The 144,179-nt window shown below is 43.9% G+C and overlaps 1 protein-coding gene across 1 annotated transcript; it reads left to right on the top strand.

Moving 5' to 3' along the window:
• Positions 1–24,080: 24,080 nt before the first annotated feature.
• Positions 24,081–92,168, top strand: LOC132890601 (RING finger protein 148). Its single transcript, XM_060927622.1, has 7 exons — positions 24,081–24,501; positions 49,077–49,321; positions 49,945–50,016; positions 50,113–50,195; positions 90,633–90,720; positions 91,169–91,328; positions 92,015–92,168. Exons 1-7 carry the CDS (start codon positions 24,081–24,083, stop codon positions 92,122–92,124), a joined length of 1,179 nt encoding a protein of 392 aa, XP_060783605.1. The 3' UTR covers positions 92,125–92,168.
• The last annotated feature ends 52,011 nt before the right edge of the window (positions 92,169–144,179 follow it).

Below are 144,179 nucleotides of genomic sequence, written 5' to 3'. Positions count from 1 at the left end.
GCCTATGACTGTGCCATAGACTTGCTCCCCGGTGCTACCCCTCCTCGGGGCAGGCTGTTTTCCCTTTCTCAGCCAGAACGCAAGGCCATGGATGAGTACATCAAGGATGCCCTGGCCTCGGGATTCATCCACCCCTCCACCTCACCTGCTGGTGCAGGCTTCTTCTTTATCAGCAAGAAGGATGGGGGACTGCGACCGTGTATTGACTACAGGGGCCTGAATAAGATCACAGTGTGCAACCACTATCCCCTTCCGCTGATGTCCACCGCATTCGATCTGCTCCAAGGTGCTACAGTCTTCACCAAGTTGGATTTATGAAACGCATAGCACCTCATCCATATCCGACAGGGAGATGAATGGAAGACTGCCTTTAACACCCCATCGGGATATTATGAGTACCAAGTGATGCCCTTTGGACTTACCAATGCACCAGCAGTCTTTCAGGCCCTTATCAATGACGTCCTGAGGGAGATGATCAACAAATATGCTTTTGTTTACCTCGATGACATTTTAATATTCTCCAAGACCTTGCATGAGCATCGCCACCATGTCCGTCAGGTTCTTCAGAGACTGCTAAAAAACAGCCTGTTTGTGAAAGCCCAGAAATGTGAATTTCATGTCCCAGAGGTCTCCTTTCTGGGCTTTATTGTATGGACGGGACAACTTCAGATGGATCCAGCCAAGACCCTGGCCATCCGGGACTGGCCCACTCCCAAGTCCGTGAAAGAAGTTCAGCGGTTTTTAGGATTTGCTAACTTCTACCGCAAGTTTGTCAGAAACTTCAGCTCAGTAGCAGCGCCCATATCTGACCTCACCAAAATGACAGGTGGGTCTTTTGCCTGGTCTCCTCAGGCAGAGAGGGCTTTCAAGGACCTCAAGCACTGTTTCTGTACTGCACCCATTCTGGTCCTCCCTGACACATCACAACCCTTCATTGTCGAGGTGGACGCTTCAGACAGTGGGGTCGGCGCTGTCCTCTCTCAACGCTCGGATGGAAGGTTGCACCCCTGTGCATACTTCTCCCACTGTCTGAGTCCTGCGGAGTCCCGTTATGATGTGGGTGATCGAGAACTGCTTGCTGTCAAACTGGCCCTTGAGGAGTGGAGGCACTGGCTGGAGGGAGCTCAACATCCGTTCCTGGTTTGGACGTACCACAAAAACCTGGATTACCTCCAGCAAGCCAAGAGACTTAATCCTCGACAGGCTAAGTGGGCCTTGTTCTTCAGTTGGTTCGATTTCACCCTGTCGTACCGCCCTGGCTTGAAGAACACCAAACCTGACGCTCTTTCCAGACAGTTCTCTTCCACTAACAGGGAGAGTGAAGTCGGGCCTATTATCCCTGTGTCCTGAATTGTGGCCCCTGTCCGCTGGGGTGTTGAGGAGGCTGTCCGACAAGCTCAATGCCAGGACCCCGGTCCTGGGATGGGGCAACCTGGTCTCTTGTACATTCCACATCAAGCCCGGGCCAAGGTTCTCCAGTGGGGTCATTCGTCCCCTCTCACTGCTCACCCGGGAGCTCGGAGTACCCTGGATTTCTTGAAGAGACACTTCTGGTGGCCAGGCATGGAGAAAGAAGTGAGGTCATTCGTCCTGTCCTGTGAAGTGTGCACCAGAAGCAAGAACCCACGGCAGCATCCCCAGGGCCTCCTGCATCCTCTGCCCATTCCTTGGCGTCCCTGGTCTCATGTGGCGGTCGACTTCATCACGGGCCTTCCAGATTCACAAGGTAATGCTGTCATTCTAGTTATAGTCGACAGGTTCTCAAAGGCCTGTCATTTCATACCTCTATGCAAGCTCCCTTCTGCCCTTGAGACTGCCAAACTAATGTTCACCCATGTCTTCTGAGTCTTCAGACTCCCACAGGACATCGTCTCCAACCGAGGGCCCCAGTTCTCCTCCCGAGTGTGGCGGGCGTTCTGCAAGCTGATCGGGGCCACTGCCAGCCTCTCTTCTGGGTTCCATCCCCAGTCTAATGGCCAGACTGAGAGGCTCAACCAGGACCTGGAAACCACCCTGCGAGGCCTGGCGATGGACAACCCGATGTCGTGGAGCACCTGGTTGCCATGGGCGGAATATGCCCATAACACCCTTCAGTCATTGGCCACCAGGTTGTCTCCATTCCAATGCCAATTTGGGTTCCAGCCACCTTTGTTTCCTGAACAGGAGGAGGACACTGGGGTGCCCTCGGTCAATCATTTCCTGAGACGGTGTCGTAAGACCTGGAACAAGGTCCGGAGGACTCTCATCCATACTTCCAGGGCCAACCAGACTCAGGCCAACTGCCATAGACGGCCTGCCCACAGTTTTCGCCCTGGACAGCGGGTTTGGTTGTCCGCCAAAGACCTTCCTCTATGGGTGGAGAACCGCAAACTTTCCCCTTGTTATGTTGGTCCCTTCAAGGTAGTGCGCAGAGTTAACCCTGTTGCCTACCGGCTCCAGTTGCCCCGGTCACTGAAAATCAATCCCACATTCCACGTGTCCCTGTTGCGGCCCGTACTGTCGTCCCCTTATGCCCCTGCCCCTCGGAGTCCCCCGCCTCCCCGCATCCTCCGTGGACAGACTGTGTTCACCGTGCGCCGCCTGCTGGACTCCCGCCGGGTCTGTGGCAGTCTCCAGTACCTAGTTGACTGGGAGGGCTATGGGCCTGAGGAGCGCTGTTGGGTCCCCGCTCGGGACATTTTAGACAAAGAACTTTGTCGTGACTTCCATTTGGCCCATCCTGATCGCCCTGGGAACGTCAGGAGACACTCCTTGGGGGGGGGGGGGGGGGGTCCTGTTAGGCTTTGGGACTATCTTGGCCTCTAGAAGCCGCTATTATATCTTTGTCATGTCGTGTTTGTTTTGACAGCTAGGAGGTTTGTGTTTTTGTTTTGACAGCCATGTGCTTCTTTGTTTTTCATGTGCCTTGTGCCCCACCTAGTCTTAATTGCCAACTATGATCTGGTCATGTGTTCAATTACTTTGGGTATTTATACTACCCCATTTTGTCTTTCTAGTCACTGAGTCTTTGTGTTGTTTTATGGTGAGTCACTTTTGTACTGCGTGCCTTAGCCCTTTGTCTTTGTTTTTGGTATTTTGCTCTTTTGGGACATTTTGACTACTTTTTGTTACTTGGAACTTTGCCTTTTGTATCTTCTGAGTGTTTGGATTTTTGCTTTCTCTTCCTTGGTTTTGGATTTTTGAACTCTTGGAACTTTGGGATGTTTTTTTCTTGTATCTCCTGTTTGTTTGGATTTACCTTGGTGGATTTTGTTTTTTCACAAGCTGTGGATTTTTCTGGACTTCTGAGCTTGGGCAGTAAACTTTAATGAACTGTAGCTTTGCTCTCACTCCTCTGCACTTGAGTCATTCCTCCGCTTAGCCTAGTGGGTGTTTGCTGGGTTCTACACCAGTGACCCGGGTTCAATTCCCAGCACAACCTAACACATATTGTATATATTCAACTGCTATTACCCATTTAGTATCATTGTTATAATAAATTCAATTACAGTGGAGCAAAAAAGTATTTAGTCAGTCACTAATTGTGCAAGTTCTCCCACTTAAAAAGATGAGAGAGGCCTGTAATTTTCATCATAGGTATACCTCAACTATGAGAGACAAAATGAGAAAAAAAAATCCAGAAAATCACATTGTCTGATTTTTAAAGAATTTATTTGCAAATTATGGTGGAAAATAAGTATTTGGTCAATAACAAAAGTTTATCTCAATACTTTGTTATATACCCTTTGTTGGCAATGACAGAGGTCAAACATTTTCTGTAAGTCTTCACAAGGTTTTCACACACTGTTGCTGGTATTTTGGCCCATTCCTCCATGCAGATCTCCTCTAGAGCAGTGATGTTTTGGGGCTGTCGCTGGGCAACATGGACTTTCAACTCCCTCCAAAGTTTTTCTATGGGGTTGAGATCTGGAGACTGGCTAGGCCACTCCAGGACCTTGAAATGCTTCTTACGAAGCCACTCCTTCATTGCCTGGGTGGTATGTTTGGGATCATTGCCATGCTGAAAGACCCAGCCACGTTTCATCTTCAATGCCCTTGCTGATGGAAGGAGGTTTTCACTCAAAATCTCACGATACATGGCCCCATTCATTCTTTCCTTTACACGGATCAGTCGTCCTGGTCCCTTTGCAGAAAAAGAGCCCCAAAGCATGATGTTTCCACCCCCATGCTTCACAGTAGGTATGGTGTTCTTTGGATGCAACTCAGCATTCTTTCTCCTTCAAACACGACAAGTTGAGTTTTTACCAAAAAGTTCTATTTTGGTTTCATCTGACCATATGACATTCTCCCAATCCTCTTCTGGATCATCCAAATGCTCTCTAGCAAACTTCAGATGGGCCTGGACATGTACTGGCTTAAGCAGGGGGACACGTCTGGCACTGCAGGATTTGAGTCCCTGGCGGTGTAGTGTGTTACTGATGGTAGCCTTTGTTACTTTGGTCCCAGCTCTCTGCAGGTCATTCACTAGGTCCTCCCGTGTGGTTCTGGGATTTTTGCTCACCATTCTTGTGATCATTTTGACCCCATGGGGTGAGATCTTGCGTGGAGCCCCAGATCGAGGGAGATTATCAGTGGTCTTGTATGTCTTCCATTTTCTAATAATTGCTCCCACAGTTGATTTCTTCACACCAAGCTGCTTACCTATTGCAGATTCAGTCTTCCCAGCCTGGTGCAGTTTTACAATTTTGTTTCTGGTGTCCTTTGACAGCTCTTTGGTCTTGGCCATAGTAGAGTTTGGAGTGTGACTGTTTGAGGTTGTGGACAGGTGTCTTTTATACTGATAACGAGTTCAAACAGGTGCCATTAATACAGGTAACAAGTGGAGGACAGAGGAGCCTCTTAAAGAAGTTGTTACAGGTCTTTGAGAGCCAGAAATCTTGCTTGTTTGTAGGTGACCAAATACTTATTTTACCGAGGAATTTACCAATTAATTCATTAAAAATCCTACAATGTGATTTCCTGGATTCTTTCCCCCCATTCTGTCTCTCATAGTTGAAGTGTACCTATAATGAAAATTACAGGCCTCTCTCATCTTTTTAAGTGGGAGAACTTACACAATTGTGGCTGACTAAATACTTTTTTGCCCCACTGTATTCTGTTAAACTGTGCTTGCCTGTTTCTTGCTGCTGTATTCTTGAAGTCACACAATCTCAAAGAACTCCAAATTGCCTTCACCCAAGTGTATGAGTGCTATTGGCTGTAGTGTCTCTGTAATATGGTAAGTAATACATTATTGCTGCATCGGTAGTGATCTTAATAATTTGGAATATACCATAATTTAGCTGTTTGGTAATTTATTATTAAACACCAAAATTAATGGTATTATTAATGAGACTGATTTAATGAGACTGATCATTTAAGACCAATTGCACCCACACACAAAATTGCATGAAGAGGTGAAAGAGTTGGGGGGCATGAGGGTGAAGTCGTGATGAGACCTAGTTATTGACCTGGTTTAGAACCCCAATGGCTTGAGGGAAGAAGCTCCTCCTCATTCTCTCCATGTTGGCCTTAAGGGAGTGAAAGTACTTCCCTGGCTTCAACAGAGAGAATCGTCCATAGTTGGGATGGCTGAGGTCCTTCATTATCTTCCTGGCTTTGGTCTGGCACTGCTTGGTGTAGATAGATTGCAAATCAGGGAGCTCGATGTGGATGATGCGTTTGGCTGATCGCGCCACTCTCTGGAGCACCTTTCTGTCCTGCTTGGTGCTGTTCCCAAACCAGGTGAGGATATTTCTCATCAGGATGCTCTCAATGGTGCAGGAGTAAACATTCCTCAGCATCCTCAGTGAAAGATGGAAATCTTTGAGACATCTTAGATGGAACAGATGCTAGTGGGCCTTCTTAACCAGGGTATTGATGTGGCAAGACCATGACAGGTCTTGCGTGATTTGAACATCCAGTTACTGAAAACTAGCCACTCTCTCCACTGGGGTCCCATTGATGTGGGGGGGGGGGTTGTATTTCCTCACCTGCTTTGTGCAGATAACCATGATCAGCTCCTTTGTCTTGCTGACATTTAGGAGGAGGTTGTTGTCCTAGCACCAGTTCTCCAGGTTTCTGACCACCTCCAGGTAGACCTCCTCACTGTTATTGGAGATCAGGCCTACCACAAACAGTGTCATCAGCAAATTTGACAATGGTGGTAGAGTCTGATGAGGCTACATAGTGATGTGTGTACAGAGAGTACAGCAAGGGACTCAGAACACAGCCCTGGGGGCTCCATTGCTGAGGGTGGTAGGGGGAGACATGTTTCCCCACCTTTATTGCTTGTGGTCTACCTGAAAGCAATGAATGGGCTGAGTCCCAGATCCTTCAAATTTGTGAAGAGCTTTGAGGGAATTATTGTGTTGAATGCAGAGCTTTAATCCACAAACAGCATCTTAACATAATTCCCCTTCCCAGAGCCAAGGTGGCTATGTGCAGATGTGTGATGGTGTAGAACGATTAGACCAGTAAGCAAACTGGAGTGGGTCCAAGTTGGCAGGAAGTGAAGAGGTGTTAAAGTCTCTGATCAGTCTTTCAAAGCACTTCATCACAACTGAGGTCAGTCTGCATTCATCATTGTGGACAGTACTTTTTTGTAGTCTGTTGTTGTCTTGAGTCCCATCCAGAGGTTACTAGTGTCACTTTGTTGGAGCTGTGATGATAGTTTACTTCCATAATTTTGCTTCACCTCCTTCACCACTCTGTGCACATTGTCAGCACAGCTTTGTATTGATCCATATTTCCAGTAACAACCCCTGCCTTATAGGCAGCAGTGCGCAATCTCAGAGCATCGCGGATGGTTTTGTTCACCCACGGCTTTTGGTTGGGAAATGTCCTGATGGTAATTTTGCGAACTGTATCACCCACTAGTTTCCCAATAAATCCCACAACTGCTTCCATAAACATGTCGATGTCATCAGAGCTGTGTCAGAACATGTCCCAGTCTGTATAATCCAAGGCGTCCTGCAAGGCAGCTTCTGATAGGTCTGTCCAGCGAGTGACCTCCCTCACAACTGGGGCTTCCTGATTCAGTCTTTGTTTGGAAACAGGAATGTAGAAGATGAGGGGTGGCACAGTGGTGTAGTGATTAGCACTGTCACCTCACTGCAAGAAGGTTGTGGGCAGGGGCCTTTTTGTCTGGAGTTTGCATGTTCTCCCTGTGTCCGCGTGGGTTTCCTCCGGGTGCTCTGGTTTCTCTCACAGTCCAAAGACATGCGGTTAGGTTAGGTTAACATGAGGCAGCCATGGACTGAAGGTTGGGCTGAAGTGCCCTTGAGCAAGGCAACTAACCCCCAACTGCTTCCCAGGTGCTGTAACATAGGGTCTGTGTATATTTGGGTATGTGTGTGCTTATTGCTCACTTGTGTGTGCATGTGTGTGTTCACTGCTTCAGATGGGTTAAATGCAGAGGAGGAATTTCATTGTGCTTAAGTCTGTGCGTGAGTATAAGTGTGATAAATAAAGGCTTCTTGTCTTCTTGAAGATGGTGGCATGGTCTGATTTCCCAAACGCTGGGAGGGACTTTGCCTTGTAGCAGTGGCTGAATATAGTGTAACATTGATCCAATGTCCTGTTTCCCCTGGTGGGGCAGGTGATGTGTTGGTGGATGGTTGAAAGTGTGCATTTTAAGTTGGCACTGTTAAAGTCCCCCACCACAATAAATACAGAGTCCTGGTGGTTTATCATGTTTTGAATAAGAGCCTCATGTAGCTCACATAAGGCAGTGTCTTTGTCCTCCTGAGGCGGAAGATAAACAACACTGACTATGACCAAGGTAAATTCTTAAAGACATATGCAGAGCCTTTATTTTTAAATAAATTTCTGAGTGGATAGTATCTCCATCCTTGACTCTTGTATGCTGCATAAATGGGAATTAAAAAATGTATATTTTTGAGAGTTAAAATCGACTGCAAAGTTGGCATTTGAGCTGCCCCACTTAGCCAGCCAGCCAGCCAGCCAGCCCTGAGTGCATGATGTCACAGCGGTAACCGGTTTTAAGGCCGAGGCCTTTGACAGTTATAGACCAAAGTCATATAAATAAAAATTTATGGTGAAAGTAAGAGATACCGTTACCGACTTGCTCAACTAAGACTGATTTGACTTCATTGATTGTGGGTTGACGCTCATTAAAACAGGATAGATGTTATAACTTTTGCAACATACATGTACATGCATGCATTTTCACTGAGAAAACGTAAAAGGCGAATTAAATAATCAGATGAACTGAGACAATCACATTCTGAAGCAAATTAAAGAATCTTATACCGGTAACTTAAACACACAATACAAGTTACATGTATTAATCTAAATGCAGGTAAACAATGTGTGTCGTTTTTGTTGTTTTATATCCAAATGAGAGTCAGAGCTTACCCGTCTGTGTTCTCGCTTCTTGAAGGCCGATCTTGTGGCCGATTGTTTTGAAAAAATCTCACTTTCAGTTATTCATTCAGTTCTCTGTTCATTCGCTTCTTCCACATAAGGGTAAGATGGCAGCAATATCCAGCGCAGAAATAAGATGGCTGGTCCACTCATTCTCTATTTTCTCCATTACTGAGTACTCTGCCATTACTGCTCGGCTCAGGCAATTACTAAAACTCGGGATGGAATGGGACGTCACTGGTTTTAGCAATAACCACGGGGAGAACTGGTGCAACTGAACTCACTTTCCCTTAAAAAATAAATAAATAAATAATTTCCTTTTCTTGTTTTCTTTTTCTTTAATTGTTGGTACTGCACCCTCTTTCAATACGGGCTTATAGCCAATGCTCCTCAACAGATCAGAGGTCTCGTATGAGTCTTCAGTAAAACATGCAGAGCAGAGGAGAGACCACTTCATAGCCGCCCAATGTGCCCGTGAACTTTTCGCAAAACGCATCCAAATCTTTGCAGTTTGAACATTCTTGGGCCATGAATGCAACATAAATCCACCTTCTGTCATGTTGCTGCACTGGCCAGCAACACATCTATATGGCCTGGTGATAAATTAGCTCAAAATGGAGGATCGGAGTTGCAGTCAGCTCTGTGTTTTAGTATAGCGGAAATGGCAATGAGACTGATAGACTAACTGCTGTGACATTACGGACATCAAGGTCATTCACTCGGACCGCTACCTATATGAATCACTTTAATCGTAAAAATTACTACAGTATATTAGATTTATTGTTAATGCTTAAAACTATTCCTATGCCATTCTTGAGGTCTCAAGGCATTTATAAATGAAAGTGAGGCCATGGTTCTCCGTATATGCTTTAAGGAAGATAGAAAGGGTGACATTTGATGGTCAGAAGTTCCAGGTTCGGTGAGCATGAGCATGTGAGATGAGAAATGCTCACACTAGCACACCATCTGTTATTCACCATCAGACACACACCACCTCCTCTTCCCTTCCCTGACTCCATTGTTCTATACATATGGTAAACTGAGAATCCTGCTGGCTGTACTGCGTGATCTGGTACCACTGGGTTCAGCCATGTCTTGGTGAAGCAGAGAAGGTTGCAGTCCCAAATGTCCCTCTGGAACTTGACTCTGGCCCTGAGGTCATCAAGCTTGTTCTCAATGGAATGTACATTGGCTCACAGGATACTGGGCATGGGTGCATGTTGTGCGCGAGCCTGCAGCCTGTTCCTGACACCGGCTTGTTTCCCTTGGGGTTGTTGCTTTGGGTTGCATCCTTTGTTCTTTCTCAAGATCTCCCTTGGCCAGGCTGGGTCTGGAGTTAAAAATGTCGGTATGTAAGTAGATTGTAGACCAATAGAAATAAGGGTATTTCTACATTATCTACTCATTGTGATCATACCGAATAGCTAAAAATAACCAGCTGAATAATGAAAAAAGCAAGCAAGAAAGAAAGTGTGGTTGGAGCAGTTAGCACAGTAGCCTCCTCACTGGTGCCATCTTGTATATCTTGTGCCCTGAAGACAAATAAATATCGTGCGCTGAGTACAAATTACACAAGAGAATCTGAGATTGTGATGTAGCTTACACACCACGTGACTTACCTAGCCCTAGATCGAGTGGACACATCACTTCTAAAGTGTAAACAGCCCTAAAGATGCCCGAGTGTCAAGTGTTTGGCTATAAAAATAAGCACAATCATTGCAAAGCCAGATTGTTTTTTGCCATCCCCAATCCTACAAAGGATATTATTTTTACAAGTGGTGAAATGGTTGCATTTCATTGGCACTGGTCACACTGTAGACAAATTTCATTTTGGCAGGGCACAAGGTGTTTGTGAAGACCACTTCACAGTGGAATGCTTCACATGGGAAAAGATTACAGAAACAGGAAGAAAAGAAAGGCAGTAAGGTGAACAATAATTCAGACTCTTGCATAACCATAATGCAACCTGTCAAACTGGCCACTTGGCCAAGCTTACATGCATAAATTATCTAAATCCCAGACATGGCAACCCTGTCAATAATTGCTGGCAGCTGGTGCTGCAGACAAACAAACAAACAAACAAACAAACAAACACACACACACACACACACACACACACACACACACACACACACACACGACCAGTGAGCGCACACATACCCAGAGCAGTGGACAGCTGTTTTGCCACCTATAAACACTCCATCACTGGCTTCTTGCAGTGTTTTTTTTCTTTCAAAAATAAAAAATTTTCCTTGCTTTTTTATGTGACAAGCTTTTGTTTGTTTTTATTCACTGAGAAAAGTGATCTTTTTAGACAGCAAGAATGGCATTTGTGTTGTGACAATAACCATTGTTTACTAGTATCTGTGTCAGTAATGCACATGAGTTATCTAGCAGAGTTAAATTTACACTTCATAAAAGTGAAGTCTGTTGATTCACGCATTTTGTTGCCAGTAAAGATCACTGGTTAAAGAAAATTTCTGATTAGAGTTTTTGAATTAGAAGCCTTTATTTTTTACATATACAGTATTGTGCAAAATCTTAGGCACCCTATTTTTTTCATACAAACTTTGTTATAGATTTCTGTTTTATGATTTCTACATTATTGAGTCAGAATAAAAATATTTGCATTCCAAACATTCGTTTTCCAGCACAAAATTAAATGTTACAGGAAAAAAAAGTTTGCATCTGAGCAGTATATTACATAAGAGACCATTTTTCAGATTAAAAAAGAAAACATAATGATGGCTAATGGGTTTTGGTGCAAAATTAAGAAGCAAGTGTGACAGTCAAAGTGTCCAGAATGTTAGAATGCAGGCACTTACAGATGTATGTGCAGAGGAGAGTGGGATACAGGCTGACAACAAAGCCAAGACAAGAGACTAGAATCAGAGTCGGTAAACTAGCAAGGGTTGGGTAATTGGCAAATAATGTAGGGAATATAAGGTAAAGAGCGAAAATGTGAGAGAAATAGCAAAGGGTCAGAAATACAAGAAGCAGTCAAAAAGAAACAAGGCTTGGTATGAACTGAGCTAGCAGAACAATACTTCGCACTGGTGTGCTTGTTTGGGGAGATGAAATAGAAGAGAGGGACATGTGATTAAGGAAATGAGAGACAGCTGAGTTTCAATAGGCTGGAGACAGTGGGCGCTGTGTTTCATGGGAATTGTAGTTCAAGGTGTCCATGTTTTGTAGTTTGTTCCTTTTCTACAGGTTTTCTCACAGACACCCCCCCCCCCCCCAAGGAGCTACCCCTGGGAGCTACATTCTTTCTTGGATGACCCCTACCTCTGGGTGCTGGTTTGTTGGGATATTGGGCATGAAATTCTTATTTGAGAAGTGGGTCAAGAATGTCTTTGGCCATGACCCAACTTTGTTCCTTGGGTCCATATCCCTCCCAATCTACCAGGTACTTGACTTGGCCTCTTCTCTGTCTTGAGTCGAGGATTTTATTTACCTGGTAGATGGGCTCTCCCTCTAGATTGTGTGTAGGGTGCTCCTGGACTGGTGTGTTGCTGGCAAGGGGGCCCAGGATAGCAGGTTTCAGGTGTGATACATGGAAGGTAGGAGATATTCAGCTGTGAGGGGGAAGTTCAAGATGGAACAATACCTCATTAATATTGCGCAAAACCTTGAATGGCCCAATGTAGCATGGGTGGAGTTTTCTACAGGTGTTGTGTTCTCTCAGGTTCTTTGTGGCCACCCATACTCTGTTGCCAGGGGAAAAGTTCAGAGTCTGTCTTCTATGTTTATCCACATATTCTTTATACTTGGTGCTGACTGATTCTAGGCGCTGATGGACCTCCTCCCAGATAGTTTAACTACATGTGAACCAGTCATCAATGGCTTGTACCTGGCTGGGTGTCGCCCTAGAGAAACAGGGGCAGTTGGTAACTGAGTATGCACTGAAACAGTGTTAACTGGGTAGCTGAGTGTTTGAGTGAGTTCTGTGCATAATCAGCCCAAGGAAGGAAGTGTGCCCAGTCCCCCTGATTATGCATGTAGTAGATCCTCAGGAAACAACCTATTTCCTGATTTGCTGTCAGAGGCCATTAGACTGGGGGTGATAGCTTGACGTGAAACTTACAGATACTCCCAACCTCTCCATGAAACTTGTCCAAAAATGTGAAATGAATTGCGAGCCCTGGTCACTGACTATATCCTCGGGGATGCTGCAGTACCTGAAGATTTGTTGAAACAAAAGCTCTGCAGTTTGAGAAGCTGTGGGGATGCCTGGCAACAGTATGAGTTTAAGTGCCTTCGAAAATCAGTCAATAGTCACCATTATAGTGGTGCTACCTTGTGAGGGATGGAAATCAGTGATGGAGTCAATGACTAAGTGTGACCAGGGTCTTTGAGGAATTGGGAGAGGGCACAATTTGCCGGGGGTGGGGTGTTCTAGGAAACTTTGCTTGGGCACACTCTGAACATGAAGCAATGAACTGGTTGATTCCTGTTATCATGTTCTCCCACCAGTACTTGTTCTTTAACATTTGGTGAGTGCATTGACTGCTGGGATACTCTGTGGTGGGAGATGCATGCGCCCAGGTGATGAGTCTGCTGCGAAGATGCTTGGGTACATAGAGAAGGCCAGGTGGGAGATGAATGAGGCCGGTTTGAAGCTGTGATTCCCTTATTTCCTTGTCCAGCTCCCAGGTAATGGATCATACGAAACACTGTGGTGGGAGGATAGGATGAGAAACTGAATCTTGGTGGGATGGACTGAAAGCCCAGGATAGGGCATCTGCTTTGGTATTCTTGGAACATGGATGGAATGAAATTGTGAAGTCAAATCAGGTGAAAAATAGTGCCCACCTGGCCTGAGATGGATTTAACCTTTTGGCTTTCCTGAGATATTCTAGGTTTTTGTGATCTGTGAGGATTATGAAGGGGTGAGTAGCTCTCTCTGATCAATGTCGCCACTCCTCGAGGGCCAGTTTAATGGCAAGCAGTTCTCTGTTCCCCACGTCATAATTCCTCTCTGCTTTAGATAGTTTCTTCAAAAAGAAAGCTACTGGGTGTAGCTTCTGTTTCTCCCCAAAGCGTTGGGAAAGAATTGCCCCTACTCCTGTACCAGATGCATCCACTTCTACGATGAACGGCTTAGTAGGGTCAGGATGCTGGAGTATAGGGGCTGAAGTGAAGGCAAGCTTGAGCTGACTGAAAGCTTCTTCTGCCGCTGGGTTCCACTGTAGGTGCTTGGGGCCCTTCTTCGGCAATGCTGTTAAGGGAGCTGCTGAAGTGCTGAAACCCTGAATGAACCGGTGGTAGAAGTTTGCAAAGCCCAAGAAGTGTTGAAGGTCCTTTATGGATTTAGGTGTCAGCCAGGAAGTGACAGCTGATACCTTAGAGGAGTCCATGCTTACTCCTTCTGCACTGATAATATAGCCAAGGAAGGAGATTTGGCTTTGATGAAACTCACATTTTTCAGCCTTGACATAGAGATGGTTCTCCAGTAAATGTTTGAGAACTGCTCTGACATGTTCCTGGTGACTTCTTATATCTGAGGAGTATATCAGGATATCATCAATGTAAGCAATGGCATATTTACCCAGCATGTCCCGTAGCATGTCATTCATAAGGCACTAGAACATGCTGGGCACTGAAGAAAGGCCATAAGGCATTATCCGGTACTCAAAGCATCCAGCAGTTGTGCTGAAGGCTGTCTTCCACTCATCACCCTTCTTTATCCTGATCAGATTATATGTGCTGCGTAGGTCAAGCTTAGAAAATATCCGAGCAGATCTGAGTTGCTCCAGAGCTGCTGGGATGAGGGGAAGAGGATAAGGGTATCTTATGGTGACCTGGTTTAAACCTCTGTAATCAATGCAGGGTCTTAGTCCACCTCCCTGTTTCTCCACAAAAAAGAAACCAGCAGATGTGGGATACTTGGAAGGGTGGATATATCCTTGCTTGAGGGCCTCCTGAATATACTCCTCCATGGCAACATGTTCCTTCTGGGATTGAGGACAAATATGACCACGTGGTGGTGACATACCTGGCAGTAGGTCAATCACGCAGTCATAAGGCCGGTGTGGTGGTAGCCCCCAGGCCTTCCCCTTACTGAAGACCTCTGAAAGGTCCTGATAACAGTCAGGAACATTGTCCATGGAGTCTGGTTGAGGACTTTCCACTGAGGTGGAAGATACTTTGACCCGAGGATGAGAGAGACAGCTCTGGAAGCACGTGGGTGACCACTGAAGAATTTCTTTACTTTGCCATGAGATCAGAGGGTCACGCCAGGGATATCCAAGGATAATGTCATGGTCAACTGTAGTGGTCACGTACAGGGAAATTAATTCTTTGTGCAATGCTCCTACTTGAATTTGAACTGGGTTGGTGCATGTGGTGACAAGACCATTGCCTATGGGTCCTCCACCGCTACATCCATGTTAGGTAAAGTATCCTGTTAGAATGCAGGCACTTACAGATGTATGCACAGAGGAGAGAGGGATACAGACTGACAACAAAGCCAAGACGAGAGACGAGAATCAGAGTCAGTAAACTATCAAGGGTCGGGCAATCAGCAAACAACGTAGGGAAGATTAGGCAAAGAGCAAAAACATGAGAGAAATAGCAAAGGGTCAGAAATATGAGAAGCAGTCAGAAAGGAACAAAGCTTGGTATGAACTGAGCTGGCGGAACAATACTTCGCACTGGTGCTTGTTTGGGGAGCTTAAGGCAGATACGCAAAACCATGGCCTCACTTTTGTTTATAAATGCCTTGAGACCTCAAGAATGGCACAGGAATAGTTTTAAGCATGAACAATAAATCTAATATAGTAATTTTTATGATTAAAGTGATATGGCAGTGGGGGCGTGGTCAAGCGTCGGTCTGTGAATGGAGGGTGGAGTCAGGGAAGGTAGGTGGCAGAATCACTGCACCTGATGTGAGTTAACCTGTGTTTGTGTGTCTTCCCCAGTGACCGCGCCCTATAAAAGGAGAGAGAGCAGAGAAAGGGAGCTCTCTCCCGACCCAAATGCATGTGTGAGAGACTGAATGAGCTGAAAAGCCACACATCATTAAAAATAAGAGTTTCCGAGAACTCAGTTCTGGCCTGCCGTGCTTCTGTGCTCCACCCACCTGCTCTGGTTCTACAGTGGTGCCGAAATCCGGGATGCCTGCCAGCGGTGGCTGAGGGCCGACAACCGCGATGCCAAGGAAATCATCGACCTGGTGGTGCTGGAACAATTCATCACCCGACTTCCAGAAGGAACAGCAGAGTGGGTCCAGTGCCATCACCCGGCGTCGCTGGATCAGGCCATCGAGCTGGCGGAGGACCGTATGGCGGCTGTTCCAATGGCAGGACAGTGTGTCTCCTCTTCTCCCCTCTCTTCTCTCTCTCTCTCTCTCTCTCTCTCTCTCTCTCTCCCCTTCTGTTTCTCGTCCTCACCCCATTCCCCCACCACAGAGACGGGGGCCGGCTCCACCCCAGCCAGCCCACCACACCTGTGGTGCCCTACCGTTTCCTACTTCCATGTCTGTGTGCCCCCTCAGGTAAGTGAGCTCCAAAACACCAGTGCAGAGGGAGAGCCTGGGCCGGTATGCTGGCGCTGCGGGGAACCAGGGCACCTCCAGCATCAGTGCTTGGCGATGGAGGTGGGCACGGTGGTCCGGATCCCCGATGCACCAGAGACCACCCTTGATCAGGCCGGAGCGTATCGCATACCAGTGAGTATCCAAGGGGATACGTATCAGGCTTTGGTGGACTCCGGTTGTAATCAGACCTCAATCCACCAAAGGCTGATGCAAGACGAGGCATTGGGGAGAGCACAATTGGTGAAGGTGTTGTGTGTGCACGGGGATGTTCACAACTACCCTTTAGTGTCAGTCCACATTCTATTTCGAGGGGAGAAATTTAGAGTAAAGGTGGCGGTTAATCCTCTCCTTGCCCACTCAATAATTTTGGGGACTGATTGGCCGGGATTTCGGGAATTAACGTCACATTTGGTGAAGAGTGGGGCCTGCCATATTTTAGCGGGGGGAGGTCCCGGTGTGGCATTGGTGGGAGCAGCTGTCACAGAGCCGTCTGCATCATCTCCATGTCAGAGTGAGGAGCAGCAGGCTCCTCCTCCCTCTCTCGGGGAATCCCTCGCGGATTTCCCATTAGAGCAGTCACGAGACGAGGCTCTGAGGCATGCATTTGACCAAGTGAGAGTAATCGATGGTCAAACGCTACAGCCAAACACCACCCCGGCCTTCCCCCATTTCTCCATTATTAAGGATAAAAGGTTATACCGAGTGACACAGGACACTCAGACGAAGGAACCAATAACACAGCTTTTGATCCCAAAGAGCCGCCGGGAATTTATGTTCCAGGTGGCTCACTTTAATCCCATGGCTGGACACTTAGGGCAGGATAAGACACTAGCCCGAATAATGGCCCAGTTCTATTGGCCAGGGATTCTTGGCGATGTCCGCAGGTGGTGTATGGCGTGCCGCGAATGTCAGTTAGTAAATCCAGTGGCCATTCCAAAAGCGCCTTTGCGCCCTCTGCCATTAATCGAGACCCTGTTCGAAAGAATTGGGATGGATCTCATCGAGCCATTAGATCGGTCAACACGAGGATATCGCTTTATTTTAGTTCTGGTGGACTATGCAACGCGATATCTGGAAGCAGTGCCTCTTCGCAATATCTCAGCACGCAGTATTGCTGAAGCACTCTTCTGCGTCATCTCCCGAGTCAGAATCCCCAAAGAGATTCTGACTGATCAAGGCACTATGTTTATGTCACACACACTGCGTGACCTGTATGGGTTACTGGGAATTAAGCCTATCTGCACCAGTGTTTATCACCCACAAACGGATGGCTTAGTTGAACGGTTCAACCGCACCCTCAAGAACATAATTCGAAAATTTGCAAGCAAGGACATATGCATTCGGGTCGGGAGAGAGCTCCCTTTCTCTGCTCTCTCCCTCCTTTTATAGGGCGTGGTCACTGGGGAAGACACACAAACACAGGTTAACTCACATCAGGTTCAGTGATTCTGCCACTTACGTTCCCTGACTCCGCCCTTCATTCACAGACCAACGCTTGACCATGCCCCCGCTGCCACAAGTGATCCATATAGGTAGTGGTCTGAGTGAATGACCCTGACATCTGCAATGTCACAGCAGAAAGTCTATCGGTCTCATCGCCATTTCCACTATACTAAAACACAGACCTGACTGCAACTCCGATCCTCCATTTTGAGCTAATTTCTTGCCATGCCACGTAGATGTGTTGCTGGTGGGTGCAGTAACACAACAGAAGGTTGATTTACATTGCATTCTTGGCCCAAGAATGTTCAAACTGCAAACATTTGGATGTGTTTTGCGAGAAGTTCACAGGCACATTAGGCACCTATGAAGTGGTCTTTCCTCTGCTCTGCACATTTTACTGAGGACTCATACAAAACCTCTGATCTGTTGAGGAGCGTTGGCTATAAGCCCATATGGAAAGAGGGTGCAGTACCAACAATTAAATAAAACTACAAGAAAAGGAAAGTATTTATTTAATTTAAAAAAAAAAAGGAAAGTAAGTTCAGTTGCACCAGTTCTCCTGGAGCGTGAGCCGAGGGTTGTTGATAAAACCTGGGACGGAATGGGATGTGACATATCACTCGGGCAGTGACCTCCCCGCGGTTGTTGCTAAAACCGGTGACATCCCGTCCCAGGTTTTAGTAATTACCTGAGCCGAACAGTAATGGCAGAGTACTCAGTATGGAGAAAATGGAGAATGAGTGGACCAGCCGTCTGATTTCTCTGCTGGATATTGCTGCAAATGAACAGAGAACTGAACGAACAACTGAAAGTCAGATTGTCTCAAAACAGTTGGCCACAAGATCGGCCTTCAAGAAGCGAGAACATAGACAGGTAAGCTGCGACTCATTTGGATACAAAACAACAAAAACAACACGTTGTTTACCTGCATTTAGATTAATACATGTAACTTGTATTGTGTATTTAAATTACTGGTATAAGATTATTTCAGGGCGGCATGGTGGTGTAGTGGTTAGCGCTGTCGCCTCGCAGCAAGAAGGTCCGGGTTTGAGCCCCATGGCCAGCGAGGGCCTTTTTGTGCGGAGTTTGCATTGTGTCCGCGTGGGTTTCCTCCGGGTGCTCCGGTTTCCCCCACAGTCCAAAGACATGCAGGTTAGGTTAACTGGTGACTCTAAATTGACCGTAGGTGTGAATGTGAGTGTGAATGGTTGTCTGTGTCTATATGTCAGCCCTGTGATGACCTGGCGACTTGTCCAGGGTGTACCTTGCCTTTCGCCCGTAGTCAGCTGGGATAGGCTCCAGCTTGCCTGCGACCCTGTAGAACAGGATAAAGCGGCTAGAGATAATGAGATGAGATTATTTCATTTGCTTCAGAATGCGATTCTCAGTTCATCTGATTATTTAATTAGCCTTTTACGTTTTATCAGTGAAAATGCATGCATGTACATGTATGTTGCACAAGTTATAACACCTATCCTGTTTTAATGCGAGTCAACCCACAATCAATGAAGTCAAATCAGTCTTAGTTGAGCAAGTCAGTAATGGTATTTCTGACTTTCACCATAAATTTTTATTTATATGACTTTGGTCTATAGCTGTCAAAGCCTCGGCCTTAAAACCGGTTACTGCTGTGACATCATGCACTCAGGGCTGGCTGGCTCAGTGGGGCAGCTCGAATTCCCACTTTGCGGTCGATTTTAACTCTCAAAAATATATATTTTTTAATTCCCATTTATGCAGCATACAAGAGTCAAGGATGGAGATACTATCCACTCAGAAATGTATTTAAAATTAAAGCTTCCGCGCACCTGCTTTAAATAGAAGGTCAGGTGATTAAGGAAATGAGAGACAGCTGAGTTTCAATAGGCTGGAGACAGAGGGCGCTGTGTTTCATGGGAACTGTAGTTCAAGGTGTCCATGTTTGTAGCTTGTTCCTTTTCTACAGGTTTACTGACAGAAGAACTGTGGGTGGTTCTGCAAGATGTTCAGTAAAACCTACAGCTAATTTCCTTATAAAACTGCACTAATTATACTTGAGACTACTATTTTTTTTAAAGCAAAGGGTCGTCTCACACCAAATATTGACTTTGTTTCATTTATTATGGCTTACTGCTGTTTATAGTATTTTTTTTAATGTTGAAACATTTAATTTCATTATTTTTCAGCCATGTTTAGTCTACAATATTGCTTTACATGTGCCTAAGACTTTTGCATAATACTGTATGTTACAGAACAGTGAAATTCTTTCTCTGCATTGAAACCATCTGAAACAGTGAAAACACACACACACACACACACACACACACACACACACACACACACACACACACACACACACACGTGAGCAGTGAGCACAAACATACCCAGAGCAGTGAGGACCAGCAGCCATGGATTGATTTTTTATTTTTATTATTATTATTATTATTTTTTTAAGAATTAGAAGCCTTTATTTGATGGCTCTGTGTTACTAAGGTGTAATAGTGTGTAAGCTACATTACAAGCAGATATCCAGTTTCACTGCTTGCCGCATACAGGGAAGCCTATTCTTAGCAATAGCACAACTTTTAAAATGGATAAATTCTTGTTATAAAGTTTTATTTTTATTTAAAATGTGCAGGGGGGCACATCAGGGCACTTGTCATGATCAGCAATGTTTATTTTTTTGGGTTTTATTTGGCCTGAATGTGTGTTTCATTCCCTCAAAGGTTTACCTTTTGTGTTTCTGTGGTCTGAAAACAGCACAGTTGGGGGAAAAAAACAACAAAACATCTGCATGCTATATGACAGCCCTCAATCTTTTTGTGGGTCTTCATATCTTTGTGTGTGGTATGTGTCAGAGACAAAGATGTCATTCTGTAAAACTAAGCGTATGACATTACAAAACTTCAAATGACAGAGTAGTGATCATGTGACTGAGAACTTTAACAACTCGGTATATAGCTTGTGTCTGTGTCCATGATTAAGCATGAAGACACACTCCCACACACACTTTACACATTTTATATATATATATATATACACATACACACACACACACACACATGCATAATATACCTGCACAAATGCAAACATGCATATACATGCATAAACACTCATCGTGCATTATTTCTCTCTTTGTTTGCAGTTACGGGTGTAAAGTTGAACCTGGAGAAGATTATGGTACAGAAGTGTGGAGTAGTGGTGAAGGCTTGAACCGGTGACACTGCCCAGCTCTTCAAGCAGAACAAGGTAGCGGATTGCATTGTCATTAACGACACTGAAGAGGAATATTTATATCATCTAATATAACACTAAGCAATTCCTAAGTTATATATGTAGGTAGGTTGCTTACAATACACTTCATATATCTGTTTTAAAATTCCTCACACTTAATTATCCTGTTGTCTTTGGGGTCTCATAGACCCCAGGCAGCTTTCAAAGGTTTACAAGTGGTTAATGATGCTTTATAGGCTTCATGCTTTGTGACTTTTCCTAATTCCATGAGAACTATTGGAAAAATTGGATGTCAACTTGTAAATATATTTCGGATGGCCTGCATAAAAAAGTAAAACTCATTAAATTTGGGGTCTGAGGGGTTTTTACTTGGGCTTCAGAGGCATAGACATTTCCTTACCACAGTATTTGAAGAATGGCATGGTGCAATTTGCGGTAATACTGCCCCATACTGCACAAGCTCTCTCTCAGCTATGGTGCTGTCACACACCACTTACAGCGCATGCTCAGAAGAGAGTGTGAGTTCTGAATTGGCACGTGCAGCCCATACATTAATATATGCTGTATTGCAGCATGTAGAAAACATTACACAGCAGTTGTAAACTTTTAGCTCTTCCATTCTTTTTTCCACTGAGGAGCTATCAATATCTCAGGGAAGCCATGGCCTAATGGTTAGAGAAACAGCTTTGGTACCAAAAGGTTGCTGGTTTGATTCCCTGGAGCAGGACTGGCTGAAGTGCCCTTGAGCAAGGCACCTAACCCCCAAGTGCTCTGGCAAGAGTGGTGGCGTACCTTGTGTCTGATATTAGCCAAAGAAAAAAACAAAACAAAACAAAAACCCCAAAAATGATGATGCAATTATCAGTTCAGGCAGGAGCCCAGCCAAAACTATTAAAAAGAATCAATAGCTACACAAGATTCTAGAATCAAAACAAAAATTGGCTGAAATGTAGATTTCTTAAATGGAGTGTCGCGGACAGAGCCATTTACCAGCACAAAAAACTACGAGCTGAACTGCTGCTAATGTTTCTCCATATGCATTGTCACTACTGTTTCTGCATTGTTTTATAATTCACTGTATTCGTTTATCACCATTTGCCATAAATTAACTCCATTTTAATGAACTAAGTTGTTTTAGAAGTGCAGGGAAAAACCTACCGGCATTTTTCAACAACATGCTTGTGTACAAACTGAAGTATTCCACCTTTATGCTTTGGCATGTTCACCTCTTATCTGTATAAACATTCACATTTACATTGGCTGTTAAAATATTTTCATTTATTGGTTAAAACTTTGTAAAACAACTCTGCATCTTGTTTCACTTGCCACCATTCAATGACACCAGGTGGCTGTACTACTGAAATAGGGATATTCGATGAAATAGGGATATTGGAAATAGGGGTGTTTGGTGGTATGGTCCATTTTGACAGGGGTGTTTCTGATGTAAATGGTAAATATGGGTATTTTGTTCGCGCAAAGGGGTCTGGGTGAAGAGAAAGTGTTTTGTGTTTGTTTGGTGTTTGTCTAGTTGAGTTATTATTTTATAATAATTGAAGTATCAACTATATACTTTATTTTGAATTTGGTTTGTCTGGTGGGTGGAATTACAGCTAACCATAGGCTATATTAGGCCCCATGGCTTCAGTGGAGAGAGAGAGAGAGAGAGAGAGAGAGAGATGGTTTATTATATTTTATCACAGCTACTTTGCTTCTCCTTGGCTTTAAATTTTGACAGTAAAATGGATACTGGAAGTTTTGTTTATCCTTTGTATCAGCAGGAATGATCATTAAATGATTGAATTTTTGAATTAAGTGTTCATCTTTATTGTCTTCATTGTTAGTGCATGCATAAAACAGTCTCAAGCAAAATTTAACAGCTGAGAGGTAAATGAGAGTTATTTGGTTGTTGGGTGATACATAATCCGAATAATTGATTATTCATTTCAACAATCAATGGATTATTTGACTCTCACAATAGTCGTTTGTTGCAGACCTACCAGCAATGCACTGGAGGGAGAGGGTAGGACACACTATATTTTTATAGACTTTGGCTTTTCAACGATTTTTGTTCATTCAGTGTGCGCACACACACACACACACACACACACACACACACACACACACACACACACACACACACACACACACACACACACACACAGCTCTGTGTTGCTCAGCTCTTTTTATTTTTTTTAAATCCTGGAAGATTTATGAAACTAAACTGACAAAATTGCCTTCATTTATGTTATTATTTATTAATTCATTCAGAATAGCACTTGAATGAGCAGATTTCATGTTATATTTGTTAGACAAACACTTTACATTTTTATTTTGGGTATAACTAATATTCAATATATTACTGACTGATACTGATTGATATTGAACAGAATACATTATATAAATTATTACATTAAGCTACTTACTACTTAAGTAATCATTTTATGACACTTTTTTAACTCATTCAAGTCATTATTTTGATGAGCACTTCTATTTGAGTCATTATTATTGAAGTAACAATACTTTTACTTGAGTACATTTTTTGCTTACTCTACCTAACTCTGGTTATCATAGCCATAGAAAGGTTTCTAAATACTTACTGTAAGTGCTGTCTAGGGAATTTATTGTTGTTGTTGTGACAAGCTTGTGACATGTTTGATATATGTTAATCCTACAATATATAAACCATTATGGAACACAAGGAAGTAGAAAAGGATGTTGCATACATAACCATGATTTTGTGACTAATTGGAGTACCACCTTGCCATGTGGGTCACTCAGATTGACTTTACTAGTATTTGGCTTGGAAACGAGCAAACAAGAAAAGTCCGCTGTATCAGAAGGAAACTGCCCTTGTAGCCCTCCACCTAGTGGAGGAACTGTGATTACATGCACAACCTTCTGATTTTATATATTTACTCAAGTTGAATATTACATATGTTAACATGAGCCACACAGCAGATAACAAATTCTAAATAAACAGATTTATTTCCACTGTTAGGAATTTTTACTTTGTTTTACAATATCTTTAACATTTCAGTTGCACACTTGGACCCATGGTATTCTCTTAAATTGTAAAACAAACAAACAAACAAACAAACAAACAAACAAACAAACAAACAAACAGAAATTAAAAAAAAATCACCTAGATGGGACGTCAGAGAGGAAGACTGTTCACCACCAATTTCATCTAATTTATCATGAATTTATTGAAATTCCAGCATGTAAATGTGACCTGAGTGCTATAAACATTCTAAATGTCTTTTGTATTTTTTTTTTGTTCTCTAAAGAGTGTATTTCTACACCAACAAGGAATGAGTAGGGCACTGTGAATGCTAACTTATTCAAATAAGTGATATCTTAGCCAGTGTTCAAGGTCCAGAATGATAAGATTAGCTCCAACTGACGTAGAGCAATCTTAGATTACCTGAAGCAATATCTGATTACAGTTAGCCACTGGTACAGTGCAACACTGTGCAACATTACAAAGCGAATCAGGATTATTTACCTGCTCTGGAAAATGAGAAGGGACTATAGAGTAATACGTGGGTTAACTTGGACATGGCTGGCATTGTGGGTTATTCAGTCTCGTGTCCATGCAGGTTCCTCTTTGATATTTTGGACTGCATATGTGGAAGTGCGCTACTTGAGCGCAGGGACTAACCAAACGATGATCAGTGTGTGTGAGTGCGGAGTGTATGGGTCAGACTCACCACTGAAACAGGCCTCTGGATTTGTGGTGCTCCCAAATTCAGATTCACTGGGCTGCCAACCGAATACCACATTCACCACTAAGGAGGCGCAATGGATAGCTCTCATCAAAAGAGGCAACTGTACCCATGCTGAGAAAATTCAAGCTGCGCAGCAAGAGGGTGCATCGGCTGTAGTTATATACAATGTTGATGGGACTGGAAATGGGACAGACAGAATGTCTCATGCAGGTATTGCAGATCTTTTTTGTAATACAGTGCTTGGATTAACTGGGGTTAGGAATATGTATTGTCCACCTCAGGTTTCAGTAACTGTCTGCAAAACAGTATATATACAAATGTCTATTTAACCCCACTGTCTGTAATGTAGACATCAGGTGTCCTATGATGTTTTTCTAGGTGTTATGTATTTCCTCTATTCTTCTCTTTTCTAGATTAGGCTCACATATTGATTGTTGCATTACACATTTGCTACAAATATTTCATAGTTCCAGCTCAATACACAATCTTTTACTTAGCACTTAGCTTTATCTACAGTGTTTTCTCGTAAATAGTCACATTCCTTCATGGGAAGGCTCCACTCTATAACATTAATGAAAAAATTCATGAGTATTGAGCAATATATACTGAGTAATACTGTCTGAAGCATTTGAGTTCATCAAGTCTATCCTACAATAGCATATACAATAATTATGACAAGTATTACCTTATTTTTATATAACAAAGGGAATCTCATTATCTGGATAGACTATTATTCAAACCTAAACATACCTTGTGGGGCAAGGTAAAATTAAATACCAGGTGGCAAATTTAGTAAAAAAAAAAAAACCCACCATGAAATGTCTTAGCAATGTGTTGGGTTAGAAAAGCTTCAGCATGGCAAAGATTATACAAGCATCTGAAACTGTACAGGAATAATTGAGCACTGTTCTTCCAAAAGACAATCCCAAACTTCTGATGGTGGTGAAAAGCAATTTCTAATAGGTCACTCCAAAATCTCTCATAAGTGTTAAATTGGGGTGAGATCTGCTGGCCTTAGCACATGATTTAGATTTTCATGTTCATGAAAACATTCAGTGAGCCCTTATGCCCTGTGGATGTGTGCAGAGTCATCGTGGAAAAGAGCACTCCCATCAGGATAGAAATGATTCATCATAGAATAAAGTTGATCAGTCAAAATAACTGAAACTGAATTTGGTAATGCTTGAAAGAAAAATGTGTAATGTGAAAATTTCAGTATGAAACTTAAGATATTTGAATATATTGGTTCTGCATTCAGCTCTTTCAAATTCAGGGCTACATTCCAATAGTCCATCCTATTTCCTTTCCAAATTACTTTTCTTTGACCTTGATCTGTTAGGAATGGTGGAGGTGTGGTGAGATAGGGTCCAAAAGCAGAACACAGACAGTTACCCAATAAATAAGGTGATTTAATCCAGGAAAAAAGGGTGTGGCAAAAAGGTAAACAAACAGGACACAAAAAACAAATGGAAAAAATAGTCTGGGAAAAAAGAGACAAAAAAACTTGACAAAAACACGAGACAGGTAAGGGCAAAAATGCTAGTGCAAAAAAACATGAACAAGAATAAATGCTAGTGCAAAAAACCATCAACAAGAAAAAACCTTAGTGCAAAAAACCATAAACCAGAAAAACAGCTAGAGCAAAAACCATGAGATGCAAAAAGGCACAGAAATGGCTAGAGAAGCAAACGAGATGTTCTGGCAAAGTTAGAGTCTGAGAACAGTGTATTTATAGGCAGTGGTGAAAACCAGGAAGTGAATACAGGTGAGGTGGAATTCCCATCCCGGATCCGGATCAGCGCTGGTGTGAGAGATCCATAATCTCCGGAGTGGATGTCCGGGGCAGAGCATGACAGTACCCCCCCCCCCCCCAACGAGCGCTTCCAGGTGCTTTAGGAAGCGTGTTTGGGTGTTGCCGGTGGAAGTCAGAGATAAGAATTGGGTCCAAGATGAACCTGGCAGGGACCCAACTTCTCTCTTCGGGACCATAACCTTCCCAGTCCACCAGGTACTGGAGTCTTCTGCCTCACCGCTGCACCTTCACCAGCTTTTTGATCGTGTAGGCTTTGCCGCCATCAATGAGCATGGGAGGCGGAAGGGGTTTGGAGGGTGGGAACAAAGAACTAGAGACCAGAGGTTTAAGCTGTGACACGTGAAAAGTGGGGTGAATATGTCGCATGGTGAGTGGTAATGCCAGTCTGATGGAACATGGATTGATTACCTTGCTGATGAGGAAGGGTCCTAGGTATCTGGGGGCCAGCTTGTGGGAGACGGTTCTGAGTGGCAGATGGCACGTGGAGAGCATGACTCGCTGCCCCACCTGGTAGGTGGGTGCCTTGTCGGCCTGCCTCTTGGGTGCTAGGGTGGAGCGAAGGAGTCTTCTCCAGGCCAATGCCCACGTCCTCTTGCAGTGGTGTATGAAGGTCTGGGCTGAGGGTATGGCAATCTCCTCCTCTTGGTTGGGGAAGAGTGGTGGTTGGTAACCTAGCGAGCACTGGAAGGGCAAGAGACCTGTGACAGATGAAGGGAGAGTATTGTGAGCATACTCGACCCAAGGTAAGTATTTACTCCAAGAACCGGCATCCCTGGACGCCATGCACCTGGGTGCCACCTCCAAATTTTGATTCGCCCGTTCTGCCTGGCCATTGGTTTGAGGATGGAACCCTGAGGAGAGACTACAGGAGGCCCCAATGAGTTTGCAGAAGGCCCTCCAGAACTGCGCAGTGAACTGAGGACCCCGGTCAGAGACGATATCAGTGGGAAGTCCATGTAGGTGGAAAATGTGAAGGATGAGTAATTCGGCGTTTTCTTTAGCTGTGGGAAGCTTGGGCAGAGGGATGGAAATGGACTGTCTTGGAGAAACAGTCAATAACTGTGAGGATGCATGTGTTGCCACCTGAGTTGGGGAGTCCTGTGACAAAGTCCAGGGCGATGTGAGACCAGGGTTGATGACGAATCGGGAGGGGTCTTAGCAGGCCAGCAGGGGGTCGATTGGCTGTCTTGTTCCAGGTACATGTGTCGTAGGCTGCCATGAACTCCTGGACATCTTCCTTGATGGATGACCACCAGAAGCACTGTTGGATGAGCGCCAGGGTTTGAGCAGCTCCTGGGTGACAAGCCAACTTGGAGCCATGACTCTACTGCAGCACCTGGGTTCACACAGAACAGGGAACAAACAGATGGTGAGGTGGTATTTTGCTTGACTTACCTTCTCTGGGGTCCTGCTCCAAAGCCTTCTGCACCGATGTCTCTACCTCAAGTAAGGCAGCCCCCACCAGACAGTGTGGAGGGAGGATGGTTTTGGGTGTACTAGACTCCTCCTGGCGGGCAGAGAATATCCTGGACAGGGCATCAGGTTTGCCGTTCTTGGAGCCTGGGCGGTAGGAAAGCGTGAATTGGAACCAGGAGAAGAAGAGAGATCATCGGGCTTGTCATGAGTCAAGGCATTTAGCGGACTTGAGGTATTCTAGGTTCTTGTGGTCGGTCCAGACAAGGAAGGGGAGATCTGACCCCTCGAGCCAGTGCCTCCACTCCTCCAGAGCTAGCTTGACAGCCAACAGCTCTATGTCGCCGATGTCGTAATTTTGTTCAGCAGGGGACAGCTGGCGAGAGAAGAAGAAGCAGGGGTGGACCTTGTTATCATTGGCCCTCTGAGAGAGAATGGCTCCGACCCCAGACTCAGAAGCATTGACCTCCACGATGAACTGTTTGGTTGGATCGGGTATGGTGAGAATGGGTGCTGTGGTGAACTTGCGCTTGAGCATGGAGAAGTCTTTCACTGCTTCCTCCCCCCACTTGAATGAGGTCTTAATCGAAGTCAAGGCAGTGAGAGGTCTGGCCACCGTGCTGAAGTCACAGATGAAGCGCCTGTAGAAATTGGCAAATCCCAGGAAACACTGGAGCTCTTGTCATGAGGATGGGGTGGGCCAGTCAGTGACTGCCTCAAGCTTGAGGGGGTCCATCTGGATCCTAGCCAGGGAGATGATGAACCCCAGAAATGAGACAGAGCTCTGGTGGAATTTGCTCTTTTCTGCCTTGACAAACAGCTTATTTTCTAGCAGGCACTGGAGGACCTGCCAGATGTGGCCCTGATGTTCCTCCAGGAAACGAGAAAAGATCAGGATGTCATCCAGGTACATTAAAATGAAGATGTTAAGAAAGTCCCTTCGGACATCGTTGACGAGTGCCTGGAAGACTGCGGGTACATTGGTCAGGCCGAAAGGGACCATAAGGTACTCGTAGTGGCCAGTGGCGGTGTTAAAGGCCATCTTCCACTCATCCCCCTCCCTGATCCTGACGAGATGGTAGGCATTGCGCAAGTCCAACTTGGTAAATATCTTGGCTCCCTGGAGTAGTTCAAAGGCCGTGGTCATGAGCAGTAGTGGGTAGCAGTTCTTGACTGTGATGGTGTTGAGACCTCAATAGTCAATGCAGGGGCGGAGCGACTTGTCCTTCTTCTCCACAAAGAAGAATCCTGCCCCTGCTGGGGAGGAGGAAGGGCAGATGATCTCAGCTTCCAGAGACTCGGAGATGTACTTCTCCATAGCTTGCCTTTCGACAGGAGAGAAAGAGTAGAGTCGCCCTTTGGGTAGTGCCGTCCCGGGCAAGAGGTCGATTCCACAGTCATAGGATCTGTGAGGAGGGAGGGACACTGCTTGGGTCTTGCTGAAGAGGAGTCTTAAGTCCAGGTATTCTGGAGGCACGTGAGAGAGGTCGGGAAACTCGCTGGCTGAAGGCTGTGGTGGTTTGGCAGGAGGCAGAGTGGAGTTCAGGCAGGAAGCGAGGCAGGAATGACTCCAGCCTAGGATGGTGTTATCGGCCCAGTTTAGGTGGGGGTTGTGCTGCGTTAACCAGGGTAATCCTAGGATGATGGGTATGCGGGGGTTGTTCATGACGTGGAGTTGGATGGTTTCAGAGTGGTTGCTGGAAATCCTCAGGGTGAGCGGGGTGGTAAGGTGGGTGATGGTGGTCAAGCCGGTGCCTTTGAGTGTCAGGACTGTGAGAGGGACGTTGAGGGCAAGTAGTGGGATTCCCAGACGCTTGGTGGTGGTGGAGCAGATCAGGTTCCTGTCCGCCTCTGAGTCGACGAGGGCCTGGAGATGGTGATGCTGGTTGTCGTGGATGATGACAGGGAGTAATGGTCAATCAGTGGGGGGCTGGTTCCGAGCGTTGACCACCAGGGCCTTTCAATTCGCTGGTGGTCTCGTTCCCTTTAGCAGGCAGACTCAGCAGATGTGTCCTCGCTGACCGCAGTAGAAACAGGCCCCTGTGCTCTGCCGGCACAGTCGTTCCTCCACTGACACCCATACCTGGTCTACCTGCATGGGTTTGACGGACGAGGCGGGAGGTGGAGAGGAGGTGAAGCTGGGGCGGGTCTTCTCTCTCCTCCATTGCTGGAACCAGGCGTCAATACGGTTGGCGAGGTCCATGAGACTGGAGAGGTCCGACGGCAGTTCCCACAATACCAGTTCATCCTTAAGGGCGTCGGACAAGCCATACAGGATCGCATCGACCTGGGTGCTCTTGTTCCAACCGCACGATGCCGTCAACATCCGGAACTCAATGGCGTAGTCCGAAGTAGACCGGGACCCCTGCCACAGCTCCATGAGTTCCCAAGCTGCCTCCCGGCCGGACAGAGAGCTGTCGAAAGTTCGCCCCATCTCCTTGGAGAAATCTTTAAAACTGGAGCAACATGGAGCATCAGTGTCCCAGACCACTGTTCCCCACTCCCTGGCCTTGCCGGTGAGGAGCATGATGATATATGCCACCCGGGAGCGTTCTGTGGGGAAGGTCAGAGGTTGCAGCTCCATGATCAATGAGCACTGAGATAGGAACGATCTGCAAGTACCTGGCTCTCCATCGTAGGGCTGAGGCGCTGGGAGTCTCGGTTCACGGAGAAAGGCAGTGGCAGGAGCTGAAGTTGGAGACGGCTGGGCAGGGGTAGGCACAGCTTGATAGCGCTGCATCTGTGTGGTGAGGAGGTCAAGTGAGTTGGACAGGGTGGTGAGGTTCTGGGTGATCTGCTGGAGGTCTTGTTGATGGGTCCGGAGGAGAGTCCCTTGCTGCTGGATGGCCGTTCTCATATGGGTGAGTTCCGCTGGATCCATGTTGGCCAGAACGTACTGTTAGGGGTGGTGGAGGTGTGGTGAGATAGGATCCAAAAGCAGAACACAGACAGTTATCCAATAAATAAGGTGATTTAATCCAGGAAAAAAGGGTGTGGCAAAAAGGTAAACAAACAGGACACAAAAAACAAAATGGCAAAAATACTCCAGGAAAAAACAGACAAAATACTTGACAAAAACACGAGACAGGAAAGGGCAAAAATGCTAGTGCAAAAAACCATGAACAAGAATCGACGCTAGTGCAAAAAAAAACAAACCAGAAAAACAGCTCGAGCAAAAACCATGAGACGCAAAAAGGCACAGAAATGGCTAGAGAAGCAAACGAGACGTTCTGGCAAAGTCAGAGTCTGAGAACGGTGTATTTATAGGCAGCGGTGAAAACCAGGAAGTGAATACAGGTGAGGTGGAATTCCCGTCCCGGATCCAGATCGGCGCTGGTGTGAGAGATCTGTAATCTCTGGAGTGGATGTCCAGGGCGGAGCATGACATGATCGAAAATGTCATGAGATCAAGAAAAGATGTGAAGGAGAATTCATAAGAACAGAGGAAAAGACAATTACAGTGCTAAGAGAATCCGACTGCACTTACAGTGGTGCTTGAAAGTTTGTGAACCCTTTAGAATTTTCTATCTTTCTGCATAAATATGACCTAAAACATCATGTTTTCACACAAATCCTAAAAGTAGATAAAGACAACCCAATTAAACAAATTAGACAAAAATATTATACTTGGTCATTTATTTATTGAGGAAAATGATCCAATATTATATATCTGTGTGTGGCAAAAGTATGTGAACCTTTGCTTTCAGTATCTGGTGTGCAGCAATAACTGCAACTAAACGTTTCTGGTAACTGTTGATCAGTCCTGCACACTGGCTTGGAGAAATTTTAGCCCATTCCTCCGTATAGAACAGCTTCAACTCTGGGACGTTGGTGCGTTTCCTCACATGAACTGCTTGCTTCAGTTCCTTCCACAACATTTCGATTGGATTAACGTCAGGACTTTGACTTGGCCATTCCAAAACATTAACTTTATTCTTCTTTAACCATTCTTTGGTAGAATGACTTGTGTGCTTAGGGTCGTTGTCTTGCTGCATGACCCACCTTCTCTTGAGATTCAGGTCATGGACAGATGTCCTGACATTTTCCTTTAGAATTCGCTGGTTTAATTCAGAATTCATTGTTCCATCAATGATGGCAAGCCATCCTGGCCCAGATGCAGCAAAACAGGCCCAAACCATGATACTACCACCACCATGTTTCACAGATGGGATAAGGTTCTAATGCTGGAATGCAGTGTTTTCCTTTCTCCAAACATAATGCTTCTCATTTAAACCAAAAAGTTCTATTTTGGTCTCATCCATCCACAAAACATTTTTCCAATAGCCTTCTGGCTTGTCCACATGATCTTGAGCAAACTGCAGACAAGCAGCAATGTTCTTTTTGGAGAGCAGTGGCTTTCTCTTTGCAACCCTGCCATGCACACCATTGTTGTTCAGTGTTCTCCTGATGGTGGACTCATGAACATTAACATTCGCCAATGTGAGAAAGGCCTTCAGTTGCTTAGAAATTACCCTGGGGTCCTTTGTGACCTTGCCGACTATTACACTCTTGGAGTGATCTTTGTTGGTTGACCACTTGTGGGGAGGGTAACAATGGTCTTGAATTTTCTCCATTTGTACACAATCTGTCTGACTGTGGATTGATGGAGTCCAAACTCTTTAGAGATGGTTTTGTAACCTTTTCCAGCCTGATGAGCATCAACAATGCTTTTTCTGAGGTCTTCAGAAATCTCCTTTGTTTGTGCCATGATCCACTTCCACAAACGTGTTGTGAAGGTCAGACATTGATAGATCCCTGTTCTTTAAATAAAACAGGGTGCCCACTCACACCTGATTGTCATCCCATTGATTGAAAACACCTGACTCTAATTTCACCTTCAAATTAACTGCTAATCCTAGAGGTTCACATACTTTTGCCACTCACAGGTATGTAATATTGGATAATTTTCCTCAATAAATAAATAACCAAGTCTAATATTTTTGTCTCATTTGTTTAACTGGGTTCTCTTTATCTACTTTTAGGATCCAAAAAAGTTGGGATGCTGTGTAAACTGTAAATAATTTCAGAACAAATAAATAATTTCACATTTCAGAATAAAGAATTCACATTTCAGAATGTACAGCATGCATCTTTAATAAAAAAAAAACACTAGAATTTGGTGCACAAGTTTTAATTTTCTTTGGGTTTCATGAAATCAATACAAGGTCAGAATTATACATACAGGGTCAAAAATATACATACAGCACACCTAATATTTGGGTAAAATGTCTTTTCACAAGATTCACCTTGACCAAACATTTTTGTTCTGGCAGAATTCTGGTTGGATATTTCACAACTCTTCATGGTAGAATTGGTAGAGTTCAATTAAATGTGTTTTTTTTTTCTTGGCATGGACTCAACTTATAAGTACAGTCCATATATTTTCAATAGGTTTGAAGTCAGGACTTGTTTTAAGCTTAATGTTAGCTTGCTTTATCCTCCACAACCAGCTCTGATGCGTGTTTGGGTTCATTATCCTGTTGTAACTCCCAAGTCATGTTCAAGTTTCTGATGGTTTATGCTGAATAATTTTGAGTTAGTCCTCCTTCTTCATTATTCCATCCACTTTGTGCAATGAACCAGTTCCACTGGCAGCAAAACAGCCCCAGAGCATGATGATCCTACCACCACCAGCAGCTGGTACAGTGTCCCTCTGTGCATGGTGGTCATTGTGGCCAAACAACTCAATCTTTGTCTCATCTGACCATACAGCTATCCTCCAGAAGGCTTTTTCTTTGTCTGTGTGGTCAGCTTCAAACTTTAGTTAAGCTTGAAGGTGTAAATTTTGGATCAGGGGGTTATTTCTTGGATAGCAGCCTCTTAGTCCATGGTGATCTGAACTGTAGACAGTGAACCATCAGCTTCCGTTTCATGGCAGGGCTATGCCTTGGTGGTTCCCAGGTTGTTCCTGACCATCCAAACCAATTTCCTTTCAGCTGAGGGTGACAGTTTGGGTTTTCTTGAAGCAAAGTGGCTTGGCAAAGTGACTACACCTCACAATAACTTGGATACAATTGTTTGGACTGATCTTGGAATTTGCAGTTGTTTAGAAATGGCTCCAAGAGACATTCCAGAGTTTTGTATATCTGCAAATTTCTTTCTTAGATCTGCACTGAGCTCCTTGGACTTTCCCATTTTACTGTGTGTTGGTCAGTCCAATGAATGCTGTAAACAAACCCTTTTTATGAAGGCACAGAGAAGCTACCAGCTGTAGTCAGTCATGATCACTAACAGGAAGTTAAGAGACCTCAGCCTTGGCAAAATAAGAGACATTTTGGAAGTTTCAGCACCTCTGAATTCATGATCTAAGTGAGCGTATGCAAATTTTTGACCATGTATGTATAATTTTGACCCTGTGTTGATTTTAGAAAACCCAAAGAAAATTAAAACTTGTGCTGCAAATTCTAGTGTTTTTTTTTTAATTAAAGTTGTTTGCTGTACATTCTGCCACAGAAAAAGAACAGTTCAAAGAAATTACTGAAAGCCCAAGTATTGCCATGACATTCATATCCAAGATGACATTAATGTCACTGTATGTAAACTTCTGACCACAACTGTATGTGCTTATATATATATATATATATATATATATATATATATATATATATATATATATATATATATATATATATATAATTTTTTTTTGTCTTTACCCTGTGATTATTTGGCGACTTGTCCAGAGTGTACCCCGCCTCTGACCCACAGTCAGCTGGGATAGGCTCCAGCTTGCCTGAGAGCCTGCACAGGATAAGCAGTTACAGATAATGGGTGGGTAGATGGATGGATGGACTTCTACATTATCAGTCCAAAAACATTTTAGGGTTCCAAACATTCGTTTTCCACCACCAAATTAAATGTTACAGAAAAAAGGTTGTATCTGAGCAGCATATTACATAAGAGACCACTTTCCAGATTAAAAAAGTCAACATAATGAAGGCTACTGGGTTTTGCTGCAAAGTTAAGAAGCAAGTGTGACAGTCAAAGTCACTAGAAGAACTGTGGCTGGGTCTGCAAGATGTTCAGTAAAGCCTACAGCTCATTTCCTTATAAAACTGCACTCACAATACCTGAGACTATTTTTTTTTTCTCAGAACAAAGGGTCATCTCGCACCAAATATTGACTTTGTTTCTTTTATTATGGCTTACTGTTTTTGTAGTATTTTTTTAATGTTGAAACATTTCATTTCATTATTTTTCAAGCCATTTTTGGTCTATAGCATTTCTTTACATTTGCCTGAGACGTTTGCACAGTACTGTATGCCTCTCTAAAATCCCAATATATGCCTCCATGTCAATGGTACCTTCACACACATGCAACTCATCCATGCCGTGGGCACTGATGCCCACCATACCATCACAGATGCTGGCTTTTGAACCTTCCTCTGATAACAAACTGGATGGTCATGTTCACCTTTGGCACATAGAACATGACATCTGGTTTTCCCCAAAACAAGCTGAAATCTAGACTCTTCTGACCAGAGCATGTTTCCACTGTCTTTCAGGCTGTCTGAGATGAGTTCAGGCCCCAGAGAAATCAGTGGCACTTCTGCAGAGAATTGATGAATGGCTTCCTCCTTGCATAATACAGTTTCAGGTTGCATTTATGGATGCAGTGTGAAACAGGCTTTTAGGCAGGATTTTTTTTTAGGGAGTCTAACTTTTTTGCAGGTGTCACTGTATGTGGCGAGGTGTAGCGGCGCGTTGAGCGCCGCTGGCACGAGTGTTTTAGGGGGTTGAGAATTATGTAAAAATGTTAAAGAAAATGTATTCAAAATACATGTAGGTATAACAGATTGGTAATACAATATCAACTTTGGGAACACCAAAACAAAATACACTGCAAACTGCGTATATTTTTAATGAATATTATTATTAAAATGGGTATATTTCTGGGATTTTTTGAGCTGGAGTTGCATATTAAGCATGACAAATTAGCTATAAAGCTTTCTGATCGCAGAATACTACATAAATAAAGCTTGTTGTAGCTGTGTTTGTCTCAGTCAGTAGTGCACCTATTGCAATTGCATTACATGTGACAACCAACCCCGAACACAGTGTGACAACCAACCCCGGCTGACCAGTTTTGCTTTCAAAGCCGCTAGCGTCCAAAGATTTAGTATAACAAAGAAAAAAACACACAGGAAATATGGCTAAGTCTTCAAACATTATAATGGTATTCGTTTTTTCAATAGAAACCCATTAATTACAAAGCTAGAAGGTAAAAACCAAGGACGAACAGTTTCATGTTCGTCCTTTTCACGTGCGTTCTTTGGAATCCCAGCATCCTTTAGAACGTGTCGTATTTGATTATTGTTTAGCCTACTAGAAATACTACCCGCCGGCTCGACTACCACACTCTCCACTACGTAGCCTGTAATGTTGGGAAAATCTGCATGAAAATGTGTTATTTACTGTTAAAAGGATTTATTCGGGATAAATAACATGTCAGGTAAGGCCGGTTTTCTATAGACTACATTCCACATTTAGCTGCGGCAATATAGTCTACGGCTATATTGCCTGGATATTTATGCCAGTGTCTCCTAGGCATACATCTTTTCCCCCTCTGCTCTGGGAACGCATATTACAAGTGCTTTGTACACCAAATTTATTTAATAACCCATTTATTTATAACGAGGGCTCTCACAACTTTGAAATTAGTGCAGCCATAGAAACGCGTGTTTCTGTAGCTCTGCGGCGGGTGCCTATATTTTGTACTCTGGGCTCGTGCTGTTGCTATGGTAACCCTGGGCGTCTTCGGGAAAGACAGCTGTCAAAGCGAGACTTCTGAAATTTCCAAAATGGCGGTGTCAACAAAGCTTGTAGATCCTCGGAAAGCTCAGACTCGGCGATTTTTTAACATATTCAGCTAAGTTACCGGACATAACACGGGCGGAAATATTAGGGCGTCTTTAGGGCGTCGTACTAAAAAGTAGGGCGTCCAATTTCTTGTTTTTTTCAGTACAGGGCGTCGAAAAGACGCCCAGACGCCCCTCTATCTAAAAGCCTGGTGTGAAAGGGTATTGTGTTAAAGGGTACCCACAGTGAAAAATAAACATAGGCTGGAAATATTACATATTTTCCACAAATGCCTTTTGATTACCCTGTATTGTCACACTGTGTAGCATAAAGCAGTGCTTTAAAATTATTTTGTATTCCTGCTTCCTTCAGGGTACAGCCATATTGCCATTTTGTGGGTGGAGTCAAAGGTCAGCATGACATAGTATTGTTGATTGTCTTGCTGCTCCTGACACTGCAGTGTAGCCAGATGTACAAAACGTTTTTGCTGTCATACAGACCATTATCTCATACTCTTTGTAGTGCACTTGTCTTGGGAGCATGCTGCAATTTGAAACTGAGCCAGTGAGTGAGGCCAAAGGAACACACAGCATAATTATTTCTTAATACTTGCCTTTCCCTTGTCTGCAGTTTTGCCATGGACAATCAGGATTGATTCCTCTTTTAGGAACAATTTCATTGCCAGCCCTGTGTGTTGAAAAATGGCAGAGTGCAGATTGCAAAAACAACAAAGTCTCAGATTGCAAAGTCTCAGATTGCAAAAACAACAAATGTACTAATAAGGGAAATCATTTTTTTCTGTGTTCCACTGCTGATAAACTAGCAACATAAATGACTAAACAGTGGCTACACAACTTGGGAACAGGTTACACTTTAGAAACACTTTACTTTTGTAGAAATTCTGTTGTTTGTAAGGACCATTTTGAGCCCAATTGCTTTGAAAGGAATCTCCAGGCCGAGTTCTTGGGCTACAAAGGTCACATTAGATTCAGACCCACTGCTGTGCCAACAATCTTTTGACACTGTCCATGGAAAAGGGATTCAGGAGATGAAAGCCGATTAGCTAGAACAGAATAGACATTCAAAGGTGTGTGTGTATATATATATATATATATATATATATAAAGGGCTCAAAATTCATATATTTTTTCACCTGCCAGCCAGACTAGTTACCTTCCAAAGTAACTAGCCAAATAGAAAATCAACTAGCCAAAATTTGTTCATGTATGAATTTTACTTCTGTCAAAAATAACGCAAAAGAGAGTAGTTACCATTGTTCATGACTAAGGGCCTCTGCATGCTTTTGCGTCAAGGCTTTCGCAGATAGCATTTCGCAGACAGTTGTAATTTATCGTTGAGCGGGGAGTATAGGCGTGTGCAATGTTATTCACCGCCACAACGCAAGGGGGCGCGAAGTTGCGAAATCGCTAGGAGTAGTTGGTGGGTGTGGTTAGTGGAGTGTTCGTCCGGTTACTGAGCAACAGGTCATTCAACACCAACAACAATGGCGACTGGACGAGTCCGCACTTTGATCGAGATGCAGCTTAAGGATCTAGAAATCGAAACACTCCTGGTGCAGGAGCTGGCAGAGAGGCGAAGGAAGCGCCGTAGAAGGTGGGCTTTACGCCCTTTGAATGAGTCTCGGGGAGCAACTGGAGAATTTGCCACACTTGTTCGGCCTCTGAGAGACGACGACGAAATGCATTTCAGATATTTCAGGATGTCCGCGGGTCGGTTTGACAAGCTTGTTCGCCGTCTACAGCCCCTCATCCAACACCAGATGATGCACAGTTTACCCGTGGATGTTCCCCAAAGATTGGCAGTGGTGCTGCGTATTTTGGCTTCGGGCGCAAACCAGCAGACCATCGCATCAAGCTACAAGCTAGTGTCTAGCACGGTGTCGCTGATATTGTCCGAGGTGTGCCAGGCGTTGTGGACGGCACTGCAGCCAGAATTTCTACCATGTCCCACAACAGCCATGTGGGAAAATATCGCAGCTGACTTTTGGAGACTGTGGAATTTCCCAAATTGTGTGGGAAGTATCGATGGAAAACACGTCACCATCAAGGCTCTGCCGCGAGCAGGGAGCGATTATTTCAACTATAAAGGCTCCCACTCCATTGTGTTGATGGCGCTGTGTGACGCAAGGTATCGTTTCACAATGGTGGACGTCGGAGCCTACGGACGTGAGAGTGACAGTGGGGTGTTCAGGGAAAGTACCTTTGGGTCCTTGCTCCTCGACCACAAACTGAACCTGCCCCCACCAGCTGACCTTCCCGGGACCGCGGTCAAGATACCACATGTTGTTGTGGGTGATGCTGCTTTCCCCCTCCACTGCAATCTCATGCGACCATTTCAAGGTATGTGTGACCGTGTCTGCTATGTAAACTGAAACAATTATTCAATGGTCTACTGCATTTCCTGACGCCTTCTATGTTAACAAGTGGAATGCTAAATTATGTTATAGCCATGATTGCAGTGACCGTCTACACCATGTAAACAAAAGTAAAATTGAATGTTCTACAATCTACATGCAGTGCAATAATGTGTTTCGTTGTCTCCCCTCCCTCAATGCAGGAACGAATCTGTCGTGAGACAAGCAAATCTACAATTACTGACACAGCAGGGCCAGACGGGTGATTGAAAACACCTTTGGCATCATGGCTGCAAGGTGGAGGATTCTTGGACGGCCAGTGAAGTTTCTCCCTGACAAAGTTGTGCATGTGGTGAAGGCTTGTGTGGTGCTGCACAACTACCTCACCCACACAGACGAGGTGGCAAGCCAAGAGTCCTGGTACATACCGGCCAGCTTTGCAGACATGGACAGAGCTGGGTCTGTGAGGCCTGGTGAGTGGCGAGCTGAAGTCACCGGGGACTCCAACATGGAGCCTGTTGGCCCATCAAGGATGTCCAGAGCCCGCGCCACCAGAGCATCTATGGCTGTGAGGAATGACCTCATGTCTTTCTTCCAGACTGAAAACAGATCTGTACCATGGCAGAACGAGATGGTGACTTGTGGCACGCTTGGAACACTTGAGGAGTGATGGCCCTCATAAATGGCCTCAACTTTAATATTCTTTGTATGATGTTACAGAAAAGACAGTTCTGATGTTCAAACGTGATAACATTTCCATGGGTTGACTTTTACAAATTGGTATTTCAGAATAATAAAGACACCTTTTCCAAAAATATTTGTTTTTATTTTCCAAAGAGCAATGACGAGGAGTAAAAAGGCAAATATAAAAAAATATAACAATGTACAACAATGACAAGGTGTGAAAATACAAAATGCAAATAGAAATTCTGAACATGTAAATAGATAAAAAAGGAAAATAGAAATAAAGTGGCAAGGTGCAAAAAGGCAAATAGAATAGTAACAACAAACTATAACAATGTATATAGCAAATGCAAATAAATTCTGAACATGTAAATAGATAAAGTGGCATGGTGTAAAAAGGCAAATAGAACAGTAACAACAAAATATAAAACTGTAATGTATAACTAAGGTGTAAAAAGGGAAATAATATTGCAAATGCAAATAAATTCTGAACATATAAATAGATGAAAATAGAAATAAAGTGGCAAGGCGTAAAAAGGCAAATAGAACAGTAACAACAAAATAGTAACAACAAAATATAACAAACTAATGTATATATAATGTATAACTAAGGTTTAAAAAGGGAAATGACAATGTTGAAAATGCAAATAAATTCTGAACATGTAACTAGATGAAAATAAAGTGGCATGGTATGAAAAGGCAAATAGAACAGTAACAACAAAATATAACAAACTATAATGTATAAATAAGGTGTAAAAAGGGAAATAATATTGCAAATGCAAATAAATTCTGAACATGTAAATAGATGAAAATAGAAATAAAGTGGCAAGGGGTAAAAAGGCAAATTCAACAGTAACAACAAAATATAACAATGTATAACTAGGTTTAAAAAGGCAAATGACAATGTTGAAAATGCAAATAAATTCTGAACATGTAAATAGATGAAAATAAAGTGGCATGTTGTAAAAACGGTGAAAAAAATGTAAACACAGACCCTGTCAGTTCTGTGCCCGTGCCTCTGCCCGTACCCGAGTCACTTCATCATAAGCCAGATTGAGGAGGTTCCTCATGAACTCCTCCCTTCTGCCCTCTGGGATCTTCCTCAGCAGGTCCGCACACAGCGTTGCAAAGGAAGAGCAGTCATCATGCACCAGACTGCTTTGCAGTATCTGCCGACTTTCAACCAGTCGGTCCAAGTGTGCCTGTATGTCCGGCTGAAGACCAGAGTCCTCTGTGCACCTGTATTTGCAGTGTCTGGCCGCCACTCGCTGGGGCGCTGGCTGCACAGACGGAGCAGGTGAGGCTGGAGTCAGACGTGCTGGAGACTCGGCCGCAGCTGGTGAGGCAGGGGGCAGACGTGCTGTAGATACAGTCACAGTTGGTGAGGCAGGGGGCACAGGGCACAGCAGTGTAGAGTGCACAGAGAGCGCAGCTGAGGTGGAAGGCACAGGCTGGGAGGCATACAATGACTCCAGGGTCCGAGTGGGCGAAGAGGAACCAGAACTGGAGTCTGTCTCCTGTGATGACTGTGCCTGTTAACAATAAACAATCAATTGGTCATTGTCTATGTAGCTGGTCATTGTACAGATCATGCTATAGTGTATGCATGAATAGCACCACTGCACAAGTGAAATGTAGTACACATTGTTTGCCATATCCTCATCCAGTCTCTACACTCGCTATGGTACTGGTTAAACTGGAAATACAAGCATTGGCGTCACAATACACAAATGGTAACCTGCCTTTTGTTTTCACAAACTGCAGGCGCTGCGTACCGCATGTACACAGCATTGTATCTGGGAAGCTTGGCTACTGTAGCTTCGTATTTTTTACCCAAACTCAAAACACAGAGCATTGGCACCACATTCACCAAACATTAGCTTGTTTTTTTTTTTGTTCAAACTACAAGAAGCACTATCTATGCCACGACAACAAAGGATAGTGCCTTGTTCACTCACTCCAGCTAGCTAGCAAGCTAGCTCATTCATTCTACCTGGCTGGGCACATGATAAAGTAAAAAGTGAAACGATATTTACCTCTGAAGAGAAATTTGAGGATGTCTCCTGTGATGACTGTGCCTGTTAACGAAAAACAATCAATTGGTCATTGTCTATGTAGCTGGTCATTGTACAGATCATGCTGTAGTGTAGATGCATGAATAGCACCACTGCACAAGTGAAATGTAGTACACATTGTTTGCCATATTCTCATCCAGTCACTTTTTACACTCGCTATGGTACTGGCTAAACTGGAAATACAAGCATTGGCGTCACAATACACAAATGGTAACCTGCCTTTTGTTTTCACAAACTGCAGGCGCTGCGTACTGCATGTACACAGCATTGTATCTGGGAAGCTTGGCTACTGTAGCTTCGTATTTTTTACCCAAACTCAAAACACAGAGCATTGGCGCCACATTCACCAAACATTAGCTTGGGGTTTTTTTTGTTCAAACTACAAGAAGCACTATCTGTGCCACGACAACAAAGGATAGTGCCTTGTTCACTCACTCCAGCTAGCTAGCAAGCTAGCTCACTCATTCTACCTGGCTAGGCACATGATAAAGTACAAAGTGATACGATATTTACCTCTGAAGGGAAATTTGAAGATGTTTTCCTATGCTTTACGTAAGGCTCCAGCCAGGACATAAAAATGTAAAAAGGTGGGACCCTTTTCCCACCCGGATTCCCGCTCTTTTTGGTCATCATTGCCTTTCGCTGCCGAACAAACTTGTCGCGCAGGTTCTTCCACCTCCTCGCGTACTCGATCGAATCCATGCCCAGATTCTGCGATATCAACCTCCACGAATTATTGGAGTATGCGCTGTCCTTATAATGACTTGAACTGGAGTCGTATAGATGCACATACTTCCTCACTTCCTCGATCAACCGCTCTTTGTGCTGCTCCATCTTCGCTCGTGTTTTTAAAAATGGCGGTCGTGAAAACAAACCAAACCGGGGAAGTAGGGAAGCGGAAGTGCGTGTACAGCGGATGTAGAGTGGACCAATCAGAGCCCTCTTGTCTGCGACGCTGTCTGCGAGGCTGTCTGCGGTGGTCACAAATTTTGGGAGGTGTGCGCAGAGCGTCTGCGAAGGTGGGGGGGCTACGCAGACGCCATCTGTGACGCTGTCTGCGAGGACTGGGTTGTCAGCATAAATTGGCCTTAATGTGCATTTATTTCAAGACCCGAGTATTTTGATACTGTTGTTAAATACATAAATGAGAACAACACAGAGCATAATATAATATCAACAAATAATAATATATTGGAAAACTTGGCAACTTGGTGTATGAGTATTGAAAACAAATATACTTACTATCATGACTATAGCACCCAAAATATGTCCAACATGCTTTCTGTATTTAACCATTTATCAGAGAGAAAGCATTAGGAGCTTCATATTGACTAGGAATCAACTTGAAAAAAATTAATTATTCCATAAAAATCGTATCGCAGCCAAGGCCTACCCTGCTCCCATGTTTGCTGATAAGTCCTTTGTCGTTTCTCCTTCCCGTACGCTTTATCGGCGGCCTTTTTCTCCTCTTCAGACCGAGGTCGCTTTGTCCCTGTCTCTGGCGGTTTCTTTACACCTTTCAGAAAATTCCACATCGCAACATAGCTTTGGCAGATGTAGATGTAAACAACAAAAAAACACGTGTTTAAATGGGCGATAACATGGCCACATCTATTGAATTTGATAATTTGATGGGGCAGCGGGGGCGTGGCCAAGCGTCGGTCTGTGAATGGAGGGCGGAGTCAGGGAAGGTAAGTGGTGGAATCATTGCACCTGATGGGGATTAACCTGTGTTTGTGTGTCTTCCCCAGTGACCGTGCCCTATAAAAGAGGAGAGAGACAAGAGAAAGAGAGCTCTCTCTCCCCAACCAGAACACGTGTGTGTGTGAGAAAAGCTAGCAATAAATAGTTCATTGAGAACTCAGTTCTGGCCTGCCGTGCTTCTGTGCTCCACCCACCTGGTCCAATACTACACGTGATTCCCGCGATATTCAACGAGATGCGTTATATGCATGCGCAGTAGTGAAAAAACCGACAGCCTGACTTGTACACAATATGATTCGGAATTCTTCGGTATTTTCCGTCCTGCCGATAAACACATCGATTAACACAGACATGGCACCCGCTTAATATGTGGCGGCTTTAGTTGATGGTGTCTCTGAATCTTCACTTCATATATATATATTTTTATTTTCAACTAGCCAGCCGGGCTGGCTAGTGACAGGAATTACCCGCCAAATGACAAATTAAGTCGCCTCGGGTGACCGGACCACCGCGAATTTCGAGCCCTGTGTGTGTGTGTGTGTGTATGTATATATATATATATATATATATATATATATATATATATATATATATATACACACACACACACACACACTGTTCTAGCTAATTGGCTTGCATTGCCTGCATCCCTTTTCCATGGACAGTGTTGGAATATATTTAGGCACTGCCTAAAAGTCGAGTTCCCAATGAGTGTAAAATGTGTGAGTAAATAACAGTCCCCCCAGGATTTCGTGGGCCTTTTTTGTGATTGTGGGCTAAAATGTCTGATGTTGCGGGGGGGTTTCCAAAAAAATTGCGATGAAAGTTGCAGTGTTTTAGGTTTTTGTTGGGATTACATTGTGGAAGGAAGTGAAAGTTGCGAGAAATTGCTGCGATTTTCTCTTTTTGTGATTAAAATTGAGTGATATGTTAAATATTAAGTTATTACTGAAAAACTATTGATTAAAAGAACAAAGACACTGAGAAATGGTCCTATAAACAACTTTACCAATATAAAAGATTACCAGGACTACAAAAATGCAGAAAAATAGGCTTTACTTATCCAAATGCACCTGTTGGTTCAAAAGTTAAAGTGCATAGAACCTCACAGCACAAGATGAAGTTACCTTAAAATATAATATAAATGTCTCAGCTTTCATGTAAGAAAAAAAAACTATTAATACTAGTACTGTGTGCAGGCAGTCTCTCCTGAAGACTAAATTAAACAATAATTATAAACTAATAAAATAAATGGCTCAGGCTTCATAGAAGAAAAAAAAACAATTTGAACAGAATCTCACAGTATGATGCTGAAGCTGCCTAAACAATGGAAAATAAAATACCCATGGATTAAAGCAAAAAAAAATCATCTGACTGAAAAAAAAAAGCTCCATGTCGTTGGCCCCTACCACGTCAGCGATGCGTCAAATTTTAAACGCCGTGTTGTCCATTATCCCCTAGGCCCCTACTTATAGTACATTTACATAATTTTAACAAATGACTAAAGCTAAGGCAAGACTTTACCATTGTCATTACTGGCTATTTATGATGAAACATCAAGTTTTCAGCGCAAAGTGCAAATTTATTTCAACAATACTTTAGTAATGCACAGCAGTGGTTCAGAGAAAAGTGCAAGTGCAGTCGAACTTGAACCATGCTTTCAGAAGAGTGGAACAGAAAGAAAAATAGGAAAATCTGTTGAAATAAAGCCAGGAAACAAGAAAAGTAAAGTGAAAGTTCACTTTTTCTGCTTCTTCGCAGTGAAGCCAAAGGCATCTAGTTTGGCAACACCTGATGCCTGTTTTTGTTTCTTTTTCCTTGGCACTGCAGCAGGAGCTTGCCATTATCGCCCATTTCATTTCGCCAAGCCCATCTCCACTTATTCTTTACCATTTTGTCGATGTTTGACACATCTGTGCCTTCATTTAAAAGAAGCGCGCGTCCATGCTGGCAAAACCAAAAGTAATTTGACGTGCTCTAGTGATGGAAATCAAAGGGCCTATGTCAGGTGAAATATGGCCTTATACACAGTACTCGAGTTGAGGGGGGGATGTGGGGGGAGGTATCCCCCTTCTGAAATAAAAATCTCAAATCATCCCCCTTATAAAACGGCCATCCCCCCATCACATCCCTTGGGCCATTTTACCAATTAATGTGGAAATTAGCCTAATATTATTTTAACTAATATTACTACCATTTCAACATTAGAGGCTTTGCGCAGTGATAGCCTACATGTAGCCGGATAAAAAAGACGCATATTTATTTATTCGGTTGCACCTCTCATTCACACCTATACGGAGGTTTCAGTCACTGAAAACAGCTACTTTTGCAAACTCTGGGCAGAGTGGAGATTTCTGAAAACTCCATCTTCAGACACTCGTGTAAATCGGGAAAACGAAGCAGCAGTGGGCGAGAGGGCACTCGTGAATATAATGAGTCATAGGTGTGAATCTTTCACCGAATGCCAATTGTCCCGGTTCTTCATGAAATCGCACGCGCACGCACAAATTCATTAGGTTAACTTTCAAATAACTGTTCTTGTGCACTTGCGACACCGGAGCCACTTTCCTGAATTTTTAGCTTTGGAGTATTCACTTCTTTATCTATTTAATCAATGAATTTATTTGTCACATACATTAAATTACTAATGTAAACCATTAGTAGCCTATTTAAGCAATAGCTGTTTTCTCCACTGTTTTCTGACCTTTTGTGCTTAGTGAATGAGACACTTCATTACACTCCACTGACTGACTTCCAATTCCGGACTTTTTTGAAAATGTTTTTTGAAGATTTTTTTTGGGACTTAATTCGCGTTGGTCCTTCACTATTAATTTTTGAGACTGACGAGGCACTAAATACTGTGGAATTATTTTCTCCTTACTATGAAGTTTGGCATCTTAAACAAGTGTCGGGAAATCTTGCAGCCCAACTCTGCAGCCTCCAATGTTTAAGCGAACTGCTGAAACCATAATGTTTAAAGATTAAATCGTAGGCTAATCAAACCAAAGAAAAACACAGCCTTTCCAGGACGTTGTCTGCCGAAGCCTGTTTAACCTACAAAAGGCTTAATAGCATAGATCTTGCTGCGGCTTCAACAGGGCTGTTTAGATTTTTCACCTGATCACCTTTCAATAGGCAAATATCATTATTATTACTACTACTACAATAGGCCTAGTATTAGTAGTAGGCAAGTAGTTGCCTAGTAGTAGGACAGCCAAATTGTTTCATCAGTGGAGCCGCCGTTAAAAGGAAACTGATGCGGAGCGCTGCGGCTAGTCTCGGGTTGAATCGTGTCCCGAGGCGCGGGGCTGGCCCGCCCTGGCAGCGCTGGTTCATTGGGGAGAGGGCAGAGGTCGCTGGCTGCCAAGTTTGGAGAGGCTGGGACCTCCCCTGGCCGAGTTACGAGCGTGCAAGGTCGGGCTGGAGCCGCCGATAGAAATGAAACTCAAGCCGAGCACCGTGGCTCGCTGCCTACGCCGAGCCTCCCCGGGACTAGACAGTAGTGTAGGCTGTATTTATTTATTTAGGCCTATCTAGCGCAACAACTTATTCCTTTACATATACTCAAACATAGCACAAGAAAGGGTTCAACAACAGGCAATCACAGCAGCTTGGTGAAGTTCTAAATCACATCGGTGTCAGACCTATGGGCCTACCCCCCTTTTTTCCTCGGATCTGCATCACTCTCATTATTGATCTTTAGTGCTCCCAGTTGACGGAAATCCATCGTAGCGATGGAAAACTTTAATCCATGAATACCATTTTGGCAAAAATGTTGGCATCCATTAATTTCTTGTATTAACTAAAAAATAAAGTGCACACAGTCCTTCACTGTAAACATAACACACTTTCAGAAACAGAATTTAAGCCTACATAAACACTGACTCGCACACAGTGTTGCCAGATACTGCTGACGTTTTCCAGCCCAAAACCATAGACATATAAACATAGACGCCGCATTGAGCTGGTGGCCCCATTGCTGGGATACGTCACAGTGTCCGCCATATTTGATGTGGCAAATCTTCCCCGTAAACCAATGCAAGTAAACGGACTGAACTTCATAAAGCCCCTTTCTACAATAATATTTAACTCGATGCCTTTTATTCACCCATTAAGACACACACGTATATATTTGGGAAACAAACAGGCATCAAAACAACATATATAACTTTTAATGTGATGGTTATAAATAGTGTGCGAAATACCCGTCAATATTCCGTGGGAGGTGTGACCTAAATTTCCTCAACATGCAGCAGGCCTATACCGGAATCAAGCTATTGGAAACTTGTTTTTTTTTATTCTGCTGCTACTATCGTAGGCTACTAATGATATCTACACATCAAGGCATGTTTTGCAGCTCAGCGGGGATCGTGTAGAATAATGTGCTGTGCTTAAGCTGCTGAAGCCGTGCCGTGCCGTCTCCCCATCACTTTCATTAAATGCCGTGCAGATAGGCTATAAAATGTCTCCAAAAACAATTTTTGCAATATACAGTGCTATATGGAAAAAAATTCAATTAAACCATATTACAATGGGATTGCTCCACGACATGCTTCCAATCTCTTCTATTTTTGAGTGTGCCATCACCATCTGACAGCTGGTGGTGAAATTGGTTGGGTGGGCTATGAAATAAATTATATTATATTCGTTGTTTGGAGACAGGTTTCACCGAGCGGCTATTATGCGCGAAACTTCATATTAGCCACAAAGTCAGAAAAATCTGTTCGTAAAATTACATTATGATGACCAAATACAATGAAAAGTTTCCAGTCTCACCTGTGAAAGGTAATCCCATGTGATCTCGTTTGGACGGTAAACCTGTTGGTACAGTTAAACACAGCACACGAATGAGGCATCTTTATTCTCCACTTTGCCACATCCAATATGGCGGCGAGGATGACGTATGATTCTACGCGGAAGGCGGTGTCTATGTTTATAGTCTATGCCCAAAACATGTTCAAAACCCGCCAAAAATGCACTTAAAACCGCCCAATTGGGAGGGTCACCGCCCAATCTGGCAACACTGCTTGCTAGTTTGTCGATGTCACCTCAAGACGACGTCAACGATTGGTCAAATTTGCGGGAAAGTTGCGGTGATTGGATATAATTGCAACACCGCCCTGAATTCGCGGGGATTGGTTGAATTTGCATTGAAATTGCAAATCGCAACCTCGCAAAATCCTGGAGGGTCTGAAATAATCCCACATTATTTAAAAAAAAAGCAAATTAAAAATAAGCACTGGATAAAAAGCCATCTATCTTATGTGAATAAAGATACAAATTTCATTGTCTGGTGGTCAAGTGTTTGAGATACATTGCCTTGCACTTACAATCAGGTACTGTGTGGTTGCAAAAGCCATCAAGAGTCGGGTTGATGCATTGCCATATTCTCTTCAGTATGGTGCCCCCCTCCACTCCAAGCATGAGCGTCCTTCCACTGCGAGTGCGCGCTTTGCTTCGCTCTGCTCCAATGCAAATTCACATTGGGCTTCGGGCTGTCACTAGCCGATATTCAGACCATATAAACTATGGTGGCACATTGCATGTCTATCCCTGTATTCACACACATAGTTAATAAATAGTTAAATAAAAGACCCAAGCTGCAACCTTCAATGGTATTATACTCAGTTTATAATTTCATAATATACATTCTTGCATATTAAGATATAAGATTGCAAGTTATCATGGAAAATTGTCCAGTAGTGTTGCAAGTATTCTTTGATCATTAAAAATAAACTGAAAATGTCCAATTTAAGTCTTAATAGACTTCTCCAATAAGCCTTTTTATTGTCATGAATTATTAAAAGTTTATAGGAAAAATGATTGAACATAAAACACTGTCAACAATGAAACCAACCTTTTGTGCATTTCTCTTTTTTAATATCATGTTTATTTCTGTTCTGAATTCTTCATTTTTATTCCACAGGAACTGGCAACATAGTAGCAATCATGATTGGAAATATCCTGGGCAGGGACATCACAAACCTGATTGAGAGCGGGATTGAAGTCTATATGAACATAGCAGTGGCGAACCGACATGGGTCCTGGAACCATTTATGGATTTACATTGTGTCTTTAATCTTCTTTGGCATAACAGTCATTATTCTGGGCTATTTCATCTTTGTAGTCATTAGTAGGTTCTACCAAAATCGACAGCTTCGGATCCAGCAGGTTAGGCATTTACCAGCTTTTCAGCTTTCAGAATAAGTTAAATATCTTTAAAACAAAACAAAAAACCTCATACTCATCAGTTTCACACTGAGCTTTTTATTTCTGAAATGGTCATTCTGCCTCATTTCTATTTATCCACAGAATTAGTCCTACAGTTAAAAAAGTATCTATCTATCTATCTATCTATCTATCTATCTATCTATCTATCTATCTATCTATCTATCTATCTATCTATCTATCTATCTATCTATCTATCTATCTATCTATCTATTACCATGCTTTATAGCAGTGAATGCACTGTATGTTGGCCCCCTGATTTAAGGTTGCAGGATTATACCTTGCAATATCAACTTTGTTACTTCAGGAAACCAGAATAGGAATAGTTTCTTTGTTCATTAATTGTTTTCTCAAAATTATAGCAATGGGGAAAGTCTACTCAGCCTACTTCCTTGTTGCTTTTTCAGAATAGAGTTTATTTAAACTTTTTCCAAAACTATTCTCTTAAAACTTATTTGAATTTTTATTCTTTTAAAACTTAAGATTTTAAATATTTAAATAATTATTGAAATGAATTAAACAATTTACAAAATTGACAAGTTCATCTTCTCTCAATAATTTTACAGAGAAAGCTTAAAACAGTGGCTGAGAAAGCTGTTGCCAAATTAGAAGTTCGGACTCTTCGGCGAACTGATCCGGTATTTTCTCACAGCAATAATCAATTACTAAGTTACTAAGTATAATTTTATAACTATTACTAAGTAGTAATAATATGTAAATGAATGTCTTTGCAGGAAGTTGAAGCAGAAGAGAGTAGCTGTGTTGTTTGCTTAGATTCCTTTATGAGGTGTGATGTTGTGACAACTCTGCCTTGCAGGTAGTTAATGGTTAAACATTAAAGAATGCTTTGTTAACACAAATTAAGCAGTATTGCACAAATTAGCAATAATTGTTCCAACTGAATTCCCACCAATACTAAAATTTACCCTTCCTCAGTGTAGCTTTTATATATTCATGTATCATTTTAGATTTTTATCTAATAACATTGCATACAGCAGCTGACAATTATTTTCATTTTATTCCATAGTCCTGTGTATACTGCATTTTATCCCATACTATGAACATTTTCTTAAAACTAATATCACAACCTGTGGACACTGGACATATATGGACATAGAGGCAGTGAGGATCAAGCATAGCAGCACCTTCCAATGGTCATCTAATGACATATGACAGTATACGCTGTCATACAAGCCCACTTTTCCTTGTCAGACCAAATGTACACCATATGGAGCTTTCCACTGAGCAGCTTGTGATAATCTTCAGTGTTCCAGGTATCCAGGTAAAAGCAGGGGGTGGCCTCCTCTAATTATCCCATGATAAGTTTTATATATATATATAATTTTTTTTTTTTTACTTTTGAGGACTTTTTTTGCAGAATGTTATGAAGCTCCATGACATCTGTTAGCTTCGGGGGTTTAAGTGGAGAATAACAATAGTATCCTTTTCAGAAGAATACAACTAAAGAATATCAATAGTGTTGCGCATTGCACTATCACTAATCAAATACACACAGAGACCAATGAATTTTCTGAATGTCTTAAAAACATGATCAAAAACATTTTCTTTTTTCATTTTTTCACTAGATTATTCCATTCTACAAAAATGAGGCAGGAACACAGAACCCAGCATGACCAATAGCAAAGCACTCAGTGTTATTTCCTCCCAATACCCATCATCATCATGCAGCATCATACACATTACGTTATACCTGTAAAACACAGTTGCACATTTTGTTTATGTTATACAGTGAACTGTGCGATATGATCGGGAATGGTGTGCTTGTATACAGCTTTTGGATAGATACACCCATTCTCTCATTCTTATCATTTTTCTGTCATTTTTTCCCCATAGAAAATTAATGGGGCTCGCAAATTAAATCGTCCTGCTTAAACAGCCTTCATTGGAGACCCACCAAACTTCATGTGATACCTCAGGCCCAACACATACATGCAATCAGTTATGACCCACGCTCATTTTTTCCTTTCTTTTCACTGATCCCTTTCCCCCATTCACTTGTATTCATGTTTGCCCCCATTCAAATGAATTAACTTTCAGTCTCCATCCAGTTTTTTTCACTAACTGCCCAAACTTCATGAAACACATACAGCAGGTTAGCCATTAGCATGTTAACATGCTAGCAGTTAGCATGTTAGCCTTAACATGTTATCATGCTTGCTGTTAGCATTTTAGCCTTAACATATTAGCATGTTCGCATGTTACCATGCTACCTGTTAGTGTTTTAGCATGCTAGTAGTTAGCATGTTAGCCTTGGCATGTTCACATGTTAGCTGTTAGCATGTTAGTTGTTAACATGTTCGCATGTTACTATGCTAGCAACTGCCTTGTATACTTTAGCAACTACCTAGAAACTCCCTAGCACCTCTTATATCACAGCAACCAACTACCAACCCACTAGCAACCAGTTCTTACACCATAGCAAACACATGAAGTTTGATTTTGCTGATGCTGCTCAGCACACTCACTCTGCATTAACTTCAGAGAGTGCACTTTCTAGTTTTTTAAATTATATAAAATAACTCTAGTTAAATATGTGTAGACAAAAAGGTACTTTTAAAGATGCCACTAAATGCATTTATTCAGTATTTTAAATTGTCTAAACAAATACCTAAATTGATGTTTTCAAAGTTGAAATAGAATGTATATAACAAGTTGTGGCGAACAATAACCAAATGTAGTTTTACATGCCCATTTACAACCCTATGATTTGGCCCTAGAATGAAACAAGCTATTTTTGGGGGCATGCCTTTAACATTCAAATTTCTAAATAGATTCACTCTGTTTGGCTAATGGAATCTGTGGGTGTGGATGACACAGTTGTGTCAGAGGCACAGTGGGAGACAGATGCAAGTGCAGAAGAATGTTTATTAACAATGGTGAAAATACACACAGGCAGACAATCCAAGATCATCAGGCAAGCTCGTTAATGTGAAAACTAGCAAAATGTTGGTTGAGGTAGAAATGGGATATCACAGGCAGCGAGAAAACAGGAACAAGGAATAGGGACAGGAATCAGAAAACCAGGAAAACAACACAGTAAGAAAAGGCTTGATAATGCGCGACTGACATGGAGTAATACTTCACACTGAACCTGCGTTTTCTTAGTCTTTATAGAGGTATGCTGATGCCTCTTGATCATGTGCAGGTGAGCCTCATTATCAGTGCATGTGTGAGAGTCCGCTTGGCATGCACGCAGTCCGGAACACACCTGAGAGTCCTTCAGTTGCATGCGCCAAAGCACGCAGGACTAACAGACTCCTCCCAGCGAAAATCCATCTTTTCTGGCCCTGGGGATGAAGGCCTGACATTGGCTGCCGTGCCATCAGCGCACAGCTCTAGGTCGATGTGGCACCGGATACTTGGCTCAGGCAGGGGTTTGGGCTCAGGTTCAGGACAGGACTTGGACTCTGGGCTTGGAGTGGGCATGTGCTCTGGAGAAGACTTGGGGTCTGGACTGGAAGTGGGGTTGAGTTCTGGGGATGACTTTGCCTCTGGAGTGGATTCAGGCTTGAGCTCTGGATTGGACTTGGGCTTGAGCTCTGGAGATGACTCAGGCTCTTGACTGGACTTGGGCTCGAGCTCTGGACTGGACTCAGGCTCTGGACTGGACTCGGGCTCGAGCTGTGGAGATGACTCAGACTCTGGGCTGAACGCGAGCTCAGACTCTGGACTTGACTCGGACTCCGGACTGGAAGTGGGGTCGAACTCTAGACTGGACTTGAGCTCTGGAGATGACTCAGACTCTGGACTTGAAGTGGGCTCGAGCTCTGGAGATGACTTGGACTCTGGACTGGACTTGAGCTCTGGACATGGCTTGGGCTGTGAAATGGACTTGGGCTCAAGCTCTGGATATGGCATGGACTCAAGCATGAGCTCAAGCTCTGGATTGGACTTGGGCATGGGCTTGAACTCTGGACTGGACCTTGGACTAGACTCAGGCATGGGCTTGAGTTCTGTCTGCACATTGCTTCAGTCCTGGTCAGGACCCGGCAGCAGGACGACAATGTCTTCATAGCCAGGCGGCAACAGGACAACAATGTCTTCATAGCCAGCTGAGGCAGAGGTCGCTCCATCATCCTTTGGCACTGGTTCTGGAACAGGCTCAGGTTCTGGCACTGGCTCTGACTGTGGCACTGGAGCTGGCACTGGCTCTGATGTTGGAGCTGACACAGGCATTGGCTCTGACACTGGAGCTGACTCTGGCACTGGCTCTGGAGCAGACTCCAATTCTGGTGCTGGCTCTGGCTCTAATGCTGGTGCTGGCCTTGATGCTGGTGCTGACACTGGTTCTGGAGCAGACACTGTCACTGGCTCTGGCACTGGAGTTGACTCTGACTCCGACGCTGGTTCTGGAGCAGACATTGGTGCTGGCTCTGACTCTGATGCTGGCACTGGTTCTGCAGCAGACACTGGTGCTGGTTCTGGTGCTGGTAATGACTCTGCTGGTGCTCTGGTTATGATACTGGCTCTGATGCAGGCTGAGGAACTGGTTCTGGCTCAGGTGCTGGTTCTGGTTCTGATGCAAGCTCTGGTTCTTGTCCTAGCTCTGGCTTGGGTTCTTGCTCTGGTTCTGTCTCTGATGCAGGTTCCAGCTCTGGCACTGCTTCTGGTTCTAGCTCTGGTTCAGGCATTGGTTCAGGTGCTGGCTCTGATGCAGGCTGTGAGACTGGTTTTGGTTCAGGTGCTGGTTCTAGTTTAGGTGCTGGTTCTAGTTTAGGTGCTGGTTCTGGGATAAATTGTGGAATGGGCTGTGGGACTGGCTCTAGACTGACAGCCTTTAGGAGGTGCTATAGAACAATGGCCTCCTATGTTGCTGCTGTGTCGGCCCCAGGCATGATAGCTCCCTTCCAAAAATTTTCATGGGGATCCTCCCCTTCTAATGATTCATAAACTTGAGCAAGTCTAAAAAAGTTTGTGAGCTCCGAAGACAAGGATGCGCTACTTAGATGAGGTAATCCACCCATCAGCATGGTCATCCAGCAATAAAAGTGATCATGAAGCTTACCCAGATAGGTTCTGGTGGATTGGTTTCTTTGAGGTCCACATAGAAAATGCTACACTGTAAGCTGAATCCCCCAGGATGATATATTCCATAGTATGGTGCTAAGGCTTCCATTCCAATATGACGCTGGAAAAAACAGGCTAGGGGCTGAGATACAGAAACCCGGTAGATGCATGGAACGGCGTACTGGAATGCCTCTGCCGCATCCATTGTTTGAGCGAAGTATTCTGTCAGAGATGCGGTAGGAGATGGATGCAAGTGCAGAAGAATGTTTATTAACAATGGTGAAAATACACACATGCAAACAATCCAAAGTCGGCAGGCAAACTCGTAAATGTGAAAACTAGCAAAAGGTTGGGTGAGGTGCAAACAGGATATTACAGGCAGTGAGAAAACAGGCACAAGGAACAGGCACAGGAATCAGAAAACCAGGAAAACAACACAGGAAGAAAAGGCTCGGTAATGCGCGACTGACATGCTGTAATACTTCACACTGAACGTGCATTTTCTTAGTCTTTATATAGGCTTTATATATGCTTATGCCTCTTGATCATGTGCAGGTGAGCCTCATTATCAGCACACATGTGAGAGTCCGCTCAGCGCGCACGCAGTCCGGAACGCGCCTGAGAGTCCTTCAAGTGCATGTACCAAAGTACGCAGGACTGACAAGTTGGATATTAGCCAACCGGTGTGAAGATATTTAGATATTTAAATGTCTACACACCAAAAATTCATGCTAAAACTTCATGAGAAAAAAAGAACCAAGGCATTTCTTAAAAAAAGCATTACACAAGCATTTAGGGGAATAATATAAAATAATTGAAAAGTGTATGGCATGTCCCCTTTAACAGTCTCAACCAGTTTTAGACTAAACAATAATAACTGCCATAGTCTTGGAATCTATGAAACCTACTGGTTTTGAACTGCCTGTGGGAAGAATGAACATGTCCATTCTTCCATTCTATCTGTCCATTCTTGATTTAAAGCTCTGTTTTTGCTGTCTATTTTTCTCTTAAGAGCAGGCCATATGAAATTACGTTTCTCTGACTATTTCTCCCCGGTGTGCACGTGTGTGTCTCACTCACTGGTTGAGTTCCAAATTGCACTGTGCTCCCTAGACAAGTGCACTACAAAAAGTACAAGATCATGGTTTGTATGCCGTACATAGTGCACGCTGTGCTCAGCATGTGGTTTCGAATTCAGCTACTAAAAGATAGAAAATCTTCACTTGAAAAATAGAAACAGTCTGTCAAATTTTTTAATAATTCCCAATAATTTATAGGTTATAGGTCTGAGTCTGGAGCCGGATGCCATCCTATCCAGAACTGGACCTCATCTCATCTCATTATCTCTAGCCGCTTTATCCCGTTCTACAGGGTCGCAGGCAAGCTGGAGCCTATCCCAGCTGACTACAGGCGAAAGGCGGGGTACACCCTGGACAAGTTGCCAGGTCATCACAGGGCTGACACGTAGACACAGACAACCATTCACACTCACACCTACAGTCAATTTAGAGTCACCAGTTAACCTAACCTGCATGTCTTTGGACTGTGGGGGAAACCGGAGCACCCGGAGGAAACCCATGTGGACACAGGGAGAACATGCAAACTCCGCACAGAAAGGCCCTCATTGGCCACGGGGCTCGAACCCGGACCTTCTTGCTGTGAGGCAACAGCGCTAACCACTACACCACCGTGCCGCCAGACCTGGACCTATAACCGATAAATTATTGAGAATTATTAAATTTGACAGAACTCAGCTTTATACCTTTGCAGCTTTTCCAGCCTTTAGTGGCTGAATTCCAAACCACTATGTGTTGAGCACAGAGTGCACTACATGGAGCATACAAACCATTATCTCATACTCTTTGTAGTGCACTTGTCTCGGGATCATGGAGCAATTTGAAACTGAGCCAGTGAGTGAGGCTAAAGGAACACACAGCATAATTATTTCTGAATACTTGCCTTTCCCTTGTCTGCAGTTTTGCCATGGACAATCAGTATTGATCCCTCTTTTAGGAACAATTTCATTGCCAGTCCTGTGTTGTACTGATGAAGGTTGGCAAAGCAATCAGACGCAAAGTGGTTACCACTCAAAGAGGTCTTTTGCTGACTCACTGAATGAAAATTGAGCTTTTCATCAGTAAACAGCACTGTAAATTATCATGGAAGTGCAGGTCAAGGACTGTTCATGAGCATTTGGAGGCAGCACAGAAAATTACCAGGAACTGCCAGGAATTGATGTGGAGGAGCTTGGCAGTTGACCCCCCCACCTACCCCTCTCCTAGGTCTAGGGAAGGCTTTCACATATCAGTGAAAATGCTGCATGCTATACAAATGCAAATCAGGATAGTAGGAGGGATCACTACTGGTCCAGAGGTTATATTTTTCCCTAAAAGGTACTAAATCCCTTTGAAGAAAATCTCTGGTATAATAGATCAGACTGAGTATAATTATAGACTCATAAATTGTAGCTTGAATAGATTTGCCTCATGTAAGTTTATTATGATGAATAACCTTATATGTCACTAGCAATGTTCAACATTTTTATTTTAATGAGTATTAGGTTTTGATCTGTCTGTACCGAAGGAAATTGAATTGACAAAGTATGATCTAGGAATATAGACCTCTGCTGCCTAAGAGACTATGCCTCATGGATATCGGGGAGATTCTGCCTCACGGATCGATCTGGGAGCAAACAGTCACTGACACAGACAGAGCTGCTCAGAGATGTTTCTCAGTTTATTGTAGGACAAACATGAGTATATATTCACATTTGTGACAGAGTAGCCCATCACGAGGTGCAGGGCATGCGCGCGCGCGCACACACACACACAGACAGCCGAAGTAAACCCGTTTCCATTCTCACAATAATCACCGTTCGTCCCATTTCAATTGTACTGGTCAATTAGTCATTTTAGGTTGCCAAGGGTGCACAACTACCTTCCTAAATAACCACTTTACTTGCTATATAAGTTAAAGAGTAGTTGCTGGAGAGTTACACAGGAGGTAACATCTCTGGAGAGACTTTGCCAGTAAAAGAAGTACTGTGTATAAATGTTTTCCCCCTCTTTTATGGACTTTTGCATTTTTCTTGTGTATATTTGGAAAAAAAATCACTTATTCCCTGTTGCACTTGGGAAACGAGCACAATAAACACGACCATAACTAGAATTATGACTACGCCATTGTTTTGGAAAGGGGAAAGCTAACCTAATGACATTTTGTGTCAGAAGTGGCATGGCTAGTTGTAAGAAGACAGCTTGCCTTCCAAGGCAGAGGACTGGATAACGCTCTCAGTAGCGAGCAGCACAGGAACAGCCACCACCACCTGATCCAGCTTGGGAGACCGTGCCTTCTGATTCGCCTGAGGAGAAGGTGGTCAGACCTAGTCATTCCTGGTTCAATGATCGGACCTCTAGACCTGATCCTGCTCCATTCCACCCAGTGCAGCCAGGAAGGAGCTGCTGGCCCTGATGTGAAACTTTCTCACAGCCCAACAGCAGTGAGAGGAGGGCCTGCTGCATGAGCTGTGTGATTTATGGGTCTCCCTGCAGCAAGTTCAGCCAGTTCCTCAGGCAGCGACTGGAGCTGAAACCCCAAGTACAGTGACAGCAAGTATTCCCCGGATGGAACTGCCAACATCAGTATCACAGCAACGTCTGAGAAGGGAGTCCTCACAATCCCTGTTTGCCGATGAGGACTGTGATGCCAGCAACCAGGAGCCACAGGTGCAGAGGCCATATGCTGCTGAGCCTAAGATTCCCCCATGTCAAATGGGTGAGGACATTGAAAATTACCTGCTGTGGTTTGAGCACATTGCAAAGACATGGAAATGGGCAGAAACTGAGTGGGCCTGCCGGCTTATCCCTCTTCCATCTGGGAAGGTGTTGGAGGCCTACACCACCATGGATGAAGATAACGCCCACTGCTTCAAAGATATGAAAGACGCCCTGCTGACCAAATTCAACATTTCACCTGAGACGTACAGGCAGCAGTTTCGTTCCACTTCAGTGCCAGCAGGAGAAACCCCCACAGAGACTTACCATCGCCTGAGGGGTCTCTACCACTGCATGATTTGACCAGATCAACTCTCCAAGGAGCAGCTCAGGGAGCAAATTATCCTGGAGCAGCTGCTGTGTGTCTTCCCACCGGACGTGAGGACCTGGGTGAAGGAGCACGAACCTGAGGATGGATCTTCTGCAGCAAAGCTGGCACTGCAGTACCTCAATGCATGGTGGGGAGGACTGACACACTTCACCAGCACAATGCCCTGACCAGCTGTGCAGTCCTTACAGGCCCGGCATGCCAAGGGGGACACGAGCCAGAAAACCAGAGGTAACTTCAGCTCCACTACAGCCCAGCCATCTGTTGGTAAGCCCTTGATATGTTATTATTGTCAGCAGTCAGGCCACAAAGCTTCTGTGTGTCCAGTATGCAAAGCCAAGCTTACTGAATTCTGTTATGCACCCAGACAAGAGGCAGAGGTCTCTGAGAACAGAGGTCTCAGAAAGAGAACCCAGAAAACTGTAACTTTGAAGCAGGCAATTGTACTATTGGATAGTGGCAGTGTCACCTCTTTGGTGAAAAATCTTTTGTGCCAGTTGGATGTTTGGATTATGGTATGAAAACAAACATTGTGTGTGTGCATGGGGACAGCCATGCCTACCCCAAAGCAGAATTGACTGTGAGCATTGATGAACAGCTGTATTTGATGACTGTTGGTGTTCTGGACAATTTGCCTGTGGACATAATCCTTGGAACAGACCTGCCTGTTCTGGATCTTCTGCAAGAGGTAGAATGTCATTGTGGGGAAAATGTAAATGAGAATGTGTCCTGTGGTCACTAGGGCCCAGGCCAAGGCCGGCTTGCAACCTCTCCCAGATCTGGATGATAGTTTGTGTGAGGGTGGCATCAAAAGGCCAAGAAAGTCAAGGCGCCAGCGCCGCTTTGAAAAGCAGCTACAGTCACCTGAACCTGATGTCAAGAATGTGAATTTTGATGTAAGGTGGAAGGTACCTGAGAATATTGTAGAACTTCAGAGGCAGGATGAATATTTGAAACCTGTGTTTGCTAAAGTAGTTGAGAAAGCTAATGTGAATCTGGGGGTAAGAGAGCAGTTCATTGTTGAAAATGATGTGTTGCATGCACTTAATGACACCCACAAGCATCTCATTATCCCTGCTAGTTGTTGCCCATTGGTATTGCACTTAGCACACACCCTTCCATGGGCTGGCCACTTTGGTCATCACAAAACATTCTTATGTATCAGTTCACAATTTTATTGGCCCAGTATGTACAGTGACATTAAGACATATTGCATCACATGTCCCACATGTCAAAAGACACTTGCAGTTGGGCCCTCAGCCAGAGACAGAGTAGTGGTCCAGTTTGTGCTGCAGATGAGAGATTGGTTGGCCCAATACTGGGAGGAGGCTGAGGAGAATCTGAGGGAGACCCAAAAGAAGCAGAAAACCTGGTATGACCAGCATGCACGGTATTGGGACTTGCAGCCAGGGCAACAGGTGATGCTTCTGGTTCCTTCAGCAACAAGTTGTTGGTTAAGTGGCAGGGTCCTTACACTATCACCTGATGGATGGGCCCGGTCATATATGAAGTCCATCATCCCAACAAGAAAAAGCCCAAGCAGACCTACCATGTGAACCTGTTGAAGGAGTGGAAAGAGCCAGTCAGCCATGCACCAGAGGTTGCCTGTCTGGTGAAAGAGGTAGAAATGGAGGAGGAAGATGATCCAGGAGTGGCTATAGTGACTGAAGCTTCTTGCCCTGTGCTGGTTCATCTCACTGCTGAGCAGGCTGCTGACCTTCGTCAGGTGTTCCAGGAGGTGCCATCCCTCTTCGCTGCCAAACCGGGGAGGAGCACAATCATAGGACACGTCATCTGACTAAAGGAGGGTCAGCCCATCTGCCAGTGGCCGTACCGGGTTCCACAGCAGCTGGTGGACAAGTCAGGGCAGGGGCAGACTGCAGACACCTTAGCTTGATCCATGCTGACTCCCTTGGCACTTATAATATAGCCCAGGAATGAGATCTGACACAGGTGAAATTCACACTTCTCAGCTTTGACATATAGCTGGTTCTCAAGCAGGTGTTGGAGTACTGACCTGAAGTGCTTCAGATGACTTTCTTCATTGGGGGAATATATCAAGATATCGTCAATGTATGTGATTACATATCTCCCCAGCATGTCACAAAGGACGTCATTAATCAAACATTGAAAGACACTTGGTGCCGAAGAGACCCCACAAGGCATGACTTGGTACTCAAAATGGCCGGTGGTAGTACTAAATGCTGTCTTCCATTCATCCCCCTCACTAATTCAGACCAGGGTACAAGCACTGTGTAGATCTAGTTTAGAGAAGATCTTGGCTGAGCACAGGTGCTCTTGGGCTGAAGGTACCAAGGAAAGAGGATATGGGTACTTAACTGAGATTTCGTTGAGACCTCTATAGTCAATGCAAGGATGAAGGACCCCTCCCCCCTTCACAAAGAAGAACCCTGCTGATGCTGGTGACATGGAGGGGTGAATGTTTGAGAGCCTCTTGAATGTACTCCTCCATCAACTTTAGTTCAATTTGAGACAGGGGATAAATTCGGCTGCAAGGTGGAGAAGTGCCTGGTGGGAGGTCAATCGCACAGTCGTAGGGACGGTGAGGGGGCAGACCATAAGCTTTACCATTGCTAAATACTTCCTTTAAGTCCATATAGCATTCTGGAACATTTTCTAAGGTATTGGACTGTGGACTCTCCACAGAGGTGGAGGAGACGTTCAACCACGGGCATAGAAGGCAGTTTTGAAAGCAAGCAGGTGACCACTGTAGTATTTCCTTATTCTGCCAGGAGATTAGGGGATCATGCAATTGTAACTATGGATAGCCCAGAATTATGTTGTGATGAGCAGTAGAAGTTACAAGGAGTGAGAGAAGCTCAGAATGAAGGACCCCCACCTGGATGTGCAGGCGAGCGATTCTAGTGGTCACGGGACCCTCCCCTATTGGGCCTCTGTTGATGGTTCTGATACTGAGTGGGCTTTGCAGGGAGTCTGTGGGCAGATTATACCTCTGGACAATTGCGTTTTCAATGAAATTGTCTTCCACGCTTGAATCAACAAAGGCAGAGAGTATGTGGGTCGAGGAGGGCAGCTTCAATAATACAGGTATTTTGAACAATTGTTTTTTTAAATGAGGTTACTGGACTCACCGGGCTTGACATGATCTCGGCATGGTTATTGCGAGGTGGCCATACCGTATATTGAGAAATAAGATGACTGGGACTCCCACAGTAGAAACACAGACCATCTTGCTTATGTCTCTCCCATTCAGTATATTTCAGCCGTGTGTGAGAAACTTCCATGGGTATAGGAGCATCAGTAGGTGAACTCAATCTGTTCACTTCCTTCATGGACAGGTGGCTGGAAATTAGATGGTTCAAATGGATAGTAAGATCGATGAGAGAATCGAGGGAGAGATGTTCGTTTCTGCACGCTAGCTCACTGAGGATCTCTGGGCATAGATCCTGGCGATCAAGTCACGTAATTTCACATGATATATGTATGTTAATTGTGTGATGAGTATTCCGCCAGCAATTTAATAGAGATGAATGGGTACAATTTGGATGCATCGGTCGTATACAGTTATTCCGCAGTGCTAAAAACATTACTGTTTCTCAAATGTGATCAGGAAATTTTACTGGGCCACAGCAGATATATACTGGGGCACATGCCCCAGTTAAATGGATCTGGTGATGCCAGTATTCCCTTCCCATGCAAAGCCAGCAAGCGGAAGCCATCCACATAGGATCTGTCTTAATATCAACAGATTTTTTTATTAAGGTACACAAAACATTTATCATGGCACCAGCTTGTTTAGTATGTTGAGTGTAGGAAGTTTAGTCATTCTTCCTCCATCATTAGTAATAGCTTTATTTGTGATAAGTGTAGATTAGTTAGCTGTCTGATGGAAAAGATTGCAGCTGTAGTGTACAACAGCACTTACAACTCAAGATAAAACCACTTTTCATGAGCACTTTTATAGCGCTATAGAATAGCTACAGGTGTAACCACTATCAGCACTCAAACGTTGCACTTGTGTAGTGCTTTTGTAGCAATCAGATATAGCGCTTTCATCACAGTAAATAGCATTTCTATTGCGCTTATGTAGCTATTTTATAGCACTTATATAGCTCATGTCTCACTTACGTAGCGCTTATATACTATTGTATATGGCATTTATACATCCTTCATTGCATCTGCTTTTAATGAAATCCAACTCAAAGGCATGGAGTAAGTTTATAAATGTTTTATTTCTTAACAACATAACAGAAAACATACCAAACTTTCATTCCATTCATAAAACAGCATCATCAGTTTTTGGGGTTTACACTGAATATCTTGGGATAAACACATCAATTTCCAAAATAAATATCAAGTATGCATGTATCCTCCAAAGGCTGAGCGGTATGGCCGAAAAGGAAACTTCATTGTCACTCATCATCATCATTATCATCATTTATTGTCTCTATGTGGCCATCAGCCTTTGCAGTTGTGTTCTGAGGAACCATTGTCTTGAGCCTCTTCACTTTTGCTCCAGCTGAACATAGGCCAAGTTTACATTAGACCGTATCTGTCTCGTTTTCTTCGCGGATGCACTGTCCATTTACATTAAACCGCCTGGAAACGCCGGGAAACGGGAATCCGCCAGCGTCCACATATTCAATCTAGATCGTGTCTGATCCGGTGCTGTGTAAACATTGAGATACGCGGATACGCTGTGCTGAGCTCTAGCTGGCGTCGTCATTGGACAACGTCACTGTGACATCCACCTTCCTGATTCGCTGGCGTTGGTCATGTGACGCGACTGCTGAAAAACGGCGCGGACTTCCGCCTTGTATCACCTTTCATTAAAGAGTATAAAAGTATGAAAATACTGCAAATACTGATGCAAATACTGCCCATTGTGTAGTTATGATTGTCTTTAGGCTTGCCATCCTTCCACTTGCAAGTGGTAAGTGATGTGCGCTGGGATCACACACACAGCGGCTCAGTCCCGAAAACACTGCTTGTGCACTTCACTCGCGTGCTCTGTGAGCTGTGCAGGGCCGGAGTGCGCACCCTCCAGAGGGCACTTGCTGTTCAGGGCGGAGTGATTTGGAGCGCAGGATGCCTGCGGAGCCGAGCGTATCCGTGTATTGGTGTTGCTGTGTGCACGCAAATCGTGTATTGGTGTTGCTGTGTGCACACTAATCGTTTTAAAAACGTTAATCTGATGATCCGCTGATACGGTCTAATGTAAACATGGGCATAGTGTGTCCAGGATGGCCGGGTGGATGACTTTATCTAAATTGGCCCTCTCTGTCAGGAAGGCCAATTTGACTGCTTCTGAAAAGTAATGTCCATGATTAATATTGCCATCTTATAAATCTTTAATACTTATATAAAAAGTCATCAAATCATATTCCAGGAATGTGAAAAATAAGGTCTGATAACATTAAACATTGATGAATGATATCTTTTTTTTTTACACTCACCTGTATTATCAAAGTTAAATTACCAAGTCTTCATTAGGTAATGGATTTACCCAAAAAACGAAAAATTTAACAGGCTGATGCAGCCTTATGTTTTCCCATCTCAAATTCTAGGACTATTCTAAGATCTGTATTGCCTCATTGTTAAGTATATAAAGTCCTTGAAATACAATCCCGATTCCAAAAAAGTTGGGACAAAGTACAAATTGTAAATAAAAACGGAATGCAATAATTTACAAATCTCAAAAACTGATATTGTATTCACAATAGAACATAGACAACATATAAAATGTTGAAAGTGAGACATTCTGAAATTTCATGCCAAATATTGGCTCATTTGAAATTTCATGACAGCAACACATCTCAAAAAAGTTGGGACGGGGCAGTAAGAGGCTGGAAAAGTTAAAGGTACAAAAAAGGAACAGCTGGAGGACCAAATTGCAACTCATTAGGTCAATTGGCAATAGGTCATTAACATGACTGGGTAATGGATCATTAACATGATCTTCGGGCCCTAAGACGGCACTGCATCACATACAGGCATGCTTCTGTATTGGAAATCACAAAATGGGCTCAGGAATATTTCCAGAGAACATTATCTGTGAACACAATTCACTGTGCTATCCGCCGTTGCCAGCTAAAACTCTATAGTTCAAAGAAGAAGCCGTATCTAAACATGATCCAGAAGTGCAGACGTCTTCTCTGGGCCAAGGCTCATTTAAAATGGACTGTGGCAATGTGGAAAACTGTTCTGTGGTCAAATGAATCAAAATTTGAAGTTCTTTATGGAAATCAGGGACGCTGTGTCATTCGGACTAAAGAGGAGAAGGACGACCCAAGTTGTTATCAGCACTCAGTTCAGAAGCCTGCATCTCTGATGGTATGGGGTTGCATTAGTGTGTGTGGCATGGGCAGCTTACACATCTGGAAAGACACTATCAATGCTGAAAGGTATATCCAGGTTCTAGAGCAACATATGCTTCCATCCAGACAATGTCTCTTTCAGGGAAGACCTTGCATTTTCCAACATGACAATGCCAAACCACATACTGCATCAATTACAGCATCATGGCTGTGTAGAAGAAGGGTCCGGGTACTGAACTGGCCAGCCTGCAGTCCAGATCTTTCACCCATAGAAAACATTTGGCGCATCATAAAACGGAAGATACGACAAAAAAGACCTAAGACAGTTGAGCAACTAGAATCCTACATTAGACAAGAATGGGTTAATATTCCTATCCCTGAACATGAGCAACTTGTCTCCTCAGTCCCCAGATGTTTACAGATTGTTGTAAAGAGAAAAGGGGATGTCTCACAGTGGTAAACATGGCCTTGTCCCAACTTTTTTGAGATGTGTTGTTGTCATGAAATTTAAAATCGCCTAATTTTTCTCTTTAAATGATACATTTTCTCAGTTTAAACATTTAATATGTCATCTATGTTCTATTCTGAATAAAATGTGGAATTTTGAAACTTCCACATCATTGGATTCCGTTTTTATTTACAATTTGTACTTTGTCTCAACTTTTTTGGAATTGGGGTTGTACGACCGAGAATAAAACACGTGACACGTGTCTGTCATCACTATTTTGTTTTCGATTCAGACAAGCTAGCAAGCTCCTCTCTGATTGGATGCATTTCTGGAGTCATTAGTGCCTTAAATGGTTGCAGAACAAAATCTACAACATGACTTTTGTATGAATCTGGTTTTGCTTAGACTTGCATGAAATTTAATTTGATTATAATAACTAAATAAAATAATTATGAACCTATGCCTCCGTTCTCTGGTCTCTCGTGATATTGCGCCATAAGGTGGCAGCACTGCCAGTAAAATCGGCTCACACGCCCAGCTGTTTCTGTCCCATAACCATACGACTTATGCCATAATGAAAATAAAGTAATAGGTATTAGGGTGTTCTGGAAAAATAAAAAAAAAGCTTGTCCAGACTTGTTGCACATTAAATCGATTATCTCGTCCGTTAGTCCTTGGTCATCACTGATTTCAGCCACCTATTGTCATATTTGCAAATACTTCAAAGCAAAGCCAAAGGTATAACCCCAACGTAGCTAAAGTGATATTCATTTTTGAAAATCATGAATTAATTCAACTGATATTACCACCTGACCTATTCCTTTTAGGGCTTAAGGATGAGAATTTCACTTTAATCTGCATTACAATAATTAAAATGGATGTAAATGGACCTACTTACCTCAAGAAGTGTAGGCCCTAGGTCTAACGATGGTTTGCAGCTTAGGCTTGGCCCTATGTGGCAATCTGTCCAACTGCAAGAACACTTTTCCGCTCTTCAAGAACACTGCTGCACCATGCAAGAACACCGACATGAATGGCGAGTTCGAGGATGAGGCTGGGTGTAATTAGCTGTATCGTTAATCCCCTGCACTTAACCCCTCCCCCCTGGGGGTGGGTGGCATGGCTCGATGAATGACTCAACACGCCTGCCAACATGTCACACATATGTTTATGGCATGAATGACTTTAAACAAGGAGGCCGTTCTTAAGTATTATGAACACCCTGGGACACAATATAGTGAGTCGCTTCAGTCGGGTGAATATTTGTCAAGCATATTTTCGTGACATGAGGGTGCCAGTTTTAAGGAAATACCCCTGCAAGTTACCTTTACCAAAAATAGTTGTAAAAGTGCTACGCAAATGCAGAACAATAGCGCATCCATGAACAAGTTAGCGCCCGGCATAAGCACTTTCTGGATGCAGTTTAATACCTACTGTGGATATTTATAAAGGAGCAACACATATAGAATCTGATAAAAGCTCCCTGTTATATTTGTAGAGGCATGCATACACGTAAATTAGTATTTTGTAAGCCTATAGGCTACATTTAGAAAAGTAAATATTGGAGGTCAATACCATGGGCATAGCGCTAAGATAGTGCTTTTATAAATTGCTATGAGAGCACTTTATTTTCATGTAAATTTTGCACTGAAAATCAATAATTGTATATTTGAGGTCAAAAATATTTTGTAGGATAATATCAAAAGAATTAATGGACGATCAGGTCTTTAAATTGCACATGTAATAAAATAGTAAAAAAAAAAGTCCGATATAGTGCTATACAAGTGCTATATCAGAAGCAGTTTCATAGCGCATTTAAATACAGTGATATAAGTGCTTTCATAATTCAGAAATATAACAGTTAAATAAGATTCTAATATATATGAATATTTGCAAAAAAATAGGAATAATCAAAAAAATAAGTTGACGGCTTGAAACTCATGCAAAGAATGCTAAATAATCCGGAAATGTGTCATTTACTACATTATTTATGAGATGTGTGATTGAGTGTCAGTCCAGTGCTACTCGCATAACACTTGTATAGTACTCACTCACTACGTTTACATGCACATAGAGAGAATCGAATTTCTGCCGTTGCTCAACTGAAATCGAAGTTCAAAATGCCATGTATACACCTTAATTCGGCTGAAATTGAACCGAACTTGATTTCTCGGAATCGAGCTACACGACCTAGTTTATGCGATTTCTGCCGAGCTACTTTGTGCATGTATACCCTATCGAGCTAGTTGTCGAGCTACTTCCGGAAGTGACGAGTGACGAGACCACAAGCGGGAAACACAACAGCCTCGGTCGGCATGACAACAGTAGTAGCGAGCAGCAGAAGAGGTCAGGAGGAACAAATGAAGAAGAGAAAATGGCGATGTAGAGCTCTCTGAAGTGTGGGTGGAGCACAGAGGACGGCAGGACAAAGCTTCTGGTACTAATAGGCTTTTTATTGTCAGACTTTTCAATTTAACAGCCTACTTTTATTCTTGAGAGAAAAACACACACGCGCACGCTGTGTTCTAGTCCCGGGATGAGCTGTCCCCTCTGCTCTCCCTTTGCCTCCTTAAATAGGGCGCGGTTACTGGGAAGACACACAAAACACAGGTTAATTACCGTCAGGTGAAGTGATTCTGCCACTCACCTTCCCTGGCTCCGCCCTCCTGTCACAGACCGGTGCTTGACCACGCCCCCACTGCCACAGGCAAGCAGAAACGTGCACTTCTGGAGCAATGAGGAGACAGAGTTCATGCTCATTCAGCTTAAGGAGTTGAATATATTAAAATTCATGGACGGGAGAAAAACGCGCAATGGAGAACACGGAACTGATAACTTTGTTTACACTCTTGAATAGCTCTTCTTCATGATGACAACCGGAAGTGTACCAACATGATGGGGTGTGTTGTGCCACCTGTGGCTCGGGTGCACAATGCACCTCACACAATAGCCCGATTTCATTGTGTGCATGTAGGATTGGATTTCTCTGGCACCCTGCTGGGACCTTCAGCTCGATTACCGACAGCAGCTCGATTTGGATGTGCATGTAAACGTAGTCAGTGACTACTGTGCGACTGCCAGAGAAGCGCTCAGGCATGTTGTTTGCACTTCTGTGATGGTCAGGAGCAGTTATATCGTGGTCTGCCGTGTAACCTGTGTGCATGGGGGAGGTGCGCATCCATACTCTAGAGAGGGTTAGTGAGAATGAGAGTAGTCTAGTTTCTGTAGGGGATAGTCTGGATGCCTGAGGTAGAGTGAGCAATCCTTCCACTCTGGCATTAGAGCCCTCAAAGCAGGGCGAAGGTGTGATGACTCGGTGACATAATTACAGAGCCAAAGCTACCACTAAGGATCACCCATGGGAACACCACTCCTCTCCACTGTCTAGTCACTGAACTGCTGGTTGTTCAGGTGGTGCTCTGAAAACAATGTGGGCTTTATAGATAATTGGAGCAGTTTTGAGGGCAAGACTGGCCTGTTAGAGTGGGATGGTATCCATCCTACTCAGCAAGGTGCTGCTCTCATATCTTGCAGCATAGCTCATAGTCTCAGAACAGGCCTAGTTAACTTGTGACAGTCCAGAGCCAAGACCAGGGAGCAGACAAACAGGCTAAACCAACTGTCTGCTAGCTGCACAGAGTCGTTACTCAGGTTCCACTATATCGAGACTGTGTCTGTTCCCCAAGCTATACAAAAAAAAGTAGAAACAGAGAGTTTATTCTAGTAATCTAATTAATATAAAATTAGATCATACTGACTGTATAGCCACTGCCAGTACCTTTGATCTAAAGGTAGGACTTTTAAATATTAGGTCTCTTACATCAAAAGCGCAAATTGTTAATGCACATATTACTGATCAGGAGGGTTTTTTTGGCAATAAAAGTACAATAAAAGTACTGTGTTTAACAGGAACATGGATTAAGCCAAATGAGAATGTAGGATTAAATGAAGTTTGTCCTCCTGGAAACAATTATATACACCAGCCTCATCTAACTGGCAGAGTAGGAGGTGTCGCAGTTATTTATTGTTAGGACTAGGACTGTTTTGGCCTCTAGAGGCCGCTGTTATTTCCTTTTCGTGTCATGTTTATTTTGGCCTCTAGAGGCCGCCACTGTTCCTGTGTTTTGTGTTTTTGTTAATTGCCTGTTTAGTCCTGATTATTTTCACCTGTGTTCAATTTAGTTTGTGTATTTATACCCCCTGAGTTCAGTCCTCTTGTCACGGAGTCTTTGTGCTGTTATGTTTATCTCCAGTTTCCTCTGTACTGTGTTCTTTGTTTTGCACTTTGCTTTTCTTTTGGATTTAGTAGTGACTGTGTTTTTTGGATCTTCTGAGCTTTTGCATTTTTGCCTTTTCCTTTTTGGACTTTAAACTTTTGATATTTTATTTTTCCCTTTGTCTTCCCAGTGTTGGATTATACTCTTTGTTTTTTTTTGTTTTTTGTTTTGCCCTGTATATAGTGTATATAGTATAAATAAACCTTTTGATTCTTTTTCTACTTCCACCTCACGCCTCTGCATTTGAGTCATCCCCCTGGTGGCCTAGTGGGGGTTTGCTGGATTATCACACCAACGAACCAGGTTCAAATCCCAGCAAAACCCTAACAGAAAGACTCCGTCATGACCGACTCAGCAGAGGCTGCTTCAACTGTCTACCCGGCCAACCTTCAGGGAATTATGGCAGCTTTGACACGCTTCGGAGCGACCATGGATGCTCATGGACGTACACTCACCAGCCAACGTGAGGCCCTTGCTCGCCACGAGGAACTGCTTCAGCAAATCAGGAAAACCCTGGCACAGCTGACATCTCTGCCTGCATCTCCTGATCCAGCTCCCGCTCCTGCTCCTGTGCCTCCTGCCATGCTGCCTTCTTCACCTCGCGAACCCAGCCTTCCTGCACCACAGAGGTACGACGGCAAGCACAGTGAGTGCCGAGAATTCCTTACCCAGTGTCAACTCACCTTTGAGCTTCAGCCTACCACCTACACTACGGATCGCCGCAAGATTGCCTTTGTGATAACCTTATTAGCTGGTAAGGTGCGAGCCTGGGCTACTTCTATCTGGCAAAGACAGGGACGTGAGTGCCTTGATTTCCAGCTGTTCTCTGAAGAGATGCTTTGGGTCTTCGATCAGGCGGACATCAGTACCGACGCAGCCCGAAAGCTCATGTCCATCCGGCAAGGAGGAAGCGTCGCAGATTACGCCATCTCGTTCCGGACGCTCGCAGCAGTAAGTGGATGGAACGAGACTGCCCTGGTGTCAGCCTTCCACCATGGTCTGTCTGACCCCATCAAGGACGGTCTGGCCTCTATTGGATGCCCAAGTGACCTCGAAACCCTCATCTCACATGCTATTCATCTGGACAACAGGATGAGAGAACGCCACCAAGCCTTGAGCCCCCCCAGCCTCCCTACCTCTACCTGGAAACCGTCTACCTCCTTCAGTGACTGTCCAGAACCCATGCAAGTGGGTCGTACTCGCCTCTCCGCATCTGAGAGGGAGCGCAGAAGGAGGGACAAGTGCTGCATCTACTGTGGCAAGCCTGGTCACTTCCGAGCATCATGTCCCGAACTCTTGGGAAAAGGACCGCCCCGTCCAGCCGAGGGAGGGTTGTGACGGGGCCTACCCTCTCTCCCGGACTCCCTGGCCAAGGAATCTACATCCCAGTCTCCATCTCCTGGGGTGAGTCTGTCCACTCTTGTCAAGCTTTGTTAGACTCAGGGGCGGCTGGGAACTTTATGGATATTCACTTCGCCCAAAGCATCAATATTCTGACTGCACCTCTTGAAGTCCCACTGTCTGTGTCTGCCCTTGATGGCCAAGCATTAGGTGATGGAAGAGTCACCCAAGTTACTTCTCCAGTCTTCCTCCAGTCTCAAGGTCACAAGGAAGAAATATCCCTGCACCTGATTCCTTCACCTGAGTTCCCAGTTATTCTAGGCCTTCCTTGGCTTACTCGCCACAACCCTCGCATAGACTGGGTAACAAGCCAGGTTGTGGAATGGGGCCCTGCATGCCATGCCTCTTGTCTGCTCTCTAGCTCTCCTGTGTCTCCTGCCGAGCCCCCTGATCTCACCGAGTTATCTCAAGTTCCCACAGAGTACTGGGATCTCAAGGAGGTATTCAGCAAGAGCAGGGCCGCCGTTCTTCCTCCGCACCGGGCCTACGACTGTGCCATCGACTTGCTCCCTGGGACTACCCCTCCTTGTGGCAGACTGTTTTCCATCTCTCAGCCAGAACGCAAGGCCATGGAGGAATACCTCAAAGACGCCCTGGTCTCTGGGTTCATTCAACCCTCCACCTCACCTGCTGGTGTCGGCTTCTTCTTTGTCGGCAAGAAGGATGGGGGGCTCCGACCATGTATTGACTACAGGGGCCTGAACAAGATCACTGTGCGCAACCGATATCCCCTTCCGCTGATGTCCACTGCTTTCGACCTGCTCCAAGGCGCCACTGTCTTCACCAAGTTGGACCTACGGAACGCATACCACCTCATCCGTATCCGACAGGGAGACGAGTGGAAGACTGCCTTTAACACCCCGTCTGGGCACTACGAATACCAGGTGATGCCCTTCGGACTCACCAACGCACCAGCTGTTTTTCAGGCCCTAATCAACGACGTCTTAAGGGACATGATTAACCTGTACGTTTTTGTCTACCTCGACGACATCCTTATCTTCTCCAAGACCGTGCAGGAGCACCGCCACCATGTCCGCCAGGTTCTCCAGAGGCTGCTACAGAACAATCTGTTCGCCAAGGCCCAGAAATGCGAATTTCATGTTCCCAAGGTCTCCTTTCTGGGATTTATTGTACGGACAGGCCAACTCCAAATGGACCCTGCCAAGACCCTGGCCGTCCGGGATTGGCCTACTCCCAAGTCTGTTAAGGAGGTTCAGCGGTTCTTAGGATTCGCTAACTTCTACCGCAAGTTCATCAGGAACTTCAGTTCTGTGGCAGCACCCATGTCAGACCTCACCAAAAGGACAGGTGGATCTTATGTCTGGTCTCCTCAGGCGGAAAAGGCGTTCAAAGACCTCAAGGACCGCTTCTGCACGGCACCCATTCTGGTCCTCCCGGACACCTCCCAACCATTCATCGTGGAGGCGGACGCTTCGGACAGTGGTGTCGGCGCGGTGGTCTCTCAACGTTCAGAAGGAAAGCTGCACCCCTGTGCTTACTTCTCCCACCGCCTGAGTCCTGCGGAGTCCCGGTACGATGTGGGGGATCGAGAACTGCTAGCGGTCAAACTGGCCCTTGAGGAGTGGAGGCACTGGCTGGAGGGAGCGCAACATCCATTCCTGGTTTGGACTGACCACAAGAACCTGGAGTACCTCCAGCAAGCCAAGAGACTGAACCCTCGACAGGCTAGGTGGGCCCTGTTTTTCAGTCGGTTTGACTTCACCCTCTCGTACTGCCCCGGCTCAGAACACCAAACCTGACGCACTGTCCAGGCTGTTCTCTGCCACTAACAGGGAGAATGAAGTTGGGCCTATTATCCTGGTGTCCCGGATTGTGGCTCCTGTCCGCTGGGGTATTGAGGAGGCTGTTCGACGAGCCCAACGCCAGGACCCCGGTCCTGGGATGGGGCCACCGGGCCTCTTGTACGTCCCACATCAAGCCCGGGCCAAGGTTCTCCAGTGGGGTCACTCTTCTCCTCTCACCGCCCACCTGGGAGCTCGGAGGACCCTGGACTTCCTGAAAAGACGCTTCTGGTGGCCTAACATGGAGCAGGAAGTAAGGTCATTTGTCCTGTCCTGTGAGGTTTGCACCAGAACCAAGAACCCACGACAGCGTCCCCAGGGTCTCCTGCATCCTCTGACCATTCCCCGGCGTCCCTGGTCCCACGTGGCAGTCGACTTCATCACAGGTCTCCCTGAGTCACAAGGTAACATGGTCATTTTGGTCATAGTTGACAGATTCTCCAAGGCCTGCCGCTTCATACCACTGTGCAAACTCCCCTCTGCTCTTGAAACAGCTAAACTTATCATGTCTTCCGAGTCTTTGGTCTTCCACAGGACATCGTCTCAGACCGAGGGCCCCAGTTCTCCTCCCGAGTGTGGCACGGGTTCTGCAAGGTCATCGGAGCCACTGCCAGCCTCTCCTCTGGGTTTCACCCACAGTCCAATGGTCAGACAGAGAGGCTCAACCAGGACCTGGAAACCACCCTGCGAGGCCTGGCTATGGATAACCCGACATCGTGGAGCACCTGGCTGCCATGGGCAGAGTACGCCCACAACACCCTGCAATCATCGGCCACCAAGCTGTCGCCATTCCAGTGCCAATTCGGGTTCCAGCCACCTCTGTTCCCGGACCAGGAGGAGGACGCGGGGGTGCCCTCGGTCAACCAATATGTGAGACGGTGTCGCAAGACCTGGAGCAAGGTCAGGAAGACCCTCATACAGACCTCCAGAACCAACCAGACTCAGGCCAACCGCCATAGAAGACCTGCACACGCTTTCCGCCCTGGGCAGCGGGTTTGGCTGTCCACTAAGGACCTTCTGCTGCGGGTGGAGAACCGCAAGCTTGCTCCTCGCTACATTGGCCCCTTCAAGGTGGTGCGCAGGGTGAACCCTGTCTCCTACCGGCTCCAGTTGCCCCGGACTCTGAGGATCAACCCCACTTTCCATGTTTCCCTGTTGCGGCCCGTACTGACGTCTACGTATGCCCCTGCCCCTAGGAACCCCCCACTCCCCCGCATCTTCCAGGGGCAGACTGTGTTCACTGTGCATCGCCTGCTTGACTCCCGCCGGGTCCGCGGCGGGTTGCAATACCTGGTGGACTGGGAGGGCTATGGTCCTGAGGAGTGCTGCTGGGTTCCTGCTCGGGATGTCCTAGATAAAGAACTATGTCGGGACTTCCATTCGGCCCATCCGGATCGCCGTGGGAACGTCAGGAGACGCTCCTAGAGGGGGGGGGGGTGTCCTGTTAGGACTAGGACTGTTTTGGCCTCTAGAGGCCGCTGTTATTTCCTTTTCATGTCATGTTTATTTTGGCCTCTAGAGGCCGCCACTGTTCCTGTGTTTTGTGTTTTTGTTAATTGCCTGTTTAGTCCTGATTATTTTCACCTGTGTTCAATTTAGTTTGTGTATTTATACCCCCTGAGTTCAGTCCTCTTGTCACGGAGTCTTTGTGCTGTTATGTTTATCTCCAGTTTCCTCTGTACTGTGTTCTTTGTTTTGCACTTTGCTTTTCTTTTGGATTTAGTAGTGACTGTGTTTTTTGGATCTTCTGAGCTTTTGCATTTTTGCCTTTTCCTTTTTGGACTTTAAACTTTTGATATTTTATTTTTCCCTTTGTCTTCCCAGTGTTGGATTATACTCTTTGTTTTTTTTTGTTTTTTGTTTTGCCCTGTATATAGTGTATATAGTATAAATAAACCTTTTGATTCTTTTTCTACTTCCGCCTCACGCCTCTGCATTTGAGTCATCCCCCTGGTGGCCTAGTGGGGGTTTGCTGGATTATCACACCAACGAACCAGGTTCAAAACCCTAACAATTTATAATGATTATCTAGGCATAACACAAAAACTTGGACATAAATTCAATATGTTTGAAGTTCTCCATGCAAAAATAACATATGTAGCCACAAAAACCAAGTCTCCCCAGTCAATTCCATTACTTATTATTTACAGGCCCCTGGGGCCATATTCTTAATTTCCTTCTGAATTTGCAGATTTCATCTCAGACCTGGTTATTTCCTTAGACAAAGCCTTAGTTGTTGGAAACTTTAAGATTCACTTTGATAACTTAGAAGACCCTCTGAAAACAGTGTTCATGTCCATTCTAGATTCAGTAGGGGTTAATCAGAATGTCATAGGACCTACTCATAATGTTGGTCATACTCTTGATCTAATACTAACATTTGGATTAAATATAGAAAATATAGTCATGCTTCCACAGTCTGAAGTTACCTCAGATTATTATCTCATCTTATTCAAAATATGTCTGAACAATAAAATATGCACCTTGCCATCCTGCTGTGTCAAATGTACATTCATGTCAACTACTTCACAAAGTTTTATAAATAGTCTCCCAGAGTTATCAACTTTGACTAGATCACTGTCAGACCCCACAGAACTTGATCAGGCAACTGAATGCTTAGAGTTAATGTTCTGCTATACTTTAGAAAATATAGCTCTGTCAGTAATGGTGTTGAAAAAAAAAAGCTGTGGCATAGCAGTTATGCTTATATCTACATAGGAATAACATCCATGAATGTATCAGTCAGGATTTAGACCTCATCATAGCACAGAGACAGCACTGGTTAAAGTAGTAAATGACCTACTGTTGGTATCTGATCAGGGCTGTGTCTCTCTTCGTGCAGCATTTGACATCATTCTATTTCCCTGACTAGACTACAAAATATTGTGGGAGTTAAGGGAATGACCCTATCCTGGCTCAGGTCTTATTTAACTGATTGCTATTTGTTTGTTGATGTAACTGGTGATTTTTCTCTGCATACTAAGGTAAAGTTTGGTGTTCCACAAGGTTCTGTCTTAGGCCCACTGCTTTTTTCTTTATATATGTTACTGCTGGGTAATCACAAATTAGCAATAATGACAAATTAATTTGACAAAATTATTTAATTTAGTCCAAAAAATATGCATTAGAAGCTGTCTTAAATGCATCCATATTTGGAGCAGTGGGAAATACAGATGGTAGTAGAGATTTCCACATTCTACTTGTTCTAGGAATATAGGAAGAGAGATGAAGCTTGGTGTTAGACTTTGTTATGTTCAGAGCATATGCATGGCCATTCACAGTCGATTGAGTTACTCTTCCTCTGGGTACACCTGTAGGCAATATTCTGGTCAGCTCAATGGGTGATTGCAGGAAGTAATGATGGTAGAAAATACACAGTGAAGTGTTGTTTCTCCTGCGCTCCAGTGGGAAGATGCCCACTTTACAGGGGTCATCAATGTTTAAAAAGCCAAGAGTTTTCCTCTGCAGCCTATCTAATAACTTTAGTGTCGTGGTACTTGCTCCGCTCCATATGAGAGGTCAAACATAGGTCTTGTAAATGGTGATGCGAACTTGTAGGGGAAGTAGATTTCTTGTACATTCTTGTACATTCTTGTATATTCTCTTTGCTGTTTTTTGGTGATACCTAATATGTTCCGAGTCCATGACAGGGTGCTGGTGATGATAACACTGAGCAGGGTTATGCCCTACATAGGTTGAGCTCACGTTTCATAAAAAAAGGATAGGATGGTGATTTTGAATTCGCTTTCTGCTGATGATCATCTCCTCAATTTTGCTTGCATTGAAAGTGACACACCAGTTGGAAGCCCACTTTTCAATTTCATCTTAGTCACCTTGGAGACTCTCTGAACATGTGGTTCTCACACCCAAATTTTTTATGACAGCACGGTGTGTTGTCATCTGCAAGTAGGTGCAAATCATTTTCAAGTTGTGAAGCTAGGTCATCTATGTACATTAAGAAGAGTAAGGGGCTGAGTACACTTCCTTGAGTGACACCAGCAAATAAGGGACTTGTTGAGGAGATATGATTGTTGAGGAGTGTGTATTGCATAAAAATGAAGAAATCCCAGCCATGTAAGTCTCCTTGAATACCAAATGAAGTCAGCTTTACCAGAAGACCACATTGCCGTACTTGATCAAAAGTTTTCTTGATATCAAGGGTAAGGACTCAGATTTCTTGCTGGGAATTGAAGGCATTATTTCACCACTGAGTCTTGTAAGAAAGCATATCCACTGTAGATCATGTCTCACAGAATACATACTGTGTGTCACAAAGAAGATGATATTTGTCAAGATGTTTTTTTGATGTGGTCTGAGATGAGGCTTTCCATGACCTTGCAAATTATGGGCAGGAGAGATATTGGTCTGTAGTTTGAAGGGTCTTGTTTGTTTCCCTTTTTAGGCACAGCTGGGCAGTTTTCAAGTCTGAGGGAACAGTCTTAGTGTCAAGAGAGATCTGGAATAACTTGGCAAGTACTGGAGCAAGTTCAGGTGCACAGTTCTTGAGTATATTTGCAGAAAATCCATCAGGGCCATTGGCCTTTGTGGTGTCCAAACTGCGAAGCTTTCCGAGGACTTTCTTGGGCTGGAACTTCAGGGTGGAGAGGACTTCATTGGTTTTTGAGGGCAACAGTGGAGGAATTTTGCCATTATCATCAAGGTGAGCATTAGTAGCAATGACATTGTTCAACAGCTCAGCCTTGTCTCTGGTGTTACTGAAGATTTGCCATTCCTGTATAAGTGGAGGAATGGCAGAAGTTTTATTGTCATCAGTCACAGATTTGACAAGTTTCCACCACTGTTTATTGTCTGCTTTTCTGAGTTTCACCTCAAGATGCTGAGAGAACTGCAAGCAAGCAAGCCTGTCACATGGTACATTGGCATTCAGACTTTGTTTTCATGTACAATGTCCAGGAATCTTTTATATGATCTTTTCGCCAATTTTTGTAGGCTTTTTGCTTCCTTTGGACGACTATATGGCACTCATCTTTAAACCAAGGTTTGTTAGAATTATGATGCTTGGTTGTCTTGGCCAGAATAAAAAAGTCCATGGCATCAGTCCTGTTGTCCTTCACATAGGACCATGCAGTGTTAACAGCATGCTCCTTGGATAGGAAAGTCCAATCTACATCAGCCAGGTAGGAGTACATACTGTCACATTCAGCTTTGTCATATAGCCAGACTTTGCACTTCCTGGGTTTATTTGGTGTCAGAAGTCTGTAGTGAGCTACAGATGATACGACAGAGTGGTCAAAAAGAACTGAGAGGAGCACTGATGGTGACAACATGGTTATGTGGGGATGTAGTAAGGAAAAGATCCAGTTTAGAACAGTTGCCATCTTTCCCAATCCTAGTAGGTTCAATGACAAGTTGGTGGAAGTTGTGAGGCACAGCAAGCTCAAGTGTACATTCACCATGGCCATCAGTCTATTTGCTATGCAACCATTCTTCATGGTGGGCATTCATGTCCCCAAGAACAATGATTTTAGTTTGTGGATGAAGTTCTTGAATAGCATCAATTTTCTCTAACATTACAGTACAGGATAAGTGGCTACAGATAATGGATGGATGGATGGATGGATGGATGGATTACATCATACAGTGGTACCTGAAAGTTTGTGACCCTTTAGAATTTTCTATATTTCTGCATAAATATGATCTAAAACATCAATTTTTCACACAAAGTCCTAAAAGTAGATAAAGAAAACCCAGTTAAACAAATGAGACAAAAATATTATACTTGGTCATTTATTTATTGAGGAAAATGATCCAATATTACATATCTGTGAGTGGCAAAAGTATGTGAACCTCTAGGATTAGCAGTTAATTTGAAGGTGAAATTAGAGTCATGTGTTTTCAATCAATGGGATGACAATCAGTTGTAAGTGGGCACCCTGTTTTATTTAAAGAACAGGGATCTATCAAAGTCTGATCTTCACAACACGTTTGTGGAAGAGGATCATGGCACAAACAAAGGAGATTTCTGAGGACCTCAGAAAAAGCATTGTTGATGCTCATCAGGCTGGAAAAGGTTACAAAACCATCTCTAAAGAGTTTGGACTCCACCAATCCACAGTCAGACAGATTGTGTACAAATGGAGGAAATTCAAGACCATTGTTACCCTCCCCAGGAGTGGTTGACCAACAAAGATCATTCCAAGAGCAAGGTGTGTAATAGTCGGTGAGGTCACAAAGGACCCCAGGGTAACTTCTAAGCAACTGAAGGCCTCTCTCACATTGGCTAATGTTAATGTTCATGAGTCCACCATCAGGAGAACACTGAACAACAACGGTGTGCATGGCAGGGTTGCAAGGAGAAAGCCACTGCTCTCCAAAAAGAACATTGCTGCTCATTTGCAGTTTGCTAAAGATCACATGGACAAGCCAGAAGGCTATTGGAAAAATGTTTTGTGGATGGATGAGACCAAAATAGAACTTTTTGGTTTAAATGAGAAGCATGATGTTTGGAGAAAGGAAAACACTGCCTTCCAGCATAAGTACCTTATCCCATCTGTGAAACATGGTGGTGATAGTATCATGATTTGGGCCTGTTTTGCTGCATCTGGGCCAGGACGGCTTGCCATCATTGATGGAACAATGAATTCTGAATTATACCAGCAAATTCTAAAGGAAAATGTCAGGACATCTGTCCATGAACGGAGGAATGAGCTAAAATTCCTCCAAGCCAGTGTGCAGAACTGATCAACAGTTACCGGAAGTGTTTAGTTGCAGTTACTGCTGCACAAGGGGGTCACACCAGATACTGAAAGCAAAGGTTCACATACTTTTGTTATTCACAGATATGTAATATTGGATCATTTTCCTCAATAAATAAATGATTGAGTATAATATTTTTGTCTCATTTATTTAACTGGGTTCACTTTATCTATTTTTAGGACTTGTGTGAAAACCTGATGATGTTTTAGGTCATATTTATGCAGAAATATAGAAAATTCTAAAGGGTTCACAAACTTTCAAGCACCACTGTACCGTATATGTATATATCAAGTCATTGGCAGATGGAGGTCTATAGACACAAAACATAAACACCAGGCGTCCTGGAAGTTGCAGCTTAAAACACACCATTCCGTGATGTGAGCATTCAAAGTCAGACATTCTACTGCAAGTGATTGTATCATTATAGTAGACGATGAGTCCACCCCAATGAGAGTCATCAGGCTGGTTCCGTCTGAAGAAGGAGTAACCAAGTACAGCTAGTAGCTCTTCATCTACCTTGCAATATTTTTTAAATTTTTGTTTTTTATTGCATTTTGGAAAATATTCCAACATTCTTCAAAATGGGGTTTGTATGTGACGCTTTGCTTTCAGTATCTGGTGTGACCACCTTGTGCAGCAATAACTACAATTAAATGTTTCTGGTAATTGCTGATCAGTCCTGTACATTCTTCAAAGTAACCACTTTAATGACAACTTTGCACTGTCACATCTGCGCTTGCTCAAGATGCTAAAACCCGTAGTTCACTGGTGTCTCCAAACATGGCCGCCACGGACTACAATCACTAACAAGCATTGCGCCGCCCTCCCTCTCCAGAATTCTGATCAGTGCTGTAACTGTTCCACATTCCAACCAATCACCACACACTACATCAGGACTCTCACTCATTCAGCTCATTGCAGAGTAATGCTCAGTGTTTGTTGCCTGATTTTACCAAACCTTTATTCTTTGTATTGATTTCCTGGCTTTGATCTAATTCCTGTTTCCCCGGCTTTGATTTCTGCTCTGCCTCTGATACTTTGCCTGGGCCTTGCCCAACCCTTGCTATGACTTTGTGATTGGATCTTGATTTGGATCTGTCTGCCAGTTTGTTGAGTAAACTCTCCTTCTTGCATTTACATCCATCTGCTGCCTGTTCATCTGACATGCACACTATTGGCATTAACTTAACCAGTTTCATTAGGTCGTCACCTGGAATGCTTTTCAGTTAAAAGATGTGCCTTATCAAAGGCTAATTAGTGGAATTTAATACTTTCTTAATGCACTTGAGACCATCAAACAGTAAATAGTAAATCATAAAAGTACAGGAAGTAACCCTGTACAACTGTACAATTCAACAACTATACGGTAGCAATCCATATTATGTCAAGAACTGGCCAACTAAGTACAAAGATTGAACAGTCCATCCTTACTTTACGACATGAAGTGTCTTAATTACAACCCCAATTCCAAAAAAGTTGTGACGCTGTGTAATCTGTAAATAAAAACAGAATGCTATAATTTGCAAATCATGGAGACCCTATATTTCATTGAAAAAAAAAAGTAGAAAAGACAACATATCAAATGTTGAAACTGAGAATTTTTTTAAATAAATTTGAAAAATTTTTAATTTTGTCAGCAACACATTTCAGAAAAGTTGGGACAAGGGTAACAAAAGACTGAAAAAGTTGTGTAATGTGAAAAAAAACCCTGCTTTTTTAATGGCTTGTTATTAGTGCACAGTTCAAAAGCCAACATCTGCGATGATATAAAGGTCCATTAGTGCACATGACATGGGTAGCTTGTACATCTGGGAAGGCCTCATTAATGGTGAATGATATATACATGTTTCAGAGCAAAATGCTGCCATCTAGACAACATCTTTTTCAGGGAAGACATTCCTTCTTTCAGCAAGACAATGCCAAACCACTTTCTGTACATATTAAAACTGCATGTCCCCGTAGTAAAAGAGTCCAGGTGTGAAACTGGCTTGCCTGCAGTCCAGATCTGTCTCCCACTGAAAACATTTGCCGCATTATGAAGCGCAAAATATGACAATTGAGACCCCAAACTGTTGAGCAACTGAAATTGTATATCAGGCAAGAATGGAACAACATTTCTCTTTCAAAACTACAGCAATTGGCCTGCTCAGTTCCCAAACGTTTACAATGTTGTTAAAAGTAGAGATGATGCAACACAGTGTTAGAGCTTTGCTGGGATTCAAACCTGGTTCATTGGTGTGATAATCCAGCAAACCCCCACTAGGCCACCAGGGGGATGACTCAAATGCAGAGGGGTGAGGCGGAAGTAGAAAAAGTATCAAAAGGTTTATTTATACTATATACACTATATACAGGGCAAAACAAAAAAACAAAAACAAAGAGTATAATCCAACACTGGGAAGACAAAGGGAAAAATAAAATATCAAAAGTTCAAAGTCCAAAAAGGAAAAGGCAAAAATGTAAAAGCTCAGAAGATCACAAAAATAAAAATATCCAAAGGTCCAAAACAAAAGCCAAAAAAACAGAAAAGCAAAGTGCAAAACAAAGAACACGGTACAGAGGAAACTGGAGATAAACATAACAGCACAAAGACTCCGTGACAAGAGGACTGAACTAAGGGGTATAAATACACAAACTAATTAAGGACACAGGTGAAAATAATCAGGACTAAACAGGCAATTAACACAACACAAAACACAGGAACAGTGGCGGCCTCTAGAGGCCAAAATAAACATGACATGAAAAGGAAATAACAGCGGCCTCTAGAGGCCAAAACAGTCCTAGTCCTAACAGGACCCCCCCCTCTAGGAGCGTCTCCTGACGTTCCCAGGGCGATCCGGATGGGCCGAATGGAAGTCCCGACATAGTTCTTTATCAAGGACATCCCGAGCAGGAACCCAGCAGCGCTCCTCAGGACCATAGCCCTCCCAGTCCACCAGGTATTGCAACCCGCCGCGGACCCGGCGGGAGTCAAGCAGGCGATGCACAGTGAACACAGTCTGCCCCTGGAAGATGCGGGGGGGTGGGGGGTTCCTAGGGGCAGGGGCATACGTAGACGTCAGTACGGGCCGCAACAGGGAAACATGGAAAGTGGGGTTGATCCTCAGAGTCCGGGGCAACTGGAGCCGGTAGGAGACAGGGTTCACCCTGCGCACCACCTTGAAGGGGCCAATGTAGCGAGGAGCAAGCTTGCGGTTCTCCACCCGCAGCAGAAGGTCCTTAGTGGACAGCCAAACCCACTGCCCAGGGCGGAAAGCGTGTGCAGGTCTTCTATGGCGGTTGGCCTGAGTCTGGTTGGTTCTGGAGGTCTGTATGAGGGTCTTCCTAACCTTGCTCCAGGTCTTGCGACACCCTCTTACATATTGGTTGACCGAGGGCACCCCCACATCCTCCTCCTGGTCCGGGAACAGAGGTGGCTGGAACCCGAATTGGCACTGGAATGGCGACAGCTTGGTGGCCGATGACTGCAGGGTGCTGTGGGCGTACTCTGCCCATGGCAGCCAGGTGCTCCACGATGTCGGGTTATCCATAGCCAGGCCTCGCAGGGTGGTTTCCAGGTCCTGGTTGAGCCTCTCCGTCTGACCATTAGACTGTGGGTGAAACCCAGAGGAGAGGCTGGCAGTGGCTCCGATGACCTTGCAGAACCCGTGCCACACTCGGGAGGAGAACTGGGGCCCTCGGTCTGAGACGATGTCCTGTGGAAGACCAAAGACTCGGAAGACATGATTAAACACAAGTTTAGCTGTTTCAAGAGCAGAGGGGAGTTTGCACAGTGGTATGAAGCGGCAGGCCTTGGAGAATCTGTCAACTATGACCAAAATGACCGTGTTACCTTGTGACTCAGGGAGACCCGTGATGAAGTCGACTGCCACGTGGGACCAGGGACGCCGGGGAATAGTCAGAGGATGCAGGAGACCCTGGGGACGCTGTCGTGGGTTCTTGGTTCTGGTGCAAACCTCACAGGACAGGACAAATGACCTTACTTCCTGCTCCATGTTAGGCCACCAGAAGCGTCTTTTCAGGAAGTCCAGGGTCCTTCGAGCTCCCGGGTGGGCGGTGAGAGGAGAAGAGTGACCCCACTGGAGAACCTTGGCCCGGGCTTGATGTGGGACGTACAAGAGGCCCGGTGGCCCCGTCCCAGGACCGGGGTCCTGGCGTTGGGCTCGTCGGACAGCCTCCTCAATACCCCAGCGGACAGGGGCCACAATCCGGGACACAGGGATAATAGGCCCGACTTCATTCTCCCTGTTAGTGGCAGAGAACAGCCTGGACAGTGCGTCAGGTTTGGTGTTCTTGGAGCCGGGGCGGTACGAGAGGGTGAAGTCAAACCGACTGAAAAACAGGGCCCACCTAGCCTGTCGAGGGTTAAGTCTCTTGGCTTGCTGGAGGTACTCCAGGTTCTTGTGGTCAGTCCAAACCAGGAATGGATGTTGCGCTCCCTCCAGCCAGTGCCTCCACTCCTCAAGGGCCAGTTTGACCGCTAGCAGTTCTCGATCCCCCACATCGTACCGGGACTCCGCAGGACTCAGGCGGTGGGAGAAGTAAGCGCAGGGGTGCAGCTTTCCTTCCGAACGTTGAGAGAGCACCACGCCGACACCACTGTCCGAGGCGTCCACCTCCACGATGAATGGTTGGGAGGTGTCCGGGAGGACCAGAATGGGTGCCGTGCAGAAGCGGTCCTTGAGGTCTCTGAACGCCTTTTCCGCCTGAGGAGACCAGACATAAGATCCACCTGTCCCTTTGGTGAGGTCTGACATGGGTGCTGCCACAGAACTGAAGTTCCTGATGAACTTGCGGTAGAAGTTAGCGAATCCTAAGAACCGCTGAACCTCCTTAACGGACTTGGGAGTAGGCCAATCCCGGACGGCCAGGGTCTTGGCAGGGTCCATTTGGAGTTGGCCTGTCCGTACAATAAATCCCAGAAAGGAGACCTCGGGAACATGAAATTCGCATTTCTGGGCCTTGGCGAACAGATTGTTCTGTAGCAGCCTCTGGAGAACCTGGCGGACATGGTGGCGGTGCTCCTGCATGGTCTTGGAGAAGATAAGGATGTCGTCAAGGTAGACAAAAACGTACAGGTTAATCATGTCCCTTAAAACGTCGTTGATTAGGGCCTGAAAAACAGCTGGTGCATTGGTGAGTCCGAAGGGCATCACCTGGTATTCGTAGTGCCCAGACGGGGTGTTAAAGGCAGTCTTCCACTCGTCTCCCTGTCGGATACGGATGAGGTGGTATGCGTTCCGTAGGTCCAACTTGGTGAAGACGGTGGCGCCTTGGAGCAGGTCGAAAGCAGTGGACATCAGCGGAAGGGGATATCGGTTGCGCACAGTGATCTTGTTCAGGCCCCTGTAGTCAATACATGGTCGGAGCCCCCCATCCTTCTTGCCGACAAAGAAGAAGCCGGCACCAGCAGGTGAGGTGGAGGGTCGAATGAACCCAGAGACCAGGGCGTCTTTGAGGTATTCCTCCATGGCCTTGCGTTCTGGCTGAGAGAGGGAAAACAGTCTGCCACGAGGAGGGGTAGTCCCAGGGAGCAAGTCAATGGCACAGTCGTAGGCCCGGTGCGGAGGAAGAATGGCGGCCCTGCTCTTGCTGAATACCTCCTTGAGATCCCAGTACTCTGTGGGAACTTGAGATAACTCGGTGAGATCAGGGGGCTCGGCAGGAGACACAGGAGAGCTAGAGAGCAGACAAGAGGCATGGCATGCAGGGCCCCATTCCACAACCTGGCTTGTTACCCAGTCTATGCGAGGGTTGTGGCGAGTAAGCCAAGGAAGGCCTAGAATAACTGGGAACTCAGGTGAAGGAATCAGGTGCAGGGATATTTCTTCCTTGTGACCTTGAGACTGGAGGAAGACTGGAGAAGTAACTTGGGTGACTCTTCCATCACCTAACGCTTGGCCATCGAGGGCAGACACAGACAGTGGGACTTCAAGAGGTGCAGTCGGAATATTGATGCTTTGGGCGAAGTGAATATCCATAAAGTTCCCAGCCGCCCCTGAGTCTAACAAAGCTTGACAAGAGTGGACAGACTCACCCCAGGAGATGGAGACCGGGATGTAGATTCCTTGGCCAGGGAGTCCGGGAGAGAGGGTAGGCCCCGTCACAACCCTCCCTTGGCTGGACGGGGCGGTCCTTTTCCCAAGAGTTCGGGACATGATGCTCGGAAGTGACCAGGCTTGCCACAGTAGATGCAGCACTTGTCCCTCCTTCTGCGCTCCCTCTCAGATGCAGAGAGACGAGTACGACCCACTTGCATGGGTTCTGGACAGTCACTGAAGGAGGTAGACGGTCTCCAGGTAGAGAGGCTGGGGGGGCTCAAGGCTTGGTGACATTCTCTCATCCTGTTGTCCAGACGAATAGCATGTGAGATGAGGGTTTCGAGGTCACTTGGGCATCCAATAGAGGCCAGACCGTCCTTGATGGGGTCAGACAGACCATGGTGGAAGGCTGACACCAGAGCAGTCTCGTTCCATCCACTTACTGCTGCGAGCGTCCGGAACGAGATGGCGTAATCTGCGACGCTTCCTCCTTGCCGGATGGACATGAGCTTTCGGGCTGCGTCGGTACTGATGTCCGCCTGATCGAAGACCCGAAGCATCTCTTCAGAAAACAGCTGGAAATCAAGGCACTCAGGTCCCTGTCTTTGCCAGATAGCAGTAGCCCAGGCTCGCGCCTTACCAGCTAATAAGGTGATCACAAAGGCAATCTTGCGGCGATCCGTAGTGTAGGTGGTAGGCTGAAGCTCAAAGGTGAGTTGACACTGGGTAAGGAACTCTCGGCACTCACTGTGCTTGCCGTCGTACCTCTGTGGTGCAGGAAGGCTGGGTTCGCGAGGTGAAGAAGGCAGCATGGCAGGAGGCACAGGAGCAGGAGCGGGAGCTGGATCAGGAGATGCAGGCAGAGATGTCAGCTGTGCCAGGGTTTCCCCGATTTGCTGAAGCAGTTCCTCGTGGCGAGCAAGGGCCTCACGTTGGCTGGTGAGCGTACGTCCATGAGCGTCCATGGTCGCTCCGAAGCGTGTCAAAGCTGCTGTAATTCCCTGAAGGTTGGCCGGGTAGACAGTTGAAGCAGCCTCTGCTGAGTCAGTCATGATGGAGTCTTTCTGTTAGGGTTTTGCTGGGATTCGAACCTGGTTCGTTGGTGTGATAATCCAGCAAACCCCCACTAGGCCACCAGGGGGATGACTCAAATGCAGAGGCGTGAGGCGGAAGTAGAAAAAGTATCAAAAGGTTTATTTATACTATATACACTATATACAGGGCAAAACAAAAAAACAAAAACAAAGAGTATAATCCAACACTGGGAAGACAAAGGGAAAAATAAAATATCAAAAGTTCAAAGTCCAAAAAGGAAAAGGCAAAAATGTAAAAGCTCAGAAGATCACAAAAATAAAAATATCCAAAGGTCCAAAACAAAAGCCAAAAAACCAGAAAAGCAAAGTGCAAAACAAAGAACACGGTACAGAGGAAACTGGAGATAAACATAACAGCACAAAGACTCCGTGACAAGAGGACTGAACTAAGGGGTATAAATACACAAACTAATTAAGGACACAGGTGAAAATAATCAGGACTAAACAGGCAATTAACACAACACAAAACACAGGAACAGTGGCGGCCTCTAGAGGCCAAAATAAACATGACATGAAAAGGAAATGACAGCGGCCTCTAGAGGCCAAAACAGTCCTAGTCCTAACACACAGTGGTAAACATGCCCTTCTCCCAAATTTTTTGAAACATGTTGCTGACATCAAATTCAGAATGAGCATATATTTTTCAAAAAACAATAACATTTCTCAATTTCAACATTTGATATATTGTCTTTGTATTATTTTCAATGAAATATAAGGTTTCCATGATTTGCAAATTATCGCATTCTGTTTTTATTCACAATTCACACAGCATCTCAACTTTTTGGTATTGGGGTTGTAATTGTTGCAATTTTGCAAATGGAATTTTTGTCCATCCTTGCTTGGTACAAAACTTCAGCTGCTCAGCAGTCCGTGGTCACCATTGTCTGATTCTCCTCTTCATGATATGCCATACATTCTTAATAGGAGACAGATCTGGACCAGTGGCAGGCAAGTCAAGCACATGCACTCTGTTGTAGCCCATGCAGAATGAGGCCTCACATTGTCCTGCTGAAATAAGCATGGACTTCCCGGGAAAAGACATCGCCTTGATGGCAACATATGTCTCTCTAAAATCCCAATACAGTATATGCCTCTGTGTCAATGGTACCTTCACACACCTGCAACTCACCCATGCCATGGGCACTGATGCACCCCCATACAATCACAGATCTAGCTTTTGCACCTTTCTCTGAAAACAAACTGGATGGTCACATTCATCTTTGGCACAGAGAACGGAGACATCCAATTTTCCCGAAAATAAGCTGAAATGTGGACTTATCTGGCCACAGCACACATTTCCACTGTCTTTCAGTCCATCTGAGATGGACTTTATTTAATTGACAAAAGTACAAAGAAAACACTTTCAATAGTTTTACTGACCAACTTAATTGTATTTTGTAAATACGTATAAACAGATTTACTTATTGGATATTCAAAGAACACCATTTTGGAAGATTCCACAATAACCAGGTTAATTGGTAACATGATTGGGTATAAAAGGAGCATGCACCAAAGGCTCAGACTGTGCAAGCAAGGATGGGTCATGCCTCACCCCTTTGTGCCAAAATTCGTGAAAGAATAGTTCATTAATTCAAAAAGAAAATTTCTCAGTGCAAGATTACAGAGATTTTAGGTTTTTTTAAATCAACAGGATATAATATTGTTAAAAGATTCAGGGAATTTGGAGACATCTCAGTGCATAAAGGGCAAGGTCGGAAACCACTGCTGAATGTGCGTGACCTTCAAGCCCTCATGTGGCACTGCCTGAGAAACAGTCATGCTAATGTTACAAATATAGCTACATGGGCTTGAGAGCACTTCAGAAAACCATTGTCAATTAACAGAGTCCACAGCTGCATCCAGAAATGCACCCTGAAATTGTATTAAGCAAGGAGGAAGCCATTCATCAATTCAATTCAGAAATGCAGATTCTCTGGGCCCAAACTCATCTCAGATGGACCAAAAAGCAGTGGAAACATGTGCTGTGGTCAGATGAGTCCACATTTCAGCTTGTTTTTGGGAAAACTGAATGTTGAGTTCTGGGTGCCAAAGGTGAACAGTCTATCCAGTTTGTTATCAGAGAAAGGTGCAAAAGCCAGCATCTGTGATGGTAATTGGGTGCATCACCATGGCATGGGTGAGTTGCATGTGTGTGAAGGTACCATTGACTTGGAAGCATATATTGGGATTTTTGAGAGACATATTCATCTAGGCAATGTCTCTTCCTGGGAAGTCCATTCTTACTTCAGAAGGACAATGCCAGGCCTCATTCTTCTTGGGCAACAACAGCATGGCTTCTTAGACAAATGCCGCTTTTCCACTACAAACGCGGCTGAGTCGGGCTGAGCCGAGCCGTGCCGTGCTGAGTCGGGCTGAGCGGGGCTGTTGGAGTTGCATTTCGACTACAACCGCGCTGAACCATGCTGGCTGGAAGTGGGTGGACACATTGGGTGGAGTTAGCGAAAGTGGGTGGACGTCAGGTGATGTCGTTAAGCAGCGCAAACAGTGACATCAGTGAGCTTTTAAGCGGTAGTCTCACAACCCGAATAGTAAACAATAAACATGGAGTCGTTAGTGTTGCTGGTCTTGGTGCTGTGGCTTGTTATCACCGACAACGCGGACAGATACTGGCAAGAGCGTATAGATGAGGCGAGGCGCATAAGGCTTCAGAAATTCTCGTAATTCGTAATTATTCTTCTTCCGGGTTTGCGGTGTTTACAGATCCCAGCGTGCTCGCGGGGCGTGTGTGGGCATGTGAGGACACTCCTCCTCACCAATCAGTGCACAGGGGAGTGTCTGCTCATGCCCCCAGCCTCACTTGGCACGGTTTGGCTCGCTTCAGCCCCACTCCAAAACGGTGCGAGTTTTAGGGGCTAAGCAGGGCTGAAGCGAGCTGAGTCGTGCTGGTTTTTGGTAGTCGAAACGCGAGCCGTGTCGGGCTGAAGTGAGCTGAAGCGAGCTGAAGTGAGCTGAAAAAGGGTAGTGGAAAAGGGCCAAAAGAGTGTGTGTACTTGACTGGCCTGCCTCCAGTCCAGATCTGTTGCCTATTGAGAATGTATGGTGCATCATAAAGAGGAGAATCATACAATGATAACTACAGACTGTTGAGCAGCTGAAGTCTTGTATCAAGCAAGAATGGACAAAAATTCCAATTGCAAAACTGAAACAATTCGTATCCTCAGTTCCCATACAATTAAAAAGTGTATGAAAGGAACAGTGATGTAATACAATGGTAATAATGCCTCTGTCCCAATCTTTTTTGAATGTGTTGCAGGCATCAAATTCTAACTTCATTTATATTTGCAAAATGGAATTAAGTTGGTCAGTAAAATTATAGAAAATCTTTTCTTTGTACTTTTGTTGGTTGAATAAAGGTTCACATGAATGAACAAACCACAGATTTTTGTTTCTATTGGATTTTGGAAAATATCCCAACTTTTGTGGAAATGGGGTTAGTACAATGATTTAGTTAAATGGGGTTAGTTCAGCGATTTCGTACAAAGATGTACATCTGTCCTGTTCAATTAGTTATGATGGGCGTATTTTTGGCTCATGAAATAAACAAGAACTACAACATTAGTTATCTTCAGTGTATGTTTTATTGAAACTCTAGGTTTGTAACATTAACATACATACAACAAATTCTGCCAATTTTGATTTTCAAAATTTGAGTCCATTGTCCTCTTTAAAGCAAATTATGAGCCTGGATAGTTTGCTGCTTTCTTTAAGTATCATACAATTTGAGCAAATTATAAGCTGAGAAAGTGGGAACTATATGTGAAAAGGGTATAACTTATGAATTAAAATGGTTAATACAGGCATCTGTAAGTTATATTTTATGGGCTATTGTGGTTAATATATAAACTGTTCCTGGAACAGTATTGCCTTAATTTCTGTAATGGGCCACATATGTCACAACCCTTATTGTGTTACACAATGAGCAGAGTTCAATAAGGCTATGGGTGTTCTATAAAATTATTATGTGGTTATGCCAGCTTTATGAGATCTGTTCACAATTTAACTATGGCCTTTTATTCCCTTGCAAGCCATATTTTCCACAAAACATGTATTGAACCATGGTTACTGGAACACCACACCTGTCCAATGTGTAAATATGACATCCTGATAGAAGAGGTAAGTTCCATTTATACAATGTTAGTTTAACCATTTTAAATCCCAGGGTCCATTGACAGGTCCAGGCTTACGTATCTCATTACTATAAACTAAGTTTACTGTCATTACCAAATAATTGATAGTAGCTACTTTAAGATGAGTTATGAAATGATAAGCTGTTATTTTAAGGGTTGAAAGTAATTGCAAGACTGATAAATAAATAAAAAAAACCTTCTAGTTCATTTTTGACTACAGTTTCTTTGTGGAAATTGTAATATTATTCCTGACTACTTGCTCTCTTTATAAGTTCAAGAATTTTTAACATTACATATCATAACATTCAGTAATCTTGCTTGAAGTTTCACAGAGGTCATACATTACTTACCTTATCATTTTTGAGACATTTAAGATAGCTCAGCACAATCATCAATTTAATGAGTGTCAAGTGGTGTTCTTATTTTTTTTTAAGGGTGTTGTAAAACCTGGTCAGGAATCCCCCATACAACCAGCACATGTCAGGTTTTATACAAGCTCTGTGTCAGATTTAATGGTCAACGCACCAGGAGTGGTCACATCTCCAGAGCAACAAGGAGAAGCCAGGCTAAGCTTAAACACCCAGACTGCTGAATGTAAGTGGATTAAAATATGTTTCTACTCATGATGTGTAATTTCACATAGCCCTTTGCCCTACCTTTCTTAAAATAATGTGGTATAAATTAACAACATACGATATGTTTACCTGTTTACTGTTTTAAAAAAAAAAATGCTGACTCATCTGGTAAGACCAGGGTGGAAAAAGAAATATTATACTTAAGTGAAAGTATAGATTATGTGTGAGAATTGTACTCAATTAAAACATGAAGTGTCCAGCAGTATATTTACACAAGAAAAGTAAAAAAGTTGCTAGTATTGAATGTTTTCATTTTAAAGCAACTACACCGTGAGACTTATTCACCTTCAGATGCACACAGATTCAACTGATGTATATCATACCACTACTGGCTGGATGCCAGAAGAAGAGACCTTTGAGATTTGTTAAAAATAAATAAATAAATAAATAAATAAAAATTAAAGATCTAAATAAAAATATAAGGAGTAAAAAGTATGATATTTTTCTTTCTTGAAAATGTAATTAAGTAGGAAAACATTCAATTTCTATCACAGTTTAGTAAATTATAAATATCCCAAAACAATATGACCATGTTAATGTCTTTGCTGGTCTTGGGAGCATTTCCATTAAGAGAATAATAATGCTGAAATATTGACAGCATACTGAGGTATATGACATAGAATGCTTTTCCCCCCATTACATCAGCTGCTGAAGAGCAATACAGCATCAGAATGGATCACAGTTATATGAACCCAGCATTTGAAGAGGAACAGCAGAACTTTGACCATCAGGACCCTGACTGTCATCATGTTTAGAATTTTCTTGCAATTTCTTCAACTGTGAAGTGTATTTTCTATTCTGTAGGATGACTCTAGAAGATTAGTGTACATATCTGTACCAGATACAGAAAGTAAATCTTTTTAAACAAGTAGTAATAATAATCAACCATATCCGCAAAGATTGCATATATCTGAATCATAAGATTTATGATTATAAGATTATAAGATCTAGTATAAGTTTTTTAGATAAGGGGCATTGCTATTGTCTTAATTTAGAAAAAGTGCATATTAGTGCTTGTTGCTTTGTCGGTCAATACTATGTGCTTAGTGGTCTAATAGATTCTAAGATTCACCCTGCAAGTTATTTGTGCATGTTTATAAACTGTGCAATCAAAATTTTCTTCATATACTGGAGTATAATCATCCTTATATACTGTTGATATGTTAATTGGCTGGTGACATGATAAGAATGAATAAATGCTTTTTTTTTTAAAAAAAATGATGCCAGACATTTATTTTTTAAAGACAATGTATTTCTATTAGTAAGTGTAATGTAGATGTGGTACAATATCTCATCATCTCATTATCTCTAGCCGCTTTATCCTTCTACAGGGTCGCAGGCAAGCTGGAGCCTATCCCAGCTGACTACGGGCGAAAGGCGGGGTACACCCTGGACAAGTCGCCAGGTCATCACAGGGCTGACACATAGACGCAGACAACCATTCACACTCACATTCACACCTACGGTCAATTTAGAGTCACCAGTTAACCTAACCTGCATGTCTTTGGACTGTGGGGGAAACCGGAGCACCCGGAGGAAACCCACGCGGACACGGGGAGGACATGCAAACTCCGCACAGAAAGGCCCTCGCCGGCCCCGGGGCTCGAACCCAGGACCTTCTTGCTGTGAGGCGACAGCGCTAACCACTACACCACCGTGCCGCCCGTGGTACAATATCTGTGGTAAAATATCTGTGGTAAATCCAATACAGATACACCTTGGGTGCTGGGAGCTGTGGCTTGCCTAGACAGACATACCCCAAATTAATCAAGAATAGTTCCAGAATTCTCAGGTCAATATATATAATTGCAGTCTCTGTGGATACATAAGGCATCAGAGAAAATATTTCCATTGTCAGTATCATTGTGGGGTGGCACGGTGGTGTAGTGGTTAGCGCTGTCGCCTCACAGCAAGAAGGTCCGGGTTCGAGTCCTGTGGCTGATGAGGGCCTTTCTGTGTGGAATTTGCTTGTTGTCTGTGTGGGTTTCCTCCAGGTGCTCCGTTTTCCCCCACAGTCCAAAGACATGCAGGTTAGGTTAACTGGTGACTCTAAATTGACCGTAGGTGTGAATGTGAGTATGAATGGTTGTATGTGTCGGCCCTGTGATGACCTGGCGACTTGTTCAGGGTGTACCCTGCCTTTCGCCCGTAGTCAGCTGGGATAGGCTCCAGCTTGCCTGTGACCCTGTAGAAGGATAAAGCGGCTAGAGATAATGAGATGAGTATCATTGTGACTGTTACTATGCTTGAGTAAACTGTGATAAACCAAATGAGAATTTTTTTTTTTAATCCATGCCTGGAGTATATTCTAGATTAGACAGTGGATAACACCATGATAGCAATGGTCCCATGCACAAATATGCCACTTTTTCATTCAGCAACTCTTTGACTGGACAAAAAACATAGAAATACCAAATAGAAGTACATAGATACTACAAAGGTGATAGTAAGTATAGAACCAGGCGAACACTCCATTTGCCAACTTGGATACCCAAAGTGTGTCAAATGTTTTTTTTTAAACTGTTAAAAGGGAATCTGACTATAAAATACTACTGATGTCTACCATTCTACCATTCAAAATCAATAAAAACAATTTATAAAAATATAAAACACAATGTATTTTTATAAATAGTATTTTCAATAAATGTATCTGCAAATGGAAAACAAACAAAATAAAAATAGCAATGTGTAAAACATAAAAATATCTGCGGCATGGTGGTGTAGTGTTTAGCACTGTCGCCTCACAGCAAGAAGGTCCGGGTTCGAGCCCCGTGGCTGGTGAGGGCCTTTCTGTGCAGAGTTTGCATGTTCTCCCTGTGTCCACATGGGTTTCCTCCGGGTGCTCCAGTTTCCCCCACAGTCCAAAGACATGTAGGTTAGGTTAACTGGTGACTCTAAATTGACTGTGAGTGTGAATGGTTGTCTGTGTCTATGTGTCAGCCCTGTGATGACCTGGTGACTTGTCCAGGGTGTACCCCGCCTTTTGCCCATAGTCAGCTGGGATAGGCTCCAGCTTGCCTGCGACCCTGTAGAACAGGATAAAGTGGCTAGAGATAATGAGATGTACGTTTAATGCAATGTCTGTAGTAAAATAACAATTCTGAAACAAAAGTAAATTCAAACATTCAAAAACAGAATAGCAGCATGAAAAAAACTGTATACAAAGGAATGTTCCTGGGGTATGCACTGAATGCTGTGGTTTGACAGTGCTGCCATAGTCAGTGTCAGTGCTATCAGAAGAATCATGTATTTTGACATCATTTCTCTGACAAATCTTTTCCAGGGCTCCCAATGTGGTGTCCTTTATTTTCTGGTGATTCTTAGACATTTTGATTTGGAAAAATAAATTAAAAAACTGAAAAAATAGGTAAATGATGTTGCACGGGTTGTCGTGCATAAAACGTGCAAGATTGAGAAAGCTCTGGGAATTGCTTGCCTTTACATGTGAACATGGCTGCTCAGTGAAACAAAACTTGTGTTTGTTTCAGACACCATTGAAAACCTCTCGAGAAGTAGAATATTCTAGATGTTTTTGATAATCTGTAGTACACAATCTGGAGCGAGCAGATTTCATTTTGACTGTCCCTTATATTTATATGACTTTTTTAAAAACAAAAATATAAAAATTATTACCAAACAAACATTGTTTGGACAAAATACAGTTAGAGTGTTTTCATAGCATTGAGGTCTCATCTTTGAGAAATATTACTAAAAAAAATACCAAAATAGCATTTTTTGAACTTTTTACCAGAAGTCAGTAGCAGTACATTCTATTGGACCCGATATGGGGTTTGTTGTGCTTTAAAAGGTTTAGCTGAGTTGAGCTGCTTCATTTCATCTTCTGTGTCTTCACTGTGCCAGCATTGTTGATATTAAGAAACCTGCTGTGTGCACTGCTGCTTCCCTTACTTTCTTTGGAAGCTAATTTTAACCTCGGACTGGAAATCTTTGAAGTCTATAGTGTCAGCAGAGGAGATGCAAGCTAGCATGTGACCAGTTTTACGCAGGGCAGTTTAGCAGTCATTTATGATTGTTTCTTGTCACACTCTACAAAATGATCCCAAAAAGAATTACAACCCCAATTCCAAAAATGTTGGGATGCTGTATAAACTGTAAATAAAAACAGAACGAGAATTTGCAAATCATGGAAACCCTATATTTCATTGAAAATAGGACAAAGACAAGCATGGCACGGTGGTGAAGTGGTTAGCACTGTTGCCTCACAGCAGGAAGGTCCAGTGGCTGATGAGGGCCTTTCTGTTTGGAGTTTGCATGTTCTCCCTGTGTCTGCGTGGGTTTCCTCTGGGTGCCCCACAGTCCAAAGACATGCAGGTTAGGCTAATTGATGGCTCTAAATTAACTGTAGGTGTGAATGGTTGTATGTGTCAGCCCTGTGATGACCTGGCAACTTGTCCAGGGTGTACCCTGCCTTTTGCCCATAGTCAGCTGGGATAGGCTCCAGCTTGCCTGCGACCCTGTACAGGATAAGCAGCTACAGATAATGGATGGATGGCTAGTATAAAGACAACATATCAAATGTTGAAACTGAGAAAATTTTTTATTGAAAAATATATGCTCATTTTGAATTTGATGCCAGCAACACATTTCAGAAAAGTTGGGACGGGGCAACAAAAGACTGAAAAAGTTGTGTAATGCTAAAAAAAATTAATTTGGTTAATTGGCAACAGGTCAGTAACATGATTGGGAATAAAAAGAGCATCCCAGAGAGGCTGAGTCTCTCAGAAGTAAAGATGGGGAGGGGTTCACCACTCTGTGAAAGACTGTGTGGGCAAACAGTGCAACAATTTCAGAATAACGTTCCTCAATGTAAAATTGCAAAAAAATTGGGGATCACATCATCTGTAGTACATAATGTCATTACAAGATTCAGACAATCTGGAGAAATCTCTGTATGCAAGAGACAAGGCTGAAAACTGACACTGGATGCCTGTGATCTTCAGGCCCTGAGGAGACACTGCATTCAAAGCAGACATGTGTCTGTAGTGGAAATCACTGTATGGGACACTTCAGAAAACCATCATCTTTGAAAACAGTTCATTACTACATCCAAAAATGCAAGTTAAAACCATAGAATATTATAATATTTTATAATATTCATTATATTTTATAATTTTCATAATATTCATGTTTACCTTCTCTGGGCCCAAGCTCTATTATGATAGACTGAGGCAAAGTCCATCATAATTGTCCTGAGGTCTGAAGAATCAAAAGTAGAAATTCTTTTTAGAAATCATGGACGCCACATCCTCCAGGCTAAAAAGGAGCAGGACCATCCAGCTTGTTATCAGTGCACAGTTCAAAAGCCAGCATCTGTGATGGTATGAGGGTGCATTAGTGTACATGACATTGGTAGCTTGTACATCTGGGAAGGGATCACATTTCAGAGCAATCTGCTGCCATCTAGACAAAATATTTTTCAGGGAAGGCCTTCTTCAGCAAGACAATGCCAAAATGCTTTCTGCACATATTAAAACTGCATGGCCCCATAGTAAAAGAATCCAGGTGCTAAATTGGCCTGTCTGCAGTCCAGACCTGACTCCCATTGAAAACATTTGGTGCATTATGAAGCACAAAATATGACAAAGGAGACCTCGAACTGTAGAGCAACTGAAATTGTATATCAGGCAAGAATTGGACAAGATTTCTCTTTCAAAACTATTGCAATTGGTCTCCTCAGTTCCCAAATGTTTACAGAGTGTTGTGAAAAGTAGAGGTGATGCAACACAGTGGTAAACATGTCCCTGTCCCAGCTTTTCTGAAACATGTTGCTGACATCAAATTCAGAATGAGCATATATTTTTCAAAAAACAATAAACTTTCTCAGTTTCAACATTTGATATATTGTCTTTGTACTATTTTCAATGAAATATAGGGCTTCCATGATTTGCAAATTATTGCATTCTATTTTTATTTAGTTTACACAGCGTCCTAACTTTTTTGGAATTGGGGTCATATGTAACAGACTGTGCAAAAACATTCTTCATGGCAGATGACATGATGAAGGTAGCTACTACATTCTGTCATACTGAGTGGGCAGCGACTCAGCACAGATTTGCAGCTGAGTAATTTCAAGTTCTCATAATAGTAAATAAACTCTATGAACAGTGTTGACATGCTAATTAGCTAGCTCCACACCTGGAAGCTGCAAATAGAGGACATCCACATCAGATCTGTCTTAAATATCAATAAATCTTTGACTAAAGTACGTTAATCATTCATTGTGGCAAACATTGCACAGTGCAAGATATTTAGGCATTCTTTCTCCATCAATAGTAATAGCTTTATTTGTGATGTGTATATTAATTAGCTCTGACAGAAAAGATTGCGGTATTAGAGGTATGCATCCAGACTTGAGTGACCGTTAGAGTGAGAGTAGCATAGTTTCTTTCGGGGAAATTCTGGATGCCTTAAGTGGAGTCAGCAATCCCCCAACTTTAGCATTAGTACTCTCACAGCAGGGTGAATGGGTGTTGACTCAGCAGCATAATCGCAGAGCCAAAGCTAATGCTAAGGCTCACCCACAGGAGCACTAAAACTCTCCGCTGCACATATCTAAAAGGTTTGCTCTCCTCAGTTAAGCACCCACTGAGCCCACAAACTCCAGTTATAGGAGATTCTTTCTCTTGGCACATGAAATTAGCTAGGCCTTTAGTGGCAGCAGCAGCTAAGATGTATATCAGGAGCCAGGGTGTTGGACATGGCAGGTAATCTTAGGGTCTTTGGCAAGCATAGGTTTTCAAAGATAGTTATTTATGTAGGAGCTAATGATATGCCTTTATCAGTCAGAGATTACTAAGAATAACTTTGTAAAGGTATTTAAATTAGCAAAGGCAATGTATGATCCTGTAATATGCTCTGGCCCCATCCCAATGCATGGTGGCAATGTAGCTTAAAGCAGGTTGTTGCTGAACAGCTGGATGTCCAGGTGGTAATCAGAAAACAGTGTGGCTTTATAGATAATTGTAGTAGTTTTGAGGGCAAGCCTGGCCTGTTAGGGTGGGACAATAGAATATAATAGAATGCCTTTATTGTCACTATACCCATGTACAATGAGATTAAAAGCAACTCCAATAACAGTGCAAACAGCGTGTAGAAAAAAAAGAAAAAAAAAAGGTGAGGGTGTAAGGTGCACAGTCCTGAGGCATATGTGTTGTGTTTCACATTATGGAGTGAGGTAGGGCTGGGCGGTATGACCCAAAATTCATATCACGGTATAAATTGAATCTATTCACGGTAACGGTATATATCGCGGTATAAATGTAGCGGTGTAAAACTTATGGAAGTGTTTCTGAATGGGCTTTGTAGTCCCTTAGCAAAGCTAAATTGATTTAAACAACAACAAAAAAGCAAAGATATAATGTAATTTTTTGAGCATTTATTGTGCAGAAGAACAACAGAAGTAAGGATAGCACCTTAGAAGTACAAAATTCTTACAAAAATAAAGTGGATATTGTAAACAGTACTTCAAGTAAGAGAGGTTTTCTATCAGGCAAATGGCAAAAACAGTGAAAAGGTTCTGTAATCCAAAATAGTGCAAAAGACACCAAACATTAAATTTTCCACATCTTAAAGAACACAAAAAATAAAGTTATTCTAATAACACTACTTCAAGTACACAGACAGAACAGGCTTTTGTTCTCTTGTGCAAAAACTGTCACTGAACATTTGGTTTCATATTTCAAATTACAATCAAGCTGCAAACACAAACACTGAACTTTGGTTGCCAACAATAAGGTTTTCTTCTCTAATCCAAAATAGTGCAAAAGTTACCAAACAAATTTTCCACATCTTAAAGAACACAAAAATACAATTCTAAATAACTACTTCAAGTACACAGAACAGACTTTTATTTTGTTTTCTCTGTTGTGCAAAAGTGTCACTGACTGAACAATATATTAAGAGAGAAACACTTACAGTACACTTAGCATCTTTTCAGTAAAAAAACAACAATAACAAAAAGCAGCATATTTCAAATTAAAATCACAAGTTGCAACACTGAACTTTAGTGTTTACTCCAGTTCACTTGCTTCCCAAGTTCCCATTCTCTTTTATAGGTTGTTAGCCAGAAACACAAGCTTGTCCACAGTCTCTGGCTTTAATGCAGACCGGTGGCATGTGACAATGTTGCCACCAGTGCTAAATGCCCTCTCTGAAGGGGCACTAAGGGTTTTAATCATGTGTTTAAACCCACTGCGCTCCACCGTTTGGAAAGGGACCATGTCTTTGCACAAGTGTGTTGTGATGGCTCTTGTTATGTCATTCCACCGCGTGCTCTTTCTGTCATAAGGATGTTGGGACGCGGGGGAAACTTTTTTCTTTCCTCCCGTGTTCGTAGACTGAGCCGGTGTTTGAGCCGAGCGCAGCCTCTGGCTCTCTGCATACTCGAGCGCATGTTTTGATTTCAAATGGTGAAATAAATTGCTCATGTTACCTTTGTTGGCGGTCTCAGTTACACAACACACTTTGCAGATGACATTTTTCTGCTCAACATCCGACTTTTTAAACCCGAACCACATCCAAATCACGGATGTAGCACCGTTTTTTTTAACTAGCTCCTCCTTCTCTACTGTTCCTGTGCTTGTGGCCATTTTCACACAGAGGCAGGTGCGATGATGTCATCGACGGTATGACGGCAGAGCACAAATCTCTACCGTGGCCAAATTTATATCATTTCTACCGTCATACCGTGTATACCACGCAGCCCTAGAGTGAGGTATTGCATGTTATAAAGTATTGCACAGAGAGAGTCATATTATAAAGTACTGCACATTATAAATTATTGCATGAAGAGAGTTACATTATAAAATAAAGTATTGCACATTATGAAGTATTGCACAGGGGTTTAGACTATAAAGTCAGAGCATATTCGAGTTCAGGGTGGTTATGGCTTTTGGAAAGAAGCTGTTTTTGAATCTATTTGTTTTTGTCCTGATGCACCTGTAGTGCCTCCCTGAGGGCAACAGGTCAAACAGATCAAAGCCAGGGTGGGAGCTGTCCTTGATAATGTTCTTAGCTCTGCTAAGGCAGTGGGAGGTGTAAATGTCCATCAGGGAGGGGAGAGGGCAGCCGATGATCTTCTGTGCTGCCTTTACTACTCTCTGGAGCCTCTCCCTGTCTGCAGCAGTGCAGCTGCCGTACCATACTGTGATACAGTACGTCAGCAGGGTCTCAATGGATGAGCGGTAGAAGGTCAGCAGCAGGTTGGAGTTCAGGTTGTGCTTCCTGAGGACTCTCAGGAAGTGTAGCCACTGCTGAGCCTTCTTAATGACTACTGTAATGTTCTCTGACCAGGAGACGTTGGCGGAGATGAGGACGCCAAGAAACCGGAAGGTGTGGACCCTCTTCACATACTTGTTGTTGATGTAAAGGGGGGCTAGGTCAGTGCTGTGCTTCCTGAAGTCAACGATGAGCTCTTTGGTTTTCTTGGTGTTCAGAGCGAGGTTATTCTCTGAACACCAGGCTGCCAACTTCAGGACCTCCTCTCTGTAGGCTGCCTCATCTCCCTTTGAGATGAGTCCGACCACTGTGGTGTCGTCAGCAAACTTGATGATAAGGTTGTTGTTGTGGGTCGAACTACAGTCGTGGGTGTAGAGGCAGTACAGGAGGGGGCTCAGCACACAGCCCTGTGGAGAGCTGGTGCTCAATGTGCGGGTGGAGGAGAAGTGGGGGCCAAGTCTCACAGTCTGGGGCCAGTTGATAAGAAAGTCCTTTATCCAGGCACATGTGAGAGGGGGGAGGCCGAGAGTGTCCAGTTTACTGATAAGGATGTCCGGGATTATTGTGTTAAAAGCTGAACTGTAATCCACAAAGAGTATGCGGATGTAGTTCTGCTGCTGCTCCAGGTGGTTCAGCGCAGAGTGGAGAGCTATGGCGATGGCGTCCTCTGTGGATCTGTTTGCGCAATATGCAAGCTGGTAGGGGTCGAAGTCTGGGGGGAGGTGGTCCTTGATGTGCTGAAGAACTAGTCTCTCGAAGCACTTCATGATTACCGGGGTGAGGGCCACAGGACGGTAATCATTCAGGCTGGTGACAGGAGACTTCTTTGGCACTGGGATTATTGTTGCTGATTTTAGGCAGGGCGGGATGACTGCCTGAGCCAGGGAGAGGTTAAAGATCCTGGTGAAGGTAGGGGCGAGCTGGTGGGCGCATGCTCTGAGCACCTTACCAGGTACACCATCTGGGCCGGCAGCTTTCTTGGGGTTCACTGCCAGGAGCACCCGTCTGACATCATGCTCCTGTACAGTGAATGGAGTGGTGTAGGAACTGTGTGTTGGTGGGGTGGAGCAGATGAGTGCTGCTGAGATGTTTCAAAGCGAGCAAAGAAGCAATTTAGCTCCTCTGCCAGCGGCGCACTCCAGTATCCTGTTGATGCATCACAGTCTCTGAAGTTTGTGATGTCTTGTATGCCCCGCCACACCTCCCGTGTGTTGTTGCTGGACAGGTGGGACTCTATACGCAGCCCATGGTCCACTTTGGCTTTATTTATTCCTCTTTTCAGATCAGCTCGAGTGGCTCTGTACAGAGCTCTGTCACCTGACCTGAAGGCAGCGTCGCGAGCCCTGAGGAGTGAGCGGACCTGGCTGGTCATCCAGGGTTTCTGGTTTGGGAAAACCCGGCTGTTTTTATCCACCGTCACATTCCCGATGCAGACCTTGATATAGTCCAGCACCGCTCCTGTGTATATCTCCAGCTCCTGGTGTTCAAATAAGTCCCAGTCTGTCCGTTTAAAGCAGTCCTGTAGTTTGGAGAGTGCATTGTCAGGCCAGGTTGTGATAGTCCTTGTGGTGGGCCTGGCTCTGCATCTGAGGGGGGTGTAGGCTGGGGAGAGCAGGAGGGAAAGATGGTCTGACTGGCCAAGGTGGGGGAGGGGTATGGCTCTGTATGCATGCTTGATGTTGGAGTAAACATGATACAGAGTGTTCTCCCCTCTAGTGGAACACTTAACATGTTGGTAAAACTTCGACAGTACAGTCTTCAAGTTGGCCTTATTAAAGTCTCCTGCGATTCTGTGAACACCGTCAGGGTGGGCTTGCTGCTGTTCGTTTACGGTGTTCAGCAGGAGAGAGAGTGCTGTGTTTACACAGGCGTCGGGTGGAATATACACAGCTATGACAATCACTACAGTTAGCTCTCTCGGTAGAAAAAAAGGCCGGCATCTTACAGACATGTACTCGAGGTCTGGGGAACAGTGTTTGTCAATAATTGTTCCGTTGTTACACCAATTATCATGCATGTAAATACAGAGCCCCTCCGCTCTTACCGGAGTCCTCAGTCCTGTCCCAGCAGAGCAGAGTGCGACCTGCTAGCTGCAAGCTAGCATCAGGTATTTCCGGATGAAACCAGGTTTCGGTGATAATTAAAACACAGCAGTCACGAACATAGCGATTTCCAGCGAGTTGTAATTCCAAGTCATCCGTTTTATGCACCAGGGATCTGGCATTGGAGAGATACAGGCTTGGTAGAGGTGGCTTATGTGGTTGTTTTCTTAGCCTTGCTTTCCAATGGAGGTACCGCGCCTTTAAATTTGATACCTGGTGGGTGCGTAAGTTCCAATAGAATAACTAGAAACAAACAAAAGGAACTCGCACACCTATTTGCTGATGTAATAATGTACTTTTATTACATATTAAAACAACAAAAAAGTGTGACTCCAAATCGCCAGTTGCAAGACACTTCAATGAAGCTAAACATTTGGCTAATGATCTTAAGTTTGTTGGCATTGATAGAGTTCTCCCCAATCGTCGTAGTAGCTGTACTAGCCAGTTTTTACTGAGATGTGAGGCCAGATGGATTTTTTTATTTAAAAACATTGCAACCGAATGGATTGAATGATGATTTTGACTTGACTTGTTTTCTATGAATAGTTTGTATACTTAGTCTTATGCTTATTGTCCGATGTTTTTCTTTTTTTTAATTATTATTATTTTCTTTCCTTATGACATGTATCATGACTATAAATTATGCCATTAGTTAAATCATAACAGGAACGGTACTGATGATAGGATGTCTTTATCCATGCACCCTAACCTGTATTCAAGTTTGGTTGTAGGCCTACTACCTGTCTTCTGTGTACATGGCCTTGTCTATATATGGGTGTGTCTTTATTTTTAATGTTTGCACTTTTCACTTGGGTAGCACTTTTTTGTTGTTTTAATATGTAATAAAAGTACATTATTACATCGGCAAATAGGTGTGCGAGTTCCTTTTGTTTGTTTCTATGTTTTCTTAGCATTAGCATAGCACTGGACCTGCGGCCCCACTTCTGCTTCCTCTCCCTCCTCCATTTGCGCCGCCTCCTAGACCCGATAACAATCCACGGAGAGCCTGGCGGTCTTGCTATGTCATCTGGGATGTTATGCGTGTAGTGAAAGTCGCTTGAAACAGATATCTGGTGTTGGTCACCGATGGCCAAATGTGTCTGGCGGGTGTACTGGATGTTCGCAGAACTGATGGTGCACAAACAAGCAAGAAAGAAATACAAAAAAAAAGGGCACTGAAAAGGACAGCCGTGAGCCGCTGCAACCACGCGCGCCGCCATCTTGGAATATACATCCCACTTGGAAGGGTGCTACTCTCATTTCTTGCAGCATAGCCCATAGTCTCACAACAGGCCTGATTAATCTGTGGCAATCCAGAGCCAAGGCCAGGGAGCAGACAAACAGGCTGAACTGACTGTCTACAAGCGGCCTTGGCTTGTCACTCTAGTTTCACTATATTAAGACTGTGTCTATTCCCTGAGCTATACAAAAATGTAGAAATACTCAGAGAGTTTATATAATAGTCTAATTAACAAAATTAAAATCATACTGAATGTAGAGCTAGCACCTTTGGTCTAAAGCTAGGACTGTTAAATATTAGATCTCTTGCATCTAAAGTGCTTGTTGTTAATGAAATTATTACTGATTAGGAGTTTAATGTACCCTGCTTAACACTTATTTGGTTTGATCAAATTTATATACAGCATTAAATGAAGCTAGTCCTCCTGGATACATCTAGATACATCAGCCTCATTGGACTGACAGAGGAGGAGGCACTGCAGTTATTTATAATGATGATCTGGGAATCACACAAAAATCTGGACATAATTTCCACTATTTTCCACTAAAAAAATATGTTTTCAGCCTAGACTTAAACACTGAGACTGTGTCTGAGCCCCGAACACTAGTTGGAAGACTATTCTATAACTGTGGGGCTTTGTAAGAAAAGGCTCTGCCCCCTGATATAGCCTTCATTATATGAGGTTCCAGCAGATAGCCTGCACCTTTTGATATAAGTAGGCATGGCAGGTCATAAAGGACCAGAATTTTGCTCAAGACTGTAGTGCGAGACCATTCAGTGCTTTATAGGTCAATAGTAGTATTTTTAATCAATGCAAAATTTGATTGGGAGCCAATGCAATATGGATAAGATAGGGGTGATGTGGTCATATCTTTGAGTTCTAGTAAGGACTCTTCCTGTTGCATTTTGAACTAACTGGAGCTTGTTTATGCACTTATTGGAACATCCAGACAGTAAGGCATTACAATAATCGTGGGCAGCATGGTGGTTAGCATTGTTGCCTCACAGCAAGAAGGTTCTTGGTTTGAGCCCAGTGGCCAATGGGGACCTTCTTTGTGTGGAGTTTGCATGTTCTCCCCATGTCTGCGTGGGTTTCCTCCGGGTGATCCAGTTTCCCCCACAGTCCAAAAAGACATGCAATTAAGTTAAGTGGTGGCTCTCAATTGACCGTCAGTGTGAATGGTTGTTTGTCTCTGATACCCCTTTTCCACCAAATCAGTTCCAGGGCTGGTTTGGGGCCAGTGCTGGTGCTGGTTCACAACTCGTTCAACTTGCGAGCCAGCTGAGAACCAATTTGCTTTTCCATAGCTCGCGGTGCTAAGAGAAGACACATCATTACGTTGCTGTATACATCAGTTACGTTGTTGTATACGTCATTACGTCGCTGTATACGTCAGTTACATCACCACGTTTGCATAAATCTTGGCGCGAATATTGAAGCAAAAACAACACGGAAGAAGCAGCAGCAGCAGCAACAACAATAATAATAATGGATGACTTCACGTTTGTACAGCTGCTGCTTCTCGTCGCTTAAAAATGGCGATCTTTCGCGGTCTTGTTATTGTTGCTGGTCTTAACAATTCCGCCCCCCCGCTGATGTAAGCGGTTCTTTCCTTTGGCCCAGCAGAGAGTTGGTGCTAGCCTGGAACTGGTTTTTCTGGCCCCAGAGCCAGTTCTTTGTCAGTGGAAACAGAAAACCCGGTTCCAAACTAAGCACTGGCCCTGAACCAGCCCTGGAACTGCTTTGGTGGAAAAGGAGCATATGTATCAGCCCTGCGGTGATCTGGTGACTTGTCCAGGGTGTACCCCACCTCTCGCCCATAGTCAGCTGGGATAGGCTCCAGCTTGCCCGCAACCCTGAACAGGATAAGCAGTTACAGATAATGGATGGATGGATATTAATAAGCATCCAGTGTCTAATGTCCTTTACACATTCCTCAGTTTTATTAAACTGGTGTCTCTCATCTAGCTTTGCAGAAACATACAACGGTGTCATCAGCAAAACAGTGGAAGCTATTATGATGCTTACAATTAATATTACCCAGAGGTAGCATATATAAAGAAAAAGGTGGTGAGCCTAAGACAGAACCTTATGGAACACCAAACTTTACCTCAGTATGCATAGAAAAATCACCATTTACATCAACTAACTGATAGCGATCAGTTAAATAAGACCTGAGCCAGGAGAGGGCCATTCCCTTAATTCCCACAATATTTTCGAGTCTGGGGGCGGCACAGTGGTGTAGTGGTTAGCGCTGTCGCCTCACAGCAAGAAGGTCCGGGTTCGAGCCCCATGGCCGGCGAGGGCCTTTCTGTGTGGAGTTTGCATGTTCTCCCCGTGTCCGCGTGGGTTTCCTCCGGGTGCTCCGGTTTCCCCCACAGTCCAAAGACATGCAGGTTAGGTTAACTGGTGACTCTAAATTGACCATAGGTGTGAATGTGAGTGTGAATGGTTGTCTGTGTCTATGTGTCAGCCCTGTGATGACCTGGCGACTTGTCCAGGGTGTACCCCGCCTTTCGCCCGTAGTCATTTGGGATAGGCTCCAGCTTGCCTGCGACCCTGTAGAAGGATAAAGCGGCTAGAGATAATGAGATGAGATGAGATTTTCGAGTCTGTCCAGAAGAATGGAATGATCAGTGGTGGCAAAGGCTGTACTAAGGTCAAGCAGTACAGCAGGGAGACACAGCCATGATCAGATGCCAATAGTAGGTCATTTACTACTTTAACCAGAGCTGTCTCTGTGCTATGATGAGGTCTAAATCATGACTGATACATTTCATGGATATTATTTCGATGTAGATATGAGCATAACTGCTGTACCACAGCTTTTTCTAGGATATTGGAGATAAAGGCCAGGTTTGATATTGGCCTTTAATTGGACAGCTGACAGGGGTCAAAGTTAGATATTTTAATCAGGGGTTTGCTAACTGCTAGTTTAAAGGATTTTGGTACATAGGCAATTCTAAGGGAATAATTTATTGTTTTTAGAAGAGGCTTGATTGCTTCTGGTATTATCTGTTTGAAGAATCATGTAGGTAAGGAATTGAGTACACAAGTTAAAGATTTTGATGTGGAAATTAATGAATTTAGTTCAGTTTCTCTAAAGGGAGTAGAATATCCTAATTGATGATCTGATACAGTTATATTGTTAGCTATGGGGTTACTTAAATTGTCTGGCCTTAAATTAGTAGTTTGAATTTTTTGTTGGATATTTTCAATTTTGTCACTGGAAAAATTTATGAAGTCGTTGCTACTACATATTGCAGGTATGCATGCGTCTATGGTGGCAATTTTCTGAGTTGGTTAGTTTTTTTCTTTTTTATCAAGGAAAAATCTTTATCTTTTTTATCTTTTTTTACAAGGAAAAATGAACATAAGAAAGAGTGTGAAAAGGAGACAGCTACAAGACAAACCTGAACAATAAAAGAAAAGGCACAACAGGAAAATTACAAGTCAGCCATAACAGATCATTGCAAAAGAGAAAATCACATTATGGACTGGGGGAATGCCAGAGTCATCCGCACAGAAGATAATAAACATCAGCGCTGGATCAGGGAGGCCATGGAGATCCGAAAGCGGAGCCCGAGGACCATCAACCGGGATGAGGGAGCATACATGCTCTCCCATACCTGGAGTGCCATTTTGCAGGGGACAGACAGACAGTAGAAGGCGTGACCGACCTGTCAAACCAGACAGGAAGGTCACGCCTTCGGAAACATCAGCTGATAAGATGCATCACCAACAACATCCGGTGACACTCTGAGGAAGACAACAGTTATGTACGTCGAAACATGTCAGGTAAACAAACCTAAAACTAGATGTCTGATAAAAAAGAAAAAAAACTAACCATATCTAATATAAGACATAATGAACGTAATCGAGAAATTAAGAACAAGTTACGTAGATAAAAGCATCAAGGAGTTTTGCCGCCTAGAAAGATTGACGCAAAAACGGGCACGCTACAGGAACCACCTGAGGTTCAATCTGCGCTGCCGGGATGAAGGAGTCATACCGGCCAGCCTGAATATCAAGAACCCGATTCCAATCAGAAACGCGGAAAAGATGATCAGGAAAGTGCGGATGACTCTGGTAAAAGAACGAATACGGTGCACAACTGACAAACTCAAAAATATCAACAGTGAACTACACAGGGAGACGGAAGCTTTCAAACGCCGGTTTCCCCAAAACAAGGACATGGAAATAGCAATACACGGACATTTGGCAGACATACACGAGCAGGAATTCACCAAGACAAAAACCTGACAAATCCGCAAACTGGACAAACTCATCACACAGAAAAAGAAGGCAGAACCGGAGCACGCACACATTGACAAATGGATCCACAACATATCAAGGTACCGTAAAAACTCTCACAAGCAGAACGTAGTATACTAGTGTAGCAGTCCATGTAGGTGGGTGGAGCACAGAAGGACGGCAGGACAGAACTGTTTTAACAAAACTCTCTTCTATTTGCACTTTTCAGTTGCAAACACACACACGCACACACATCAGCCGTCTGGTTGTGGAGAGAGCTCCCTCTGCTCTCGCTCTCTCTCCTTAAAAAGGGTGCGGTCACTGGGAAGACACACAAACACATCAATTAACAACAGGTGTTGTGATTCTGCCACTTAACTTCCCCGACTACGCCCTCCTGTCACAGACCGATGCTGGACCACGCCCCCGCTGCCACATACCCCCACCGCCCGACTCAGGCCGGGCAGCCATCCGGCCCGCAGCCGACTCCCCCCCCCCCCCTTGACGGGAGAGGAAGTCCGCCACGACCATCTGCGCCCCCGGCCTGTGGATCACCTTGAAGTTAAAGGGTTGGAGTGCCAGATACCAACGGGTGATCCGCGCATTGGCATCCTTCATGAGGTGGAGCCACTGGAGGGGCGCGTGGTCCGAACAGAGGGTGAAAGGGCATCCCAGCAGGTAGTACCGGAGGGCGAGGACCGCCCACTTGATCGCCAGGCACTCCTTCTCGATGGTACTGTAGCGCCCCTCACGCACCGACAGCTTGTGGCTAATGTACAAGACGGGGCGATCCTCCCCCTCCACCTGCTGGGACAAAACGGCCCCCAGCCCTCTGTCCGATGCATCCGTCTGCAACATAAAGGGGAGAGAAAAGTCAGGGGAGTGTAAAAGTGGCCCCCCACACAGTGCAGCCTTAACCTTAGAAAAAGCCCGCTGGCATTGCTCCGTCCACTGGACCGGATCTGGTGCCCCCTTTTTAGTCAGATCAGTCAGCGGGCTGGTGACGTCCGAATAATTAGGTATAAACCTACGATAATAGCCAGCCAGCCCCAGGAACTGTCTCACCCCCTTTTTGGTCTTGGGCCTTGGACAGGCCGCAATCACTGCAGTCTCGTTAATTTGGGGACGCACCGGCCCGTTGCCCAAGTGGAAGCCCAGATACCATACTTCCACCCGCCCAATCGCACACTTCTTCGGGTTGGCCGTGAGACCTGCCCGCCTCAGCGACCTAAGGACGGCCCTCAGGTGTTGTAGGTGCCGCGGCCAGTCATTACTATAAATAATGATATCGTCTAAGTACGCGGCCGCATAGGTGGCGTGGGGGCGGAGGACCCTGTCCATCAGCCGCTGAAACGTAGCAGGCACCCCAAACAGCCCAAAAGGAAGTGTGATGAATTGGTGTAAGCCGAACGGTGTGGAAAAGGCCATTTTTTCACGGGATAATGGAGTCAAGGGGATCTGCCAATAACCCTTTTTTAAATCCAGTGTCGAGTAAAAACGAGCCATGCCTAGCCGATCGAGCAACTCATCAATACGAGGCATTGGGTACGCATTGAATTTAGACACCGCGTTGACTTTTCTATAGTCCACACTGAACCGGACCGACCCATCGGCCTTGGGTACCAAGACCACCGGGCTGCTCCAGTGACTGTGGGACTCCTCAACGATGCCCATTTCGAGCATGGCCTCGAGTTCTTCCTGAACCACCTTTTTCTTGTGTTCGGGTAACCTGTAAGGGTGGCTACGCACTACCACCCCCGGGGGCATCTCAATGTGGTGCTCTATGAGGTTAGTACAGCTGGGCAGGGGTGAGAACATGTCCGAAAACTCGGTCTGCAACTGGGCAACCTCCGCGAGTTGGGTCAGGGAGAGGTGGTCTCCACAGGGGACCGGAGAGGGACGTGATGCTAATGTTCCTTTTTGAACCTCCGGCCCCAGCTCCACCTTCTCCGGAACCACCAACACCAACGCCACGGGGACCTCCTCGTTCCAGAGTTTGAGTAGGTTGAGGTGGTAAATCTGTAGCGCCCCACCCCTGTCCGTTCGCTTCACCTCATAGTCGACGTCCCCGACTCGCCATGTGACCTCAAAGGGTCCTTGCCACTTGGCGACTAATTTAGAGCTCGATGTGGGCAACAGTATGAGTACTTTCTCTCCCGGTGCAAACTCTCTAAGGCGCGTACCCTTGTCGTACAGGCGGGTTTGCCATTCTTGGGCCTGCCGCAAATTCTCCTGGGTTAGTTGTGTGAGTGTGTGGAGTTTTGCACGCAGGTCAATAACGTATTGAATTTCATTTTTGCTTGGTGAAGGTCCCTCCTCCCAATTTTCTCGCAGCACGTCTAAAATGCCGCGCGGCTTACGCCCATATAATAATTAAAACAGGGAGAACCCCATGGAGGCTTGGGGGACCTCTTGCACTGCAAAGAGCAAGGGTTCGAGCCATTTATCCCAGTTACGCGCGTCCTCACTTACAAATTTCTTAATTATGTTTTTAAGGGTGCGATTAAACCATTCCACTAAGCCGTCCATTTGTGGGTGATAAACGCTGGCACGGATCGGCTTAATACCTAATAACCCATACAGTTCATTCAGTGTTCGTGACATAAACGAGGTGCCTTGGTCAGTCAGAATCTCTTTCGGGATTCCAACTCGGGAGATGACGCGGAAGAGCGCCTCCGCAATACTGCGTGCTGAGATATTGTGAAGAGGCACTGCTTCCGGGTATCGCGTTGCATAGTCCACCAGAACTAATATAAAGCGGTACCCTCGTGTTGACCGATCTAATGGCCCGACGAGATCCATCCCAATTCTTTCGAACGGGGTCTCGATTAACGGTAGAGGGCGCAAAGGCGCTTTTGGAATGGCCGCTGGATTTACTAACTGGCATTCGCGGCATGCCATACACCACCTACAGACATTGCCGCAAATCCCCGGCCAATAGAATCGGGCCATTATTCGGGCTAGTGTTTTATCCTGCCCTAAGTGTCCAGCCATGGGATTAAAGTGAGCCGCCTGGAATACCAATTCCCGGCGGCTCTTCGGAATTAAAAGCTGCATGACTCGCTCTTTAGTTTGAGTGTCCTGCGTCACTCGGTATAATCTATCCTTCACAATCGCGAAGTAGGGGAAGGACGGGGTGGCGTTCGGCTGGAGCGTTTGACCATCGATTACTCTCACTTGGTCAAAAGCATGCTGCAGAGTCTCGTCTCGCGATTGCTCTAATGGGAAATCTGTGAGGGATTCCCCAATAGAGAGAGGAGCAGCCGGCGGCTCCTCACTCTGGCGCGGAGATGACGTAGACGGCTCTGTGACAGCTGCTCCCGCCAAAGCGACACCGGGACCTCCCCCTGTCAAATGGCAGGACCCACTCTTGACTGTGTGTCATTAAACCCCAAAATCCCGGCCAATCAGTCCCCAAAATTAAAGAGTGGGTAAGGCGAGGATTAACCGCCGCCTTCACTATAAATTTTTCCCCTCTGAAAATAATGTGGACCGACACTAAAGGGTAGTTGTGAACATCCCCGTGCACACACAACACCTTCACCAATTGTGCTCCCCCCAATGCCTCGTCTTGCACCAGGTTTTGGTGGATTGAGGTCTGATTACAGCCAGAATCCACCAACGCCTGATATGTATCCCCTTGGATACTCACCGGTATGCGATACGCTCCGGCCCGATCGAGGGCGGCTCCTGGCGTGTTGGGGATCCGAACCACCGCGCCCACCTCCGTTATCGAGCACTGCTGTTGGAGGTGGCCCGGTTCCCCGCAGCACCAGCAAACCGGCCCGGGCTTCCTCTCTGCACTAGTGCTCTGGGGCTCACTCACCTGAGGGGGGGGAGAGGCAAACACAGAAGGGAGAAACGGGAGGGCACCGCGGGTGCAGCAGGCCAGCTGAGGTGGCGCCAGCCCCCATCTCCACGGTGGGGGAATGGGGCGAGGAGAAGACACAGGAGGAGCAGAGAGAGGAGAGAAGAGAAGAGGTCGTCTGCTGTCCTGCCGTTGGGACAGCCGCCAGATGATCCTCCGCCAGCTTGATTGCCTGATCCAGCGACGCCGGGCGGTGGCACTGGACCCACTCTGCGGTTCCCGCTGGTAGACGCGCGATGAACTATTCCAGTACCACCTGGTCGATGAGTCCCTCGGCGTCGCAGCTGTTGGCACTCAACCACCGCCAGCAGGCGTCCCGGAGTTGCTGGCCAAACGCGAATGGCCGGCTGACTTCCTCCAAGCACAGAGCGCGGAAACGCTGATGTTGTTGCTCCGGGGTGCGTCCCACCTGCTGGAGGACGGCCCGGCGAAGGTCCGCGTAGGCCAGCCAGCGGTCGGCGGGGAGCTGTAGCGCGGCCAGCTGCGCCTCTCCCGTTAGCAGGGGGAGGAGGCGCACTGCGCGCTGTTCTACCGGCCACCCCGAGGTCTCTGCTACCTGCTCAAAGAGCGTGAAGAATGCCTCGGGGTCGTCCTGCGGGCCCATCTTCGTGAGGGTGAGGGGGGAAGGGCCCGCGGCGGTGGAGATGGTGGACCCCGCCGACGCGAGGAGGTGCCGGAACGCCCGACGATCTTCCTGTTGCGCCAGCACCAGGGCCTCGAACCGTTGTTCTTGCTCCTTTCGGAGGGCGAGCAGCGTCTGGTGCTGGCTCTGTTGGGCTGTGGCAAGGGCGTGGATCAGGTCGGCGAAGGTGGAGGACTCCATGGGGCTGTTGTCTTCTGTGCTCGAGTCCCGGGTTTCAGCACCACTGTAGCAGTCCATGTAGGTGGGTGGAGCGCAGAAGGACGGCAGAACAGAACTGTTTTAACAAAAGTCTCTTCTATTTGCACTTTTCAGTTGCAAACACACACTCAGACACACGCACACACATCAGCCGTCTGGTTGTGGAGAGAGCTCCCTCTGCTCTCGCTCTCTCTCCTTAAAAAGGGTGCGGTCACTGGGAAGACACACAAACACATCAATTAACAACAGGTGTAGTGATTCTGCCACTTAACTTCCCTGACTCCGCCCTCCTGTCACAGACCGATGCTAGACCACGCCCCCGCTGCCACAACTAGGAAAAGGACTCAACTACTCTGTCACACCAAACAATATACCTCACGATGAATTCATTCTGGCAACTGAATTAGCATGTGAAAAAATACAGGATCAAGGACAAAAAGCAGCACTAAGAAATGCAATAGCTGGCATATTGAAAACGGCCAAACCACCACCCAGCAACATCACCAAACAGGAAGCCAAAGCCATGAGAACATTAGCAAAAAATAAAGACATCACAATCCTCCCAGCAGACAAAGGTAGAACAACAGTTATCATGGACACCGATGAATATGAAAAAAAGATGATGGAATTACTAAGTGACAACGCCTTTGAGAAATTAAGAAAAGACCCAACCGAAGACAAGAAAAAGAAACTCAAGGTACTACTCAAACCGCTACTCGATGAAAATAAAATAGATCAAGAGGCATACAATCACCTAGTACCCACAGCCAACGTCATCCCCAGGATTTACGGTACACCAAAAATACACAAACCAGGAACACCATTACGCCCCATAGTAGACAGCATTGGCTCAGTGACATACAACCTATCAAAAGCACTCGCCGAAATAATCAAACAATTACTAGGACTCACAGACCAACACTGCAAAAACTCAAAACAACTGGCAGAAGAACTAAAAAACATCAAAATGCAACAAGACGAAGTTTTCATATCACACGACGTCATATCTCTTTTTACCAGAACACCCACGGAAGCCACCATACAGGTAGTACAAGACAGATTAAAAACAGACAGGACGCTCAAGAAACACACAAACCTCACAGTACAAGACATCACTCAACTCCTTCAATTCATCGCCACATCCATATACTTTCAATTCAGGAATACAATATATAGACAAAAGGAAGGTTTTGCCATTGGAGACCCACTATCGGCCATAATGTGCGCCTTTTTCATGGAAGACCTGGAGCAGAAAGCACTCACTACAATACCGGCAGAATACAGACCAACACTCTGGAAACGTTATGTGGATGATATATTGGAAAAAGTAAAGACAGGACACACTCAACAACTCACCGACCATCTCAACACCATAGACAATACCGGCAACATAAAATTCACACATGAAGAGGAAACGGAGCAGTCAATAGCATTTTTGGACCTTAAAATACAACACACAGAAGATGGGCACATCAAAATAAAAGTACACAGAAAACCCACACACACCGACCAATATTTAAACTGGACTTCCGAACACCCCATAATGCACAAAATATCAGTAGTTAGAACATGCAGCAATAATTACAGATCCACAGGACAAACAACAGGAGGAACAACATGTACAACACGCTCTGAAGGCATGTCAATATCCACAGTGGGCAATATCCAAAGGGGCAAAACAGGTCAAAAACAACAAAACACAGAAGAAAGAGAAAAAACAAAGCAACAAACAAGAACACAGGGGAGTAGTAACATTACCATATATCAGAGGAATAACGGAATGCATTCAAAGAGCTATGAGGAAACACAACATTAACACACCTGTCAAACCATACACAACACTCCGTCAGATCCTGGTTCATCCCAAAGACAGAATACATCCGGATAACAAATGCAACACCATATATGAGATTCCATGTCAATCATGCAATAAAACTTACATCGGGGAGACAGGAAGGAGCTTCACCACAAGGAAAAATGAACATAAGAAAGAGTGTGAAAAGGAGACAGCTACAAGACAAACCCGAACAATAAAAGAAAAGGCACAACAGGAAAATTACAAGTAACATAACAGATCATTGCAAAAGAGAAAATCACATTATGGACTGGGGGAATGCCAGAGTCATCCGCACAGAAGATGATAAACATCAGCGCTGGATCAGGGAGGCCATGGAGATCCGAAAGCGGAGCCCGAGGACCATCAACCGGGATGAGGGAGCATACATGCTCTCCCATACTTGGAGTGCCATTTTGCAGGGGACGAACAGACAGTAGAAGGTGTGACCGACCTGTCAAACCAGACAGGAAGGTCACGCCTTCGGAAATATCAGCTGATAAGATGTTTCACCAACAACATCCGGTGACACTCTGAGGAAGACGACAGTTACGTACGTCGAAACATGTCAGGTAAACAAACCTAAAACTAGATGTCTGATAAAAAAGAAAAAAACTAACCATATCTAATATAAGACATAATGAACGTAATCGAGAAATTTTCTGAGTTACTTTTGCTCCAGTAATGAGTGATGGCAGTGGGAAAGAAGCTGTTCTTGTGTCTGGTTGTTTTGGGGCACAGGGATCTGTAGTGCCTGCCAGAGGGAAGGAGGTTGAAAAGAGTGTGTGCAGGATGTGTGGGGTCTTTGATGATGTTCTCTGCCCGCTTCCTGGTCCCCCCATTGTACAGGTCCTGAAGGGAGGGCAGAGGGGCACCAATGAGCTTTTCTGCTGACCAAATTGTGCACTGTAGTCTGTACTTGTCCTGTTTTGTGGCTGCTCCAAACCAAACTGTGATGGATGAGCAGAGGATGGATTCAATAACAGCAGTGTAGAAGATGATCAAAAGCTATTGTGGAAGGCCATGTTTCCGCAGTTGTCGTAGAAAGTACATCCTCTGCTGGGCCTTTTTAAGGATGGCGTTGATGTTGGACTCCCACTTCAGATCCTGGGAGATGATGGATCCCAGAAACTTGAAAGGGCATCGAGGTCTACTGGAAACCCACACACACAGACCAGTACCTACTCTTTGACTCTCACCACCCACTGGAACACAAATTGGGGGTCATTAGGTCCTTGCAACACAGGGCTCAGAACATCCCTACAACGACAGAGGGAAAAGAGAAGGAGCAGAATCACATCAAGAAAGCACTTCAGAACTACGGGTATCCCAATTGGTCTTTCCTCAAGAGCAGAAAAAGGAACAGAATGGACAAGGATGATAACAGGAACAAATGCAAGAACATTGTCATTCCCTACACTTCTGGTCTATCTGAGAAACTCAGGAGGATCTTCTACAAACACAACATTCCGGTACATTTCAGACCCAGTAACACCCTGAAGCAGAAACTGGTCCACCCTAAGGACAGAATACCCAGACACAAACAGGACAACGTAGTGTATGCAATTCAGTGCAGTGAGGAATGCACAGACTCATATATTGGTGAAACAAAACAACCGCTTCACAGGTGCATGGCTCAACACAGGAGAGCCAGTTCCTCAGGCCAGGACTCTGCTGTCTACCTTCATCTTAACAACAAAGGACACTCATTTCAGGATTGCAACGTACGCATTTTAGCCAGAGAGGATCGTTGGTATGAGCGAGGAGTTAAAGAAGCCATTTTTGTCAACCTGGAACGGCCATCACTGAACAGAGGTGGGGGTCTAAGACATCATTTATCAGCCACCTACAATGCAGTCCTTGGCACACTTCCCAGACAACTGAATGCACACCAAAACCCAGCTGCTTTCAGTGACTCACAGGAGGACAGAGAGAACCAGTATTCCATTGATCACCCTAACGGGCAATCCATTGATCATCCTAACGACTCTCGAGGCCGTTCACAACCAGCCCCCAGTGACCCACACCAACAGGATGACTCAATGACACCTTAGATAAGCTTTTCATCCATGAGAGGATAAATACCTGATACTCCCTACCAGTCAGACAGAACTGAAGAAGCCTTTTGGATGAGAGGTGAAACGTCTTCAAGAATCTTCAAGCAAGTCCAGTTGCTCTCTTTTACCACCCACAGTTTACTATGACCTGGATGACTGAGAATCTTCACAGACATGACTATATTTTCTATATTTAACCTGAATGTTAGTATTAGATCAAGAGTGTGACCACCATTATGAGTAGGTACTATGATATTCTGATTAACCCCTACTGAATCTAGAATGGACACGATTGCTGTTTTCAGAGGGTCTTCTGGGTCATGGAAGTGAATGTTAAAGTCTGCAACTTTAATGCTCATGCATGCTCATGCGCATGCAGATATACATGTTCACATACTAACATACACTCTGATCCCCATGCACACAGTAACATCATCTTACTTTCTTACCACAGTTCATTAATTTGTTTTTTTTCTCTTTTCCCTTTTTCTTTTTTTTCATTTGAAAAACAAATTGTGTCACATAAGGAAATACCAATTTTTACAGTAATCTGGAATTCCTTCATAGAAATACAATAGAAAGACATGCATGTTAGGTTAATTAGTGGCTCTAAATTGGCTGTAGGTGTAAATGGTTGTTTGTCTCTATGTGTCAGCCCTGCGATGACCTGGTGACTTGTCCAGGGTGTACCCTGCCTCTAGCCCATAGAGGCTGTCCACACGGCAACGGATTCAGGTGAGTCTGATAAAATTGTTTATCGTTTCTGCCTGGCGTCCACACGGCACCGGCGTTTTGGGTGCCCCAAAATGAGAACGGGTTCCAGAGTGGAAAAATCTGGCAAAGGCGCCGTTGCGAAGTCGTCTGGATGAGTAGAACGGATTTGTTTATGATGACGTCACAACCACATGACTAGAACAAGCAGCACTCTCGCTGTTTTGTATGAACCACTGCATTGCATTCACTTTTGTATACAGCTTTTCTTTAAAATAAACAAGTAACTGAACCATTTCTTGAATTTTTTTTTTATTGGATAAGACTGCTTTTCAAAATGTTCACACACAATATAAAAAGTTATATAAATTATATAAAAATGCTTTTCAGAATGTTCACACACAATAAGAAAATTAAGTTATATAAAACTATGCACACTAATAAAACTAATTTGTACACACAGAAGGCACGATTTCCTCGCGTAGTCACAGCCATCTTCTTCTTCTTGTTGTGTGCTTGTTCCTGTGAGTGCTTCACGCCGGGTAGAAGAAGGGGTTTATGCGCATGCGTCCTACTTCTTCTATTGTTCTGGTGTCTCCAATGGGACCGTCTTACAGCGCATGTAGAGGTGTGGCATGTGTATTGCATTCTTTTTCAGCAAGCGTTGCGTTGCCATATGTACCTGATATTTTACTGATCCGTTGCCCATGTGGACGCGATATTTTATTTAATAAAATCTCGTTGCCGTTGTCGTGTGGATGTAGCCATAGTCAGCTGGGATAAGCTCCAGCTTACCTGCGACCCTGCACAGGATAAGCGGTTATGGATGGGATTATTATTATTATTATTATTATTATTATTATTTTTATCCATCCATTATCTGTAGCCATGGAGGGAACGGTGGTTATTTTGAAGAATCTAAAATATATATTTTTTCTTTTTAAACACTTTTGGTATGTCACTAATGGCCCTTTTCCACTACCCTTTTTTAGCTCACTTCAGCTCGCTTCAGCTCACTTCAGCCCGACACGGCTCGCGTTTCGACTACCAAAAACCAGCACGACTCAGCTCGTTTCAGCCCTGCTTAGCCCCTAAAACTCGCACCGTTTTGGAGTGGGGCTGAAGCGAGCCAAACCGTGCCGACTGAGGCTGGGGGCGTGAGCAGACACTCCCCTGTGCACTGATTGGTGAGGAGGAGTGTCCTCACATGCCCACACACGCCCCGCGAGCGCGCTGGGATCTGTAAACACCGTAAACCCGGAAGAAGAATAATTACGAATTGCGAGAATTTCTGAAGCCTTATGCGCCTCGCCTCATCTATACGCTCTTGCCAGTATCTGTCCGCGTTGTCGGTGACAACAAGCCACAGCACCAAGACCAGCAACACTAACGACACCATGTCCTCCATGTTTATTGTTTACTATTCGGGTCGTGAGACTACCGCTGAAAAAATCACTGAATCAGTGACATACAGAGCATCGTGGACGAGTTCGCGGAGCGCAAGGCTCGTCGTATGCCCTTCAAATAATGCGCGCAGTAGGCTATTGCTGTTTTATTATGAGCCATGTACAGTATGTCGCCTAATGTTTTTTTTGTTTCTGAGTTACATGTTCGTTTGAAGGACTTAATGTACAAAATAACATAGTTGCACCCCGTAGTGTTGAAATTGGTAAACACAGTGCATTCAGTGAGGTTTGCACCGCCCTCCTTTTATTTCTGACTCTTCCTGTCACCACTTTGAGCGCTCATTTGTATGCCCTTCAAATAATGTGCGCAGTATAGGCTATTGATGTTTTATTATGAGCCATGTACAGTATCCTAATGTTTTTTGTTTCTGAGTTACATGTTCGTTTGAAGGACTTGATGTACTAAATAACATAGTTGCACCCGGTAGTGTTGAAATTGGTAAACACCGCAGTTGCGGACATTTTGTAGCCTAAAATGATGTTATGATAAGCTTTAATAAAGGGCCCGGTCATTTGCCCCGCCCCCGGCCCGGCTCTGACTTGTTCCGCCACTGTCACTGATGTCACTGTTTGCGCTGCTTAACGACATCACATGACGTCCACCCACTTTCGCTAACTCCACCCAATGTGTCCACCCACTCCCAGCCAGCACGGTTCAGCGCGGTTGTAGTCGAAATGCAACTCCAACAGCCCCGCTCAGCTCGACTCAGCTCGACTCGGCACGGCACGGCTCAGCCGCGTTTGTAGTGGAAAAGCGGCAATAGTTACGTGTGTATTCCAAATGTTGTTTCAGAGTTTCAGAGTATTATTCTGCAGTGCAGAAAATGGTAATACAAAAAAAAAAAACCTATGAATGAGTAGGGGTGTATAAACTTTTGACTGGTACGGCATACATAGTACAAATCACTGATATTGTATAAATTACTTAAGGATTTAATTTGCACTTAAAAAATCTACCTTTTCCCTTGGTTGATTACACATCTTGTATTCACTGTCTATGCATTATTGTCTTTGTCTACTGTCTTTGTTTTGTTATATTGTACAGTCTTTGTGTTGCTATTTAAAAAAAAAAGTCAACAACTAACGCTTTGTCTCAGGAAATAACCAGGTCTGTGATTAATTCAATTCAATTCAATTCAATTCAATTCAATTCAATTCAATTCAATTCAATTCAATTCAGTTCAATGTTATTGTCATATGTACGTACTTGAGACAGTGTCACACAGTACAGTGAAATTCTTATTCTGTGAGTCCTCCAGCAGCATTACCTAAACATGAATAAAAACATTAAAAAACAAAATAAACTAATTAAAGTTAAATAATAAAGTAATTAAAATAAATAAATTAAAGAGATATCAAGTAATTAAAAACAAGGGCATAAATAGTAAAAAATGTGCAGCAAAGTGTGTAAAGTGTCAGTGCAAATAAATAGGTAGTTCAGTGCAAACTCTACAGGACTGTGGGAGAGGCTGGGTTTTGTTCACGAGCCTGATGGCATGGGGGAAAAAAGTGTCTTTCAGCCTAGTTGTTTTGGCTGCAATACTCTCATAGTGTCTCCTTGATGGCAGCAGCATGAACAGTTTGTGTTGTGGATGGATAGTGTCCTTGATAACGTTAAGGACCCTCCTGAGAACTCCAGGATTATAAATGTCCTCCAGTGCAGGGAGTTCGGTTCTAGTGATGCTTTCTGCTGATTTTACCACCCGCTGTAGAGCCTTGTGGTCCTGTGCTGTACTGCTCCCATACCAGACTGTGATGGAGTGAGTGAGGATGTGCTCAATTGTACATCTGTAGAAGTTGCTGAGAATAGTGCTTGGTATGCCAAACTTCCTCAGCCTTCTCAGGAAGTACAGACACTGTTGGGCTTTCCCCACCAGGTCTGTGATGTTGTGGGTCCAAGTAAGCGCCTCAGTGATGTTGATGCCTAGGAATTTAAATGTGGCAACTTTCTCCACTTCAGTCTCTCCAATATGCAGTGGTGGGTACTGTACTCTCTTCCTTTCTGCAAAAATCTGCAAAATCAATAAGAAACTCAGAATATGGCCCAGGGGCCTGTAAATAATAATGGAATTGATTGGGGAGACTTGTTTTTTTGTGGTTACATATGTTATTTTTGTATGAAGAACTTCAAACATATTGAATTTATGTCCAGGTTTTTGTGTCATGCCTAGATAAACATTATAAATAACCGTGATGCCTCCTCCTCTGCCAGTTAGACAAAGCTGGTGTATATAATTGTATCCAGGAGCACTATGTTCATTTAATGCTACATTACTCATTTGGTTTAATCCATGTTTCTGTTAAATAAAGTACATTAAACTCCTGATCAGTAATAAATTCATTGACAAGTAGCACTTTAGACATAAGAGATCAGGGGCTGTATTCACAAAGAATCTTAAGGCTAAAAGTAGCTCCTAACAGGCAAATTTAGGAGAAACTCCTAAAAATAATGGGCATGTCAGTTGTAACTTTAGGACTCCTAATTTTTAAAAATAAGAGTTATTCACAAAACATTTTAGGCCTAAAAGTAGCACTTAAGTCTGGGAGAGCTTAAAAGGAGCCCAGAGGACTCCTAACTCACTAAGACCTATTCACAAAAAGTCCTAAAATGGCTGCTGTCATTCCACGATGCAATGTTTTAGAGATGTTAGATGATAGGGAATTATTAAAAAGATACCAATTGGATCGTGAAGGGATAGAAGTTGTAGTTGAGTTGGTGAGGGACGCAATAACGTCCCCAACTAACCGAAACAACCCGATAACGCCGGAGTTGAAGTGTTTGTCAACACTCCGGTATTTGGCTACGGGGAAAATGCAGCTCTGCAACGCGGACAATTTAGGGCTATCACAGCCATCAGTAAGCCGTTCCATCAATCAAACCATCAACGCACTCTGTAGACCCCATATAATCCGTCAGTTTATCCGGTTCCCTTTAGATCATCGGCATCAACAAAGGATCAAAGGCAACTTTATGGAGATTGCAGGTATGCCCGGTGTGATCGGTGCCATTGATGGGACGCATATAAGAATAATTGTGCCCTCTCAGGATGAATACGTCTTTGTCAATCGCAAAAAATTTCATTCAATAAATACACAAATTGTCTTTGACTCACATTACACCATACTGGACATTGTTGCGAAATGGCCCGGATCAACACACGATTCAAGAATATTGATGGAGAGTGGTTTGAGGCAGCTTTTCGAAGGGCACCACGTACCAGCTGGATGTCATTTGCTGGGGGACAGTGGATATCCATGCAAAAGGTGGCTACTGACTCCTTACCTCGATCCACAGCCGGGACCACAGTTAAGTTATAACAGGTAAGGTTGTCATGACTGTACAGTATTAAGGCTATTTACAATTCATACAATTCCATATAATGACTTAAAGACTGCACACACATTTAACAATGTTTACTGTTTTCTTGGTGTATGTTAGAGCACACAAAAGGACACGCAGTGTTGTGGAGAGAGGAATAGGCCAAATGAAATGCAGATTTCATGTACTACACAGTGAAATAAGACTCAGCCCAGAGAGAGCCAGCAGAGTTATCACTGTGTGTGGTATTCTTCACAACCTCTGCCGGCAAAGGAATATCCCACAGCCGGAGGATAGTGATGATGACAATGGCGACAACAATGATGATGATGATGGCAATGAAAATGTGATAAACTTGGATGAAGTGGAACAAAGTGGACTGGCATACAGGGATCACTTTGTGAATACACACTGGTAAGAAAAAAATAAGACAGCAAAACATTTAATCCTGGGTCATTTATTGGGTGTCATTTTTCATTTTGTCTATTAGCAACGTGTAATAGTCGCTCTTTAATTTCAAGAGCCTCTCTTTTTCCTTCAAAACCTTCTTTTGCCTTCTAAGCATGCGTATTTCCATCTTCATTTTTTTTCCATCAGGGGTGAGGAACTGGCATCTGCAGCAGGAAGGAGAGGGGTGGCAGGAGGAGACAGAGGCCCACTGGAGGGAGACGCTGCAGCTGGAAGAGGAAGAGTGCCTGGAGGAGATGGAAGAGGATGTGGGAGATGAGGAGGAGGACGTGGGAGAGGAAGAGGAGGATGTGGGAGAGGAAGAGGAGGATTTTCTGGGTGTTTATCCTCCTGTGGCCTAGGGAGGAGATATTGTTATTAGCATAACTTTGTGAGCACATTTTTGGGAGCTGGGTGTTGTTTACTCTTTCATTAAATATCACTAGGCATACATTTCAGTGTCTGATTATTGCACAATGCTTATGCCTCTATCTGTAACAATAATTGCATTGCTGGGTCAGCAGCACTCTCAATACCAGTGATGCTTGTATCTGACCCCAACACGCTGTACACCACTGATGTAACTGGGGACAGAGGCTTTGGTGCTGAGCCTTCTCCTAAAATATGCATAGAATATTTCAATGACATGGAAAGCAGGCTACCTCACATAAACATCTTCATATCACTATAGCACTTTGGATAAAAGAGTCTACCAAGAACCTAAACATAAATATTATGTTGCATTTAGCTTTTGTAAATTGCATGGTAGGCTAAATAAGCAATGTTAATTTCTACCTGTTTTACTGATGGCTCATTTGTAGGCTGCAATCTCAGTCCTCGAATGAGATTACAGCGAATACCATCTCTTTTCACAGTCATCTGGTGCGCGGGAGACTGGGGAACGTAGCATTCATATTGAACGAGACACTTTCCCATGCATCCCTCTTAGTTTTGCTTGTTACCCCGGAGCCAAATTTTCCTTTTATTATTGTTTTGCATTCAAGCACCAACTGGGCCAGGAGCAGCAACTGGTCCTGGGACCAATTGGGCTTTCGTTTCCGTCTAGGCGTTTCATCCATTATGGAAAACAAATTTGGGTTACATGCGTGCTGACATTTAAAGTATGCAACATATTGTCCTAAATTGGATAATTGTCCTATTGAATAAGTGGCCTATGTGAACAACTAACAAGGCAAAAGGCACTTTTATTCCCTTGACAATTTATGCACTGCAATCTTCTTATTTTTATTTGTCAAAAGCATCATTTTTGGGTTTGCACTTAATTCTCTTCATACATGTATTTCTCTATCCATTATCTTTTCATAGGCTTTCTCATCCAGCTTTGAAGACTATTTCCTTATTTTCACTTGATGCATTACGTATGACTTTCCAATGAGCCACCCTGTCACTCAACAACCAATCACCGTTGTCATTGCGTCTAAGGCCAAGTTTACATTAGACCGTATCTGTCTCATTTTCTTCGCGGATGCACTGTCCGTTTACATTAAAATGCCTGGAAATGCCGGGAAACGGGAATCCGCCAGCGTCCACGTATTCAATCCAGATCGTGTCTGGTCTGGTGCTGTGTAAACATTGAGAATACGCGGATACGCGGATACGCTGTGCTGAGCTCTAGCTGGCATCGTCATTGGACAACGTCACTGTGACATCCACCTTCCTGATTCGCTGGCGTTGGTCATGTGACGCGACTGCTGATAAACGGCGCGGACTTCCGCCTTGTATCACCTTTCATTAAAGAGTATAAAAGTATGAAAATACTGCAAATACTGATGCAAATACTGCCCATTGTGTAGTTATGATTGTCTTTAGGCTTGCCATCCTTCCACTTGCAAGTGGTAAGTGACGCGCATGCCCGACATGCACTGAGAGCACACACACAGCGGCTCAGTCCCGAATTACTGCTCGTGCACTTCACTCGCATGCTCTGTGAGCTGCGCAGGGCCAGAGTGCGCACCCTCCAGAGGGCACTCGCTGTTCAAGGCGGAGTGATTTGGAGCGCAGGATGCCTGCGGAGCCGAGCGTATCCGTGTATTGGCGTTGCTGTGTGCAGGCGAATCGTGTATTGGTGTTGCTGTGTGCATGTTAATCTTTTTAAAAACGTTAATCTGATGATCCGCTGATATGGTCTAATGTAAACCCCACCTAAGCTCGTGCATGTGAATTGACGTCATCCATAGCAACAAAGAGTTACTCTTAGTTTAAGAGTTCACAGTTTTCTTCACTAAAAGTAGGTCTCAGTGGCTTTGTGAATTACTTTTAAGAAACAACTCCTACATAAAAACTTTTAGTGCGACTTAGGAGTACTCCTAACATTAAGATAAAATTCTTTGTGAATACGGCCCCTGATATCTAAAGGTAGGACTATTAAATCAAAAGTGCTGGCAGTGGCTATACAGTCAGTATGATCTAATTTTATATTAATTGGAGTACTAGAACAAACTCTGAGTATTTCTACTTTTTTGTATAGCTCAGGGAATCGACACAGTCTCAATATAGTGGAACCTGAGTAATGATTCTGTGCAGCTAGTCAGTTTAGCCTGTTTGTCTGCTCCCTGGCCTTGGCTGTGGATTGTCATAAGTTAACTAGGCTTGTTCTAAGACTATGAACTATGCTGCAAGAAATGAGAGCAGCACCTTCCTGAGTGGAATGGATACTATCTCACACTAACAGGCCAGCCTTGCCCTCAAAACTACTTCAATTATCTATAAAGCCCGCATTGTTTTCAGAGTACCACCTAGACATCCAGCAGTTCAGTGACCATAACCTGCTGTAAGCTACATTACCATGCCGCATTGAGATGGGGCCAGAGGATATTACAGCATTGGACATCACCTTTGCTAATTTAAACACCTCTACACAGTTACTCTTGGTAACCTCAGACTGACGAAGGCATATATTGTTAGCTCCTACATGGATAACTATCTTTCAAAACCTGTGCTTGCCTAGGACCCTAATATTACCTGCTATGTCCAGCACCTTGGCTCCCAGTATATACCTAACTAAAGCTGCTGGTGCCCCAAAACGCCTAGATAATTTCATACGCCGTAAGATAGAGTTTCCTATAACCAGAGCTCTTTCAGGTTTCTCAGTGGGTGCTTCACTGAGGAGAACAAGCCTATTAGACATGTGAAGCAGAGAGGAGTGGTGCTCCCTTGGGCAAGCTTCAGCAGTCGCTTTGGCTCTGCGATTATGCCACTGAGTCATCACCCCTTCGCCCTGCTGTGAGGGCTCTAATGCCAGAGTGGGGGGATTGCTAACTCCACTTCAGGCATCCAGACTTTCCCAGAAACTACACCACTCTCGTTCTCATTAACCCTCTCTAGAGTCTGGATGCACAACTCTAATGCTGCAATCTTCTCCATTAGTGGGCTAACTAATATATACTTATCACAAAAAGTTATGACTAAAGATGGAAGAATGACTAAACATCCTGCACTCAACACACTAAAGTTAATTTGTGCCTTGATAAATGGCACGGGCGCAGATAGAGGGTGGGACGGGTGGGATTTGTCCCACCCAGATTTAAATTCACCTCGTTCGGTCCCCCCCACTTATAGGGAGGAAAAAACGTCTATGCTGTCTTTCTTTGCATAAGGCAAACCTCACGGAAAAATCAAAAGACTAATTACCATTCAGTTTATTGAGGTGCACAGCAATACATACATAGTTGCAACAACTCACATAAAACAAAACAAAGACTGATATTCGGTTGGTTGAGCTGCGCAGACTGCACAGGTTGCGAGCTCGAGCTTGGTTGCTATGGTTACCCACAACAAGTTTGACAGGCATATTGGGGACAGCTCCTAGTTCAGGACCCCAACACGGCATGATGAAGGGTGCCAAACCGAAAAGGCAGAAAACGATTGCATCGTTTTTTCAAAAAACGACTGTAAGTAAACTGTGCCTTACTTTATCATATCACCTTGCAATTTTTTGATAGTCTGTTCAAAGTAATGTCGTAGTGAAAGTAAAATCATACGGAGTAGAGATACCTTTCTGGTAGCCTCCTTCTTTCGGTGGTAGCCTGTAGATACAGTGCTCAGAAGGCAGTTTTAATGTTTAATCTGGCGTTCCCTGCCATAATTTCAGTGAGCATATTGTTTCATAAGGAAACTTTGCGAAGAGTTGTTGACTGACTGCTGCTCACGCAACACACAGGCATAGTTAGAAAGTCAGGATGCACTGGTTTACACTTTACACACACACACGTAGCCCAGCCTCTCGCTATGTTTAACAGTTGGAACTTAGCGGTTTGAAAACTAGTTTTGCAGCTCTATTCCTACTCTTTATTTATTAGTAGGCCTAAGCTAATGGTTGCAGGGATGAAGGAGTGATTTTTTTTGTCTTAGCTGAGTAATGTCGCCGCCCTGAGGGCATCAGAGTATATTCCTCGCACAACACATGTTGGGGGTGGGGGTGGGGTTGGGGTTGGTTTGCTGGCAGCTTTGTCCCCCCCAGTTCAAAAAACATATCTGCGCCCCTGATAAATGGTTTAAGTACCTAAATCGAAGAGCTGTTGATATTAAGGTAGATCCAATGTGGATGGCCTCTGATTGTGGTCTTTGGACAAGAAGGAAAAACTTCCAGTCTTTGGCATTCTCTGAAAAAAAATTAAAATGCAGAAAAAGAGGAAGTGAAAATACAACAAAAAATGAAAAAGATTGTGGAAAATTATTTGTAGAAAAGATGAAAAAGATTGTTGATTAAACACCAACATGGAAGAAAAAAGACTCATGGCAAGCAACTCGAAAACTCATTCATGCATGACAACACTAAAAATTGAGATAGATGGCTGGAACCCCTCTGATTTGCAGTTCAAGGTTTCTCACAAGTGGGGCAGCATGGTGGTGTAGTGGTTAGCACTGTCGCCTCACAGCAAGGAGGTCCTGGGTTTGAGCCCAGTGGCTGATGAGGGCCTTTTCTGTGTGGAGTTTGTATGTTCTCCCCGTGTCTGCGTGGGTTTCCTCCGGGTGCTCCAGTTTTTCCAACAGTCCAAAGACATGCAGGTTAGGCTAATTGGTGGCTCTAAATTGACTGTAGGTGTGAGTGTGAATGGTTGTTTGTCTCTATATGTTAGCCCTGCAATGACCTGGTGACTTGTCCAGGGTGTACCCTGCTGGGATGGGCTCCAGCTTGCCTGCGACCCTAGGATAAGCGGCTACAGATAATGGATGGATGGGTTTCCCACAAGCCACCAAGGGGTTCTCTCTATTTTAATTATTGTACAGTCATAAGCCTCATGGCATCTTGGATGTTTGTTTTATCTGTAACCGCTTATCCCGTGTGGGGCCACGGGGGGGCAAGCTGAAGCCTATCCCAGCTGACCATGGGCGAGAGGCAGGGTACACCCTGGATAAGTCTCCAGCTCATTGCAAAGCTGACATACACAGACACAAACAACCATTCACACTCACTTTAGAGCCACCAATTAACCTAACCTGCATATCTTTGGGACTCTGGGAGGAAACCCACACAGACACGGGGAGAACATGCAAACTCCATGCAGAAAAGCTCTTATCGGCTACAGGGTTCGAACCCAGAACCTTCTTGCTGTGAGGCGACAGCGCTAACCACTATACCACCATGCCATGCATCTTGGATATCATTAGTTAAAACTGGAAGGAGGGACCTTCTGTGAGTAAAAATGAAATTCAGTACATTCTTCACCTGAGAGCAAAACTCCACACACCGAGTCATGTTAGAAAGGAGAATTTATTACAGGCGCAAGAATGGCAATCCTGTCTGTATAATTGGTGGGCTGTCAGGAGTGGCAAGCTGGGGTAAAGTGAGGACCCAAGAGCAAACTCAGAAAACAGGCAGTGTAAAGAGAAAACTTCTTTAATGAAGTAGATGGCAGAAAAGCAAAAGGTACAGTAGGGCTCAGGCAAAAATCGGTAGTCGAAAAATAGGCCAGGAGGTCAAAAACACAGAGGAGCAGGTAGACATGATCACGGACAAAAAACAAGACAGAAAAATCTTCACAAAAACTGATGACCACAGGGACAAGGGAAATCCAGGCAGAGGTAGAAAAAGACATAATTCAAAAGAACAGGCAGACAAAAAACTGGACAGAAAAACTTGACAAAAACCAAGGAGAAATTCAGGCAGGGGGAATCAAGAAGCGACAATACCAATGAGCTGTAGCGAGGTGAGGAAAGTCTACAAGAGACAGTCTGACAAATGGAGTACTTTTTCTTCTTCTTCTTTTGATTATTGGCGGTTCACAATATATGATTGTATATCGCCACCTACTGTATAGGAGTGTGTGAGATGGTCAGGTCAAGTCTTGGCACGGCAAAAAAAAAAAAAAGGTAGAAAAATAAAATAAACTAAATTCTTTCCATTAATTCTGAATCTGTTATAACCCCGATTCCAAAAAAGTTGGGACAAAGTACAAATTGTAAATAAAAACGGAATGCAATGATGTGGAAGTTTCAAAATTCCATATTTTATTCAGAATAGAACATAGATGACATATCAAATGTTTAAACTGAGAAAATGTATCATTTAAAGAGAAAAATTAGGTGATTTTAAATTTCATGACAACAACACATATCAAAAAAGTTGGGACAAGGCCATGTTTACCACTATGAGACATCCCCTTTTCTCTTTACAGCAGTCTGTAAACGTCTGGGGACTGAGGAGACAAGTTGCTCAAGTTTAGGGATAGGAATGTTAACCCATTCTTGTCTAATGTAGGATTCTAGTTGCTCAACTGTCTTAGGTCTTTTTTGTCGTATCTTCCGTTTTATGATGCGCCAAATATTTTCTATGGGTGAAAGATCTGGACTGCAGGCTGGCCAGTTCAGTACCCAGACCCTTCTTCTACACAGCCATGATGCTGTAATTGATGCAGTATGTGGTTTGGCATTGTCATGTTGGAAAATGCAAGGTCTTCCCTGAAAGAGACGTCATCTGGATGGGAGCATATGTTGTTCTAGAACCTGGATATACCTTTCAGCATTGATGGTGTCTTTCCAGATGTGTAAGCTGCCCATGCCACACGCACTAATGCAACCCCATACCATCAGAGATGCAGGCTTCTGAACTGAGCACTGATAACAACTTGGGTCGTCCTTCTCCTCTTTAGTCCGAATGACACGGCGTCCCTGATTTCCATAAAGAACTTCAAATTTTGATTCGTCTGACCACAGAACAGTTTTCCACTTTGCCACAGTCCATTTTAAATGAGCCTTGGCCCAGAGAAGACGTCTGCGCTTCTGGATCATGTTTAGATACGGCTTCTTCTTTGAATTATAGAATTTTAGCTGGCAACAGCGGATGGCACTGTGAATTGTGTTCACAGATAATGTTCTCTGGAAATATTCCTGAGCCCATTTTGTGATTTCCAATACAGAAGCATGCCTGTATGTGATGCAGTGCCATCTAAGGGCCCGAAGATCATGGGCACCCAGTATGTTTTTCCGGCCTTGACCCTTACGCACAGAGATTCTTCCAGATCCTCTGAATCTTTTGATGATATTATGCACTGTAGATGATGATATGTTCAAACTCTTTGCAATTTTACACTGTCAAACTCCTTTCTGATATTGCTCCACTATTTGTCGGCACAGAATTAGGGGGATTGGTGATCCTCTTCCCATCTTTACTTCTGAGAGCCGCTGCCACTCCAAGATGCTCTTTTTATACCCAGTCATGTTAATGACCTATTGCCAATTGACCTAATGAGTTGCAATTTGGTCCTCCAGCTGTTCCTTTTTTGTACCTTTAACTTTTCCAGCCTCTTATTGCCCCTGTCCCAACTTTTTTGAGATGTGTTGCTGTCATGAAATTTCAAATGAGCCAATATTTTGCATGAAATTTCAACATGTCTCACTTTCGACATTTGATACGTTGTCTATGTTCTATTGTGAATACAATATCAGTTTTTGAGATTTGTAAATTATGGCATTCCGTTTTTATTTACAATTTGTACTTTGTCCCAACTTTTTTGGAATCGGGATTGTAGATACCTCATAAGGGCTTTAATCCTATTTCCCTGCATTCCCTCTTCCTTCAAAATGTTATGGATATCTCCTTCATCTCCTTCTTGTTCTAACCATTTTGTCCTATGATCATTGTACTTCCTGCAGTAGAAAAGAATGTGTTCTACATCTTCCTTAACCTGACACTCAGCACAAAGCCCATCAGTTTTCCCCAAGACATGTAGTGTGGCGTTGAGACCAGTGTGCCCTAATCTCAACCGTGTGTATGTAACTTCCTCCCTTCTTCCAAGCCCCACTGAAGTGATTCTTCTCCCATCAACCTGATGTTGCACATTAAAGTACTGCCTACCCTTTGAGTCTGTCTCCCATTCGTCCTACCATCTACTCATGATTTCTGCTTTAATAAAAGATTTAGCTTCCCCTTTTCCTAATGGTACATGAATTGTGATACAGTGGTCACCTAAAGCTTCCTTGGTAGTTTTATCTGCAGTTTCGTTACCCTTGAGGCCCGTATGAGCTGGTACCCAGCAAAATTGGACGGTGAGTCCAAGATTTCTGAGTTGAGCCAATAGCTGTTTCATTTCAATAACTAGATAATCTCTTACTGCTTTTCCAGAGATAAAGCTTTGCAAAACGGAGAGTGAGTCTGTGCATATGACTGATTTTAAAGGTTTGACTTCTTCAATCCATCTCAGAGCAGTAATTATAGCAGTTAGTTCTACTGAGTATATGGACAAAAAGTTATTCAATCGATATCCATAGGTCCTCTTGAATTCTGGTATATAGATTCCTATACTACACTGACCATTTTGAGGGTCTTTCGAACCATCTGTAAATATCTGTAGGTAACCATAGAATGTAGAAGTCAAATAGGTTTTACAATGTATTGCAAAGCTATGTTCGCTAGAGTGATCTTTCTTCGCTGTAAGCAATTCTGTGTTAACATCTGGAGCAGGGAGGATCCATGCAGGGACACTACTCATAGCCAATGCAGAGCTGAACTTAAGATTTTTTTAAACCAAACACTCTCGCAGACTCATCAATATTCCATCCAAATCCCTTAGCTTCTTTGGAATATTCCCAACAATCTTTGAGCACTGATATGGCTGGACTGTCAATGCTGCACTGTAGTCTGACCCAGTAGGTCAATGACAGTTTTGCAAAACACAACTGAAGTGGAGTTTCCTCTGACTCCACTTGTAAGGCACTAATGGGAGTTGTCTTAATAGCACCCAGGGCTATTCTCAGGGCCCTTGAGTGTACTCTTTCGAGTTTCAAGAGGGATGTTTTACAAGCAGAGCCATACACTATACAACCATAATCAATATTTGACCTTATCAACGCTTTATAAATATTGAGTAAAGATTGTCTATCTGCTCCCCAACAAAGACCAGAAACCATTCACATCAAGTTCAGAACCTTTTTGCACTTTGTTTCTATATATTCAATATGTTGTTTCCAGGTGAGTTTGTTGTCTAACCATAGACCCAGATACTTGAAACCTTCTCCTCTTTTGAGCGGGTGGTTGTAAAGTAAGACTTCATGGTTTTCTGGGACTTTCTTCCTTGTGAAGTATGACACTTGTGATTTTTGCACGGAAAACTTAAAACCCCACTCCACTCCCCATTGTTCTAGGATATACAAGTCCTTCTGTATTGTTTTAGTGATATGCGGGATATTATTCCCCCTTCTCCAAATGACGGCATCATCAGCATAAAGTAGACCATCATTCATTCTGTTCAATTTCTCAAAAATATCATTAATCATAATATTAAATAAAATTGGGCTAATTACACTACCCTGCGGAATTCCACCTTCCACTGGGAAATCCTTTGAAACAGCTTCCCCAACTCTAACCCTCAAGGTGCGTTGTGATAGGAAATTTAAAATATAGTTGTACATCTTCCCTTTGATGCCCATTTTCTTTAGTTTGATTAATAGTCCTTCTCTCCACATTGTGTCATAAGCTTTTTCAATATCCAGGAAAATTGCTACCATCGCTTCTTTTATAGTCAATGTTTTCTCAATTTCATTTGTGAGTTTGACCAGTGCATCTATGGTTGATCTTTGTTTTCTAAATCCCGTTTGATAGCTATGGAGTAAATTATTATATTCTAGATAGTAGTTTAGTCTAGTCACAACCATTTTCTCCATTAATTTGCCCAGGTGTGAGGTGAGGGCTATTGGTCTATAATTACCTGGATCACTTTTATCTTTACCAGGTTTATGAAACGGGAGGATTGTTGATCTTTTCCATGCCGTTGGTAATGTACCCTCCTTCCACACTTTGTTAAACAGCTTAAGGATTATTTCTAAAACTTCGTCAGGGAGTTGTCTAAACATGGCATAGCAGAGACCATCACTGCCAGGGGCAGAGTAGGCCGTATTATTTAAAGCCATTTTTAACTCTATCATGCTAAAATCAAGATCTATACTAGACATGTTTGATTCCCTCTTTGTAAGAAGGTCCTCATTCATACTCAAGATTTCCTCCTTTCTTTTCTTTCAGCAGTCTTCCAGGTGGTGACCTTTATGAACATCTGCAAAAGTTTTAGCTAATATATTAGCCTTATCGACATCTGTAATATAATGATTATCCCTGTCAGTTAAGATAGGAATATGAGGAGATTCATATCTACCAGTCATCTTTTTAATCATCAGCCATACTTGGTTGAGTGAGGTTTCTCTGCCTATTGATGAACAAAAGTTTCTCCAGGATTCTCTTTTCGCCTCTTTGATAGTTCTTCTAGCTAATGCTTTCTTGTTTTGATAGTCCAATAAGTTATCATAGGTTAAAGTATTACATAATAGCTTAAAAGCTTTATTTCGGTCCTTAATCGCTTTGGTACATTTATCATCCCACCAGGGGACATTCCTCGTGTTATTTTTGCCCTCACTCATTGGTATAGACTGCCTTGCTGTAAAATAGATAAAGGAGCTTATACTGTCATTCATGTCATTCACACTCTGTTCAGATCCTGGTATTCGTTCAGCCAAATCTGCAGACATGTTCTGGAATTCCTCCCAGTTAGCCTTCCTAAAAAGCCATTTACGATGTACATAATTAGGTTCAGTCCTGATTTCCACATCCACTTTACACCCGATAGGAAAATGATCACTGCCAATAGTAGTTGTTTGGTCAGTGTTCCATTGACATCTGTAAGCTAATCTTCTGTCAACTAGGGTTAGGTCAATACATGAAGTCTCATTCTTATGGATATTGAGTCTAGTGCCAGAGCCATCATTTACACACACTAGCATTCTGTCATTGATGACTTCTTCAACCACCATACCATTTAGGTCTGTGTGCTTGCTACCCCACAAACTATTGTGGGCATTAAAGTCGCCACACCAGATCTCTGTGTGATTCCTCTTAGCAACACTATTTAAGAAATCAATTGTTAAGGCTTTACATGGGTTATAATAGTTAATTATAGTAAACGTCTCCTTAGGCCCATTAAATATTTCTGTAACAATACATTCATGTTCACTGCTTGTTTTAATGCATTTATAGGGAATCCCTTCTTTAATGAATGTTATACATCCACCACCTCTCTCATTACCCCTGTCACATCTAATAGCACTGTAACCCTTAGCCCATGTTTACATTAGACCATATCAGCGGATCATCAGATTAACGTTTTTAAAACGATTAATGTGCACACAGCAACACCAATACACGATTTGCGTGCACACAGCAACACCAATACACGGATACGCTCGGCTCCGCAGGCATCCTGCGCTCCAAATCACTCCGCCCTGAACAGCGAGTGCCCTCTGGAGGGTGCGCACTCCGGCCCTGCGCAGCTCACACAGCGCGCGAGTGAAGTGCACAAGCAGTGTTTTCGGGACTGAGCTGCTGTGTGTGTGATCCCAGCGCACATCACTTACCACTTGCAAGTGGAAGGATGGCAAGCCTAAAGACAATCATAACTACACAATGGGCAGTATTTGCATCAGTATTTGCAGTATTTTCATACTTTTTATACTCTTTAATTAAAGGTGATACAAGGCGGAAGTCCGCGCCGTTTTTCAGCAGTCGCGTCACATGACCAACGCCAGCGAATCAGGAAGGTGGATGTCACAGTGACGTTGTCCAATGACGACGCCAGCTAGAGCTCAGCACAGCGTATCCGCGTATCTCAATGTTTACACAGCACCGGATCAGACACAATCTAGATTGAATACGTGGACCCTGGCGGATTCCCGTTTCCCGGCGTTTCCAGGTGGTTTAATGTAAACGGACAGTGCATCCGCGAAGAAAATGAGACAGATATGGTCTAATGTAAACTTGGCCTTAATGACAAATTATAAGTGTGCTTTCAACCAGGTCTCCTGGATACAAATCACCACAGGTTTATCTGTTAACTTTTGAATATATCTTTTAAGTTCCTGACCATTGGCTATTAAACTTTGTGCATTCCATTGTAAAATGAAAAACACCATAGTCCATTCAATTATCTTGTGTCTGGCCATATTTGAGAGTTAGCATTTTATGTATCTCATCCGCTTTAGCAGTAGACCCCAAGAAATCATTGGCAATTTTCACAATAGACTTAATCCTGTCACTTTTCCCTGGATATTTCAGAGTTTTATTCATTACTGTACACAGGAATGCAATACATTCATTTTTCTTCACTAACAGTGTGTCCTTTGTAATGTTAGTATTGCATGCACACTTCTCTGGGGCTGGCATAGGCCTAGGACCAGGCCTAGTCATGTAATGACTTCCATCCAGTTGTACCTGCTCATTCAGGTTAGTAACTCTGTCATATTGGCTCCATGTAGGTCGTTGCAGTGTAGTGGGCACACTAGAGACTCTTTTGTCATTCTGAACCATCTTAAGGGCATTCGCATAAGACATCTTATGCATGACTCTGCATTTCTGTACCTCCTTTGCCTCTTTCTGTTTTTCACAACCACCATACGCAGCACTATGTGGGCCTCCACAGTTGCAACATTTTAACACTTCTGTCTCACATTTATCATATTCATGGTCCCCACCACATTTAGCGCATCTTAATTTCCCTCTGCATTGGCTTGCAACGTGTCCAAATCTTTGGCAATTAAAACACCTTAAAGGGGGAGGGATGTATTCGCGAACCATGTAAGATATGTAACCCATTTGAACTCGAGTTGGTAGAGCTTTAGTGAAACTTAACAAAATTGACATGCTGTCTGTTTTCTCTTTGCCTTTAGTCAGTCGTTTAGCATCATTTATTGCATACTGGGACAGATTCTTTTTAATCTCTTCAATAGAGACAGTCATAGGAATTCCTGATATGACCCCTCTTGTTCTAGACGCTGTCCCTGGAATGTGCGAGGATATCTTAAGCTTATTAAGTGTGTTTTTCTTTAGGATGTTGTTATGTTGTTCTTCTGAGCTAGCATAGATTATCAGTCTACCATTCCCCAGGAATGTGGCATGATGAATCTTCCCTATTTCTTTCTGAATGGCATTAGTGATGTGAATGGGATGTAAATCTGGTCCACCTTTTGCTTCGAAGGCAACAATTACTTTCCATGTCGTAGTCTCTCTATCTTCATTATACCGTTTTCTAACCACTCTTGACCTTTTGACCACTGAGGCCACCGATTCTCCACTGCTATCTCTGTCTGATAGCTTCCTCACCCGACTAATTTCATCCCAAAACATATCGTCACCCAGATTATTATTTCTCAAATGCCCGCCAGACTTCTCCGCTATGACCATTCACATTCACTGTACAGTTCTGGTAGGATATCAACGTTACCGCGTATTGCAGAGAGATTTAAATTCACCGCCGTCAGCAACCCGGTTCTAGGACAAAGTGCAAACTCCACTCCTCTCCCCGATGCACTCTCGACACACTGTCCAATCCCCACTCAGCAGAATCGACAAATGGAGTAGCTCCAAACAGTTCTAAAAAAGCCCTGGCTGATGGGAAAGGAGTGGTAGCAGGTGTGGGAGTGCCACTTCAGGAAATGGCCTTCAGCAAGGCAGGACTGAATTCCTGTCCTGGATCCGGCCTGGAGCCGGCATGGAAGTCCCACAATCTAAGGCATGGATGGACTGGACCAGACTGTGACATGGGCTTGGTTACAGGAATTTGCTCTGAGAGATAAAGTGCTCAGTTTACTACCCACATTAAGCTATAATTTCCTTGCGAAGTGGCAAAGACTCTGTGAGGTCAGACGAACAGATAGAGGTCATGCACATCAAATATCCTGAAACCATGGAGAGAGTAGTTTCCTGTGGCTCTGGCGATGGTGGTTCCCAAGAGGGAGGAGTTGGGGCTTGAGGTAAGTTTGACACATATCCAATGCTTTGCTTTAATAAACTGCTCGATAGGTGCCCTTTTATTCATCACAGGATTTGACTAAGAGATATTGACAGATGGGCGGCACGGTGGTGTAGTGGTTAGCGGTGTCGCCTCACAGCAAGAAGGTCTGGGTTCGAGCCCTGTGGCCGGCGAGGGCCTTTCTGTGTGGAGTTTGCATGTTCTCCCTGTGTCCGCGTGGGTTTCCTCCGGGTGCTCCGGTTTCCCCCACAGTCCAAAGACATGTCGGTTAGGTTAACTGGTGACTCTAAATTGACCGTAGGTGTGAATGTGAGTGTGAATGGTTGTCTGTGTCTATGTGTCAGCCCTGTGATGACCTGGCGACTTGTCCAGGGTGTACCCCGCCTTTCGCCCGTAGTCAGCTGGGATAGGCTCCAGCTTGCCTGCGACCCTGTAGAACAGGATAAAGCGGCTAGAGATAATGAGATGAGATGAAATATTGGCAGATTTCCTTAACTCCAATGTCCTGAGGGGGGAAAAAGAGCCGTTTCCACTCCATTTGGATTACACCATTTTGTCACCCTTCTGTTTGAGTTGTTTGCAGCCCCAGTGATGTTTCAACATCTCATGGACAGAGTCCTCCACCCAAACAGTGCATGTGCTGCTGCCTACTTAGATAATATAATCATTTACATTCATGATTGGCAGTGGCATTTACCGTACAACATCTGAGGGCTGTCCTGAGATCCTTAAGATAAGCTGAACTCATAGCAAACCCAAAGAAGTGTGCAATTGGGCAGGTGGAAGTACAGTATTTTTGGGTAGTTAGCTTTTAATATCAATAGGTGCCAATTTTTATTTGCCAGGGAGATAAGAGATTTAGTGCATGATAGAAATACGATATGTTTGGCATGCTTGAAACTGGTACAGGTGGTCCTGATTGCTACTTGTTTTGGTTAGTTAAATCTTTGAGATTTATCTTCACTTGCACATTCTGCTCTCTGCTTAATGAATTTTATGTTGATCAGTAATATCTTCTTTTCATAAGACTATGATCCTGATGGGTGATGTAATGGTATATAATGTTTCTCTTTTTTCATACAGTAGTGTAATCTAAACCAATTATGTAATGCTTCATGACCCATTTATGTTATACATAGATAACTTCACTTTGTCAATTAAATCATCATCCAATCACATAGCTACAACATTACATTACAGGCATTTATCAGATGTTCTTTTCGAGAGCAGCATGCAAGAAGTGCAAGTTACCTTTGAAGACATAGGGAGAATATGCAAACTCCACACAGAAAGACCCCATAAGCCATGATGTTCGAACCCGGAACCTTCTTGCTGTGAGGCCAAGAACACACTCTTGAATGTGAATATATACTTATGTTTGTTCTACAGTAAACTGAGAAACATCTCTGAGCAGCTGTGTCTGTGTCAGTCACTGTTTGCTCCCAGATCGATCCGTGAGGCAGAATCTCCTGGATATCCGTGAGGCAGAATCTCTTAGGTGGTAGAGATCTACATTCCTACCGGTAGATCCTACTTTGTCAATTCAACCTCCTTGTCTACAGAGAGATCAAAACCTAACAGTTTTCTGAGGGCTTATGTCCCCGATCTCCATGTGGAAGGTAAGAGGTTTTTTTTTACATTGGGTTCTATTCTTCCATTTCAAGATCTGGTTATCCCAGTCACACACATCCATGCATTGTATAAATCGTCAAAGTCCCTTCCCACGCCATGTGGCACATAGGGCGGTGATGATCTCCGTTTCTGTAGCCCTTAACCTCTCGCCTATTACATAGCTAGGGTTACAGTAGGGGGCTACTCCTCTGGTAACCACGAGAGTTTGACTCCCCACTTGCATCTGTATTGCGGCGTGCCTTGCCAGCTGGCAGTAGGTACCATTTTTATGAAAGTCTTTGGTATGACCTGACCGTGAATAGAACTCATGATCTCCTGATCAAGAGGTGGACACATGGGATTTCTGGTTTGGCCATGTGGAGATAGGCAGCAAGCAGAGGGAGCTCCCGACTTAACCTTTCAAGTAAACTTTTAAAACGCCATATCTGGCATTTTAACTTTGCAAAAACAAAAGATTCGTGTTACTGCTTCTACACTGAGAGGAAAACATCGATATTTTAATATAAGCAATCCAACAAGACGACATCTTCACATCCAGCTACCCGAACTAGCGTTGCTAGCAAGCTGGCTACAATGGCGAATGCGGCTGAAGCGACTCCAGCTTCGGGAGTTACCATGAGCCAGCTTGTGGCGGAGTTAGATAAGCAACGAGCCTCACTGAAGGAGGATATTTCTACATTGATACAGCAATGGGTGGCACGGTGGTGTAGTGGTTAGCGCTGTCGCCTCACAGCAAGAAGGTCCTGGGTTCGAGCCCCGGGGCCGGCGAGGGCCTTTCTGTGTGGAGTTTGCATGTTCTCCCCGTGTCCGCGTGGGTTTCCTCCGGGTGCTCCGGTTTCCCCCACAGTCCAAAGACATGCAGGTTAGGTTAACTGGTGACTCTAAATTGACCGTAGGTGTGAATGTGAGTGTGAATGGTTGTCTGTGTCTGTGTGTCAGCCCTGTGATAACCTGGCGACTTATCCAGGGTGTACCCCGCCTTTCGCCCATAGTCAGCTGGGATAGGGTCCAGCTTGCCTGCGACCCTGTAGAAGGATAAAGCAGCTAGAGATAATGAGATGAGATGAGATGAGATGAGATGAGATGAGATGATACAGGAATCCGTGGCCACATTACATTCTTCTGTAAACGAGCTTACAGAGACTGTGAATAGTGTTCAGGCACGACTAGAAGCAACCGAAAGCCTCGCTGGGGACAATTTTGCTGCACTGAATACAGCCGAAAAAAGGATTAAGGAATTGGAAAAGCAAAATAAGCTCCTGCTTGACCGAGTGGATGACTTGGAGAACCACTCCCGTAGGAACAATCTTAGAATTTTAAATGTTCCCGAGGACAGCGAGAAAGGCCAGTCTACTATTCAGTTTGTGTCGCAGATGCTCATGGAAGTTATGGGTGAAGGCGTGCTTGACAAGCCACCAGAACTTGAGAGGGCACACCGCTCTCTCGGCCAAAAGCCCGACGATGGAGAGCCGCCCCGTCCCTTCCTGGTCTGCTTTCACCGGTTTCAGGAGAAGGAAAAAATATTGCGTTGGGCGTGGATGCACGGAGCGGTGTTCCAAGGATCTACACTCAGGATATACCCCGACATGTCGGCAAATGTGGCTAAGAAGCGTGCAGCTTTCAAGGGTGTTAAGCAACTTCTCTACGACAAGAAAATTCGATTCCACCTGCATTACCCTGCACTGCTTCGAGTTCAGCTCGGCAATAAGACATTTGAGTTCTCTACACCCAAGGAAGCCCAGGAGTTCTATGACAACCAAATCGCCACACGCAATTGGACTGAACCTGTAGTTGCTTCGCAGACATAGCTTTCCTCTTCAACAGTGCAGGTGAAACGATCCTTTTGTCTCCATGGGTATACAGAGTTTGAGTTTGCCACACAGTGTTGTGAAAATGTTAAATTTAGAATTGCTGATGAAATAATGAGGTTATCTTTGATTTAGATTTTCATGGTGGTCTGAGTTTTCTAGAATAGTTCATATCAGACTGAAACGCTAAAGAGGGCCAGGCCTGGTCTATTTATTTTTGGACATTATTTCTACCTCATGCAAAATGGTTGTAAGATAATGCCCTCTTCAATTTTTTGTTTTGTTTTGTTTAATTACAACACATTTTGTTATTGTTTATTTTATTCATGGAGCATGATAATTTTGATTTGAATTACAGTTACAGCCTACATTCATTACAGATATATTCATCACCATTAGCTTATAGCTATAGCTATGTTATAACCTACTTTATGTTAGACTGCAACTTATTGATTCATCCCCTCTCTTTTTTGGAGTGAATATGCTGAATATGTGTGTTTATTTGTCAAAGTGACACAAATGGGAGCAGCCTAATGTATGTTAGTAAGCTTAAAGCTTCATGGACAATTGGAAGTTTAACCACAATAGGGCTGCGGTTCATCGTCGTTCAAAAGATGAACCTAGTGTTTTCTTATATGTTCGGGGTATGGGTTGGCCGGGTTTTCTTTCTCAGGGATTTTGGTTTGTTTTCTCCTCTCCTTCCCTCCCTTTCCCTCCCCCCTTGATAAGGCTCTGCAATATACATGTTATCTACATTGTCATGTTGCTATTATTAGGAAAAGGCGATCATAGGAAGTAATGGTATGGCTGGAGGGTCACCAGTTCGGTTTATCAGTTGGAATGTCAGAGGCCTGAATGATCCAGTAAAAAGGGCCTGTATATTTTCACACTTGAAAAGACTGGGCACTGAAATTACATTCTTACAGGAAACGCATTTGCGTATCCAAGACCAAATTTTACTCAGGAAAAACTGGGTAGGACAAGTCTTTCATTCATCGTTCAGTAGTAGGGCTAGGGGAACGGCAATATTAATTCATAAAAAAATACTATTCACAGCTTCTGATATAATTTCAGATCCCCAAGGACGTTATATCATAATGTCAAGTAGGCTTTTTCACAGCCCTGTGGTGTTAGTTGCATTTATGCCCCCAATTGGGATGATGCTGATTTTTTAAAGAAAATAATGTCCTTATTACCAGATTTGAACAGTCAACGTCTAATATTTGGTGGAGACATGAATTGTGTCATGGATACCTCCCTGGACCGCTCGAACCCCAGGGTCATACCCACATCAAAGATGTCCAGGACCCTTTCTAGCCTCATGACTCACATAGGTTGTGTAGATCTGTGGAGGTTTTTATACCCCAGCAAAAAAGAATTTTCTTGTTTCTCTCATGTACATCAGTCATATTCAAGAATAGATTATTTTTTCATAGACAAGTGTCTCCTACCTTCTATTAAATCTGTACAATATTCAGCAATAGTGGAATCTGACCATGCACCTGTAATTCTTGACGTTAACATTACACTTAATTACTCTTCACGACCAACCTGGAGGCTGAACACAGCTTTACTTTCAGATAAAAATTTTTGTAAGTTCATCTCCAAAGCAATAGATGATTTTCTGTTAACCAATCAGACTGACTCTATATCACCATCATTATTATGGGAAACATTAAAAGTTGTTTTGAGGGGCCAAATTATATCATTTTCAGCAGCACACAATAAAGATAGAAGACAAACACAGGAAAGGCTAATTAAATCTATTTCAAACATTGATAATCAATACTCCAAGACCCCAATGCCAGAACTATATAAAGAAAAACTAAATCTTAAAACTCAATATGAGTTATTATCCACAGAGAAAACAGAGTATAACTTGTTACGGTCACGCACTTTTTTTTATGAACATGGTGAAAAGGCAGGTCGCTTTCTTGCTCACCAGCTGAAGGGTAGGTCAGCATCTCGTCTTATACCCACTATTAGGAAAAACAATCAAGGATTGACAGTAGACCCCCTGGAAATTAACAATACTTTTAAGGAATTTTACTCAATATTATACACAACAGAATCCCCCCCTGACACTCTGTTCATGGAAGAATTTCTAGAAAATTTGAATATCCCAACAATTTCACAGGATCAATGTGAAGATCTAGAGAAACCCCTTGATAAGCAGGAAATAGAAAACTCAATCAGAGAAATGCAGAGCGGAAAAACGCCTGGACCCGACGGTTTTCCCGTTGAATTTTATAAGAAATTTTCCTTACAGCTAACACCTCTGCTACTCAGTCTGTTCAACCATTCATTTGAGAAGTCTGCCCTTCCACAAACTCTCACAGAAGCGCTTATCACAGTCCTGCTGAAACCTGGCAAGGAACCAACAGACTGTAGCTCTTATAGACCCATATCACTGTTAAATGTGGATGTGAAGATACTCTCCAAGGTTTTAGCTGCTAGAATAAATACAGTGATAACAGGCATAGTTTCAACTGACCAAACAGGTTTTGTTAAGGGTCGTCACTCATTCATTAACATCCGCAGGCTCTTAAATGTAGTATACTCTCCGTCGTCTGGGGACACACCAGAGGCGGTTGTTTCCCTGGATGTGGAGAAGGCCTTTGATAGACTAGAATTCAACTACCTGTTTTATGTATTGACTAAATTTGGGTTTGGACCTAAGTTTGTGTCCTGGGTGAGGCTGTTATATTCCTCTCCAAAAGCTGCAGTAGTCATTAATAAAGTTTGTTCTCAATATTTTCCTTTATCCAGAGGAACGCGGCAAGGCTGCCCTCTCAGCCCATTGCTATTTGTTTTGGCAATAGAACCTTTATCGCTAAAACTCAGAACCACGCAGTCTATACAGGGTATAAGAAGAATGGATACAGATTATAAAATTTCTTTATATGCAGACGATCTTCTAATTTATGTAACAGACCCCTCATTGTGTACACCAGTGATTTGAGTATTTTGGGGGATTTCAGTAGATTTTCAGGATACAAAATTAATTATTCAAAAAGCATGTGTTTCCCTATCAATGATAAAACTCATACAATCAAACTTACCAGACTTACCTTTTAGTGTTTCTGAATCTGGGTTTAAATATTTGGGAATTAATATTACCCCTACATTTTCTGGTCTGTATGAGGGCAACTTCACTCCTTTACTTGGAAAATTAAAAGCTGATCTCCAATGATGGAGTACTATTTATTTGTCATTAGCTGGGAAAATTAACTGCATCAAGATGAATGTGCTGCCAAGGTTTTTTATACTTATTTCAAAGTATTCCATTTTTTCTCCCGAAATCTTTCTTCCGCTCCCTAGATGGGTTAATTTAAAGTTTTGTATGGGGAGGTAAAATTTCAAGAATTTGTAAAATATTCCTTGAAAAGCCTAAGCAAAGTGGATACTGGCTCTTCCAAATTTTATGTTTTGTTACTGGGCGGCAAATTTGCAAAAAATATTATATTGGTTTCAATCCCCTAATATGGGCGGCACGGTGGTGTAGTGGTTAGCGCTGTCGCCTCACAGCAAGAAGGTCCTGGGTTCGAGCCCCGGGGCCGGCAAGGGCCTTTCTGTGTGGAGTTTGCATGTTCTCCCCGTGTCCGCGTGGGTTTCCTCCGGGTGCTCCGGTTTCCCCCACAGTCCAAAGACATGCAGGTTAGGTTAACTGGTGACTCTAAATTGACCGTAGGTGTGAATGTGAGTGTGAATGGTTGTCTGTGTCTATGTGTCAGCCCTGTGATG

The sequence above is a fragment of the Neoarius graeffei genome, chromosome 8 (assembly GCF_027579695.1).
Source record: "Neoarius graeffei isolate fNeoGra1 chromosome 8, fNeoGra1.pri, whole genome shotgun sequence".
Classification (NCBI taxonomy): Eukaryota; Metazoa; Chordata; class Actinopteri; order Siluriformes; family Ariidae; genus Neoarius; species Neoarius graeffei.
The sequence above is the reverse complement of the archived record's forward strand: the minus strand, read 5'-3'. Positions and strand labels throughout refer to the sequence as shown.

Bases quoted from the DNA above. Each gene is read 5' to 3' on its own strand.
- LOC132890601 (XM_060927622.1), top strand. From the start codon at position 24,081: ATGAGAAGGGACTATAGAGTAATACGTGGGTTAACTTGGACATGGCTG. The intron at 24,502-49,076 runs GTATTGCAGATC...TTTATTCCACAG, and splicing joins AGACAGAATGTCTCATGCAG to GAACTGGCAACATAGTAGCA. The intron at 90,721-91,168 runs GTAAGTTCCATT...TTTTTTTTTAAG, and splicing joins ATGACATCCTGATAGAAGAG to GGTGTTGTAAAACCTGGTCA.